This window comes from Leopardus geoffroyi, chromosome A2 (genome assembly GCF_018350155.1).
Source record: "Leopardus geoffroyi isolate Oge1 chromosome A2, O.geoffroyi_Oge1_pat1.0, whole genome shotgun sequence".
Classification (NCBI taxonomy): domain Eukaryota; kingdom Metazoa; phylum Chordata; class Mammalia; order Carnivora; family Felidae; genus Leopardus; species Leopardus geoffroyi.
In genome coordinates, this window is record NC_059331.1 from 16,692,741 (window position 1) to 16,821,019 (window position 128,279).

At 46.2% G+C, this 128,279-nt stretch overlaps 2 protein-coding genes and 1 long non-coding RNA gene across 20 annotated transcripts; 2 read left to right on the top strand and 1 right to left on the bottom strand.

Moving 5' to 3' along the window:
• Positions 1-295: 295 nt before the first annotated feature.
• Positions 296-57,026, bottom strand: KIF9 (kinesin family member 9). 16 transcript variants are annotated; one of them, XM_045492698.1, is made up of 22 exons: positions 56,805-56,919; positions 55,558-55,802; positions 52,053-52,150; positions 49,897-50,062; positions 48,018-48,124; positions 45,231-45,455; positions 38,425-38,508; positions 38,204-38,296; positions 37,285-37,432; positions 36,153-36,217; positions 33,489-33,566; positions 25,679-25,747; positions 24,829-24,933; positions 23,615-23,670; positions 22,519-22,609; positions 21,929-22,062; positions 20,412-20,603; positions 18,210-18,424; positions 14,198-14,374; positions 13,625-13,740; positions 13,110-13,214; positions 296-2,761 (listed from the first exon to the last, which is right to left on the bottom strand). In XM_045492698.1, exons 2-22 carry the CDS (start codon positions 55,592-55,594, stop codon positions 2,711-2,713), a joined length of 2,412 nt encoding a protein of 803 aa, XP_045348654.1. In that variant the 5' UTR covers positions 55,595-55,802; positions 56,805-56,919; the 3' UTR covers positions 296-2,710. The 16 variants fall into 16 exon arrangements, with proteins under 16 accessions (XP_045348654.1, XP_045348655.1, XP_045348656.1 ...); XM_045492699.1 differs by having other exon boundaries at positions 55,558-55,799; positions 56,805-56,906; XM_045492700.1 differs by lacking the exon at positions 56,805-56,919 and adding an exon at positions 56,366-56,785 and having other exon boundaries at positions 55,576-55,802.
• LOC123605605 lies at positions 5,302-23,964 on the top strand. The gene is made up of 2 exons (XR_006715826.1): positions 5,302-5,332; positions 23,097-23,964. It is a non-coding gene; the product is annotated as an uncharacterized LOC123605605 (long non-coding RNA).
• A 237-nt stretch (positions 57,027-57,263) lies between the features above and the next one.
• On the top strand, positions 57,264-112,522 carry KLHL18 (kelch like family member 18). 3 transcript variants are annotated; one of them, XM_045492711.1, is made up of 11 exons: positions 57,280-57,393; positions 64,078-64,182; positions 90,093-90,223; positions 92,647-92,787; positions 97,064-97,262; positions 100,080-100,240; positions 101,456-101,592; positions 102,944-103,181; positions 106,320-106,424; positions 108,434-108,545; positions 109,290-112,522. In XM_045492711.1, the coding sequence occupies exons 3-11, from the start codon at positions 90,159-90,161 to the stop codon at positions 109,674-109,676; spliced, it is 1,545 nt and encodes a 514-aa protein (XP_045348667.1). In that variant the 5' UTR covers positions 57,280-57,393; positions 64,078-64,182; positions 90,093-90,158; the 3' UTR covers positions 109,677-112,522. The 3 variants fall into 3 exon arrangements, with proteins under 3 accessions (XP_045348665.1, XP_045348666.1, XP_045348667.1); XM_045492709.1 differs by lacking the exon at positions 64,078-64,182 and having other exon boundaries at positions 57,264-57,393; XM_045492710.1 differs by lacking the exon at positions 64,078-64,182 and having other exon boundaries at positions 57,264-57,393; positions 102,959-103,181.
• Positions 112,523-128,279: the final 15,757 nt, after the last annotated feature.

Consider the following 128,279-nt stretch of genomic DNA (forward strand, 5'->3'; position numbering starts at 1 on the left):
TTCACTTTAAAAAAAAAAAATCTGTGCTCTATTTTGATAGCCTTTATCAGATCGATTCCTACTTTTGTCTTTGTTTAAAACATATATGTTGTATAATCTTTATTCAATAATTTGTTATCTGAAGTTCTTAAAATCTGACCATGCTCTCATTATGCCTCCACTATGACAGGCTGTTTCCACACGCACATGTGCATGCATGTGTGTGTGTTTAATCTTTGGAGCTCATGTTTATGAGGGTCTTGTGGGAGTGTTGTGTGGCTCAGTAAGGGCATGTACAGATTTTTTTTTTTTTTTAACTCTGCTGGGTGTTTTATCCTTGGGCTAAGTTTTTTTTTTAATTTTTTAATGTTTTTATTTATTTTTGAGAGAGAGACAGACAGAACATGATCGGGGGAGGGGCAGAGAGAGAGAGGGAGACACAGAATCTGAAGCAGGCTCCAGGCTCTGAGCCATCAGCACAGAGCCCGATGTGGGGCTTGAACTCACAAGCTGTGAGATCATGACCCGAGTCAAAGTCAGACGCTGAACCAACTGAGCCACGCAAGCGCCCCTCTCTGGGCTAATTTCTACACTAATTCCTCAGGCTGGGGGTTCCTGGACACAGTGTAAATCTGAATCCCAAACCTGTGCATGGTTGCAAATTCTCTCAGGACCTGTTTCCCCTCATCTCTAGAAACTTTTCCCCCAAAAGCGGGGGAACTTTTTCTAGCTTACCTCTTTATGAAGGATGAAGCCTTCAAGGTGCCAGCTTTATGCCCAAGGTCCCACTTCCAACTTCCTATGGGGCATGGCCAGAGCCTTATTTCTCACACTTATGTGGACATTCACACTCAAGGGCAACAATCCACGCACACCCCTTCCTACCCCTAGCAGCCACAGCCAGTTCCCATGCTGACCACTTGGGTTTTCAGTTTTCCAGCTCCTGGCAGTTCTCTGTCTCTTCCTGCAAATTTAGCTTTGCATTGAAAAGAATTTCTACTTGAGCCAGCATTTCTGTTTGTAGCAGGAGTATTTTCAGGTTATCTTATCTGTCCCATGTTGGAACTGGAAGTCCCCTCAGTGATGATTTTGGTGGTCAGATTAGCTCAGCAGAAACTATTTTCTAGAACAACAGGCCCATTTGAGTGGACGTGATGCCCCCTAGCTCCCTGTCATGTTGGAAGCATCTGCTCCCGTGAGGAGTTTGTAGAGGGTTATCTGCCAGGCACCATCCTGGCTTATTTCTCTGGCTCTGCCCACATTGATGATTACTTGGTTCACTTTGTGCCACAGAGGCCTTTGTCGTAATGAACTGAGCTAGAGACCAATGTGCCCAGCTGCCATGACAGAGGCCTAGCTCGCCCTGGCCAGCAGGCCCCAGGACTGGCTGTCTAGAAATCCTATGGAGCGACGTCCAGTAGGGCCATGCCATTGCAGCCAGTGGCAGAGAATGAAGGGAAGGGGGACCAGTAATGCCACAAACAGCTGCTTCCTATGGCCCCCAAAAGATGATGTACCCCATTTGCTATGGCCTATTTCCTGAGATGCCCTAAAGACCTGGGAACCCCAAACAAGTCCCGGTAAGAGCAGGGGAAGCCGAGAAAGGAAAGAATCAGGTGCAGCCGGAGGCCTGCACTAGCTGGGAGGGCAGGCAGAGCCTGGGCAGACTCGTCTATTTGGCCACAATCAAAGGAGACATGAGGACTGACCAGTAGGGCTGTGTGCACACCATTAGTGCCGATCAGTGACAGTCCCCATGTGTGTCATCCAGGGTGAGGGAGCGGGAGCACTTCAAAGCCGCTCTGCGAAGCCTCGGTGTAGTAGGAGCCTCTGAAAGCTGTTTTAGGACCATTATGTATCAGTCAGTGAAAGTGAAAGGGGCTGAAGAGGAAGAGGGCAGAGACCTCACGGATGCCTTTCTACTTTCTCTGTTCCACAAACCCCCATCCATCTGCTCACTGCTGGGCTGAAGGACAGGGTCACCGAGTGTTTGAATGGACTAATGCCATCCAGTTCAACCTTCTATCTGGTACAGGTTCTGCAACCTCCTTGCCAGACAGCCTCCCACTGTGGGGCTCTTGCTGCTAACTTCAGGTAGGGCTGTGCTCATTTTAAGCCTCTTCTTATTCTGAGATAAAAATCTGTCTTTCAGCCATTTCCACTAGACCCATTCCTCTGCTGGTTGCTGAGGAAGGAGGGCCTCCCGCTTTCACTGGCTCAGGAACACAGAGAGGATGTCCCAAGAGAACCTACAGTCTGACAGGGACTAAGAGAACCAGGGCTCCTCAGAACTAGCTCCCCCCAAGAATGCCCATCCAAGGAAGGAAAGAGGGTGACCAGTGGGACAAAGGCATGCCAGAGGAAGGTGGCTGAGCTACTTTTTCCCTTTCTTACTGGAGACTCGGTTCTGACCCCACCTGTGCATAGGGAAGCATCCTCCTGGACGGGAAATAAAATCAGGCTCTTGAGTGAGCACTGAACATCCAAGCTAGAAAATTATTTTATCCTGTCCCTGCATATAAAACAGTGAGTTGAAACCAAAAGTGGTCTGTGAAGATGAGTGTCCTGTGAAGGATGTTCCTGTTGGGAGGCAGGCCATTGTGAGTCCTCTGGGCTGGGCTCCAGCATTGGAGCAGGCTGTCTGGAACTCTGGGCAAGGGGTTTGGCAGCCCCACTCCAGAGCAGCAGGAGTTACTGGGGGTCTTGTCCTTTAGGCACTGGCGATGAATCCCTATTTTCTGTGTGCCTGCTGGAGGCCCATCATGGTTTTCAAGTAATTGTGCTGGATGCAGAAAGGGGGAGAAAACAGGAATTGATTAGCAGGTATGGAATTAAGAACCAGAAGCCATGCCACTTACACCCACCCCACCATTCATCCTGCAAACATCACATTCTGGGGACGAGGATGCCCACTGACCAGCCCCAATTCTGTTGAGAAATAATGTTCCATCCATCCCCTTTCATATTTTCATCCTAAATAAAGTGTGTAAAACTGTTTTAAAATGGTGTGGCAGGCATGTTTAAAAGGAGATGTGTATGCTTCAAAGGCCCACTTGAAAGTTTCTGGCAAGAATTAGGTTCAAAAAGAAAAGAAGAGGGTTCTGTCTCCACAGGGGTGGGCACACATGTATTCCGAAGGGCCCTCCCTCTGCAAACCAGATTGATGTTCACAAATTCTTCCCTTTTAATGCAGTTCTAGGCCCTCAGAAAGCAGGTGGGAAAGGTGTGCTGAAACAGAAACAGTGGGCAGTAAGCAATCAAGTCCTAAAACCAACTTGAAATGTAGGTATGAATCCTCAATCCTCTACAATGTGGGAACGGAAACTGAAGCTCCCATATTCAGCCAGAATTCTTTTCTACCCCCAATGTTTTTATTGTGGCAAAATACCTACCTTACATAAAAATTTCCCATTTTAACCATTAAATTTTTTAAATTATTATTTTAGAGAGAGGGTGCGTGCACAAGTGGGAGAGGGGGAGAGGGAGAAGGAGAGAGAATCTTAGGTAGGCTCCATGCTCAGTGTGGAGCCTGATGTGGGGCTCGATCCCCTGACCTGGGATCATGACCTGAGCCAGAATCAAGAGTCAGACGCCCAACGAACTGGGCCCCCCCAGGTGCCCCCCCATCTTAGCCATTTTTAAGTGTACAGTTTGGTGATGTACTGATAATGTGCAACCACCACTATCACCCATCTCTGTATGTCTTTTCATCTGGCAAAACTGAAATTCCATACCAATTAAACACTCACTCCTCATCCCCCTACCCCCGAGACCCTACCAACCACCATTCTATTTACTGTCTCTATGATTCTGGCTACTCCAAGCACCTCATGTGAATGGAATCATATAGCTAATTCGCCTTTTTGTGACTGGCTTATTTCACTTAGTGGCTGGACTATTTTATATTCCCGCCAATAGCACACACACAACGGTTCCAATTATTCCACCTCCTCACCAATACTTGTTATTTTGTTGTTGTTGTTTTTGTTGTTGTTTTGTTTTGTTTTGTTTGTTTTGTTTTTTTCTGGATCATTGCCATCCTAATGGGTATAAGGAGGTATCTTGTAGTTTTAATTTGCCTTTTCCTGATGATTTGTGACGTTGAGCATCTTTTCATACGCTTACTGTCCATCTGTATATTGTCTTTTGAGAAATGTCTACTCTTTGTCCATTTTTAGTTTTAAAGTTCTCTAGAGGGGGGCCTGGGTGGCTCAGCTGGCTAAGCATCCAACTTCGGCTCGGGTTGGATCTCAGAGTTTATGGGTTTGAGCCTGTGTCAGCATAGAGCCCGGAGCCTGCTTCAGATTCTGTCTCCCTCTCTCTCTGCTCCTCTCCCATTTGCACTCTATCTCTGTCTTTCAAAAATAAACATTAAAATATTTTAAAAAAAAGTTCTCTATATATTCAGGATATTAATCCCTTATCAAGTTGGAATTTTTGAAGGGAAGTTAAAACGGTCCTGGGTTGGCAATGCCCTGTGGCTAACTGCAAAATCAAGTGCAAATGCCATCAGGGGGAAAGAATGCACTTATGCACTCATGACTCCTACACCTTCAGTTCAATCAAACATGAACTTATCACACACACACACACACACACACACACACACACACAGATAAAAGCCACCATAAGAGAAATTTAGCAAAATGGAAAACATTTTGACCTTGAAAAATCTGATCCTGTGTACTTTATGTATAAAAATATATATGAAAAGTTTAAATAAATATTAAGATGGAATGGCTCAAGTATAACATTTACATATCAAGTTTCTGTGTTGGCATGTCTTTTTCTTTCCTTCCTTCCTTTCTTCTTTCTTTCCTTCCTTCTTTCCTTTCTTTCCTTCCTTCTTTCCTTTCTCTCTTCTCTTCCCCCCCTCCCCCCTCCCTTCCCCCTCCCCTCCCCTCCCCTTGCCTCCTCTCCTCTCATAGGTTCCACACTGGGCTTAAACTCATGACCCTGAGATAAAGACCTGAGCTGAGATCAAGAGTCAGGTGTTTAACTGACTGAGTCATCCAGGCGCCCCGTGTGGGCACATCTTAAACATAAAAATTGTCCAATGCAGAGTTCTCCTAGAGATTGAGGGATGGTGGGAGAATATAATACTGACCTATAGAAATGCAGGATTCCCCTGTTGAATGATTTAGAATTTAAATGTTTATCTGAGACTTTGGAAGTAAAGACAACACAAGGTTACGGGGCACCTGGGTGGCTCAATCTGTTATGCTTCCAACTCTTGGTTTTGGCTTAGATCATGATCTCATGGTTTGTGAATTCTATCCCTACATTGAACTCTGCATTGACAGCACAGAGCCTACTTGGGAGTCTCTCTCTCTCTCTCTCTCTCTCTCTCTCTGTCCCTCCCCTGTGCACATGCACTTACCTCTCTCTCAAAAATAAATAAATAAGCATTAAAAAAAAAAAGAAAAAGAAAAAAGAAGGTTTGCCTGGAATGTCAAGAGAGAAATTCATGGTGGTAGCCATGCAAATCACTTTGGTCCATCTTTTCTGTGATCTTGAAATGATTTATGCCAGTCAAAACAAGTTCACAACAATTTACAATAAGGAATAAAATTTTGGAAGCTCTTTCCTCAAAGCCAAAGACCTTTTGGTCCTCTTATTCAATATATATGATGACTTTAACCAATTGATCAAAATTAACCTCACCAATGGGGCGCCTGGGTGGCGCAGTCGGTTAAGCGTCTGACTTCAGCCAGGTCACGATCTCGCGGTCCGTGAGTTCGAGCCCCGCGTCAGGCTCTGGGCTGATGGCTCAGAGCCTGGAGCCTGTTTCCGATTCTTTGTCTCCCTCTCTCTCTGCCCCTCCCCCGTTCATGCTCTGTCTCTCTCTGTCCCAAAAATAAATAAACGTTGAAAAAAAAAAAATTAACCTCACCAATAATGGAACAAAGCAACATCTTGTGCCTCTGGTTACAGACTGAATGTTTATACCACCTCAAAACACATTTGTTTATTGCCACTGTAATGGTATTTAGAGGTGGGAAATTTTGGGAGGTAATTAGGTTTAGATGAAATCATGAGGGTAGAGCTCTCATGATGGTTTAGTGTCCTTATAAAAAGAGGAAGAGTGAGAAGACTCTCTCTACACAAATATATGTCTAGGAAAAGGCCATGTGAGCACACAGCAAAAAGATGGCTGCTTAAAGCCAGGAAGAAGGCCCTCACCAAGAAGCAAATCTGCCAGCACCTTGATCTTGGTCTTCCCAGCCTCCAGAACCATAAGAAAGAAATGTCTGTTGTTTAAGACACTCGTGTATGGCATTTTGTTATAGCATCCCAGGCTGAATAAGACATGTCCTGATATGATGTACATGAAGAACATGACATCATTCCTGTGGTATTTCTGCCCAGAATGCAGAACTTGAACTTAAATCACAAGAAAACATCAGACAAACCTAAACTGAGGGACATTCAACCAAATAACTGGCCTGTACTCTTCAAAAATATCAAAATCATGGGTGCCTGGGTGGCTCAGTCGGTTGGGCGTCTGACTTTGGCTCAGGTCATGATCTTGCAGTCTGTGAGTTCAAGCCCCATGTCAGCCTCTGCGCTGACAGCTCAGAGCCTGGAGTCTGCTTCAGATTCTGTCTCTATCTCTCTCTGCCCCTCCCCTGCTCTCACTGTGTCTCTCTCTCTCAAAAATAAAATAAAAACATTTAAAAAAATGTTTTTAAAAATCAAAATCACGAAACACAAGGAAAGACCCAGGAATTGTTCTAGATTAAAGGAGACATGGCACCTAAATGTGATGTGTAATCCTAGACTTGATCCTGGCCAGGGTGTGAGAGGAAAACAACTATAAAGGACACCATTAGGTCAACTGTCGAAAGTTACATATGGACCTTGGGTTAAATAATATTGTTGCATCATTGTTAATTTTCCTGATTTCAATTACTATATCATGATTATGTAGGAGAATGTACTTGCTCTTTTATTTTTTTAGTGTTTATTTTTGAGAGAGAGAGAGAGAGAGAGAGAGAGAGAGAGAGCGTGAGTGGGGGAGGGGCAGAGAGCAAGGGAGACACAGAATCTGAAGCAGGTGTCAGGCTCTGAGCTGTCAGCACAGAGCCCAACGAAGGGCTCGAACTCACAAGCTGTGAGATCATGACCTGAGCTGAAGTCGGACACTTAACTGCCTGAGCTACCCAGGCACCCTGAGAAGGTACTTGTTCTTAAAAAGTAAACACTGAAATATTTAGGAGTAAATAACCAAGACAATGACATGTTCTAAAATTCACTGTGGTTATGGTTGCGTTTAACTGTGGATATATGAAAAAACCACTGGTTGTACACTATAAATGGGTGAATTGTATGGTATTTAAATTATATCTCAAAGGTTTTTTTTAATGGTTATTTATTTATTTATTTATTTGAGAGAGAAAGAGAGAGAGTGTCAGCAGGGGAGGGGCAGAGAGAGAGAGAGAGAGAGAGAGAGAGAGAGAATCTCAAGCAGGCCTTGAGCCATCAATAGAAAATCTTATGTGGTGTTCAACCCCACATACCACAAGATTGTGGCCTGAGCCAAAATCAAGAGTCAGACACTCAACTGAATAAGCCACCCAGATGACCCCCTTTGTTTCTTTTTATTTTTATTCTCTCTTTTAGGATTATGATTAGAGGTATGTTAGACTTTCTCATTATGTCCTCTGTATCTCCTAAAGTCTGTCATTTCTTCTAGCCTCTCACCTCTCTATGCTGTAATTTGGGTAATTTTGTTACATTCCTATTTCAGTTTATTAATGCCCTCTTCAGCTGTGTCTAATCAGCCATATCTAAAAACTGTACTTGGTTTTTCTTCAAATCTGGTTGGTCATTTTTAATAAACTCTTATTTCATGCCCTTTAAAAAAAGGATAAGGCTCCAATATCCTTTCGTGATAAAAGTACTCAGTGAACTAGGTACAGAAGAGAGCTTTTTCACCCTGATAGAAGAAAGGTTCTAAGAATAAACTTCAAAGTGTGCTACTCAGAGTGTGTTCCCTGGACCAGCCACATCAGCATCATCTGGGAGCTTATCAGAAATGCAGAATCTCAAGCTCCACCCCAGGGCTGCTGCATCAGACTCTATAACAGCCTGGTGATTCATGTGTACTGCGCAGAGTGAGAAGTTCTGCTATAAGGCTCTTCTTTTTTTTTCTAGGAAAACCCCATAGCCAACATTATACTTAATGGTGAAGGAATGAACACCTTCCCCTAAGGTCAGGAACAAGACAAAGATGGCGACTTTCATCTCTTATTTCAACATCGTACTAGAGGTTCCAGCCAGGCAAAGCAGGTGAGAAAAAGATATAAAAGGCATTGGATTGGAAAGAAAGAAGTAAAACTATTTGTATTTGTATATGACATGATCTCCTATATAGAGATAATCCTAAGGAATCCACTAAAGAACTATTAAAATTAATAAATTAGTTTAGCAAGGTGGTGGAACACCACATCATTACACAAAAATCAGGGGCACCTGGGTGGCCCAGTCAGTTAAGTGTCCAACTTCAGCTTAAGTGTCTGACTTCGGCTCAGGTAATGATCTCACGGTTTGTGAGTTTGAGCCCTGTGTTGGGCTCTGTGCTGATCTGTGCTGACAGATGGGAGCCTGGAGCCTGCCTCGGATTCTGTGTCTCCCTCTCTCTCTGCCCCTCCCCTGATCATTCTTGCTTTCTCTCTCTCAAAAAAATATTAAAAAAAAAAAAAAAACTTTAGAAAAAAAATCAATTGTATTTCTATACACATGCAATGAACAATCCAAAAGTGAAACTTAAAATACAATTCAATTCATAATAGGGGTGCCTGGCGGCTCAGCTGGTTAAGTGTCCAACTCTTGGTTTCAGCTCAGGTCATGATCTCACAGTTTGTGAGTTCAAGTCCTGATTCAGGCTCTGCACTGATAGTGCAGACAAGGGATTCTCTGTCACCCTCTCTCTGTCCCTCCCCCGCTCTCTCACTCTCTCTCAAAAATAAATAAATATTTTAATAAACAAAATTCCATTCATAATAGCATCAAAAAGAATAAAATACTTAGGGGCACCTGGGTAGCTCAGTCGGTTAAGCATCTGACTTCGGCTCAGGTCATGATCTCACAGTTTGTGAGTTCAAGCCCCGCATTGGGCTCTGTGCTGACAGCTTGGAGCCTGGAGCCTGCTTCGGATTCTGTGTCTCCTTCTCTCTCTGCCCCTCCCCAACTTGTTCTCTGTCTCTCTATGTCTCTCAAAAAATAAATGTAAAAAAAAATTTTTTTTTTAAAGAATAAAATACTTAGGAATAAACTTTTTTTTTAAAAGTACAAAACTTATACTCTGAAAAGTACAATTATACTGAAAGAAATTAAAGGCCTAAATAAATAGAAAGATAGCTTATGTTCATAGATTTGAAGACAATATTAAGATGTCAATATTCCCCAAAGCAACTGATAGATTCAACACAACCCCTGTCCCAGCTGGCTTCTTTGCATAAACTGACAAGCTGGTCTGAAAATTTGTTTGGAAATACAAGGAACCCAGAATAGTCAAAACAATCTTAAAAAAGAACAAAGATGGAGAATTTCTACTTTGTAATTTCAAAACTAACTACAAATCTACAGCAACCAACACAGTATAGTACTGGCATAATGACATATAGATCAATGGGATAGAACTGAGAGTCCAAAAATTAAAACCTCACATTTCTGGTCAATTGAATTTCAACAAGGGTAACGAGACAATTCAAAAAAGAATGACTTTTTTTCAATAATTGGCACTGGGAAAACTGGATATCCATCTGCAAGAGAATAAAGTTGGACCCCTGCCTCTTACCATGTGCCCCCTCCACTGAGCCCAGCAGGGGCAGGCCTCTTTATGGCCAAAGAAGGAAATTCCTACATGGTGGTCACAGTCAAATGATCTTTGAGGCTGGGCTATCTAGGCCTACTTGCCCCTACTCCATTCTCTGCCAAATGTTCTGGGAGAGCCCTGCCTCCCCACAGAGAGATTTTCATGGACAACCCTGAGTGAGCTCTTTGGAGTCAGGTAGTGGGGTCAAGGGGGACAGCTTGGCCAGGGTCTCCTTCCCCAGCCAAAGTGGTTGCGTTCCAGCAAACTTTTTCAGAGAGGCAGGGCCCTGTCCACTGATCTGGGCATCCCTCCAGGGGCCAGGGTTAATAAAGCTTGATGCTCACAGCACAAAGCTAAATGGCTAAATTTAGCTCCCATCCTCTCTTCTGCTGAGGGAATTGGACCAGGCAGCTGGAGTGGGCAGGGGAACCTGCTCCAAACCACCACTAATTAGGCCAGGAATGTACATTTAACCCAAGAAGAGTCACCTAGGCTTTCCCTCTGGAGAGACACAAAGTAGTCAGGTGATATACTGGACATTGGAGCTGGGAAGTCTTAGAAAATAGCCAGACTGGGGGCAAAGACTGGGGCTAAAATCGAGAAGTGAGTGGGGAAGAACAGATAGGGGAAGGAGTAGACCTCAGGAAGAAGCTCAGGAACAGAGAGAGGCCTGGAGGGAGAGGAGCCGGAGGCTGTTTCCTGCAGATGAGCTCTGTGGCCTGCTACTCAAAGTGTGATCTCGGACAAGCAGCATACACATCATCTGAGTCTTATTAGAAATGCGGAATCTAAGGCTCCACCCTAGACATGCTACGTCTGAATCTGCAATCTAACAAGTCAGTACAGATGTCAGCTTAACTATAAGTGTAAAGAGAATGAATTCAATAAGGAGAGGACTTAATTATGACACAAAATCCAGAAGCCAAGAAAGAAAAGACTAATACACTTGATTTCATAAAAATCAACAGAATAACTACAAAAAAATAGGTAAAGACAAATGACAAACAGGGAAAAATATTTGCAATTCATATCATAAAGAGCCAATCTCCCCAGTAGATCAAGACTTCCTACAAATTAATAAGAATAAAGACCAATATACAATAGAAAAATAGGGGCGCCTGGGTGGCTCAGTCGGTTAAGCATCTGACTTTGGCTCAGGTCATATCATGGTTCATGAGTTTGAGCCCCTCATTGGGCTCTGTGCTGACAGCTCTCAGCCTGGAGCCTACTTCAGATTCTGTGTCTCCTTCTCTCTTTCTGCCCCTCCCTCACCTCTCTCTCTCTCTCTCTCTCTCTCTCTCTCTCTCTCAAAAATAAAAAAAAATAGGCAAAAATATGAACAGGCAATTTATAGGAAAAGAAATTAAAATGGCCCTTAAATATATGAGGAGAAGCTCAACTTCACTCATAATAAGAAAAATGTAAAATAGAATACCTGAGAGATCATTTTTCACCTTTTAGACTGGGAAAAAAAAACAAAAAGCAGGATAATACATCTTGTAGTGAGGCTGTGGGGGTACAGATGGGTCCAGCTCTAGACAGGCGATTTGGCACCATCCATTAAAAGTACACATGTCCTGGGGTGCCTGGGTGGCTTAGTCGGTTAAGCGTCTGACTTCTGCTCAGGTCATGATCTCATGATTTGTTGGTTCAAGCCCCGCGTTGGGCTCTGTGCTGAAGGCTCAGAGCCTGGAGCCTGCTTCAGATTCTGTGTCTCCCTCTCTCTCTGCCCCTCCCCCACTTGGGCTCTGTCTCTCTCTGTCTCTCCAAAATAAATAAATGTAAAAAAAAAAAAAAAAAAAAAAGTTTGAAAAAAGTTTGAAAAAAGTACACATGTCCTTGGGGTGCCTGGATGGCTCAGTCAGTTGAGCACCTGACTTGATTTCAGCTCAGATCATGAGATCGAGGACTGTGTTGGGCTCTGCACTGAGTGTGGAACCTGCTTAAAATTCTCTCTCTTCCTCTCCCTCTGCCCCTCCCTAGCTTGCACAGGCACTCTCTCAAAAAAAAAAAAAAAAAAAAAAAAAGTATACATCTTTGTGACCAAGAAATTCACTTCTACAAACTTCTCTCTCACATATATTCACTCATATGTGAATTCACCTTTCTACAAGGTTAATCATCACAACAATATTTGTATTGTAAAGAAATGGAATCACCTAAATGTTCCTCAATATGAGATGGGTTAAATAAATTTTGATACATCCTCACAATGGAGTACCACTATACAGCTATAAAAAAAAAAAAAAGAAAGAAGAAAACAAGCAGCTATGAGTTGACATAGAATGATCTTCAGGATATACTGTTAAGTGCAAAAAGTGAAGATATAGCACAATGTGCAAGGGGAACAGTAGAAACAAGTGACAGGGTTTCCCTGTCAGAGCGGGTTGGTGGGAATTGGATGGACAGGGACTGGGTATTTGTATTTACATTTATATTTTGTGTGTGTGTGTATATATATATATATATATACACACTATATATATATATATTGACAAAGAGAGAGAAAGAGTGTGAGCAGGGGAGGGGCACTGGGGGTGGTGAAAGAGAGAGAGAGAGAGAAGACAACGAGAGAGAGAGAGAGAGAGAGAGAGAGAGAGAGAGAGAGAGAGAGAGAGAGAGAATCTTAAGCAGGTTCCACACTGGACGTGGAGCCCAACACAGGGCTCGATCCCTCAACCCTGGGATCTTGACCTGAGCTGAAATCTAGTCAGACACTTAACCAGCTGAGCCACCCAGGTGCCCTGTATTTATGTATCTCACATGATGAGCTCTCTTAAGCAGTCCCCCATGTGCACCTGCCACTTGCGTATAGGAGCCTCTATACGCACAGAGAAGTACACAGCACACAGGCCCTCTGTGTTCTGGCTCCAGACTGAGCCTCAGTAGACCGAACCCTTCTGCTCCAGCCCAAGCTGCTCAGGGAGGAGAGTGCAGGCCCACCCCATGGCCAACACCTGGTCTAGCTTTGCCTCAGCTGCATGTGGTCCTCTGTCCCCTGCCTCCTCTTCATGGTCCCCATGGAGACATTGTCCCCAGCAGGCAGACCCTGTCCTGGGCTATGAACCACACGTGGACCAGCTTAGCTCCCAATAGCCATGTCCAGGCCTGGCCATAGTCTGCGGGGCTCCTATTGGTTCCCAGGACTCTGGTGTCAGCAGGAGATCCCAGTGACTCCAGGTGACTCTGTATTTCCTGCGGCTGCCATATTCCTTCTTTGTCTTTTCAAAGTAGGAAGTGTGATCTTGGGTGTCCCAGTAATGTGGCCCCCGAGGCCTCACCTTCCTGGAGACATGAACCCCCAAGTTACCTTCTGTTCTGTCTTGACTTTGGCGTTGTAGAAGGCGACGGAATCAGGGCCCTCGGGCAGCAGTACCTGCTGCAGCTGGCTGAACTTGTCCTGGGCATCTTCTCCCTAGAAGAGGCTCAACTCAGTACAGTCCCTTCAGCCTGGCACTGTCAAGATCGACCCTGACATGGCCTGTGGGGGGCATCAGGGCAGCCCCTCGCAGGGTTGGCAAACCCCTGCACAGGGTAGCTCACGATCCCCCAGCCCCAAGTTTGCCAGACACTCTGCAACTGCCTTCGGGGCGGGATGAGCCGCCCCAGAGAGGTGACGGCAGCAAGTGATGTTTCCTGGGTCCCCATCTTCTCGATACCTGGGGAGAGACCTATACCTGTCTGTTTGCCTGGGTCCGCCATGGGCGAGGCCAGGAGCAGCCTGTACACTGCCATGTTCATGGAGAAAAGAGAGGATGAAGGGCGCTGCCCACTCACTACCCCGTGCTCGTCCATTAGCCCCACTCCTGCCCTTGTGCCACTCACCAGGGACATGATCCTGCTGACGGGCACCATGCCTGGCCGGATGCTGCCGCCTGGCTTCAGTGCCACTTGTAGGTCCTCGGGGATGAAGAAGGACTCGTTGTACCAGATATCAAATTCTGCAAGCAGGCAGGCAGACGGCACTGTGAGCTGTGGGGGCGTCTCTGAGGGAGCACGTACAGCCTATGTGTGCAGGTCACAGGCTCGCCCTCTGTTCACTTCCTGTCCCAGGGTCTCACCCTTTCCTATCTCCCTCCCCTGCCCTCGGAGTGTTTTTTTTGTTTTTTTTTTTTAAGTTTGTTTGTTTGTTTGTTTGTTTAGAAGAGGGAGAGAGAGAATCCCAAACAGGCTCCCCACTGATGAGAGGCTCAAATTCATGAATTGCGAGATCATGACCTGAGCCAAAAACTGACAGAGCCACCCAGGCGCCCCTCTTGGAAACACTTCTGAAGCCCCTGTCCAGCCCCAGCCTCTGTCAGGGAGACGCTCTGAAGCCACTTCTAGAACCCAGGTGGTGGTCTTGCCCTCTGTCTCCCAGGACCTCAGGTGGCCAGCCGACCTTCCCAAATGGCACACCTGTGAGCAGGCGGTGACGACACTGATCCACCAAGTGCTGGCAGTACTGGATCTCTGCCCTGAGGTCTCGCAAGTCCTGATACTCAGTACGGTACTGCTTCTTGAGGTCTTTGAGCTTCAGGATCAGCAGGAATTCCTCCTCATCGATGATCATCAGCCCCTTGTTCTCATACTCACCTGCAGGGACACAGGAGGTCAGAGAATGAGGTGCTCACTTGGGGTGTGGGGAGGAAGGTATTCTGAAAGGACAGAACAAAGTGCTGGCAAAGCATGAAGACCAGACACCAGAGGAAAGGCTGGGGTGTGGTGTGCGGGTGGACAAAACACCTGGACTTGCCAGGCGACCAGGACATATGTGGAAGAGGGAACTCAGGCCGGAGGGGCCACACTGGCACCTTTAAGAACAGGTGGGGGTGCCTGGGTGCCTCAGTCGGTTATGCATCTGACTTCGGCTCAGGTCATGGTCTCACAGTCCCTGGGTTCAAGCCCCGCCTTGGGCTCTGTGCTGACAGCTCGGAGCCTGGAGCCTGCTTCAGATTCTGTGTCTCCCTCTCTCCCTCTCTGCCCCTCCCCAGCTCATGCCCTGTCTCTCTCTCTCTCTCTCAAAAAATAAACATTAAAAAAAAAAAAAAAAAAAAAAAAGAACAAGAGGGGTGGCAGAGGAGAGGGTAGAGATGGCCCATGTTTCACACTTACGTTGATCTTAAACCTCAGTGGCCAAAGATAATTTAGTAAGCACCTGGATTAAATGGATGTTTTCCTTTTTTGTAAGCTATATACATGAACTGCCAGCACTTGGGCAAGGTTCCCTATAATAACAGTGGCTGTAAATCTGTATCACGTTGAGTGGCTGTCAGAAGCTCCAGGAGGAGAGGGGTCAGTTACGCTGTTCGTCAGCTCTACTCATGGTCTCTGCATGACCTTCGAAGGTCTGTCAGTTGATGAGCGTTGCTGAGTTAAGACAACATAACATGGTCTGTGGAGTCACGCACCTCAGCCACTGCCACTGCCCACAGCACCTTGAAAGCTCAACACAGGCATCATGTCAACCCCACCAGGGAGTGTGGGGCTTCCACCCCAGGACCCCTGGAGAGTGAGTCCTGCGTGCGACTGAGGTGTGTGGCGGGGGTGTGCGAGGCAGTCTCCAGGTGCCCTTCCGCTGAAGTTTACTGCAGAAAAGTTAAGACTCTGTCACAGACACCACATATGGAAAGGCAACTGGGACCTTGAATTGGTCCCAATTCAAAGAGTCTGAGTTGGGGGGTAGAGTGTGGAGTGACCTGGTCCATGTACTGTGGGCAGTTCCCAGTGTGGTCACTGTGACAGACACAAATCCTTTATAAAGTCTTTACAGTATTCTATTTCACAGAGTCTTTATGGTATTCTGTTGACATGGGGAGGGACTGTGAGCACCCTGTGTCCCACTGCGGGGGAGGGGGGTTCTCTGATTATCTGCAAGGAAAACACTTCAACCTAAAATGATTTCTCAGGGGCACCTGGGTGGCTCAGTCAGTTAAGCATCCCACTCTTGGTTATGGCTCAGGTCATGATCTCACAGTTCATGGGATAGAGCCCCGTGTCAGGGTCTGCGCTGACAGCATGGAGCCTGCTTGGGATTCTCTCTCTCTCCCTCTCCCTCTGCCCCTACCTTGCTTGCACATTCTCTGTCTCTCAAAATAAACATTTTTTTTAATTAAAATGATTTTTCATTTTTCTTTCACAAAACACTAATCAACATGCCAAATTTGCTGACCTTCTGGGCCAATAAGTGGCTATCAATCAAAATGAATCAAAAAATGAATTCAGTTGATCTATTTCCTCAGGATAAAAGTATTTTATTTGGTACTTTAACAACCAATGGGAAAACAAGTGATGTTGGGGGTAAGAGCAAAAATGTTTTCTTTGGTACTGATAGATAAAATTTATTTATTTATTTATTTATTTATTTATTTATAAGTTTATTTATTTTGAGAGAGAGTTCAGGACCATGAAGGGGAGCAGAGAAAGAGTGAGAGAGAGAGAATTCTAAACAGACTCTGTGCCATCAGTGCAGAGCCGGATGCAGGGCTCAAACCCATGAACCATGAGATCATGACCGGAGCCAAAATCAACAGTTGGATGCTTAAACCAACTGAGCCACCCAGGTGCCCCTGACAGATAAAATTTTAAGTATTTTATTTTACTATTTTTTTAATCAATTGAATGTAATTTTTTTAATGTTTATTGATTTTGGGAGAAAGGGTGCATGCATGAGCGGGGGGAGGGACAGAAAGAGAGAGATGGAGAGAGAATCCTAAGTGGGCTCCATGCCTAGCACAGAGCCCAACTTAGGGCTCAATGTCACGACTGTTAGGTTATGACCTGAGCTGAAATTGAGAGTTGGATGCTTAACTGACTGAGCCACCCAGGTGCCCCTAATTTAAAATATTTTATTTTTATTTTTATAATGTTTATTTTTGAGAGACAGAGAGAGACAGCATGAGCAGGGGAGGGGCAGAAAGAGAGGGAGACATAGAACATGAAGCAGGCTCCAGCCTCTGAGCTGTCAGCACAGAGCACGACACGGGACTTGAACTCACGAGCCATGAGATCATGACCTGAGCCAAAGTTGGATGCCCAACTGACTGAGCCACCCAGGTGCCCCTAAAATATTTAAAAATACTGTTTATTTATTCTTCATCTCATCCTTTAAAAACATCTGTTTTCAGGTATATTTAGGCATAGATGATATGTCAGCACAGCATGAGTATATATTATTTAAGGTATGTAAATATGTAATAAGAAATTGTATATTCAAAGAAGGTGTGGGCAGAAGAGACAAAGAAGTACTTGGCTCTGGGGGCGCCTGGAGCTTCTGGGTGGGGGCATGAGAGCCACCGTCACCAGCCTTTCCCTGTCCCCAGATCCTTGGAGGCTTTGCCCTCTGGAATAGTGTGTGACAGTTGCTCTGTAGGGTGTGAGCAGAGTGGCCTCAAGAATTTGGAGGTGCCCTCTGAGAAGTAAATGAGCAAGGTACGTGTCTCGCTGTGACATGATCCACCTGGCCTGCAGAAATAAAACAGATGACATCTAGAGATGTCCCCACTGATAACCACCTGGAAAAAGGTTGTGATTTAGCAAGATATAGCCCAGTAACCTGTGGTGTGCGCTGCTGAAAGGACAATGGGACCAAGCCAGGGATGTGAACAAAGATGTGGTTTCTGAACCTCTGGCCTCAGAGTCAGGATGGTTACTCATTAAAATGCAGGTTCTGAGCCTTGCTCCGGATCTCCTGAGTTAGAACCAGCAGTCCGGGCCTGGGAACCTGTGTTTGACTAGCCCTCCCAGAGGAGTTCTCTGAATACTCAAGCTTGAGGGTCCCTGGCCCACAGTGCAGGTGTGGGCAGTGTCTGCCACTGTGACAAGGGCACCAGGTCAGGGTAACCAGGTGAGCACCCTCCTCACAGTAAGGTCCCTGCTTTCTGAGCCTGAGGGCCCCCCATACCACCTGGCTTAGGGGATGAGATTTTGCCAGGCCAGCATTGGGTGTTGAGGGTTTGGCGTAAGGAATGGTCCTAGTGACAATGAATCCCCAGGTTCTCTGGTATCCATATTCTCTTTCCTTCCTCAGTTTCCTGTGTCTTGACCAGCACCCTCATGTCAGTCAGACTACCCTGGGTAGTAAGGAGACCACACCAGGATCTCAGGGCCTTGTGGGGGACGCCAGCTGCCCATCTTCCTGGGGAAGCCTCTATAAGCCCAAGGCCTGCTTCTCCACTGGGAGAAGCACCTAGGTCTGAGATAACAAAATAATGCGGGGCCCACAGGCAGAAGCTGACTGACAGGGAAGGACCCTGTGATTCCCAGGGCTGACTAGAGCCACGTGATGACCCAGGGGTGAAGACTGCACCCCAACATGCCCTGCGGCCCCCTCCCATCTGAGTCCTCCAGTACCCAGGGCTGCCCCATTTAGCGCAGGATATTCAGATCCCACAGCCGCCCCCCCACCCCAGTATCTTCCCATCATATTTACCTTGTTTCTCCCGGAGTGACTTCTGGAAATTTAGTGCCTCCTTGGTCACGTCCATCTCCCGTTTGATGGCATTGATGCGCTGTGTGGTCTCGCTGGCCCTTTTCCTCCGCTCGTTCAAGATGGATTTGTTCTCTTTGAAGATGCGGTTGATCTCACTGCCTCGCTCGTTCTTAAAGTCCTCGAAGGCCATAGGTTTGGGGGGTGGGGTACTGGGCCTGAAGACAGAGGGGGAGGGGAAGGAGAAAGTGGGACAGGGTCTTAGAGCCTAGAGGCACTTGGCCTCTCTTCGCCGGGGCTTCTGTGGGCAGAAGGCCGAAACTCCCAGGCACCACCTATCCTGCACTGGAGCTACCCTGTGTGGGAACCGCTCACCTGTGTCTGTCTCACTCAGCAAGCAAGGACACATGACCATTGCAGAAAGTGAGGACAGCAAGGAAAAGTGTAAAAAACAGAAAACAAAGCAAAAAACCACTCACTGCCTATTAGCAATTACACTTTGGTGTCTCTACTTCAGGGATCTCTTCGATAATTTTTTTAATGTTTGAGGAGCACTTGGGTGGCTCAGTCGGTTGAGCATCTGACTCTTGATTTCGGCTCAGGTCATGATCCCAGGCTCGTGGGATCAAGCCCCATCTCTCTTGGGATTCTCTCTCACCCTCTGCTCCTCTCCCCCGCTCACACATGTTCTCTCCCTCTCTCTCTAAAATAAAAATAAATAAATAATTAAAGTTTTTTTAATGTTTGAGGTCACACAGTAGATGTAATTTTACATCTTACGTCATTCACAGAACCATTCTTTTGTGTTATAAGGAGCCCCGAGAACTCTGGTTAACAAGATATAATTTGAAGTGCTGGGGCAGGGAGAAGCAGATCGTCTGCAACTTCCTATGAAATGCATCAAAAAAATAAGAGGGATTGGGGTGACTGGGTGGCTCAGTGAGTTAGGCGTCCGACTTCAGCTCAGGTCATGATCTCGTGGTCCATGAGTTTGAGCCCTACGTCAGGCTCTGTGCTGACAGCTCAGAGACAGGAGCCCGCTTCGGATTCTGTGTCTCCCTCTCTCTCTGCCCCTCCCCTGCTCATGCTCTGTCTCTCTCACTCTCAAAAATGCATAAATGTTAAAAAAAATTTTTTTTAAATAAGAGGGATGGAGAGAAAGATGGATGTGTGATGAAATAGGTATAGTAATATGTTAAATGTAGACTCAAGACAGTATTCACTGTCCAGTACTTCCAACTTCTCTGAGTGCTTAGAACTGTTCACCTGCTGGGGAAAAAAATTCTTCATGCACATCCTTGTACATCCCAAGGGCAGAGATAATAACTCATTTAGTGCCTTTGCCATCACATTAGCTCCTGAAGGTATTTCACAAAAAACTGTTGTCACCTTTTTAAATTGATGATGCAATGAACATCTGTTTGCACAAATCTTTGTGCACATCTCTAAGTATTTCCTCAGGACGGATTACTGAACACTCAATGACTGGCTCACCAGGGAGAGAAACTAGGTAGCCAGAGGAAGGGGTCTCATACCTTGAGAATTTGGTGCCTTTTTTTTTCTTTGTCTTTAAGTGGGCTTCAAACCCTGCATGGAGCCCAACATGGGGCTTGAACTCATGACCCTGAGATCAAGACCTGAGCTGAGATCATGAGTCAGACACTGACTGAGCCACCCAAGCACCCTGAGGGGCCTTTTAAATGCATTAGTTATTTAAAAAAAATTTTTTTTTAATGCTTATTTATTTTCTAGAGAGACAGAGCACGAGCAGGGGAGTGGTAGAGAGCAAGAGGGACAGAGCAACCAAGCGGGCTCTGCAGTGATAGCAGAGAGCCTGATGTGGGGCTCAAACTCACGAACCATGAAATCATGACTTGAGCTGAAGTCGGATGCTCAACTGACTGAGCCACCCAGGCGCCCCTAAAAATTTTTATTTAAATAATGGCTATTTGAAGGGTCTAAAATGATTCCATGTGTAACTGCATATCTTGGAGGAGTCCTGAGGCGGGACCATTTTGCATGTGTATAAGCCATCATGTTACTTTTTTTTTTTTTTTTTTTTTGTTACTTCTTTTTGGATTGTACTCCTAGTCTTTGCCTGTTATCCCCTGTTTTATCTCATGTATCTACAGGCACTATTCACATGTTGAGGATCACATTCTGGTTTTGAAAGATCTGGAGCAGGAACTACCATTAGAGGGTCACCTGGGTGGGCGTAATTCCTCCTTTGGGGAGTCCGAAGGAAGGGGTTCAATGCTGGAGGTCTCCGGTTCCCGTATAGTCATGTCTTTGACATCCCCCTCCTTGGAGGATGGGGTCAGCTGGGTCTTGGACATAGAGACATCCAACTCCTTGCCACTCACAGGGCTGCTGGCACCTTCCTTTCTTGCTGAGGAGCTAGGAGGAGAAGGCAGGGAGACCCCAGGCTTAGTCATGGGCAGTAAGGTGTCTCTGGTGCTGAGGAGAGTGACCTTTCCAAACCCTCTTATATCAGAAGCCCCATCCCACTCAGTCTTATTTAGATCATACATGTGGGCCCAAACGCAAAGAGTAAGACTCTATGGATAGGAAGAGGAGAGCATTCTTCTCCTCCTCATCAGAATAAGTAGCCCTCCCTTCAGCAGCCTCAGCAGGAGACACCTGGGAAAATGGCAGTCTCCAGGTCTGGAAGCAGGTGCACCTGTGGGGTGGGCCACAGGCTCCCGGGAATATCCTGGCCATTGAGGCACTTATCACACAGGCACCCCTGGAAAGGAGTGGCAGAGCCCCCATCCAGGTTAGGTCTGGGGACCAAAGGTAAAGCAAGACATGTCTGCCCTGATGCCTTGACCAGCCCATGAGTTCTGCATTCTCCCACCTACATGGGTGCCCACACCAGCTCCCAGGAAGGTAGCTGCCCTTCCCCTCCAAGTGACGATGCCCAGGGTCCTCCTTCTCAGAGAGGCATGTCTGAGCAGGCCTGAATCATCAGGAGGATGCGAGGGGCCTCGGCAACCCCCGCTACCTGACTCCTGTCCTGCATGTGATGGTTTTGCACAATCAGCTTTGGACTGTGTCCTTTACCAAGTGATAGTAACAACAACAACACATTCCCACTGTGTACTTTCTAGGTACGGGGACTGCATTCACCCACATCTTCACAACCCCCGTGATTTTGATGCTACTATTATGAGTCCCAACTTAGGGACCAGAAAATGGAAGCACAGAGAGGCTGTCATGCCTCACACAAGGGTGAAAGGCGCTTCCTAGAGCCTATGCTCTTTGTCCACTGCTACCAGCATCTCCCAGGGAGAGTGCCTCATTAAGTGAGCCTTGCATACACAAATGATCCTTGCCTGAAAGGTGAACTGTGGTTTTTAGGTGACATGAGCACCAGGCAGCTGGGTCACAGCTGGTTTCCGCGTGCAGTACTAAAGTGGGGAGTGCTAGCCTGGCCTCTCTCTTCTACTCTACCACTCATCAGTGGTGTGGCCTTGGACCACACCCCTGGGCCTTGGCTTCCACATCAGTAAAATGGAGACATTAATGCCCACCTCATGGGGTCGCTGTGTGGACAAGAGGTAACCAGCCCAACCTGAGTCCCGCGGATACTGCTAGTACTGGCAGTAATGGGAGCAACTGTGACCAGCCAGTAGCTAAGACACTAGCTTAGCTACTCTCTTCTTTCACCAGCCAAGGAGGGCCAGGTGTGGAGCAGGTAGAGCAGCAAGAAGGTTACTCACCTGAGCTGCTCTTTGAATGTCTTCTTGGACTTGGATTTCTTCCCAGGTTTGGCAGAGAAAGGGGTGACCCCGAGTCCGAAGCCTTGTCCATCAGGCTCACCTACTAGGTGGCCATCAACGTCCACAAGCCCTGCCTGGAAGAGGCCAGCCACAGGGCAAGGAGTTAGTTGAAGGGTTCTGGCCTGTGGGGGACCCAAGTGCATACGTGCTCTGGTGGGCACGTTGACCCCACACACCAAGATAGCTGTCGCCAGTGCTGCTGACTTCAGGCTGCCCCCAACAGCACTATCTCTGGCCATTCTACCAAATGTCCACTTTCCACATCAACACCACACCATACCGAGAATCTCGAGTCTTGTTGCCAACGTGACTCCAGGAACTGGTCTTGTCTGTGGTCATGTCTCTAATTTTGGAGACCATTTTGAATTCCTATATGGCACACTCTTGCAAGGGTCACACTCATCTTGGTGTTACCTTTACCTGTTGCAACCCTAGATCTGCTTTAATGTGGAACACTTGCTGCTTCTGAAAAGGTCTGGGGATGGAAACATCTGACATGAATGCTGTCAACAAGAAGCAACCATGCATACCTTCTGGACCGCAGAAATGGCTGCAAAGTCATTCTTATCTATGAGGGTATACTTCCTGCGCAAAGCAGATTCCACTTCCTGTTCCTGTTGGCTTGAGAGAGAGAATGAGAGAACACCTGACACCTGGGGCCATGCTGAACCCTCTGGAGCAAGAACCAAGTACTGGAGGTAGAACTCATGTGGGTGTGGCCCCCCTCTGATGGAACCACACCCTCCTCATGAACCAGACCAGACAAAACAAGTTCATGCCACATCCCGATTTCTCAGTGCACACATCTATTGTCCAGCCTCCCAAATTTGTAATGGCCACCCTTGCTTGCCAGGCACTTCTGCTCCAAGATAACTTTAACAAGGACTGTAAGCCTGCCTCAGGACCATGCTTTCCTAGGTGCTATCTTTAAAGGCCCTTTGGGGGGTGCCTGGGTGGCTCACTTGGTTAAGTGTCCGACTTCAGCTCAGGTCATGATCTCACGGTCCGTGAGTTCAAGCCTCACATTGAGCTCTGTGTGACAGCTCAGAGCCTGGAGCCTGTTTCGGATTCTGTGTCTCTGTCTCTTACTGCCCCTCCACCACTCAAGCTCCCTCTCTCTCTCTCTCAAAAATAAATAAACATTTAAAAATTATTTAAAAAGGGCCCTTTGGAATCACGTGACCCACTTCTGTGATCCACCCAGCATAAGCCACTCAGTTTACAGGTATGCCTGCACCCATATAAACCACAAATGCCTCTTGAGGTGGGGGTGGGGAGCAGGGAGCATTCACGATGCCCTGCTCTGGCCATGCTCAGGGCACTCAGGGCCGGCACTCCATAAGGACCTCCTGTTGAGTTAATGAACTCAGGAAACATCTACCAGGGACTACCAGGGACTCCTCTCTGTGTTGTCCTTAAATGGATGTCTGTCCTCCCCGCTTCCCCCAGGGGAAGGGAAGGGCTGGAGGATTTGAGAGCTCAGGGGCCTGGGCACACCCCAAGAACTCTGATCTGGCTCTTCACCCACGAGAGACAAGGCAGTGCACTTAGAGGCCATGCCCTGACCACGGGAAATGAAAATGGCAGCCTGATGTAGGAATCCAGCGGGTGGGGAGGGTCCCTTACCTCAGAACCACCCGGAACTGGTTGAACACCTCCTGGATCTGTCTGAGGTTGATTATCTGGAGGGAAGAGAGCAAGGCAGAGGTTAGGCCTCTGGCAGCACAGCACAGGGTGTGTCTCTGTTCATAGAGAAACCAGGACTCCTTGACTAACCCTTTGATCCTCTGTCTTGAGAATGGCATATCTGTTCTCCTCAAGAACAAAGAAACAATTGGTTAATAGTTTTCAAGCTAAGTATTTATTGAGGCTATAAAAATGACCTTTTCTAAGGGAAGATCTCTGTAAAATTAGAATGTATCTAGTACTTGAAAATACTAAGAAAAAACATTTTAACAAAATGTATTGTCCTCAGCTCTCTCCTGTTGCTGAAAGGTTCTGTTATGAACTTTTGTGTGGTTACAGACACATATACATCTATGGCTGGGGGAAGGCTATTGGCTTCCCTCTCGGCCCTAGGGACCACAAGCATTACCCCTGAGGGTCAGTCTAGGACTAGCACTGTTACAATGCCAGAAGGGCCTGCCCCTCCATCGTCTGAGGCCTGCCAGTTATAGCTGCCACAGTGACAGGCTAGGGATGGGGAGGCATCTGTCATGTAGCTCCCTGATGAAGGGTTTGCTGGCCTGCACTGTGAAAAAAGAATGCAACCTTCCTCCTGAGGGCCCTTCCCCATGTGGCTGCCGTCTCTTCCTCCTTGGCCTACTCCAACTCAGGCCTTGGGTGTCTGCCTTGTAAACCAGCATGACCATCATCCTTGAATGGCCTCACCCCACCTGGCACAGCCAAGCACCTGAGCTCCTACAGCTCAGTTAATTCCAGCTTGCTTTCCCTCCTCACTGTACAAGTGTGGCCACCAAAGTCCACGAGGTTAAGCATTTTGCTGACATCACTCAGCAAGGAGGCAGCTGAGCTGGGACGTGATTCAGGGCAGCCTGGCTCCAGGGCCTGCACTTGTGATGGACCACCCCGTGTGGTCAGGGCCGGTCAAGGTTTCTGGCCACTCTGTGGGGCACACCCAGCCTTGTAACCCTAAACATGGATGCTGAGGCTTCAGTGGGCTGCAGGGCCCGAGGCCAGGGGTCCAGCACCACCCACCCGACACCCACTGCACCCACTCAGTGTAAGGTTCTAAGGCCAGCACAGCACAAGTGGGGGTATGCCCAGGATAAGGAGACCCAGGCCACTGGGCATGGTGGTCCCAAGGAGATGATCCTTACATCAATCTCGTCCAGTGTCCCCTCCAGGTACCTCCGCACCTGGGAGTTGATCTCAGCAATCTGGATTTCATCCATGGGATCGTAGTTCACAAGGGTGCGGTTGGCCTTGGAGGAGGATGAAGAACATGTCAACGAGCTCCAAATACCTGAGCCCGACAGGGGCAGGAGGGGTCATTCTGAGAATCAAGGTGGAGAGGTTTGGGCACAGGTCCTGGCCACCTAAGCCAGCTCCATTCCCTTCACCATCAGGTCCTGGCCAGGTGCTCGGGTCACAGAGGGACAACTGGGTCTTGGAGGGAAGGAAAGCCACCTGTCATGAGCTTGCCACTCCAAGCAAAGGGCTCTGCTGGCTGAGTCTCAGGAGACTCTAGGATGACAGCCATGGGTGGGAGGTGGCTGCCTCTGCCTTGAGACACCTCCCCCCCCACCCATGAGCAGGCCCAGGCAAGCCACCAGAGGTCTCCTGTCCCCACCCTCTGCCCTCAGGGCTCTATGCTGCTGCCCCTCCCCCACTGCCCAGTATGCCCCACCTCCTCTGACCTTGACCATCATGCTATCTATCCCTGCCCTACCTGCCTGGCACCTGGCCCCCTGCCCCTCATCTTCCTGCCAACTGTCTGCCTCTGCTCCCTGATATCTGACACCCCTGCCCACATCCTCCTGCTCTTCCAATTTCCCTGCCCACCAGGCATCCCTAGCTCCTTAGCCCCTCTGACCCCAAAGTCTCCCTGCCTACTTGGCCCTCCTGGGGCCTGTCCACCCAATCCCTCTGCCCACCTGGTACTGTGACCGCAGTCCCTCCAGCACTCCGGCCAGCCCCTCACCCAGCCACCTGCCTCCAGCCTCTTACCAGGCTGTCGTGGATGGCCAGCTCCTGCTTGAGCAGTGCCAGCTCCTTCTCCAGGTTCTTGACCATTCGCTGCCAGGGAAACACAGTTTGGGACAGGGCAGGGAGGACAGTCAGAGAGGCCACTCTGCCTCTTCCACATCAAGCCCACAGTTCCCCAACCTGTGGCCGGACCTCCTGGCCCCTCCTGGTAATCCATGGAGTGTGATCTCAGCATCTGGACAATTCTTTCCCTGCCAGTGACTCTTTCCCAACTGGGGTGAGTTTAGGGCCTTCGGGGGCCTCACAAGTCCCTGGCCTCTGCTTCTTTCAGCAGACAGAGGAGATTTAACAGAGTGAGCACAGGCACCCACAGGGCAACCTCACACCTCAACTTCCAGGAACTTCGGGTTATTTCCAGTCTACCGGGGTGAAGGCCTTCTCATTGCAGCCCGCTGCCTCCAGGAGGCTCTCCACGCAGTCGTACCTTTTACCCTCATCCTTCCCAACCACTGCACAAACATGTCACATTCCCTGCTGATAATCATGTATGTCACCTCCAAAGTTTTGCTGTTATAAACAAGGCTGCACAACATTTTTGTACTTACAGCTTTGTGTCTTTATAGGTTTTTGTAGGATAGCACAGGCTCTTTGTGATCTGCCCCCATTAACTCTTCCCTACCGTTCTCCTCCAAGCTCATTCCACTCCTACCAAATTGGCACACTCCCGCCTCTGCACTGCCTGTCCCCTCTGCCCAGGACACTCTTCCCCGAGGTGTTGCCCTGGCACACCCCCACACCTCCTTCAAGTCTTTGTTCAAAAGCTTCTAAATTAGGCACATTTCAATCACTCGATGTAAAACTGCAGTTTTACACACTCCCCACTCCCACACCACTTTTTTCAAATCTTGGTCTTATTTTTTTTTATAGCACCTATCACCAACACACCCTAGAGCAGTGCTGTTTGACAGTACTTCCTGTAATGATGGAAATGTTCTATATCTGTGCCCTGAGTTACACGTAGCTACTGAACCCTGGAAATGTCATTAGGGTGACCAAGGAAGTGAACTTTTAATTTTATGTAACTAATTTAAATAACCAACCCCAAGCGAGTAGCAGCTACTATACTGGACGGTGGAGTGCTACGACTTACCTATTTCTTTTTTTTTTTTTAATATTTTTATTTTTTTATATTTATTTATTTATTTATTTATTTTTAACGTTTATTTATTTTTGAGACAGAGAGAGACAGAGCATGAACAGGGGAGGGGCAGAGAGAGAGGGAGACAGAATCTGAAACGGGCTCTAGGCTCTGAGCTGGCAGCACAGAGCCTGACGTGGGGCTCGAACTCACAGACCGTGAGATCGTGACCTGAGCTGAAGTTGGACATTTAACCGACTGAGCCACCCAGGCGTCCCTTTTTTAATTTGTTTTTAAATTTATTTATTTATTTTGAGAGAGAGAGAGAGAGCAGGGGGAGAGAGAGAGGAAGAGAGAGAATCCCAAGCAGGCTCCAGGCTGTCAGTGCAGAGCGCAATGTGGGGCTCCAACTCACAAACCATGAGATCATAACCTGAGCTGAAATCGAGAGTCAGATGCTCAACCAACTGAGCCACCCAGGCACCCCTTTAAACATTTTTTAAAGAAAAACTGTAGGCACGCATACCTCATTTCATTGTTCTTTGCTTTACTGAGCTTCTCAGATAACTGTTTTTTATAGATTGAAGATTTGTGGCAACCCTGAATCAGGCAAGTCTATCGGCACTATTTTTCCACAACATTTGCTCACTTCCTGTCTCTGTGTTACATTTGGTAACTTCTGCAGTATTTCAAATTTTTCATTATTATTTTATTTGTTATATTATCTGTGATCAGGGATTATGAGTCACTGAAAGCTCAGACTTGAGGTAAAGTAGGCTCCATGCCCAGCATGGAGCCTGACACAGGGCTTGAATTCATGACCCTGAGATGAAGACCTCAGCTGAGATCAAGAGTCAGACACTGAACTGACTGAGCCACCCAGGTGTCCCAGCAATAAAGTATTTTTAAATTAAGGTAAGTGCATTGTTTTTTTAGACATAATGCTATTGCACACTTAACAGACTACAGTATAGGGGTGCCTGGGTAGCTCAGTCAGTTAAGCATCCAACACTTGATTTCAACTCAGGTCATAACATCACAGTTTGTGAGATTGAGCCCTGCATCAGACTCCATGCTGACAGTTCCAGAGGCTGCATGGGATTCTCTGTCCCCATCTCTCTTTGCCCCGCCCCAGACTACTGTATAGCATAAAAGTAACTTTCACAGGCACTGGGAAACCACAAAACTCATTTGACTTGCTTTATTGTGATATTCACTATATTATAGTGGTCTAGAACTGAACCCACAATATCTCCGGAGGTATGCCTGAATATTTGAGGTGTACAACATGATATACACACACATAGTAAAATGATTACTATAGTCAAGTTAGCTAACATATCTATCTCCTCATCTAGTGACAATTTTTTGTGTGTGGTTAAGAGCATCTGAGATCTACTTTCCCAGCAAAGCTCAGATGATGGTTAGCATTTTTCAGCAATAAAGCATTTTTTAAATACAGTATACAATACGGTATTATTTTTTGAAAAAATGTTTAATGTTTATTTTTCAACGTTTATTTATTTTTGGGACACAGAGAGACAGAGCATGAACGGGGGAGGGGCAGAGAGAGAGGGAGACACAGAATCGGAAACAGGCTCCAGGCTCTGAGCCATCAGCCCAGAGCCCGATGCGGGGCTGGAACTCACAGACCGCGAGATCGTGACCTGGCTGAAGTCGGACGCTTAACCGACTGCGCCACCCAGGCGCCCCGTTTAATGTTTATTTTTGAGAGAGAGAGACAAAGCACGAGCAAGGGAGGGGCAGAGAGGGGGAGATACAGAATCCAAAGCAGGCTCCAGGCTCTGAGCTGTCAGCACAGAGCTCAGTGTGGGGCTTGAATTCACAGAGTGCAAGATCATGACCTGAGCTGAAGTCGGACGCTCAACCGACTGAGCCACCCAGGTACCCCTACAATATGGTATTATTAACTATGGTCACCATGCTGTACTGAACTGGGGATAAGATAAGATCCCCAGAACTTATCTATCCTATAAATGAAAATTTGTGTACTTTGACCAACATTTCCCCTTTCCTCAGCCCCTACCCCCACTCTTGGTAACCACCACTCTACTCCCTGTTTCTGTGAATTTGACTTTTTAGGTTCCACATGTAAGTGAGATCTTGCAGTATTTTTCCTTCTGTATCTGGTTTATTTCACTTGGAATAATGTCTTCTAAGTTCATCAATGTTGTTGCAAATGGCAGGATCTAGATTCACTTCTTTTATTTATTTATTTTTTTTTTTTCAACGTTTATTTATTTTTGGGACAGAGAGAGACAGAGCATGAACGGGGGAGGGGCAGAGAGAGAAGGAGACACAGAATTGGAAACAGGCTCCAGGCTCTGAGCCATCAGCCCAGAGCCCGACGCGGGGCTCGAACTCACGGACCGCGAGATCGTGACCTGGCTGAAGTCGGACGCTTAACCGACTGCGCCACCCAGGCGCCCCTAAGTTTATTTATTTAAGTAATCTCCACCGAATCTGGGGCTCAAACTCACAAATCTGAGAGTAAGAATTATATGCTCTCCCTGGGGCGCCTGGGTGGCTTAGTCAGTTGAACGTCCGACTTCAGCTCAGGTCATGATCTCACAGTTGGTGAGTTCAGGCCCCACATTGGGCTCTGTGCTGCCAGCTCAGAGCCTGGAGCCTGCTTCCGATTCTGTGTCTCCCTCTCTCTCTGCCCCTCCCCCACACACGCTCTGTCTCTCTCTGCCTCTCAGAAATAAAGAAAACTAATAAAAAAAAAATTTTTTTTTAAATAGAATTATATGCTGTCCCGACTAAGCCAGCCAGGCTCATTTATTTCTTATATTTATCGTATCTCTCTCTCCCACCCCCAGAAGTCAGCTCTTTGAGGACACAGATTTGTGTTTTTTGTATATTAACACACTCCAGGTGCTTCAAAAAGTGCCTGGCACATGTTAAGTGCTCTATAGATTTTAGGTGAATGGATAAATGACATATTTCTAGAAACAGAATTGCTGAGTCATTTTACATTTGATGGATACTGTCCTGTTGTCTTTCAAATGAGAGGCACAAGGGATTTTATGCTGAGAACCTTCTCTGTGAACAACAGGGCGTTCTTCAGTTGTCAAAAAATGGCCACTGGAGGGAGCCCCTGACAACTGGATCCTGGTACTGGTGACCAGGGCTGTGACCAGTCTGCAGCGAGAGGCGACAGAACCCTGGCATTCTGGTGTCTTTGTGGCAATTCAGGGCACAAAGCCTAAGACTCAAAGCACATGACCGGGGTCCAAATCCCGGCTCTGACCCTCTGGGAAGCCCCAAGAGGTTCTCCTTCAGGTAGACTTCCTATGAGGTCAACGGGAGAGGCTTGGTGGCCAAGCCCCTCCCCTCAGCTGAGAGATCTCAGTTCTAAAAAATACATCATGTCGCCGCTAGGGAAAGTCGGGCTGTTGAGGGCCTCCAGCTGGATGACTGTCCAGTGTGGCGTGGGGAGCCAGGCTTAGATCTCTGGGCCAATCAGGTGATGTGAGGAAATGGGTCATTGGCTCCCCCTGTAACCAGCCTCCATGTCACATCCTGAGACCATAGGTGCTTCTCCTCGTGCCTGGCAGACTCACCCTCCTGTACCGAATGGAAAGAAGCTGCTTGGAAACACAGGGCTGGAGCACCAGACCCCACAGAACAGGGCCTGGCAGCACCTCCTGGCTGACCAACTCCTTTTTTCTTTTGTATCTCAGATGGAACACGAACCTGACCAATGCCTTTAAAGATCAGGGACATTTTCTGGATGGAACTAATGCCTTGGAAACAGCACAGACTCAAGTAAGTTCCCTGACGGTCAGGGGTTTTCATCATAAACATAATGAGGATAATTCAGCGCCTTCTGTTTAAGTAGCACACCAGGCTAGGAGCACCTCTCCACTCGGGAAACTTCCCTGGTTGACCCCACTGCAGCCTGCAGGTATGATCTTCTCTCAGCAGAGCAGAATGCCAAGTGTTTGTCTGCTGCCTGTTTACACCCAAGACTCACAACCTTTACACCACCTCACAGAATCAGACTGACAGAGTACGAGGGTCACCTGGAGGTCATCAGTCCAGCCTCCTAGTCCATAGGTGAAAACTGAGGCAATTCCACAGAAGCTACCCCATGGTCCAGAAAACAGGCATCTATACTGAAGAGGGCGCTAGAAACAACACAGGCAGACTGGCTGTGGTCTATGGAAGGCGGCAGCCCAGGTAATTTTCCATGCCTCTCTCAAGAACTCATGCTTATAAATGCTTATCATTTTTTAAGTTTACTTATCTTGAGAGAGAGAGAGAGAAAGAGAGCATGAGGGACAGAGAGAAAGGGAGAGAGAGAAAATCCCAAGCAGGTTCTGCCCTATCAGTGCAGAGCCCGATAAGCTCTTTTTTAATTAAAAAAATTTTTTTTTAATTTTTTTAATTTATTTTTGAGACAGAGAGAGACAGAGCATGAGCAGGGGAAGGACAGAGAGAGAGGGAGGCATAGAATCCGAAGCAGGCTCCAGGCTCTGAGCTGTCAGCACAGAGCCTGACGCGGGGCTCAAACTCACAGACTGCGAGATCATGGCCTGAGCTGAAGTCGAACACTTAACCGACTGAGCCACCCAGGCACCTCTTAAATTTTTTTAATTAAAAAAAAATTTCATTGTTTAAGTAGGCTTCGCACCCAGCATGGAGCCCATTGCAGGGTTTGAACTCACAGCCCTTGAGATCAAGACCTGAGCTTAGATCAAGAGTCAGACACTTAACCGACTGAGGCACCCAGGTGCCCCCCCCCCCACCTTTTTAAAGAAATAAAACACTGCAGACAAATATGCAGCCCCTATGTACCTCTCTCCAAGTCCACCGCCCCCCCCCCCCGACATCCCAGAGGGAACCCCCAGCCTCAGGTTGGTCTTTTCGCCCCTGTATTTTGTTGTTGCTTTTTTTTAATGCACACACATGTATTGATGAACGATATTCAGCTATGCTTCACATGTGTTTAGACAGATGCTACCATTTGGCCCGCTTCAATCCCGCTTGAGATTATCCAGCTGGCAGCTCGAGCCCTGGCTCTCTCCCTCCCTGACTCACTCAGCTCCTCTCTGGTGAAGGGCTAGCGGTCCCGTGCCCAGCTGCTCACTAGTACAATGAGCAGCACAGGCACCGTTCTGCCTCGAGGCTCTTCACATACATATGTGGGGAATGCCTCCAGACTGTCCACCGGGAAAGGGACCACTGCTGACCCATACAGTGAGCAGCGCGCTAGCTAACATTTACTGAGCATTCACTCCACGACAGCACTGTGGGAAGAGGTTTCTCCCCATTGTATGATTCTCCACGGCCTCTCTTAGAGAGTGGATTCTGCCACTCCCCCAATTTACTATTGAAGAAATGGTGGCTTACTAAGAATAAGTATCTTGCTGAGGCTGTACAGCTGATGGAAGGAAAGAGCAGGTTGCTGAACCCCCAATGTGGGGGCCATGGCTCTTAACTACTGTGCCAGTGGTTCCTGAGTGTGACCCCGGAAGAGCAGCAGCAGCAGCATCTGGAAACTTATTAGAAACGTGAATCCTTAGGCCTCACCCTTTGGCCAATGGAATCAGGAACTCTGAATGGGTTCAGTGACCTGCGGTTCCAGAAGCCTGCCTAGAGGGGCTCCTGGGTGGCTCAGGCGATTAAGCGACAGGCTCCAGGTTTCTGCTCAGGTCATGATCTCACAGTTCCTGAGATGAAGCCCTGTGTGGGGCTCTGCTCTGATGGTGTGGAGCCTGCTTGGGATTCTTTCTCACCTCTCTCTCTGCCTGTCGCCCCCTCACATTCTCTCTCTCAAAACAAACAAACAAACAAACAAACATTAAAAAAAAAAAAAAAAAAAGAAGCCGGCCTGGGGTTCTGCTACCAGCTCGGTCTGAGAGCCACTGCTCTAACCCACCCCCCCCTCAACTTCCAAACCATGGGTTAGTTACACAGAGCCACGGGGACCACTTTTTTGCTTTAGGATTTGGAATCTGGAAGGTTTAACTACTTTGTCATGAGCTCAGGGCAGGTACACGCTCCTGTCTCTGGTAACCATGATTCCACAAGCATCCTGAAGGAAAATGAGGTAAATGAGTTTTTACTTTACAAGAAGTCGCCAGGATGCTCTCGAAAGCAATTTAATAGATTATGCTCTGGCCAGGAACAGACAAAGGCTCTCGTTTCTGCACATTCTCGCCACTACTCTGCATTGTGGAAACGTGCTAATTTTTGCTAGTCTGAGGGTGGACTTTCACTAAGGTTTCGACCTGCACCTCCCTGGTGGTGGTGCTGAGCGCTCCTTCTGATCGGTCAGCTGTGCTTGCTGAGAGGGATCACACAGGTCGGCAGCAAAGAGGTTCCGTAGCGTTATAACCAGAGGAGTCTGAGAGATGGTCCACACTGACTGAACTCTGAAACAGCTCTAAGGAACTCTCATATAGAAGCCCAGGGTAGTCAGAGGCCCTGAAGCCTCACACATGAACTGGGTGGGGACCTGACCTAGTCCTTTCACCTGTGCGGTGGCCCCCAATTGGGGGGGGGGGGGTCTCCAGGGGCTCTGAAGACTCTGGCCTGTCCCAGAGTGGAAAGGGACTGACCCGGGATCACATTCAGGCAGGAAGGGAAGCCAGGTGTGTGTGACCCAGGCAGCAAACCCACGCACCTCCACGGTGAGACATCTGCCCACAAACCCCTTACTACCTCAGCATCATACTTTTCGTTGATGGCAGGCTCAGTGGTGACCAGCTTCATCCTGCTGGCAAACCGCAGTGAAGACAGCTGAAAAACAGATCAGACAGCCCTCTATGTCTTTGGCCAATTGCTTATGAATAGAGATATTTTCAAAACAGGCCAAAGGAGTCCACTAGGAAAGACAAATTTCTGCATATAGTCTACTCCAATGTGAAGTGTGGGGTCTCCTTGGGGTTCCACCTGAGTCCCTTTGGAGGGGCAGCCAGGCAGGGGTAATTATGGCCGCAGGCCCAGGAGGCAGCCACATAAGTAGGCACTTGAGAAACAGCCCCGGCACTGTGCCCCACTGCACCGATGTTACACGACAGGTGGAGGGCTGTCCCTTGGCAATGAGGAACCGCCAGTGGTAGCACGGGGCGGGCCCTGAGATCCCAGCCTCACATGATGGCGGGCTGTCTCAGGGCCCCGAAACAGGGGGGCGGGCCTGGGGGAGGGCCACCCAGAAATGGCCCAGAAGAAGGCCCGAAAGCGCTCTTCAGTCCACCCTGGTGATTAAGAACCCTACCGCTGACCCACCACGCGACCTCAGACAGGTTTTGTAGCTTCTCTGTAAAGTCAGGGAGACTTCATGAAGAGGTGGGTGGTGTGCTCTGGATGGAGCTGGCAGGAGGCCCTCCGGAGGAGGCCCCTGTCACTAGTCGGAGCTGCTTCTGTGTGGGGTGGATTCGGACTCTCCTGCTCCAAACACAGCAGCGAGTGTGGCCACGACCCCCTCACTGTGTTTACTCCCACACATACGTGCAGCAGCCCTGAATAAAGCAATGTGATCCACGACAGGAACACTGTCAAGGTTTTAAAGTGTTTGGAGAAGAGACTCATTAGCTTCCACACCCCAATATGCCTTCGTCCCAACCCCCTGAGGCCCCTCCAGCAGCTCCTCTGGGCTCCGTGGGCACCGTCCTGAGTGACAGGACGGGATGGCGGGGTACCAGCAGAATGGCTTTCTATGCGGTGACCATCTCAGGGGTGGGAATGAGAGAGAGGGGCTTTCCACCGTCTTGGAGGGCATTGCTCAACAAGGCAGTCAGGAGGCCCAATTTTCATATGGCTCCTCTCGGGGTTCACTCGTGCTTTGTTATACTATGCGGTTCCTGAAGCCTTCCCCCCCTGGGGATGCTGCCTGCACGTCAGTGGGAGCTCCCTCCCCGGCCTCCCAAGCCCCAGGGCGCTCTCTCTGGAAGCTGGGATGGTCCCTGATGCAAGAAACTGGGAGGCCCTGCAGGAGCATCTTGCCCTGCAACGCGCCTGGAAAGGACCTGTTTCACCTAAGTGGATTCGCCAGATGACTGAGGCTTGCCTTAAACATCCACACCTGACAAAACGTCTATGGAGCGCTTTCCAAATCTGTCTTATTTATGCTGAGTGGCCCTTCAGAGGAAGAAGGGAAGCCTCAGCCGGAATGCCCAGTTGTGTGAGCTCACCTGTGTCACTGCCTCAGCCATTAGAGCCCATATTCCTGCCTCTGGGTCTCCTAAGCTTGTCCCCTCCCAGGTCCCCTGGGTCCTGCTGCTGGGCTAATCTTCCTGAGTCACAACTCTGGCCACAGCCCTCCCTGCTCAAACCCCATGACACCCCAGCAACCAACAGAACAGCCAAGGCGGCACCCTGGCCGCCAGGACCCGAGCAGCCTCTGGAGTCTTTTCTCCCCCTTCTCCTTCCTGAACACCACCCCTCACTCCCCCTGCAGCAGCCAGGTGTTCCCGGCATGGGCCACACCATCAGGCCCACAGTTGCCTCTGCCAGAAGCATCTCTGCTTTCTTTTTATTTTATTTGTTTTGTTTTTAAATGTTTACTTATTGTGAGAGAGAGCGCGCACACGTGCGTAAGGGGCAGAGAGGGAGAGAAAGAATCCTAAGCAGGCTCTGTGCTGTCAGCACAGAGCCCGATGTGGGACTTGAACCCACAAGGCATGAGAGCCTAATCCTGAACCAAAACCAAGAGCCAGCCACGTAACGAATTGAGCCACCCAGGCAACCCGCCTCTCTGCTTTCTGTACCACCAACCCTTTAAACCCAGCCAGCTCGGTGCCCACCTTCCTCACCCCACTTTCAGGAAAAGTAGCTTTTCCTCTGAAGGATTCTTTCGTCCAGACCTCTCACATTACTCAGGGCCACGGCAAGGAACTCTGAGGCGCGAGGCCACGTATAAGTCACCTCTACCGAGCTGCTCTTCCCCCCACACGCACACACAGTATGTGCTCAATGCCCATCAGTTTGCACCAGCCTCATAACCACAGCCTGGAACCCTGTGGTGCTTCTAAGATTTTTCAGCGTGTAATTATGAAGAACAAGAAATCAGCTGCCCTAGATCCCAATTCACAGGAGCAGCACCGTGGGAAGCATGGTCCTTGCCCCCCACAAAACCCTCTTCACATAGACTCCCACGGTGCGCCTGCTCCCTGCCTTGCCTCTTCCTCAACACAGCCTCTGTCCCTTGGTACTTGGTATTTGGATCCCGCAACAATTTTGGTTGATTCAGTCCCCGGATCTCTTCCCTCTTGACAATGTCTATGGCCCAGTATGCCAGCTTAGCCAGCCCGGAGCCAGCCTTACCCAGCCCTGGAACCCACGAGAAGGGATTCCAACCAGGCCGCCTCGGCTATCTTTACGTACCGTCTCTTCTAACTGGGCGGCTTCTCCATAGATGTTTGTCAAGAGAACCATATTGCAATTTCCCCCTGCAGAAAGCAGGACACAGAAGGGCCATGAACCATGTGGGTATTCTGCCAAGAGATTCTTTTAAGGCTGGTGGGGGTCTGCTATGGGTTGAGAGTTTGTGTCCTGACAAAATTCCTATGTTGAAGTCCTATCCCCAAGTGTGATGGTATCTGGAGATGGGGCCTGGGGGAGGTGATCAGGTTTAGAGGAGGTCCTGAGTGCGGAGCCGCCATAATGGGATTAGTGCCCTTATATGAGAGAAAGAGAAAGACCAGAACTGTCTCTCTTTCTGGTCCCTTTCTCTTTTCTTTCTTGCTCTTTGCCGTGTGAAGGCACAGAAAGAAAGCAGCTGTGTATGAGCCAAAAAGAGCCCTCACCAGGAACCATCCATGCTGAACCTTGATCTGGGACTTCCAGCCTCCAGAGCTGTGAGGAATAAATGTCTATTGTTGAAGCACTCCAGACTGTGGCATTTTGTTACAGCCACCTGAGCTGACTCAGACAGAGTCAGGAGGGACATGCCCAAGCATGTGTGAGACTGGAGGAGGGCAGAGAAGGGGAGAGGCCACTGGATGTACCTAAAAGAGGAGCCGGGGGAACAGCAGAGGAGAGATGGCACGGGGCAGGGGAGAGGGCTGTGGGCCAGGGCTTTGCTACTGGTGGCTCTCAACTAGTAATCAGACACCCAAGACCGTGCCATCAGGCGACACAAATATGACAAACACAACCCCCGTTCCTCTGTCAGGGAGGCTGTGGGGGAAGAGAAGGAGGCATGACAGAGACCCTCCACCTGGTCACCTTGAAGGCCGTGAAGGATTCTGCCAGGTTAGGGATGAGGGGAAGTGAGAAGGTAGTCCCAACAGAGGCCAAAGTTTAAGCAAAGCTTCTGAGGGAGCAGCACTGCATGCTGTGGGTGAAAGAGGGGACCATGCATGACTCTGCCTTTTCAGCTGTGTCTGGGATCACAGTGAAAAGGTTGCAGGGAAGTGCCAGCTGCCGGAAGGGAGCAATTCCATTACCACCAGCAGCAGCTAGACCGGCCTGGCCCTCCTCTCTGTGCATTGACCTCGCCCTCACCTGCCCTTACCTAATGAGTCCTTGAGGGCGTGGGTAAGCTTGCACTGCCGGAAGGGGATGTGCTCCCGCTTCTGGTCCCCGAGAGCAATGATGGCCTGCTCCAGGAATGACAGCGACTTGTTGATGTAGGTGGCTTCCTTCAGGACTCGGCCCTCAGACTACAAACCAAAGGTCAATTCCACTTCACACAAAATGGGGAGGCTGCCTCACTGGGAACACTGTGGGTGGGTGGCCAGGCCGGAGCCTCCTTTCCAGAGCCAGCTCTTTTCTCAATATCATGGGATTGTATTCCATCATGGCCTAATACTAATACTCGCAGGAATGCTCATGCAAATATTCACGGGAACGCTCACGGGAATATGAATACTTCTGGGAATATTCACATGAATTCTCACGTAAGAGTCACATCGATATGAATACGCACAGGAATGTTTGTGCAGACACTTGGCCAAATCATCCTGTGACTATCATACACATACAAACACTTAGCTGAATGCACATAGGAATGCTCACTGCATACTTGTGTGAATACTTATACTAATTCATGGCCAAGCCCATGAATAGCTGAGCTGAAATATTCATGGAAAGACTCAGGTGGACACTCCTACTCATATGCAGAGAAATGTTACTACCAGCACCAAGCATTTTCTGAGTACTTATAGGGGGCTAGGCACCTGGCTAAGAATTTAGGGGCTGTCCTCTCATTTAATATTTACAAAAATCCTCTTAGGTAGGATGCAACTATGGTGCAGCTGTTTCCCCTCCACTAATTCCATCCCTCAAAACTCCATGGGGTCATGCCCACATGCTCCACTGCGCCAAGCTCAGGGCTGGGCGCACAAATGCCCCATGAGGGACGTCCCATGTGCATAGGCACTGTGCAGGAAACAGGGCTGTGGCTTGAGAAGGGATGTCCTGCTCCCACTTACCCCAGACTTTCCCAGCCTTTCTGAGCCCGCTAGATCCACCAAGTTAATTTTGGAAGTGATGTACTTTTCGTCTGATAAGGTCCTCGAATGAGCCTACAAAACATCCAAACAGAGGTTAGATGTCACAGGGAGAAGCTTCTAGTCTGCAGCAGGTCCAGTGGGACTGGGCTGTGCCCCCCCCATCCCCCCATCACTGGGCTATTCAAGGAGCTCAGACCCACCTCCACATAGATGGTGAAAATGCAGTGCGACCTGGATGAGTTTTTATTCATTGTGTGGGAGGCTATAATCCTGTTGGTCTCTCCCTGAAGAGGAGAGGAAAAGTAGACAGCATTTTGAAGAATTAAAACAATAAAGAATTTGGGTTATTTTCAACTATTCTGACAGGTATACAAGTGATTTCATGTTACTGTAATCAGACCTTCCAGAGATATCTCATTTATACACTAGTAGAATGGGAGACCAATTGGAGTCCAGACCTAGACTTTCACCCTCTGCTAGGGATGTGTGAATTTGTAGAGCTTTCTGAAAAGCCAAGTAGCAATAAGAATGAAAAAGTCTTAAAAATGTTCATGAATATTGACTAACAATTAACCTACATACCCAATGATTAGGTCTATCTGTACAATGGAATGTTATATAGCCAGGAAAATGTTGACAAATATTTTTTTTAATAATAGAGAAATGCAGAATCCAAAATCATAACAAACTGACTTCAATGGCACATTAAAAGGATCATGTACCAGGGCACCTGGGTGGCTCAGTCAGTTAAGTGTCTGACTCTTGATTTTAGTCATGATCTCACGGTTCATGAGTTTGAGCCCTGCATCAGGCTGTGCGGTCACAGTGGGAAGCCTGCTTGGGATTCTCTCTCTCCCTCTCTCTGTCTGCCCCTCCCCTGCTCAATCTCTCTGTCTCTCTCTCAAAATAAATTTAAAAACATTAAAAAAAATTTTTTTTGCACATTTAATCCCATCTTGGCATCTGCTTCTCAGAAGGCACAGACTAACATACTTTTAAAGGACTATTGAACAGACTGACATTGACTTCTCACTACTAATGATGGAAACCATAACTTTGCAATGATCTCTTTAATATGGTAGAACAAAACAGGGGTGCCTGGGAGGCTCAGTTGGTTAAGCGTCCGACTTCAGCTCAGGTCATGATCTCACAGTTTTTGGGTTTGAGCCCCATGTCGGGCTTTGTGTGGACAGCCCAGAGCCTGGAGCCTGCTTCAAATTCTGTGTCTCCCTCTCTCTATGCCCCTCCCCCACTCTCACTCTGTCTCTCTGTCTCTCAAAAATAAATAAACATTAAAAAAATTTTTTTTTAAATATGGTAGAACAAAACAAATGTGAAAATAGAATTTTATACCCAGCAAAAATATCTCTCAAGACTAAGGGTAAAATAAGGACATTTCAAAAAACAAGAAACTCTTTGTCACCAGCATGCTCACTATAAAGGATATACAACAGAAGAAAGAAAACAATCTCCAGTGGAAAGTGATGGAGAAAAGAAAGGAAAAGCAATGAGGGTGGTAAATACGAGGGTAAATGTAAAAGAATGTGTACTATATAAAACATTAATAATGATGCCCCTGCAGAGTTAAAAAACAAAAACATAAAAGACAAGGTAGCAATCCTAAGGTTCTTATAGAATGCAGGAGGAAGTAAAAGGTTTTCATGAACTTTAGATTTTTAGAGGTTTTATTTTTTTATTTATTAAAAATTTTTTTTACTGTTTATTTATTTTTGAGAGAGAGAGACAGAGCATGAGCTGGGAGAGACAGAGAGAGAGGGAGATACAGAATCTGAAGCAGGCTCCAGGCTCTGAGCTATCAGCACAGAGCCCAATGCAGGGCTCAAACTCACAAAGTGTTAGATCATAACCTGAGCTGAAGTCAGATATTCAACCGACTGAGTCACCCAGGCGCACCACAGAGGTTTTATTTTTAAATATATATGTTTATTTATTAATTTTGAGAGATAGCAAGCAGGGGAAGAGCAGAGAGAGAGGGAGAGACAGAGAGAATCCCAAGCAGTCTCTGAGCTATCAGTGCAGAACCTGACATGGGGCTTGAACTCATGAGCAGTGAGATCATACATGACCTGAGCTGAAATCAAGAGTCGGACGCTTAAATGACTAAGCCACCAGGCACCCCTATTTTTAAATATTTTAACGTAATTATAACACAATTAAAATGATAATGTTATAGTAAAATATAATAAAAATTATGATAAAATGTCACTTTATTTTGATCCAGAGGAGTTTTGAAGAAATGTACAGGGAGGTCCCCTGTACTCTTCACTCAGTCTCTCCCTAAGATAATATCTTGCAAAACTATAGCACAATATCAAAACCAAGAAGCTGACTTTGGATAATCCACAGAGCTTATTCACATCTCACTAGTTAGATACACTCACTTGGGCGTGTATGTATTAACTAAATGTGCCAAGTTGTTATTTCTGGGCTAAACGGAGAGAGTGAGAGAATATAAATATGAATGAACATACAACTTCTAAATTAGTAAAAGGGAAAACAAGTATAATAAAAAATATCTAATAAAAAAGGGGCAAAACATGGGTAAGGGGCATTAAGGAGGACACTTGTTGGGATGAGCACTGGGTGTTATATGTAGGGGATGAATCACTGGATTCTACTCCTGAAATCATTATTGCACTGAATGCTAACTAACTTGGATGTAAATTAAAAAAAAATAAATTGGGGCGCCTGGGTGGCGCAGTCGGTTAAGCGTCCGACTTCAGCCAGGTCACGATCTCGCGGTCCGTGAGTTCGAGCCCCACGTCGGGCTCAGGGCTGATGGCTCAGAGCCTGGAACCTGTTTCCGATTCTGTGTCTCCCTCTCTCTCTGCCCCTCCCCCGCTCATGCTCTGTCTCTCTCTGTCCCAAAAATAAAATAAACGTTGAAAAAATAAAAATAAAAATAAAAATTAATTAATTAATTAATTAATGAAATTAAATTAAATTAGGGGCAAAATGGGTAAGAAAAATAAATGCAGAACAAATGGAACAATGAGATAGCACATAATAACATGACAGATGTAAACCCCAATATATCAGTAATTACATTAAGTGCAAATGCAATGAAATGCTTCAGTTAAAAGATAAAGACTGTCAGACTCCCAAGACTGAATTATGATGAAAAGGAAAATCTAAACAGACCAATTTATGAATCGGTAATCAAAAACCTCTCAACAAATAAAAGTCCAAGGTCAGATGACTTAACTGGAGAATTCTACATGTGGATTAAAAAAAAATTGGGGGGGGGCACCTGGGTGGCTCAGTCAGTTAAGCATCTGACTTTGGCTCAGGTCATGATCTCACCGTTCATGAGTTCGAGCCCCACATCAGGCTCTGCACTGACAGCACAGAGCCTGCTTGGGATTCTCTCTCTCCCTCTCTCTTTGCTCCTCCCCTGCTTGCTCACTCTCTCTCAAAATAAATAAATAAACTTAAAAAAATAAAATTTTTTAAATGTTTTATTTATTTTTAAGAGAGAAGCAGAGTACGAGCAGGGGAGGGATAGAGGGAGAGAGACACAGAATCTGAAGCAGGTTCCAGGCTCTGAGCTGTCAGCACAGAGCCCATCGTGGGGCTCAAACCCACAAAAAGTGAGATCATGACCTGAGCTGAAGTCAGATGCCCAAGTGACTGAGCCACCCAGGTGGCCCTCTACCTGTGGATTTTTAAAAGAAAATCCTCTTATGTGCCCTTTACATAAAAAGTCAAAACAAAAAATTTACATACATTCAATTAACCTAAAATCAAGAATTTTTGCTCATCAAATAACACATAAAGAGTGAAAAAAAAGCAAGCCATGGGAAATATAACATATTCACAATACATATAACTGAAAAAGGATTAGTTTTAAGAGTATATAAAGAATTCATGCAAACAAGACAAAAAAAAAAAAAAGACATCTATAAAGAAGATAAAAAATATGGGAAGGGAAATCCAAATGGTCAATAAACATATGAAAAGGCCCTTCACTTCATTAGTAATTAGGGAGAAGAAAACAAAGATCACAGTGGGAAAAACCACACACCAGCCAGATTGGTCAAAATTTTAAGGTCTTAAGGTCTAACCCACTGTGGGAGTATACCATTATGGGAAAGAGTTGGCATTGCCTAAGAAAGTTTAAGACACACTCAATGACCCATAACTGCAGTCCTTGGTTTTACCTAGAAAAATTCATGCTTATGTACACGAGGCAGACATACAAGAATGTTCCCAGTTACATTGTATGAAATATCCCTCAAACTAGGAAAACCTACATGTCCATCAGAAGTAGAGTGGATAGGGGCACCGAGGCGGCTCAGTCGGCTCAGCATCTGACTCGATTTCAGCTCAGGTCATGATTCCAGGGTCGTGGGATCAAGCCCTGTGTTGGGCTCTGCACTGAGCATTGAGCCTGCTTAAGATTTTCTCTCTTTCTCCCCCTACCCCTCTCCCTTGCTCATGAGCACACTCACTCTCTCTAAAAGAAAAAAAAAGAAAAAGAAAAAGAAAAAGAAAAGGAAAGAAAGAGAGTGGATAACTAACTTGTAGTATATTCACCTAACACCCAATGTAATACAGTGATGATGACAATGAAAAATATATAGCAAGAACATAGATGAATTTCACATAAAAAGTAGATAAGAGGGAAAAGTAATCAGAATTCATCCTACGTGATTCCTTTTATATAAAAGTTTTCAAAAAAATTAAACTATGCTGTTTGAGGAAACATACATGGTATGCTAGAAGTAGTAAAGCTATAAAGAAGACCAATGAAATGATTACAAGTCAGGAGAGTGGTTACTACTAAGGGTATGAATAAATACTTATTAATGGTAAAAACTCTTCCCAAACTTGGACATTCTTTAACCTTAAGCCACCAAAGCCCCACAGCAAATACCATTAGTCATGGTGAAATGTCAGGAGCAACAATAAGAATGCTCCATTGCTGGGGGCGCCTGGGTGGCTCAGTCAGTTGAACGTCTGACTTCGGCTCAGGTCATGATCTCACAGTTCGTGAGTCTGAGCCCCGCATCCGACTCTGCGCTGACAGCTCAGAGCCTGGAGCCTGCTTTGGATTCTGTGCCTCCCTCTCGCTCTCTGCCCCTCCTCACTCACACTCCATCTCTGCCTCTCAGAAAATAAATGTAATAAAAATTTTTTTTAAGAATGCTCTATTGCTGCCTCCTGGGATGCTCTTTCCTCCCTGTAGATCCAAGGGCTCCAGGTTTAAATCACCCTGAGGACTCCTATGTGACCTTTTTTTTAATATGTAAATGTTTATTCATTTTTGACTGGGAGGGGAGGGGGGAAGGGCAGAGAGAGAGGGGACAGAGGATCCGAAGCGGGCTCTGCATTGACAGCAGTGAGTTTGATGTGGGGCTCCAGCTCACGACTGTGAGATCATGACCTGAGCTGAAGTTGGCTGTTCAAGCACTCAACCAACTGAGCCACTCAAGCGCTCCACCTATGTGACTTTTTAAATAAACTTTTATTGACATATAATTTAATAATTTTTTAACATGTTTGTTTATTTACTTTGAGAGAGAGAGACACAGAGAGAGATCAGAGGATCAGGGGAGGGGCAGAGAGAGAGAGGGAGACAGAGAATCCCAAGCAGGCTCTGCACAGTCAGTGTGGAACCCTATGCAGGGCTCAACCTCACAAACAGTGAGATCGTGACCTGAGTTAAAATCAAGAGCCGGAGGCTTAATCAAGTCACACAGGTGCCTCTATTGACATATAACTTAAATGGCATAAAATTCTCTGTTTTAAGTATACAATTTGTGATTTTTTAAAGGAAATTTAGAGCTGTGCAACCATCACCACAATCCTGTTTTAGAAATGTTACATCACCCAAAAAGTTCCCTGGGCTCATCTGTAGCCATTTCCCACCCCCTCCTCCCAGCTAATCTACTTGTATCTCTAAAGATGTGGCTACTGGGAACATTTCAAATGAATGGAACCAAACAGGATGTGATCTTCTGTATTTCTTTTACTTAGCATTTTTTTGAGATTCATCTATGTTGTAGCATGCATATATCAGTACTCCATTTCTTTTATTGTTAAATAGTTTTTCATCATTTTATTTACCCATTCACCAGGTGATAGAATTTTGGTTATTTCCAGTCTATGGCTATTTTGAATAATTCTGCTATAATATTTGCCTACAAGCCTTTGTGTGAACATATGCTTTCATTTCTCTTGGAAAAATACCTAGGATATTTGCTAAGTTCTATGATAAAATTAATTAACTTTTTAGGATACTGCCAATATGGCCACACCATTTTATATTTCATCAGTGAGGTATAAGAGTTCCAATGTATATGACTTTAAAAAAATTTTTTTTAATGTTTATTTACTTTTGAGAGAGAGAGAGAGAGAGAGAACACAAGCAGGGGAGGGGCAGAAAAAGGAGATACAGAATCCAAAGCAGCTCCAGGCTGTAAGCTGTCAGCAAAGAGCCCAACGTGGGGCTCAAACCCACGAACTGTGAGTTTATGACCTGAGCCGGAGTCAGAGGCTTAACTGACTGAGCCACCCAGGTGCCCCCTATATGACTTTTAAAAGAATAACATATGCTGAGGAATTTATAGATTTATAAGAGCTTTTATATACTAAGAATGTTAATTCTTTTTTTTTCTATACCACAAATGCCATGTTTCACATTAACTGAAAAAGACAATTTCAACTATGTTAATTTTTGTTCCTGTATTTTTTCATTACTATCTGAACTTGCTAAATGAGCATATATTAACATTTATTCTGGTTATCAAAGTAAGTAAAAAAAACTAAGGAGGGAGGGAGAAAAGAAAAAAAAAGAACAAAGGAAGAGAGAGAAGGAAGGAGAAAGGGAGGGAGGGAGAAGGGAGGGAGGGAGGGAAAGAGGAAGGAAGGAAGGAAGGAAGGAAGGAAGGAAGGAAGGAAGGAAGGATGGATGGAAGGAAGGATGGAAGGATGGAAGGAAGAAAGAAAGGGCAGAAGGAATCCTTAGACTTGGTCATCTCACCTCAAAAAGGAGGCTGAATGCATCCTCCTCCTGACTTGTAAGATGGACTGACAAGCCCTTAATGAAGACCCCTTGAGGGTTTTCCACGATGGTCATTGGTGTGACTGATGGTCCAACATAGGGCAGAGTGGACAGGAGATCAAACAGACTCTCATTGTAAATTTCCAGGTAGGAAACACGCACAGTGATGGCATGTGTGGGGCGTTCTTCAATCATCCTAAAAACCTACATGGAATATTGGACAGTAGTCACCAAGAGCAAAACTCCAATGACCAACCAGTGTTAGGAGAGTTCTTACCTCAGCAGGAAACATCAAGAAGTACAATTAAAAAAAAAAATCTGTCCTCAAAGAATTTACAGTCTAGCTGGCATAATGGTCATCATCATCAACAATTACTATTAATAGTTCATTGAGTGGCACTTATTATCATCTTGTAGAGTTTTTTTTTAATGTTTTTATTTATTTTTGAGAGAGAGACAGAGTGTGAGCGGGGGAGGAGCAGAGAGAGGGAGACACAGAATCTGAAGAAGGCTCCAGGCTCTGAGTTGTCAGTACAGAGCCGACACGGGGCTCGAACCCACAAACCGTGAAATCATGACCTGAGCTGAAGTCGGACGTTTAACTGACTGAACCACCCAGGTGCCCCACATCTTGTAGAATTTTGAAGACTGACTTAACAGATTGTACAGCCATGATGAATGGAAAGGACTCTGGAGTGAAGATCCCTCATTTTATGGAGGCTCGCCATATATAAGCCTCTTACACATCCATTATTTAATCCTATTCTTACAACTCCCCTGTGATTGAAGAAGGATAGGGGCAATGCCCATCTGGGGAAAGGCCCATGCAATGAAATTATTTGTCTGTGGCCTCAGCTAGTAAGAGAAGAAGCCAAGCCAAAACTCAGCCTTCCCAACTAATAATTTCCAAATACCCTTCCTGGTACTTCTGAAGAGATGGTGACTTTGGACTGGTCTTTTCCCCTTAACTTTCTTAGTTGCCACATGAAGGGAGGGGTTGGGCTGGATAATCCCTGAGGCCCCCACCTTGCTCTAACAGTCGAGGGTAGTGCTATCCAACACGGTAGACACTAGCCACAGGTGGCTGCTGAACACCTGAAATGTGGCTGATGCAAATAAGGAATGGAATTTTAAATTTTACTTGATCGTAATTAATTTGAATTGAAAGTTAAAACTAGCTGCTAAAGGGGCACCTGGGTGGCTCAGTCAGTTGAACATCTGACTCTTGATTTTGGCTCAGGTCATGATCTCACGGTTGTAGGATTGAGTCCCACGTCAGGCTCTGAGCTGACAGCAAGGAGCCTTTTTGGGATTCTCTCTCTCCCTCTCCCTCTGCCCTTCCCCAGCATGTGTATGTGCATGCGTGCACACACACACACACACACACACACACACACACTCTCTCTCTCTCTCTCTCTCTCTCTCTCTCTCAAAATAAATAAATAAACTTTAAAAAATGGCCACTAAGTTCAGTTACTGGTAAACTTTTCAGTATGTTGGGAACAACTTGAGTTTATAAATCTACTTTTTTAACTGTAAATTTTATGAAATCTAAATGCAGATTGAGTATTCCTGATAAGTACTTAGTGTCTAAATTGAAATGGACCATAAGTGTAAAATACACACTGCATAGATAGTGTGAGAAAAATAATGTAAAATATTTCAAGAATTTTTATATTGATGACATGTGGAAATTATATTTTGGATATACTCAGTTACATAAAATATATTATTAAAATCAATTTCACCTATTTTACTTAAAAAAAAATTTTTTTTAATGTTTACTTATTTTTGAGAGAGAGAAAGAGAGAGAGCGTGAGCCGGGGAGGGGCAGAGAGGGAGACACAGAATCCAAAGCAGGCTCCAGGCTCTGAGCTGTCAGCACACAGCCTGATGTGGGACTTGAATTCACAAACTGTGAGATCATGACCTGAGCCAAAGTCGGGCATCCAACCAACTGAGTCACCCAGGCGCCCCTTCCTGTTTTACTTTTTAAACTGTGGTTACTAGAAAACTCAAAATTGCATGTGTGACTTACACCGTGTCTCTACTGGGCAGTGCTGGGCTCGACTACTGAAGTCTAAGATACCAAGATACTGAAGCTTGGACAGTGGGATGTGAAGGCTATTGCTTCATAAATTAGAGCATGGATGCTTTATACACTAGACGGTCATCTATGTTTTTTATAGGACAGGGCTATAAAACCTCAAGATGCTTTTGGGGAAAGGCCCTTTGCCTCCTACCTCCCAACAGAAGGTCCTCACAGAACTCCAAAGGAAGGCCCTTGTGTACTGTCTTCAGTCATACTTCCCAGACCCCCAGGACTCACTCGATCCTGAAAGTTCATGTTGGGCCCCGCTTCTTCCCTTTGTTCTTTCTGGGGCTGTGGCAGTGGAAGAAGCCAGAGCAGGCCAGGGAGGAAGCTTTACAAGAGGCCATATCCCCCTCATTAAAATGAGGCAGGAACATGATTAGGACTTCCAAATCCTCAATTACAGGTTCACAGACCATCACAGCAGCAAGAAGCTGGTTGGCACGTCCAACTCCCTCTTTTGCAATGAGGAAATAGGTTCCTCATGGGCTTGGGTCAGACCCTGAAACTTGAAGTCCCAGTTTCCTAGTTTCCTGAGGCCTCTGCACCACCCTGCCCCCCACCCCCCACCCGCCACCATGTGTATCCTGTCTCTAGTAGCAGGCCTCGGGTTAGCAGCAGGTGTGGTAGAAAGGGGACCTGTGTGGTACCCTGCCTGTGGGCCCACTCTCTACCTGCTGTAGGGCACGAGGAAGGATCCCCCGGTGCTTGTAATTCTCAGTTGTCCCTGTCATGGTATATGTCTTGCCGGCTCCCGTCTGCCCATAACACATGATGGTACCTGCAAACATTTGGAAGCATGTCTTGGTGATGTCCAGGAAAATAGCTCCAAGGATAGCTCTCCTATCCCCCAGCATGCCTGGTGCCAGCCTGGACCCTGGCGCGAAGGTGGCCATCAGGAGCAGCCGGGGACAGGAGGGATTCCTGCCTTGGGGAGGCAGGGTGAGTGGGCAAGGAAAGAGGACATAAATGGTCAAAACACAGACTGCAGCTCTGAATGTGTGGCCCAGGTAGTGCTCTACTGATCCCTCTGCCAAGAGATCAGACCCTAGGGCTGCTGAGCAGAGTGGGGAAATCCCAGGGAACAGAGGAACTGGGAATTTTTCTAGACAGGTGAGGAGGGAGATAGAACATTGAACTCCAGCCCTTCTTTAGCAAGGCCATGAACTGTCAAGAGTCTCGGGGTAGGCCTCCCAGGGGCTGGCCAGGCAGGAGACAAGGAGAGCTTTCAAAATCCCCAGGAAGAGATGGGAGTGGGAAGAGAACTTCCTGTTGATGGTGAGGATTCTTTGTAGACTGCAAGTTCCCACAGGATCAAACAGGGCTACTAGTTGGCCCCAAGCCACTTCCAAACACAGACCATGACAGGTCCTGATCTGGTCCCACAGCCCTCTCTGGAAAGACTTCCACTTGCACCTCTCACACCTCTTAGGTCTACTGTCACCACCAGGCTCTGGGACACGAACCATGCTGTCACCCTGGACTCCAGTTCCCATCTGCTCTTTCTCCTGGCTTGGCCAACCTGAGCCAGACCCCATCCCAAATGCCGCTTCTGGGCAACACTGAGCCATGGAAATCAGCATTTGCCTTCACCACACCAATGCTCTAGTTCCTGGGATTGGTAGGTTTTGCACACGGGGCTCAAACTCGGCATGTGAGCTGAGGTCAGAAACAGTGCCTATTAGCACAGATGTGCAGGAAGGAGTCACTTCAGCTGGGACTCAGAGCCCACTTGTAATTCTATAGCAGCCAGGGCCCAAGACTCTTAACTTCCTTGGCCTTCTTGGTTCCTCTGTCTCTACCTCCTCAGGGCCATATCCCCTCAGGATTAATAAGGACCACGTCTATGTTTCACAAGTGGGATACATTACAATGTTTAGTTATCAACACTAAACAGACTTTAAAAGAGACTTTTAAACATAAGACCTAAAACTTGCAGACAGGGGACATTCTAGTCACATGGGCAAAGTTTACAAACTGTGATAGATTCTTTCTACAGATTTTCAAATCTTAAGATTTTAAAGCAATCTTAGACCAAACTAGTTTGTAAAAATTTCCCAATAAAGCTGCTTTCCATTTGTTAAGAAAATCAAACTCTACTCCATTTTTTCATGCTATATGTAAATAACTCTATGCTAAAAGAGGAAGAGTAGATTTATTTTGCTGGTAAAATGAATGGAAATAACTCCTGGCAGGTAGTCAAGAGAGAAGTATTTGGACTCCATCAAATTCATAAGGCCATTATCTTCAAACTAGTATTTGAGAGATTTGAAACAGGATAATAGTTCAATCCCCATGACCTATAGAGAGCCACAGTCACTTAGTCTTCCTAGGAAAATAGGACCCCAGAAGTTTGGATCAAGTCATGCCCACAATACCACCAAGCAAATAATAAGTTTTCTACTATAAGAATATGAGATAGACACATAAACAAAAGTTAGCACAAGAGGTTATATTTTATTTTATTCACCATAAAATACTTGCACCTCTTCCTCCAGGAAGGGTTCTGCAGGTTCTTACAGTCAATTAATAACAGTCAATTAACTAAATTACCATTGTATCCGTCGAGAGCCTGAGCAACCACGTCCTTTGCGACCGTCTCATAAACCAAGTCCTGGGAGGCATTGTGGAGAACTCCATCCAGCTTGAACGACCAGTCTGTCTGCTGGTTATTGACAACCCCTCTCCGAGTATCTTTTTTTAAGTGAATATCAATGCTCTAGAAAGAGAGAGAGAGAGAGAGTGAGTTAGCCAGCTAGTTAGGTATTAGGAAACTGGTATGAAAAACTCATTGATAGCTGAGGCCTGACCTGGAGAAAATAAGAGGAAGCAAACTTTAGGAAGAACAGGGATTCTCACACATGGGCTGATATTCAGATGATTTCTTTGGGATGGGAGAGGAGAATGGAGGCCACGCCACCTTTACGGTGGAAGGATCAGGAGACTGGAGCACTTACTGGTTTCAGGCCTTGTCACCCTAGGTTACAGGGTGCTGTTTGTCTTGATTCCCGCATCTATGATACGAGGTCAAGCATATTTATCATGTTTTTTTATTAAACAAGCTTTAGACACATTTATTTATTTTTTTTTAATTTTTTTTTTAACGTTTATTTATTTTTGAGACAGAGAGAGACAGAACATGAACGGGGGAGGGTCAGAGAGAGAGAGGGAGACACAGAATGTGAAACAGGCTCCAGGCTCTGAGCAGTCAGCACAGAGCCCGACGTGGGGCTTGAACTCACAGACTGTGAGATCATGACCTGAGCTGACGTCGGACGCTTAACTGACTGAGCCACTCAGGCGCCCCTAGACACATTTAATAAGCACAGGGAGGCCTTGACTTAGGCCAGAGAGAAGACTGGGCTTGGTGACAGAGGCCTGGGCTTGAGCCACATCTTTTACATGCTACGGAGCATTGTGAGGAATGATGAATTAATAACCACAGAAATGGCTCTTGGCTTCTCAGACAGTTCCTCACTGGTATTATCGCAAATCAAGGATGCCTACCACTTGTAATTAGCATATCTTCAGGTGCAAAGATTTCATTTTTTTTTTTTAGATGCAAAGATTCCTAAAAACATTTTTAGACTTTTAGATCTCTCCATAGCAAGCCACTAAGGCAACAGCTGGTTTAGGAACATATTGGGTTAGGTCAAGGGGAGATTCCAATCTTCACCGTGGGGCCTTCTGATGTAAAGAGACTCTTGTTGGAATTTTACACTGGCTGCCCTAATCCAGGAGCCAACACACAGCCACATGCAAAAAAAGTAGGATCAAGCAAGAGGAGGGGCTTTGTCCATTCACACATGAAATGCTCTGTGTTTCTGTGCTCACTGAGACCATGTCCTGCAGGATTTGCTGCACATGAGCTTCTCTCTGACTGTCAAGACTTTCAAAGCTTGGGCAGTTTGCTCTCGGATTCTTCCCTTAAAGAATGTCTTCATGCTGCCCATGTAGGTTCACAGATGTTTGCTCGATGAAAACATAGAACTCTTTCAACCTGTCCTAAGCCTGTCATGGGCTTCAGAAAGGTTGTCAGGACAGTGGTCGGGACACAGGGATGGATACATCTTTCCAGTTCTTTCAAAAAGAGTTTCTCCCACTGGTTTGGTAAGTTGAACAGTTATCAACTGAAGACATCTTACTTGACCCCCTCGCTGAGGGATCATGTAACAGCAGATCTGATCCCCACAGAGTTTTATGAGTGGACAAATGTCAGCTTTTCTGTGTCAGACACAAGGATGAAGGCAAACTTATTAACCACAAATACAATTAAAAGTGGGAGCTTCGGGGCACCTGGGTGGCTCAGTCAGTCAAGTGCCTGACTTCGGCTCAGGTCATGATCTCACGGTTCATAAATTCGAGCCCCACGTCGGGCTCTGTGCTGACAGCTCGGAGCCTGGAGCCTGCTTTGGATTCTGTGTCTCCCTCTCTCTCTGCTCCTCCCCTGCTCACGTTCTGTCTCAATCTCTCTCTCAAAAAAAAATAAACATTAAAAAAAATTAAAACAAAAAAAAGTGGGAGCTTCAGGAGTTTCCTTATCAAAAGTGATTCAAGGGGAGTGGTTTGGGCTTGTTGGAAGTCTGGACTCCATCTGAACTTTTATCAATTCTGTCTTGGTCCTTAAAGGCTGTTTGGAAACAAGGTCCCACCGCAGCAAGGTGGGACAGAGAGGACCAAGCTGGTGAAAGCAAGCACATCCCACTTACTTTGTTGTCATCTCCGTATTTGATCATTTCGTGAGCAAAGTCATCGGTGGGTTTGACACGGACAAAGGTATGAACTTTTTTCCTAGTACCCATTCTAGCTAAAAAGAAGAAAACAGTACAGCTTTCAGTAGTTATCATCAAGTGGCAACGCATTAAGAAGATCAGAATGGAGTGACTGACACTCGGTCTGTGTTCTTCTGTCCCAATGAGACCCAGTCTTCCTTTTCACCCCTTCGCGTGTCAGTGCTCTACCCACAGGACCTGCTGTTCAACAAGTACAGGCACTTCCTACTTTACACGCTGCCTCACCATTTTCCACCATGGCCCCCTAAGAGACAGAAACACGAAGCAGGAAGAACGCTCCCTTTAGTGGCCTAATCTTAGACGTGTTTCCTAAAAATGGTCTGTACCTAAAAATGTCCGCTTATGCTTTGCCTCATTCATTATGCTTTCATCTAAAATACTTACTATGAAATGCATTTAAACTTAATTTTCTTGTCTTCACGAACATATGTTATTTCAGATGCAGCAGCCCCCTCCTTTACCTCCGTTTGACCAGCTTAGATCAGAAAATGATTCCCTAGAAGTGTATTTAATCTAGTCCACAATCAGATACTCTTTCTTTTCTGACAGTCCATTGAGAAAAAATCAAACAGCCCTCTACCTCCTCGTCTTCTCGTCAACCTAACTAGAGTTTCATCATTTTCTTTCAGGTAGATCCACTTAATCTGTATTCCTTTATTTATACTACCACAAATAATTACCGTGTATAACAAAATGTCAAAATAAATGCTTGGTGTGGCTTCATGGAATAGGATGTAAGCATATAGGTGTATGTGTTTAGGGAGGGAGATTTAGGTAAATGACCTTCCTACTATGTAGAGCTGTCCTATGATGGAAAAGACTCAAGCAAGGTCAAGATGCCAGCTAGCAGAGATGCTACCAAAGGGACTGTTGCACTGAGGGGAGAGTTAATTAATTTCTAAGATCCTGTCCAACTGAAGTATTTTATTAAAATTTTTAAACATTGATTGCACAATCAAATGATAACCAAGAAATCTCGTATTTTATTGGCTATTAGTCTCATTGGTGAAATCACACTAGGCCCTTTCCTGAGAGTGCCTGTGTAAAAATATTTAATACTAATCAGACAGTAAATTTTGGTTCCAACATTGACATAGAGTGGAAAAGCAAAGAGGGTTATTAAACAGAAGTAACAATTGTGCTATTTTTATTGCTTTAAGGGGAACTTAAAACTTAGTTCTTCAAAAAATAAAAATAAAAACCAAAACTTAGTTCTTTAGGTGCCTCTTATACCCTGATGACAAAGGATTAAATATTGAGAGAAAATGTCAAAAGCTCTAAGGAAAGCTAAGGAAAAATCAACCTGTAATCATCATCAAATACATTTAACCTAGTTAAGTAATACCACTAAACAAGATGAAAGTCTATGAAAATGTACTAAACTTCGTTATTTGAAACTATTAGGGAAATTAACATAATACAATTTTAATTTGTTCAAAGGGGAAACATTTCTAATTTTACATATAAGTTTTCCTAATATCAACCTAATATTTTTTCTTTCCTTCTTTTTCAAATGATGTGAACAGTATCCTCAAGTGGTCTATGGTCATGCAGTCCTAACATTGGACTCTCACATTTCAATAATTTCACTTTTACAGAACTATGAATATACAGAAAGAATGTTAAAAACTCATTTAGCATTAATGTTCCAAATGTACCAAACACATTTGGAATAGGACAAGGCCTGAGGGTCAGGATGTATGCTGCTTGGTACACTTCTCTTCTGACCTTCCTATTGGGGTTGAATCAGTTCAATAAGAGATGAGGCATTTGGTGCTAAAATAACTTGCATCTTCATAGGGCAGGAAAGAGGAGTTAAGGCCAAAGAAATCACCTGTACGCTTTTGTAAACAACAACAACAACAACAACAACAACAACAACAACAACCAGCAAAGGAATTTGTTGAATTTAGGAAGAGTTAGGGAAACATGAGACATAGGGAGCTGATTCAATTTCATATTCAAATTGGAAAAGAGCAATAACACAGCAATTAAGGAAAAATAGCTTGCTTGAACTACTGCAAAGCACTCTAATAAACTGCTATGATGCTTAATATTTTTAAAAAATGAAAGTTAAGACCTGTACTGTAAAGAAAAAAATCATGCATGACAGGGATTTCTTTTCCGAAATACAGTTAATTATTTCACTTTTTTTAAAAAAAAAAGCACTTTAAGGGGCATCTGGGTGGCTCAGTCAGTTAAGCGGCCAACTTCAGCTCAGGTCATGATCTCATGGTTCGTGGGTTTGAGCCCTGCATCGGGCTCTGAGCTGACAGCTGGAGCCTGGAGCTTGCATTGGATTCTCTGTCTCCCTCTCTCTCTCCCTGTCCCCTGCTCATGCTCTGTCTCTCATTCTCTCAATAAATAAATATTAAAAAAAAAAATTAAAGCACATTAAATAAAGAATATTAACATTTTCCCTGTATTATCTAAGACAGGCTCACTGAATGTTACCTGATAGATTTTAAGGATATTAAACATATTTCTAGACATAACTTGCAATGACCGGTAGATTTCCTATTACAATTGTATTAACTATCATCAGTGGCGTGAAATATCTCTATAGAAGTAAATTAAATAGAGACAGGTCCTGCCCTTTCAGTCTACAGTTTCAATGATGTAGACAAACAAAACTCTAACCCCTGTTACAAGCCCTTCAGATGTAAAATCAAACAAGCAAACATGACACTTTCACATCTGCCAACTGTAGAACTGTGTGTCCGCTTGCTACATTCCTCAAGTAATTAGTTCATGGAAGTCTTTTCCCAGCCACTATGGGACCATTCAGACCTTTCAATTTTTAGAAAACGAAGCTGAAAAGTATTCAGGTGATCAAGGATGATGGCTTATCCAATTTCAGTCCTAAAATTTTTGTCTACAACATTGAGGTCGAGCGATAAAGAGCCACAAATAGCTTGAAGGTCAACAGCTCTGGGTCTGAGGACCCAGCCTCCTGGCCAGGGTGCCCTCTGAAAGGAACCAGCCTAGGTGGCAGGTGCCCAGACCTCCCTCCTGGAAGCCTCCACCCACCAAGCACAGGAACAGCACGGACAGCCTGAGCATCGCCCTCCCCTCAGAGTGGGGCCTGTAATTTGCCAACATGCACATGCACATGCAGCTCCCCTATCCTCCCCAGACCCTCCCCGTGCTCACATCCATAGCTTCAAGTATGCCAGGAGTCATACCCACCTAAGACAAGCTTTCTCTATTTTAAGATTTTTTTTTTATTTTTAAGTAATCTCTGTACCCAATGTGGGGCTAGAACTCACAACCCCAAGATCAAGAGCTGCATGCTCTACCCACTGAGCCAACCAGGCACTCTGCAAGCTTTTTCTATTAACTTAACTCCTCCTATAAGGCTCCTACTCAGCAGCCCCTCAACACCCAGACATTCAGAGACCCCATGCCATCTTGCACTTACTGAAATAACGCTTGTTACCATTCTTACGCCGCATCATTTGAGTGGGTTTCCGCTCCCAAATTAAATTACAAGTTGCTTGTGGGACAGAACTGTGCTTTCTCTCTTTTGAATCCCCCCTCAATGTCCAGAACAGTGCCCAGCACAGAACAGGTACTCAAGAAATGGTGGTTGGTAGGGATGGTCATGGCTGGAAGTCAGAGGGTGGCTGGCTGAATCTCCACATGTGGGTCCATCTTCGGTCACTACTGAGAGAGTCCCAAGGGGGCATATGTCACTTCCCTCCCACACCACATCCAACCCCTGAGCCCACAGCCCTTCCAGAAGGGCTTAGTTTCCAGGCACCACTTACAACAAGCCATATTCAGCCCCTCACCATGCCCTCCCTTTTAGCAGGGGTTTCCTCCCTCAGGATCTTATGGGGAATGCTTCTCTCTCATGGGCACCACCCTTAGATATTTCTGGTGTAAATAAATGAACCTCGGAGTGGCCACCAGCAGATCTCCCTGAAGGTTCGTGGTTTCCTTATTCGTTTGAGTGGTGGGAATGAACAGAATTTGCTACCAAGCGTTTCTGAAAGCTGGATTAAAGAAGAGGAAGCGTCTGCTGGAATGGTGGGCACCAGGTGAATCCCTACCTTCCAGCGCTCCTGCCTAGACCAGACGCTCTCATATGGAACCCTCATCGTTTTAAAGCGGCGGCAGCACCTGAACCCCGAAACAACAGGGTCCAAACGCACCCGGCCCTAGGCTAAACCAAAGACTCGATTCCCGACAGACCTGGTCTTCTCCCTTTTCCTCACCCAACATACCGGACCCCTGTGTGGAGTGTGGGAGGCAGTGGAACTTGGGACCATTCTTGTCCCTCTTTGGAGCGGCTTCCTCATCTATAAAGCGAAGGGCTCTACCTAGCGATCTCGAAGCCCCCTCCAGTTCGAAAACTGCCGTGTATGAAAGGGTCCAGCAGACCTCTGGTCCCCCACCTCACGCCCTCTCAACCTCGGCAGAGACGCAGAGGTCTCGTGGGGCCAGGGAACGTTAGATCCGAAGACCCTAAACTGCAGCCAGCCTGAAAGAGCCCCCACGATGCCGCGCCCCCTCCTCCGCTCGGGTTTCACAAATCAGCGAGCCAAGCTGGGGGAGTCCCGGGTAGGGCGGTGTTCGGATCCCAGCCGCTGCCCACCGCCTGGGCGTATACCCCCTCTCGGGCCTCCCTTCTCCCCATCCGTGCGGCGCGTGGTCGCTGCTCACCGCTCCCGAGGCAGAGGCCCTCCCGCCGCTCGACCGCTGCAGGAGCAGCGACCGCAGCCCTGCATTCGCGGCTGCAGAACTGTGTACACAGCCGCCATGGCAACGGACCGTTTCCGCAGATTCCGGAAGTGTCGGGTAGTGGCGGAAGTGAAGTCCGCGGCTCTGGGTGGAGACACGAGTAAGGTCAGGGCCGGATCGGAAAGGCGGGAGATGGGACCGGTTAATCCAGAAAGACTGCGGCAACGGCAGGCGCGACAGCACGGTCGGGAAAGCGAGGGAAAGAAGGCTGCGCTCGCACCAGGAAGCGGGGCAGCGGAGCTTCCGGCGCAGAGCAGCCGAGACTACGGCGGCCGTGCAGGTCCGTCTGCTTCTAGCCGTGTGCTCGCGGCGGCAGTCCGCCCCGCCCCGTTTGGTTTCTAGCCGGCCGCCCAGGCCTGCGCAGTCGCGGCGGCCGGGGAAGATGGTGGAGGACGGCGCGGAGGAGCTGGAGGACCTGGTGCACTTCTCCGTGTCCGAGTTGCCTAGTCGCGGCTACGGCGTCATGGAGGAGATCCGGCGGCAAGGCAAGCTGTGCGACGTGACGCTCAAGGTACCGAGGGCTGGGCAGCGCGAGGCTGAGGGATAAGGAACCGAGTGGGGAGGAAAGAAGGGCGGGGGGTAGGGGAAGAGAGGTCTAGCGGGCAGAGCGGTGGGGCAAGGAGGTTGGAGACCGAGTAGGGGAGAGAGAGGTGCCGAGTGGGAGAGGGGATTGGGGCTGAGTGGGGAGACGGACAGGAACAGCCTCTTAGCCCTTGGAAGGAAAGGCTGAGAGGTGCGCGACTGAGGCCCTCGGCGTGGGAGACATTGGGGTGCCGCCTCCCTTTTCTGTCAGACAGGAGAAAATGGACTTGCAGCCCCTCTTTGGAGGAGGGGGCGGTGGCCGCCTCCACATTCTGATGGGCACCAGTGAAGCACCTTCTCTTGTCACCATAGACATTTCTTTGTGCCCCTCGAAGTTAGCTGTGCTGTTGTAGAGGCGCAGGCTACACCTTAGGAGTCATTGCTTGCCCTTGGTCGTTAGATTACTACCTTGTTTCCTAAGAGCTTTTAAAATCATATCTGGACATCTTTTGAGGTGGGCAGCTACTCTGCCCCCCACCCCATACTGGAAGGCACATCACCACTACCACCTCCACAAGGGTCTCTGAGGATGGACTGGGTCTGCGTGGGGAGAGGGATCTCTTAACCACCTGTTTCCTACCGGTATTCTGGGCGCAAGAGCCAGCCTTCCTCCTGTGCTTTGCATCCATTCCTGCTGGGGAGGCATGCTGTGCTGCTCCTTGGCCAGATTCCTGAGCCCTCAGGAGCCCTCCAGGTGGGGAGAGACTGCTGTGAACTGTGTTCCCTGTTGGGCTTTGACTTGAGGCTCTGAGCATCTGTGGAAGACCACGCTAAAACATGTGTGTGTGTGTGTGTGTGTGTGCGTGTGTGTGTGTATATGTGTATATATGTATATATGCATATTTATATATATGTATCTATATTTATATATGTGTGTATACGTTTATATATGTATATATATATGTGTATATATATAAGTGTATGTATACATATATACGTGTATACACACACACACACACACACGCAGAGCTCCTTTTGCTCTTCTCATTTTCTGCAGAATTAAGGAAACTTTTTCTTCCCATATTTGAGTCAGACCTCTGGAGACATGAGAGTAGATTTAAGAGTGTGGAGATAGAAGGATTTGGATTAGAATCCTAGTCGTAACCTTGGGCAAGTTACTTAATGTCTCTAAACATCAGTGTTCCAAATGTAAAAATAGGGACGCTTTCTTATTAGTGTGAGAATTAAATGAGACAATTTGTGGTGTTCTTTGCATGAGGCCTGGCCTACGTTTTCATCCCTTGAGGGGGCTCAGTTTTCCAGGAGAGGCATGAGGTGGCCTGAGAGGGAAAAGGATCTTTAGTGGGGAACCAAGGGGTTTGAGAAAAATGAGCTGGACTAAAGGAGTCAGAGGAAGTAAATATAAATGAGGCGGTTACATGTAGATGTCGCGGCTACTAGAGGTTTGTAAGCACAAGAATGATCTGGTTGTGGCGGTGACACTTAGGGTGAGTAGAGACTGGTAAAAAGCAGGAATAGGGGAGGGTTTTTGGATTAAGATTTAGGCTGTAAGGGTGAGCCATGGAAAGCCTGTGAGAGAGAAGCAAAAGCGTATGATACAGGGGGATGATTACAGATATTTCTACATAAAATAAAGCAGTGCAGTTTGCCTCTGCATGTAATGCAAACACAGAATATAACAAGCCTTTGGCATAACAATGCTCGTATGATTTTTTTCCCATTAAAATGCTATTTATTCATTCAAAGAGACAAGATAATTACCAGAGGTAGTTCCAACCCAGAGTGTCAGTCTAAATTGCTGTGTTAGTTTCGAGCATCCGGCACATAAGGATAAAGTATAAAGGCACAGAGTAGAACTGAACAGGACCTAGAGAGTGTTTGCTTCATTGGTTTTCTAACTCTTCTGTACAGCCTGAGGAGTAGCTCAGTGGCAATGTGAGGTCGGAGGCCAGGGAGAGGTCATACAAACCAGGCTCTCTCTCATTTCTCTCCCCTTCACTAAAGCTGCCCTGTGAAATCTGTTTTGGTTTCTCTCTCTCTCTCTCTCTCTGTCCCTCAAGATAGAGTCTTTCCTGAAACTTCTGATGTTTCCTGACTATCTTCCAAATAAATTGGGTACTGAAAAGCTGGTTGGAAGCATTTTGGTGTGGGATGGGTTTATTGACTAGTGGTCCTCCTTATAGGGCAGTGCTTCTCAATCTTTAGCAGGTATTATAATCACCCGGTGGCCTGTTCACACACTGGTTGTTGGACCTCACCCCAGAATTTTTTATTCAATTCGTCTGGCATGGGCCCAAGAATTTACATTTCTGACAAATTCTCCAGTGATGCTACTGCTGGCCTGGAGCTGCATTCTGAGAGCCAAAACTGTAGGGTGATGGACCTGACCTTTTCAATGCGATGTGTTCAGAGTCCATGGATCTTAATTCAGGCTTCTGCCTGAGTGGAATAACCTTGGCTGTTATCATTCAAGGAGCCTTGTGATGGGAGGGGACTGGGGGCTCTTGCTTCTGTGTGCAGACTTTCACTTAGTCCCCTGAATGGTGCCACTTCCTTGTCTTCAGTGGTTCCCTGGCTGCCCAAGTTTGGAGTCTAGTTCATCCTGTCCAGATGACAAACCTCCAGCGTTTATCCAGCAACGGAACAGTTGCTTGCCTAGTGGAGGGGAGCAGTACTGTCTGATTGTGGCCTCCCTTATCCTCACACCTTCAGAGGAAGCCTGAGTCTCCAACAGTTGAGTTTTGGAAGGGGCTGTGCAGGGACTTGCCATCTGTAGCACTCAGTATTCTCCAACTAAATCAGCTACTACTCATCTTCCAAAATTTGGTGATGCTTTTAATATCCTCTCTCTTTCAGCTTCTTTTTCCTTGGGAGCTTTGCTGTTTCTTGATTGTCAGTCTGAGAGGTAGTATATAGTACAGACTCAAGCCAGACTGCCTGGGTTTGAACCCTGGCTCTGCCAGTTATTAGCTGTGACAACTTGGGCAAGTTCCTTAAACACTGGTGACTCAGTTCCTTCATCTTTAAAATGGGTGTCATCACCTACCTAGTAAGTGTGTTAGGGATTCCATTAGTTAATGCACTTAAAACAATCATGTAGTAAATGTTCAGTAAGCAGTAGATATTTATGAATAATAATTTGATGGCGCTTCTAGAAGGGAGGGGAAATAAATGGGTATGTTCAACCTGCCATTTTGAATTTGTGTTAGCTTCTGATGAATTCTGGATGATTTTATCTAAACATAACGTTCATTGCCTTAAAAGAGTTTGCAAACCACTGCTTTGCTTCAGTAGCCTGCATTTTACAGATGAGGACCCAAGCCCAGAAGAAGGGACTGGTCCAAGGTCACAGACTGAGTTAGGCGGGGCTAGGACTAGAGACTGGACTCCTGGGTCTCTGTTCTCCTGGCCAAGTGTTCTTTCGTGCTCTCCTGTTGCCTCTTCTGTCACTGACAGTGGCAGAACTGATTCCAGCTGCTGATTCAAAGTGGATTAATCTACCTCAGGTCAACCCTCACTCATCCTTAACAACATGTCATCTTTTCTGTCCTCCCGAGTTTTAGTGAGAGCGTGCAGGTTAGCGTTAGCAGGTGTGATGCAGTCTGTAAGTTCACTGCCAACTCCTAAACCTTTCTTAGTTTTGTTTTTGGAAATATTTGAAATTTAAATTCCTTGGGCACCTGTTGGATAATTAAGAAGAGGCATAACAGAAAGGGTAATAATGCTGGATTTTTAAAACCATATTCTGTATCTACGTTGACTTGAACCTTTTTCTTAAAAACTGAAAATGATGAACCCTCTTCCCAGAAAAATGTGCATACAAAATTTTGCATTCAGTCATAGGCGCGATACCCCTGAAGCCCATCTTTGGACCATGGGTCATGAATCCAGCTGAGTATTGTTCTCCTATCAGGAAAAACCCATGGTCCATCTACTTGGCAAATCATTTTATCTTGAAGGTACGGAGGATAGCAGTGCAGGACTTCTCGGCAACATATAGCAGAAGGCTTGGTCTGGGTAGAGGGGTTTGCGTCCGGTCAAGGCTCTTAGCCCCTCTTTCCAACAGCTGGTTTCATGTCCTTTCCTCTGGGCCACCAGCTGCCCAGTGCTCAGGCCACATCTGTCAGGCTCACATGCGTCCAGCGAGTTGAGCAGATTCAGTGAGTGCTCACCACGGGTTGTTATTCATAAGATCTAGACCCACCACTTTAACATTTGTCTGTTCTCCTCTCACCTCACATACTCCTTTTTCTTTATTTGTGAGGACAGAATGGGGTCACCAAACCTGAATATTACTCACTGATCCATCAGCTTAGGAGAACAGCTTCCTACACACACACACACACACACACACACTCTCTCTCTCTCTCTCTCTCTCTCTCTCTCTCACCCTGATTTGCAACCACTAATGAATGGTTCTCCAACAGTTTTCTGGCATCAGTCTTCTAGCATTTTCCCAAGGCCCTTGCTGAAGTTTTGAGCCCAGATCTGAGAATTTATCCTCTGGAAAGAAATGTCTTTTCCATGGGTAAAAGGCACAGTATTAGAATATTTCCTTTTGACCCACTAAACCCAAGTACGCAATTTTCATTGAGAATGGCTTCAAAAGCCACACATTTGAGTGGAATCTTGTCTAAGTTTCTCTCACACTGATTTTGTGATGAAGGAGTATGTGGAGAAGGATATCAGCAAGTGAAGTAAGAACTTGTTGATACATGCCACTTTTATGTTGTGTGTGGTGTTACACAGGTATAATTACAGAGCTGGAGGAATCCTATGAAAAGGAGCCATAGAGATCCTCTATCAAAGCCATTCATTTTACAGATTAAAAAACCCTGAGGCTTAGAGATATTAAGGGACTGCCCAAGGCACAAAGCTATATTCTCTGGGATTCAACATAGCTGTTTGTTGGTGGAAGGAATGCCTCTGCGTCCTCTATCAGATTACTCACCTGCCCTGCTGGTGTTATGCAGCAGAGCAGGGAACACCATCTGCAGTGTCATTTTTGAGCAGGGAGGACAGTGATGGGTATGCTGCTAGTCTTTTGGACATATGGATTGTGAACTCTTTTGAATTTGAAATGACACTGTATTGGAAAGCTTGAGCCTCTGAATATCGTTCATTCCTGGTGTTTTCTACTGACTTTTTCCAGGCGTCTGTGTTCATTTCCAGCCTCTCCTCTTTTTAGTGAACAGTTAGACCTCAGAGGAAGAGTGTGCTCCTTGAGAGCACGTGTGCACTTGGAATATGAATTCATAGTCATCGAAAAGTCAGTTTTGCTCTTTCTTCCTCAAGTTATGTGGTGGGTAATGCTGTTACCTTTGGACACCAGGCAGAGGATGAGAGAACTTGCTGCTGCCTGATGTAGGGAGGGAAAGGGAGTTGGAGGCATCCTGGAAAATCAGTTACCACCCAAGCAGTGTTCCTGGGGTTCACCCTGAGGCTTCTGGAGCTTGGCCAGCCGGCTGTGTGAATTTAAGAAGCTTATGTTGGGGATGCTTCTTAATGCAGGTGGTTCCTTTATTATTTTGTACATGAGACTCCATCGTTTGCCCCTTGGCCACACCTGGTTCAGCTTAGAGGCTGGTTGATGGAAAATGAGATCACATCTTTCTTTTTTTTTTAATTTTTTTAATTTTTTTAATTTTTTTTTAAATTTTCTTTTTCAACGTTTATTTATTTTTGGGACAGAGAGAGACAGAGCATGAACGGGGGAGGGGCAGAGAGAGAGGGAGACGCAGAATCGGAAACAGGCTCCAAGGCTCTGAGCCATCAGCCCAGAGCCCGACGTGGGGCTCGAACTCACGGACCGCGAGATCGTGACCTGGCTGAAGTCGGACGCCTAACCGACTGCGCCACCCAGGCGCCCCGAGATCACATCTTTCTAAAGGTGTGTTCCTCGCCCCTTCTAAATTGCAAGCATGGCGTGTCCCTTCCTACTCTTGATTTGTTGCGTGTTGGCACTCCTGTTGCCAACTTGGTGTAGAGCCAGCCAGTTTCCCCACAGTCAGTTTGGGGAGGCCCCTTCCGCACAAACCACTGACCACATCACCCGTTTCTAGCGGGGGAGAAGAGAATGAACCAAGATGTGTGAACCAGGAGTTGGCAAGCATTTTCTGTAAAGAGCCAGATAGTAAATATTTTAGGATTTGTAGGTCATACAGTTTCAGTTGCAACTGCTCAACTCTGATGTTGTAAGCACCAAAGCAGCTGTACAGAATACATAAACAAATGGGTATGGCTTTGTCCTGTTAAAACTTTATCTACCAAAAACAGGTGTAGGCCTAACCCATTGGCTGTGGCTGGCTGACCCCTGTTGTAGAGTGATATGGCCTTTGTAAAGTTAAAGGCTTTTGAAGTAGGCTTCACTTGCTTTATTGCCCCAGCATATACTTCTGTGGTTTCAACACAGTATCTAGCAGTGGGAAGCATCTCTTGTTAAAGAGTACAAATGAGCCCGAAGTGAAGCACTTTCTTTTTCCAGCTCACTGCAGGGGATCATGGGACTATCCTGGTTGGTGACTGAATAACTGACATAGGAGAAGTTACTGTTAAATTTTGCATCTCTAAAGTCTTGTTAGCTCTGCTGGAGCTTGAACCAGACTGTTTCTGAAGCATTAACTAAAGACACCATGCTCCCTTTCTGTCTCAGTTGAAGCTGAGGATGCTTAGCTGCTTGCAGAATGGCAGGCCAGAGGAGACCGTGATGGCTCCTGTGTTCCAGTGGACCTGACCGGCTGTGTTCAGGGCCGTGAAGGTAAGGGCCAGAGTTGGGGCTGCCTGCCGGCAGGCAAAGTAGACAGTTCACATATGGCCCAATACATCTGGGCAGAGTGTGCTGCATATCTGATCAGAACACAAAAATGCTTTCCAAAAAACAAGCTCAAGAACAGATATTTTTATATATTTACGGCAGAATTATTCACAGTAGCTGAAAGATGGAAACCACCCAAGAGGCACCGACTGTTGAATGGATAACATTTACTCCATTTTGTTGAAATAGACACGATGGAATAATATTCCATACGTACAATGGAATATCATGTAGCCTTAAAAATGGAAGAAACTCTGACACCTGCTACAACATGGATGAACCTTAAAGACTTTATTTATGCTGAGTGAAACTAGCCGTTCATAAAAGGACAAACACCATAAGATTCCACTTGAATGACATAACCAGAGTGCACAAAGGAAGTAGAGTGGGGGCTGCTTAGGATTGGGAGGAGGGGACAGAGTTTCAGTTTGGGAAGATGGAAAAGTTCTGGAGACAGATAGTGGGGCTGGTCGCACACCAATGTGAATGTCTTTCACGCCACTCAACTGGACACTTAAGAATGGTTAAAATGGTAAACTTTACGTTATGTGTATGTTACCACAATTTTTAAAAAGCTAATAAGCTCAAGAAGACTTGTTACCAGGTGGGCACGTGAGACTGCTTGTAGTGCTGTGACTGTGGAGACACTAAAGATAGAATCTGGCTCTGTGTCCAGACCCACTGAGGAGAAACACAGATACTGAGGGGTGATCTTTCCTGTTCTTTTGCTTTGTAGTGTGCTGCCTCAGCTGTTAAGAGCCAGATTTTATTAGCTCAGCCCTGGAGCTGCACTTCAAATGGTCACTTAAAAGGAATCGATTTCTGAGAGATACATATTAAAGTGATGCACACGTGTCATAAGCTTATTTTTCCTGTGCTGATTTGTAAAATCTAAAAGTCCTGTAACCTTGACAGAGCTGTTCTGAGGACCAGCAAAACATACTGTGCTAACCTGTCTTCCCACTAAAAGTTTGTTGGCATAATCTGTAAATTACAGTGGCTTTCAAATCAATATCTCTGTTTTGCTTATTTTGCTTTTAAATACTAGACCTGCGTTTCACCTGTCCTGTTGATCCTCATGCTAATTATGTCTCAAATGAAGGCTCTTTCCCTCCTAAACTATCTCTTCTTTTGTTCATTTTGTGTATGGATGGCACACTATCCATGTAGTCAGGTAGAATGGAAGCTCTGGAATTGGCTTTGGCTCATCCTCTCTCTCTTCTGTATATTTTATGGCACTTATCACAATAATAATGACATTACTTACAATATCATAACTCCGTGAGATCAGGGACTGTGACTGAATTATTCACTGATGTGTCTATGTAATGTGTCTAGTAAGCCACTGTCCTAATTCAGGTCCTCTTCATCTTTTCCCTAAACCCAGGATTTCTGGAGTAGTGTGTTGAGAGAATTCTTACAGACCCTTTAGGGAATGGTCCTTGTGCAGCTGCCGGATTGTTTCTCCCCAGGCTCTGGTCTGATCATTCGTTCTCCTGTTGCGAGTGACCTCCCATTCCATTCTCATTCAGCAGTGTGCTCAGCAGACATGTCAGCGCCTTCCGCGTGCCAAGCACTGTTCCATGTGCTGAGCAAGCAGCCCTAGGCAGGGTAGGCAGCGCCTCCGTGAGCATGAGCTCACGTCCTGGTGGGAGGTGGAGTGGCAGACAATAAACAGATAAATAGGTATAAAATGTCCCGTGGTGATAAGTGCTATGGAGAAAAATAAAGCCCGATAAAGGGGACTGAGGGTGTTGTTTTTGTCAGAGGGACCAGAACCAGCCTTGCTGAGTAGAGGTCTGAATGAAATGAGGGAATGACCCATGAGCATATCTAAGGGAAAGTATTCTAGGCAGAGGGAATAGCAAGCACAGAATCCTGAGACAGGAGCATACTTGGTATTTGGGGACACACCAGGCAGCTGGTGTGATAGGAAGAGAGTGACCTGGGTGACAAGTGGAAGAACACAAGGTTGGAGAGGTAGATCCACAGGCCCAACATAGTTCCTTGTGTGGCTCAGTGAATACTTGTTGAATGAATGAATGAATGAAGCTAGACAGTAATTATTCGTTTATTGGTTTATGAGTGTAGAATTAGGGCAGGGTGTTTGGGGTACACATAAGAAACATAGGGAGAGGGCAGGGACTGTGACTGAATTATTCACTGGTGAAGAGAGCACAGGATTTCACTTGGACTTTCCCTTCTCCCATTCAGGAGACATGAGCTCTCTGGCCAGAGCTAGAGAGACCAATGTTGGCGTGTGTGTGTGTGTGTGTGTTTAATGTTTATTTATTTTAGAGAGAGAGAGCATGAGCAGGGGAGGGGCAGAGAGGGAGACATAGAATCTGAAGCAGGCTGCAGCTGTCAGCACAGAGCTGGATGTGGGACTCGAACCCACGAACCGTGAGATTGTGACCTGAGCCGAAGTCAGAGACTTAACTGACTGAGCCACCCAGGCGCCCCTGGCTTGTTCTTGAAGTAACTTCTCTTCACCACAGAGAACATCAGAAGTTAGAAACTTGTCAGGGGAACAGGAAGTAGCACTCTTGGTGGTTTAAAAGGTGCTCCTACCCATGTTTGGGAAAGCTTGTCTTTTCTCCCCCTGTCCATAGGCTGTACTTTTAAGTCAGCAGGACATCTGGGGAAAGCCACTGGCTGGTGGGAGTGCAGGAGCAGCAGGTGGTGGCTGGTTTTCGGTGGGATTAGAGGAAAGACTGCTGATTTAACTGCTTCTCTGATTATTCTAAGCTGCTCACAGAAATCTGCCACTGTGTCTGTGAGACGTAAGAGAAGCTTAAGCATGCCCTGTTGGTGCTGACCGCTACTCCTGGTTGACTTTTTTAGGGCCACCAGCGGCATCCTTGATATACACATTCCACCAGACCGACCCTTCTCTGCCTTTCTCTCCTAGTCGTCTGTAGGCTCCTCCTGCCGACTGTGTCTTTGTGATCTGTGTTCTCCAACTTCCAAGCCTTTGCTCCCGCATTCTTCTGGCTTAGAGTATCGCTCACATCTGCCAGCATTCTTACCCGTGTGCAAGGCTCCTTTCATATTTTTTTTTCCCCAATTAAGGGGAAAGAAGTGGCCAAACACTCCTTCCTCTGTTCTCCTAAGGCACGCTGCATTGTTTCTGTTCAGCATTGTCTTGTGGTCACAAGTTTGCACTCCTGCCTCCCTGCCAATCTGTGTTTTTGTGAGGCACAGGCCTGTGCCACCTTCTCTCTTTTGCGCTGCCCTGTTGCAGTGGGGGGTGGTGTGAAATCCCATCTGTCTGGAGTCTTCTCATATCCCTCCAGGTGCAGTCAATCTCTCCCTCTTCTGTTGTACCTTACCCCCTTGTAACTGACAATATGGCCCTTGTACTGATAGCTTCCATGTCCCCTGAGAGCTCGTTGGAAATGCACACTCTCTGCCCCCACCTCAGACCTGCTGAACCGGAATCTGGTGGTTCTTACATCCTGTGCACATGAAAATTTGAGAAGCATTGCCTTCACACTTCGCACCCCTTACCATACTGAACACAGTGTAGACGTGCTTGAGTGTTCACTCTTCCCATCCAGACGTTGAGCTCCTGTGGCCTGTGAAGCCTCTATTATCCAACATAGTTCTTAGCATGTTTCAGGCGCTCAAAAGTGTTTGCTGTATTATCTGAAAGGGCCCCTGGTGTTATGTTTGAGATGCTCCTTCAGTCAACATATTAATGAAGTGCCTAACTGTGCATGGTGCTTTCCCAGTGCACGAGGCACCCTGCTGTTGAGTGGGCATCAGCCCCTAACTTTGGCATCGAGAGATCGGTGGGTGAGATGGATACCCATAATTAATTATGAGACAAGGTGGAGTGTGGTAAATTCTGTAAGTGCCCAGCTGTTACCAGAGGCCTAAGGGAATGCCAAAGGAAGGGCAGCTATTTCCAGTTCACAGGATTTGTGATGGTTTCATGGAGAGGATAGTGTCCAATTGGTGCCCTGCACGATGAATAGAACTTAGACAAACAGACTTTGTGGGAGGAGGCATTCCAGGCTGGGAGAGCCTGTTCAAGGGCCTAGGCATGAAAGTGCACAGACAGGATGTTCCTTGAACAAGTAAGACGTAGAGATGGAAGGTGTGATTGGGGAGGTGCGTGCGTGTGCACTGAACTCCTGGAATTCTAGTGGTGAGGAGTCTGGACTGGTGAGGAACTGGAAAATCACATGCTATTGTTGCAGTTAGATGTTCAGTGGTTTCTAGGGACTCTGCCCTCCTGTCTCCCTCTCTCCCTCTCTCCCATTCTACCTTGCTGGACATGGTGGGAGGCAGGGGAGGGTTTAGAAGCAGTGGGACAGGCCTGAATATTGTAGCTGGCTCTTTACTGGCTCTTTATGGGACCATGGCCCACGTCTTTTTTTTAGTCCTAGCTGGTCAGCCACTTCCTCCCTCACCCCCTTCCGGAGTCACTTAGCCAGTGGGGTCTCCCTATAGCTCATCAATAGAGGGTTTCACACAGTGAGCTTTAAGATGCCATCAAAACCCCAGACTGAACCCAGTGTGTTTTATTATGCCTGCTGTCTGCTTCTCAACCCTGTGGGTTTGGGATACTAATCATTTTTCCTTTTGGTGGGATGGACTAGCATCCCTCAGCCCATGTTCTGGGCTGGGGACAGGTCATCCAGCATTCAAAATGAAAGGACACACCCCCTACCTTCATTTCCTTACATGCCACCCTGTTAGAAATGCACCTGAACAAGGCAACTATAGTGTGGCTTGTTTATTTCTTCTAGGGTTGGGACTGCACTGTCAGCCTGGACACCAGGTCCTCCTCTGGTCATCCCTAAGCTCAACCATCTTTTTGTTGAGCCTCTTACTTCAGCTAACTGAATTTCCAGATAAGGTTAGATAGTAACCCACTGAACTTTTTTTTTTTTTTTTTTTTTTTTAAGGTTATTTTTGAGAGAGAGTGTGTGAGCAGGAGAGAGGCAGAGAGAGATGGGGACAGAGGATCTGAAGCGGGCTCTACACTGACAGCCTGATGCGGGGCTCAAACTCATGAACTGTGAGATTATGACCTGAGCTGAAGTCAGACACTCAGCCGACTGAGCCACCCAGGGGCCCCTAGATAGTAACCCTCTTGATGCTTCAGTGCCTTCCTCCCACCAGCTCTGTCAGTCCTGAGCCAAAAGATCAAGGTTAAAAAGAAGAGATGGCACTCATCAGAAGTTTTGTTATTTGTTTGTATCTCAGATGAAAGACCCAGAGCTATCTCTTAGATGAAATGGGCTCTGGGATTCATTAAGTACACTTGGCAATGAGTTACTGTGTTAAGTGCTAGGACATCATAGCCTTTCCTTTCTGCGGGAAGAACATTCGTTCCGGATGGGGAGACATTCATTAGAGACAATATAAAAATGCTACAAGTTATGCTGGAGGCTTGTACCAGGCACTACAGGATGGGGATGCCCACTGCCTGGGAGTCTTGGAAGCCCCATAGAAGAGGGAGCATTTGAGCTGGATCTTCATAGATGAGCAGTAATTCACCAGGCAGAAAAATATGGGATAAGGATCCCAGCAGAGGAAATAGGGTGATTTAGGGGAATTGCCAAGAGCTGAGAAGAAAGGCATGGTGGGGGATTTGGGGTAGATAGAGGCTAATTCGGGATTTGGATCTGACTTGTGGGCAATAGGGAGCCCAACAAAATGGGGACTGATATGACAGACTCCATTATATTTTGAGTTGATTCATTCAGAAACTTTATTCATTCAACAAATACTGAGCGTTCATTGCCAGAACTAGTCCAGGAAACATACAAAGATTGCTCCCTTGGTAGACCTCGTGATTTAGTAAGATAGGTAAGTTACTTATGTCAGGCCGCCACCATTTGCTCTTGTCAAGGTTGCCCGTGACCTCCACATACAGAATGACCTCCACAGTATAGAACTATTCTGTAACCACAAAGATTTCCCTTGTGCTGCCCCTTTATAGTCACACCCATCCCCCTCCCACCCTCCATCCCTGGTCTCTGGCAGCCACTAATTTGTTCTGCTTCTCTCATTTCAAGAATGCTGTATGAATGGAATCATGAAGTACGTGACGTTTTGAGATTGACTTTTTCTACTCAGCATAATGCCTTTGAGGGCCATCCAGGTTGTTAAATGTACTGATAGTTTTTTACTTAATATTTCTGACTAGTATGCCATGGTGTGGATGTACCATGTTTTGTTTAACCGTTTACTCATTGAAAGAAATTTAGGTCCTTTCCAGTTTGGGGCTACAAATAAGGCTGCTATGAATATTCATTTACGGGATTTTGCATGAAGGTAGGTTTTCATTTCTCTGGGATAAATGCCCAAAGAGTACAATTGCTGGGTCATCCAGTAAATTGAGTTTTAGTTTTAACAGACATTGCCAAACTAGTTTCCAGAGTGGCTGTGCCATTTTACATTCATACTGGCATGTATGAATACCATGGTTAATTTTGGGGGTCAAGTTGACTAGACTATGGTGTCTAGTTGTTTGGCCAAACATCAGTCTGGATGTTGCAGTGAAGGTATTTTTTTGGATGTGGTTAGCATTTAAATTGGTAGACCTTGAGTAAAGCAGATTACCTTCCATAATGTGGGTGGGCCTCATAAAATTGTTGAAGGTCTCAGGAGCAAAAACTGAGGTTTCCTGAAGAAGAAACAATTCTTCGAGATTGTAACATAAAAACCTTGTCTGATTTTCCCACCTGGGGGCCTGCCCTGCTGATTTCACACTGTAGACTGCAACATCAAATCTGATCTGAATCTCCTTCCTGTCAGCCCACCATATAGATTTCAGACTTACCAGCCCCTGTAATTGTGTGAGCCAATTCCTTAAAATCAATTTCCCCTTCCTCTCCCACCTTCCCTCCTTTCTCTGGCTCCCTCCCCATACGTACACACAACACTTCTGTTTATCTGGAGAGCCCTGACTAATATAATGAGTGACTGAGTTCTGCATCTTCACCAGCAATTGGTGTTACCACTTTTTTTTTATAGTAGCCATTGTGTTAAATATATAGTGATATCTAATTGTGACTTTAATTTGCATTTCCCTAACGGGTGGTAGAGTTGAACATCCCATGTATTTATTTGCCAGCTGTATATCCTTTCTGATGAACTGTCTCTTCATGTCTTTTGCCCATTTTCTTGTTGGATTATTTTTGTTAGACAACTGTTGTGCATTTAGTGTTCTTTATGTATTGGGGGTAGGAGTCCTTTGTCAGATGGACTCACATTTGGCAAATAGGTCAAAAATACAGTGCTGAATAGCATCAAGTCCTATTACTAAATAGTATTATTTGCAAGTAATAAAACAAATTTACAAGTGTAATTTTGCAAATAATAATACTTTCGTTTTTCTTTCAATCCCACACCTCTCAGAGTGAGAGGATTTCTACACTAGCCTGGTCTGCCTTTGTAATGAACCTGATAATTTGCCACTTATTCAGTTCTGGGGAAACCTGTTCCTACCATACAGAAAACATACTCTTTGCTGATCCCCTGTCCTTGGATTCCTGCAGAGAAAGGACAAGATCCAAGATCTGAACTCTTAAGTGAGATCCTGCTGAGTATCCCTATAAAGTATTTTAAGTTTATTTATTTATTTTGAGAGAGAGAGAGTGCATGCACGTGCATCCGAGTGGGGAAGGGGCAGAGAGAGAGGGAAGACAGAATCCCAAGTGTCCAAGGCAGGCTCCACGATGTCAGCGGGAAGCCCAAAGTGGAGCTTGAAATCATGACTTGAGCGAAATCAAGAGTTGGACACTTATCCACTTAACCAACTGAGCCACCCAGGCACCCCTGAGTGTCTTTTTAATGTAAAAAATGCTTTTATTTCTTTTGTATCATTTAATTTTGAAAAAAAGATTTTCTTTCTTTTTTGAAAAACATATTTTTTAAAATGTTTATTCATTTTTGAGAGAGAGAGTGTGCAAGAGAGTGCACACAAGTGGGGGAGGGAAGAGAGAGGAAGACAGAGAATCCAAAGCAGGCTCCTTTGAGGTCAGTGCACAGAGCCTGAAGTGGGGCTCGAGCCCATGAACCATGAGATCATGACCTGAGCTGAAGTTGGATGCTCAACTGACTAAGCCACCCAGGTGCCCCCCAAAAATATTTTCTTAAAGTCAATATAAGTCTCCCCATTTCATAGCAGATAAAGTTGAGGCCCAGGGAAATTGGGCCTGTATTTAATTTGCAAATAAAATTTATTTATATTGCAAGTTTGCAAATATTTCTCCCCGTCTGTAGATTGTCTTTTCATTCCCCTAAGAGGTTGTTTCACGGCACAAAAGTTTTAAATTGTGATTTAGTCTAATTTATTAAATCTTTTCCTTATGGATTGTAGTTTTTGGTCTCCTATCTGATAACTCTTTACCAAGCCCTAGGTCCTGAAGAATTTCTCCTATGTTTTCATCTAAGTTTTATATTTTTAAGTTTTACATTTAAAAATCTATGATCTGGGGTGCCTGGGTGGCTCAGTCGATTAAACGTCCGACTCTTGGTCCCCACTCCGGTCAGGGTCTCCTGGTTTGTGGGTTCAAGCCCTGTGTTGGGCTCTGCACTGACGGTGCGGAGCCTACTTTGAATTCTCTCACCCTCTCTCTGCCCCTACCCCACTTGTGCTTGGTTGCTCTCTCAAAATAAATAAATAAACTTAAAAAAAATTAAAAATCTATGATCCATTTTGAGTTAATTTTTGTGTGTGCTGAGGTGTAAACTGAAGTTCTTTTCTTTGCCTGTGGATTTCCAATTGCTCAGCCCTATTTGCTGAAAAGACCTATCTTTCCTGCATTTGAGGTACAGATGTTTTCGCACCTTTGTCAGAATTCAGTGGCGGGGGATGCTCAGGTGGCTCAGTTGGTTAAGCGTCTGATTCCTGATCTCAGCTAAGGTCTTGATCTCAGGGTTGTGAGTTTAAGCCCTGCTTTGGGCTCCATGCTGGGCATGGAGCCTACTAAGAAAAAAAAATCAGTTGGTCATACTTGGGTGGGGTTACTTCTGGGTTCCTAGTTCTCTTCCATTGGTCAAGGTCCCTATCCCTACACCACTTATTCTGGCTATATAGTAAATCTTGAAATGGAGAGAGTGATTCCTCCCACATTATCCTTTTATTATACTATTTTAATTATTATTATTTACATTTTAAACCATTTTTAAATGTATAATTCATTTGTCATTATGATGCCAGCAAGTTGGGTCCAGAGACCCAGAGGATGGATGGACTTTAAATGTAAGCCAGCAGGAGGGGAAAGCAGAGTTTATTGAAGGTATAGAGAGAGTGCAGGTACAGAGAATCCCAGAGACTCAGAAGGGAAAAGAGGGAGTCTCGTCTTTGCTCATGTTCTTGGGGTTTTTGTTGAAGACTGTGGTGTGGTGGATTACGTGTCCACTCACGCATCCAGGAACTGGTTGGAACAAAGAGGGGGGCCCAGGTGTTCTTCCCAGGAGCCATAGGGCCTGGGTGTCAAGATGTCCAGAGCTGTGGTGGTCTGAAATGCGCATACGAGGGCTTCCCAGCCATTCTCATCTGGTTCTTCCTTAGATGTTATCTATTCTAAAGAAATCATTATTAACTCCTTGTCTCTTACTTACAAGAGGACATACACTATTTGCTTTATAAGGCCTGTGTAAAGTGGGGTGGACGTTTAGGTCCTAGCAAGAATAGAAGTAGGAAAAGGAGTAAAGTGCAGATATTTATGGAATCCTTCAGTCTCCCTATCTCAATTAAATACACTTAAAATGTATAACCATCACCCTCGCCCACTGTCTATTACAAACCTTTTTCATCACCCAAAACAGAACCCTATAACCCTTTGAGCCTCCTTTTCTGTCTCTGATTTGCCTATTCTAGACCTCTCCTGTAAGTAGAATCATACAGTATTGGCCTTCGTGTCAGGTTTATTTTGCTTAGTATAATGTTTTCAAGGTTCATCCACATTGTAGTATGCATTCTAATTTAATTCCTTAAAAAAAAAAAAAAAAGACTTGGGGCACTTGGCTGGCTCAGGCAGTAGAGCATGCAACTCTTGATCTTGGGGTCATAAGTTTAAGCCCCACATTGGGGGCAGCATTTACTTAAATTTTTTTTAAAAGGCTTTATTTTTTAGAGTAGTTTTAGGTTCACAGTAAAATTAAGCAGAAGGTATAGAAATTTCCCGTATACCCACTACCCCCACAGCACACACAGCACCCCTCACTATCAGTTCCTGCACCAGAGTGTGGTACACTTGTCATAATCAAACCCACACGAATACATCATGATCAGAGCTTATGGTGTACATCAAGGTCCCCTCTTAGTCGCGTATGTTCTGTGATTTTTGACATATATAATAACATGTAAGCACCATTATAGTATCATAAAGAATGGTTTCACTGCCCTAAAACCCCTCTGTGCTCTACCTTTCATCTCTCTCTCCGTACACCCACAGGCAACCACTGATCCTTTTATTGTCTCCATAGTTTGCCTTTTCCTGAGTGTTGCAATCCTGTAGTATGTAGCCTTTTCAGATTGGCTTCTTTCACTTAGCAATATATGTTTTAAACTTCCTCTACATCCTTTCATGGCTTGATAGCTCATTTCTTTTTGCGCTGAATGATATTCCATGTCTGGATGGATGGACCACAGCTTATTTATCCATTCAGCTCCTGAAGGATATCTTCAGGATATCCTTTTAACTTTTGGTAATTATGAATGTGGCTGCTATAAACATTCACGTGAAGGTTTTAGTGCAGACATAGGTTTTTAACTCCTTTGGGGAAATCTCAGGGAGTGTGATTTTAGATTGTATGATGAGAATATGTTTAGTTTTATAAGAAAATGCCAAATTAGGGGCACCTGGGTGGCTCAGTCGGTTAGCATCCGACTTGGGCTCAGGTCATGATCTCGCAGTTCGTGGGTTTGAGCCCTGCATCGGGTTCTGTGCTGATAGCTCGGAGCCTGGAGCCTGCTTCGGATTCTGTGTCTCTTTCTCTCTCTGTTCCTCCCCTGCTCATGCTCTGTCTCTCAAAAATAAATAAAGATTTAAAAAATTTTTCTTTTTAAAGAAAATGCCAAATTGTCTTCCAAAGTGGCTATACCATTTTACATTCCCACCAGCACGAATGAGAGTTCCCGATGTTGCACATCTTTGTCAGCATTTGGTGTTTTCAGTGTTTTGGATTTTGGCCATCATAATAGATGCATTTTAATTTACATTTCCTTGATGACATGGTATGGAACATCTTTTCATATGCGTATTTGCCATCTGTGTATCTTCTTGCTGAGATGTCTGTTAAAATCTTTTGCCTGTTTTTTAAATTCACTTGTTTGTTTTCTTATTGTTAGGTTTTAAGAGTTCTTTGTATGTTTTGAGGGGCTCCTGGGTGGCTCAGTCAGCTCAGGTCATTATCTCTTGGTTTGTGGGTTTGAGCCCGGCATCAGGATCTGTTCTGACAGCTCAGATCCTGGAGCCTGCTTCAGATTCAGTGTCTCCCTCTCTCTCTCTCTCTCTCTCTCTCTCTCTGCCCCTCCCCTGCTCGCACTCTGCCTCTCTCTGTCTCTCAAAAATAAATGCTAAAAAATTAAAAAAAGTTCTTTGTGTGTTTTGATTACTAGCCCTTTATCAGTTAGGTCCTTTGCAAATATTTGCTCCCCTTTTATGGCTTATCTTCTCATTCTCTTGATTCATTCCTTTTTAAGGCTAACTAATATTGCATTGTATGTATATATACCACATTTTATATACCCATTCATCTATTGATGGAGACCTGGGGTGGGCTGTTTCCACCTTTTGGCTATTGTGAATAATGCTGCTGTGAATTTATGGGCATACAAATATCTCTTTGAGACTATGCTTTCGATCCTTTTGGGTATATACCTAGGAGTAGAATTGCTGTGTCATATTATTATTCTATGTTTAACTTTCTGAAGAACCTCCAAACTTTTCCACCATTTTATATTTGCACCAGCAGTATAAGCAGTGCACAAGGCTTCTAGTTTCTCCACATCTTCACCAGCACTTGTTATTTTGTTTTGTTTTGTTTTGTTTTGGTAATAGCTATCATTGTGGGTGTAAAGTGGTATCGTAGTTTTGATTTGCATTTCCCTGATGACTAATAATTTTAAACATTTTTTCATGTGCATATTGACCATTTGCGTGCACTTTATTACTCGAAATTGGTTCAGATATTTTAGTTCTTTTTCCCATCATATGAATTTTGGAAGAATCTTGTCTGTATCTATAAAAATAATCTCGCTGTGGTTAGGAATTGCATCAGATCCACACATCAGTTGGGGAGAGAAATGACCTCTCTTTACTGTGTTGAGTGTTGTAATCCCTTAAGACCTGACTGGTGAGCAGAATGGGGGCCTTGAGGCACGACAAGGGCCCAGTCAGAGCTAAAGCCACCCATCTACTAAAGCCAGGAAAGAAGGTCCGCCTTTTCTGATCTTCCCCAGGGCTTTCTCTGGATCACAGTGCTCAGAACTCTGCTCTTAATAGCAGAACTACCCTCAGCAAGACCAACCATTTATTGGCTCATGTAATCCAACTGGAGAAAGGACAGTATTGATGATGTGCCGGGGACTGAAATGCTGTCAAGATACCTTCCTTGCATGTTCAATGCGCTCCTCCCGCTGCAGACTGGTTTTTCATACATGGAAGGTGGTGGAGCACCTGATGGGCCCTTGTTATCCTGGGGGGGGATTGTCCCTCTTTCTCATTTGAAAAGTCCTGAGGAAGGGCCTCATTGTTAGGGTTTAAATCATATGTTGTATAGTGTGGTTGGAATGAATATGGAAGTTCCCAGAAGGTAAGGAGCACTAGACAAAGCTGACACGAGAGGGAGTCTATGGCTAGTCATGTTTTTCGAAGGTTTTTAGTGGCATGTGTTGAAGCCACAAGTGTTTTCTGTTAACCTTCAAGTAACCTAAAATAGTTTAGTAAGAGATCATCGTTATATTACAGATCATTGATAGCTAATATATGTTATTAGTATACATAGTTACCTAATTATATGGCTATTTAGTGACATATATCTAGTTAAAGGTAAATAATAATAATAAACATATTGTCATGGCAGTAGCCCTCAAGTGTTAACACTTATTTGCAGACTTACTGTACCTATTTATATATGTAAGAAAAATTTGAAGGACATGAGTAGAAAATCATGCCTCCTGTTCAGTCTTTTTTTTTTTTTTTTTTGAGAGAGAGAGAAAGAGAAAGAGAGCCCGGGAGGGGCAGAGAGAGAATCCCAAGCAGGCCCCATACTGTCAGCTTGGAGCCTAACGAACCGTGAGATCATGACCTGAGCCGAAATCAAGAGTCTGAGGCTTAATCAACTGAGCCACCCAGGCGCCCCTCCTGCTCAATTTTTGATAGGCTTTTCTAAATTTAACCAAGAGAACCTGCTGTCCATTTTGACTATAACCTTCAGTGAAGCTGCCATCTTTCTGAATGTGCAGTTAATTTATTTTCACGGGGAATTGTTTGTTGACTTTCTGAGTCGCTGTTGAGGATAGAGTTGGTATTTTAATACCAATGACTATTTACTGAGCTATGTGAGGGATGTAGGAGACCCTTTTTGCCCTCAAGGAGTCTGAAGTCTACTAAGGGGGTAAAACAAAAATACAGTGCTTGTGACTGAGGCTTCATATCTCCAACATGAAATAGCCTTACTTGTCTAAAATCTGAATGAGATTTTGTTTAGGGGTAGAGAGCTGGGTTGAGCTGACTTTGTGTTTGGCAGTTGCTGCATAAGATAGGGGCTTGGTTGATACCTGAGGTAGGAAAACAGATGCTTCAAGGCATCTCCATTCAGTCCACCTCTTCCATTTCTGATGGACAAGGCTGCTTTATTGCTGAAACTGATCAGAATTTAAACTCCATGGGGGTGGGGGTTGGGGCAGAAAGAGAGAATAATTGTGTAACTATGATTAAGAAACTGAAGTTTAAAAAAAAAATGACATTGGTGGTGAGTAGGCCCATAACAGGCCATTAATGGCTCAAGTGTGAATGCTTCTATATCTGGCTTAGCTCATTTCCTTTTTTAAAAGGAGCATTTTGTATAAGATACTGTTTATCTCAGTGTTGAATTCCACAAAGTGCAGACAGTTCATACTGGTTCAGTGAGTCTGTGAATACCAGCAAATCAGGTGTGATGTAAGGTGAGGGGGTTCTTAAGTTACAATCGGTATCTTCTCCTTTCTAGAGAATGTATTCACGTCCCTCTTCATAATATGTGTTCCCTGTGACTCTAAAGCAGAAATTAGCAAACTTTTTTTTATTATTATTTTTTTTTAATGTTTATTTATTTTTAAGAGAGAGAGAGGGACAGAGCACAAGCCAAGGGAGGGGCAGAGAGAGGGGGAGACACAGAATCTGAAGCAAGCTCTGGGCTCTGAGCTGACAGCACAGAGCCTGACATGGGACTCGAACTCACGAACTGTGAGATCATGACCTGAACTGAAGTCAGATGCTTAACCAACTGAGCCACCCAGGCATCCCTTGCAAACTTTTTCTATAAAGGTCCAAACAGTAAATATTTTTGGCTTTGTAGGCCAATGGTCACTGTCATAGCTACTCAACTTTGAGATTGTATGGACATGTCTGTGTTCCAATAAAACTGTATGTGGACACTGAAATTTGGATTTCATATAATTCTCACATGTCATATTAGTCTCCTTTTGATTCCCCCCCCCCAAATATATAAAAATGTGAATGGGGCGCCTGGGTGGCTCAGTTGGTTGGGCATCCGACTGTGGCTCAGGTCATGATCTCGTGGTCCGTGAGTTCGAGCCCCGCGTTGGGCTCTGTGCTGACAGCTCGGAGCCTGGAGCCTGCTTCTGATTCTGTGTCTTCCTCTCTCTCTGCCCCTCCCCCACTCACGCTCGGTCTCTCTCTGTCAAAAATAAATAAACATTAAAAAAAATTTTTTTTTTTTAATGTGAAAAACTACACTTAGCTCATGGGCCACACAAAAACAAGAGGCAGGCCAGATTTGGGCCCATAGACTATAGTTTGCTGACCCCTTCTCTAAAGATCTTAAAAATAACTTCTATTGGCTGGGAGCAAAGGACTCTGGATCTTGGTTTGAGCCCTACGTTTTGGGTGTTTACTTAAAATAAACGTTTTGGGTGTTTACTTAAAAATAAAATATTTATTAAAAAATGGGGCACCTGGGTGGCTTAGTTGGTGAAGCATCAACTTTGGCTCAGGTCTTGATCTCACTATTTGTGAGTTCAAGCCCTGCATCAGGTTCTGTGTTGGTAGTGCGAAGCCTACTTGGGATTCTCTCTCTCTCCCTGTCTTTCTGCCCCTCCCTGACTCGTGCTTTCTCTCTCTCTTTCTCTTTCTCTCAAAATAAATAAATAAATAAATAGTTAAGAAAACTTCTATACAGTCTTATATTTGAGGACATTTATTTAACAGTTATATTGCACTTAATATGTGCCATGCACTATTTTAAATGCCTTACAGAGATTAATTTAATCCTCACAATTAACCCCAGGAAAAAGGTACTGTTTAAATTTTTTTTTAATGTTTATTTGTTTTTGAGAGAGACAGAGTGTGAACAGGGGAGGGGCAGAGAGAGAGGGAGACACAAAATCCAAAGTAGGCTCCAGGCTCTGAGCTGATAGCCCAGAGCCTGACGTGGGGCTTAAACTCACGAACCGCAAGATCATGACCTCAGCCAAAGTTGGACGCTTAACTGACTGAGCCACCCAGGCGCCCCAAGAAAGGTACTGTTTAATAACATTTTGCAGATGTGTGAATTGAGGCACAGAGAGGTTGAGTGACTAGCCCAGAGTCACACAGCTAGCAAATGGCAGAACCTGGATCTGAACCCAGGTATTCTAGCTCCAGAGTGCTTGCTCTTATCTACAATGATATGCTATCTGTCTTAAAGGATTTATAATGATTGATTTTCTAGCCTAAAGGAATTTTAGAGATTAATCCATCCCTACTACATTTCCATTTTGTAGACACATTCTCACGCACCAGCTTCCTGCATAGCCTTTATGATTCAAATTTGTGCCTCAGTAAAATCATGGATTACCACTTATGCACTTTCAGCGTCTCTGGTGACTGCCTAAAAGCTTAGTCTTAAATCCCACTTATCCCAAGGGTAATCTGTCTGCACAGGCTGGGCACTTAAACTGTTCCCTTAGTGTTTTATTTATGTTCCTTGTGAGATGTTTGAAGGTAGGAGCAAAAGTATCAAAATGCTTTCCATCAAAGGGAAATCTATTCTGGGCATATCTTTTGCTTTCTTTGGGAACACCTGTCTCAGATTACTCCCAACTCAGATTTTGCCCTGCTGCTTTTCCTGCTTGGATAAGCAGCTGGTTGAATCTTGAGCCCCACCTGTCTGTTGATAGGAAACAGAATTTGTGGTGTCATGCTACACTATCCTTGTTGATCTAAAGATACCACCAAAGCAGGGCTGTGAATGGAAAATTTCCCAGTCTTTCCAAGGAAAAAAATGGAAGCTAGGTGTGAATGCATGTGTGTGTGTGTGTGTGTGTGTGTGTGTGTGTGTGTGTTAAAGCAAGTCAAAATTTAGGTAAATGATGAGGTGCTCAGGTCTTCTGGTTCTTTTTGCTTATAGTCTCAGATTCTACTAACCTCTGGTGAAGAGGTTCCTGTGCCACAGGGACTCAGCAGAGTTATTGCCAGGGGCTCTCATATCCAAATGTGCACCAGTCTGTCAGCCAGATAAATGGTACATTTAAGAGGTGGGCGTAATTACTTTTCAAACGTATGTAGGTACCATCATGAGCAAAAAGCAAAGCTTTACTGAATTCGTGTTAGATGGCTGTTATTAATACAGTTACTACCTATTGAGACACCCGATCCAGTTAGAGTCCCTTATTTACAGATGAAGAAACTGAGGCTCAGGGGTGAAGGGAAGAGATTTGCCTTGGTCACACAGAAAGAGAACAGCTGGCCTGGAAGTTGGCACGGTTTGTATGTACCATATGGCTTGTGCTGTCTCCCTTGGGATGATCAGATAAAGCGATTGGTAAATATTTTGACCTTTAATACTGCGCTGTACTTTCTAATAGAGTGGTTGGTCACAGTAACATTTACCAGTATTTATAGTGCTTCTCTTGAGAATTTTAATGTGTTTTTTAGGGTTTTTTTTTTATTTGTTTGTTTGTTTTTACTGTATTCCTCGCTATACCAGCATTAAGTAGTAATCCTACCTGGAAATGCAGTCCAACCTAGAAGCAAAACATAGGAGGATTGGGCAGCTTGCTTATATCTGTAGTAGAGCTGGCTCTAAAACTCAAGGTTTAACCTCTATGAATCAGACTGAACTTGTGAGGATTTTAGTTATTTATATCTTAGCCTTCTATGGCTGTTACTCTCAGCTGGGTGTAAAAACAAACTTTTGTTAAATCTCTGCTAAGTGCCTGGCAGTGTGCTAGGGTATTTTCACATGTATTACCTATCACTTGATTTAATAAGACCAATGTTGCAATTCTGAGGCTCTGCTCAGAAAAAGCTAAATAGCTTCAATCTGCTCCAGAGCCCATCCATCTAGTCATTGATTTATTCATCTATTTACTGTTGTGGAGCACCAACATCAGGTTTGCAAATATGCCCTTGAGTCATGTCCCATTGGTGGCCAAGCTGGGACAAATCAGCACAGATCCATTCCTCCAACAAGACTCAGGATTGGCAGTAACATCAGCATGATCTGCACAGGGCAACACTTTTTTCCCACTAGAACTTCAGGAATTTGGAGTGACCCTGCTGATTTGGTCGAATGACGTTCGCAGTATCTTTCTATTTGTACATCTTTCTATTTGATCTTCTTAAAAACTCTTGAGAAGTCAAATGAATAGGGATGATCTCATAAGTTGAGAAGCCAAACATGGAGGAGGCCTGTATGAAGTGACCTTGCTAGCACGGGCTGGGCCTTCTAGCTTGCACGTTTGTGTCACATGGCCATGTATTATGGTTACATGGCATCATGAGCCACCGCTGCCCCCACGCTCTTCTCTTCCTTCAGGCAGCTCCTTGCTTCTCTTCTTTTCCTTCCTGTAGTTTCCTTCTGTTGCCTTGCAGATGCGTCCCCAGTAGGTAGGCTTTGACTGTCAGAGTTCCACAAGGCTTCTTATACCCTCTTTGCACTCTAAGCTCTCTCCCTCAGTGACCTCTTCTTGTCTCTACACTGACAACTCCAAAAAGTGTCATTTGAGCCTAGACTCCATCTCTCTGTGTTCCAGATGTAGCCATCCACTTACTACATGGTATCTGTTCAGATGCCTCCCAGGCACTCAGTGGCAGCTTGTCCCAAACTTGACTCCATCTTCTACCCCTAACATAGCCCTTCTGTGTCATTTCTCATCTAAGTGAATGGCAGCTCCCAGTTCGTGCTCTGCCTGCAGAGAATGGCTCCATGGCCTTAGAGACCCTTCCTTGTACTGTTTCCTGGTTTCCTAACACTCTTAAAGTAAAATGTAGAATTTCTGAGTGCCCTATCTACTTTTCCAGCTTCACGTCACATCACTTTCCTTTTCATATCTGTACTTGCATCATGGAGGCCACTTTGATTTTTAACAACTATCGACGGAATAGTGTGTTCATGATTTTTAAAACCAAGTATAGAGGAGTTGCAACACATGTAGATTTACGTTACCCTTACCTTGTTCCCCTTCATTTAACCCCATTAGCTCTTAATTTTCCCAACAAAGCTATTAACAGACATTATAAGTTACAGGGGCTTCATAATTAAAAAAAAAAAACAAAAAAAAAACCATACAGAGGAACTCTATAGGTGAGCTTCAGTCTCTTCAGATCCTACTGTGCAGAGCCCCTGCTTAGAAAGAGGTTCTGATTCCACTCTTTGTAGAAGCCAGATGGCCTGAGTGCCGAGTCTTTGCTGCAGTTTTAGTGGAAGTTGTTTGGGTTTTCAGTTGGAATTGGTGTTTTTTTCTCAGAAGCACACTTATGTACCTAAGGAGTCCTGGGATTGCCCCTAATTTGCTTTGTAGATGATAGTCATCGCATACCATTCCAGAGCAGTTAAGTGGCTGGTGTTGATCCATGCGCTTACTAGGAGTAGTGTGAGCACAGGCACTAGGTGTGTGCTGTGTGCACAGAGACCTGATATCCTGATCCAACCCAGGCAGCTCCATATGTGGTCATGCATTTAACTCTTTCAGTTCAGAATGTTTCATTATACCACATATTTACTTTTTTCCTTCTGCCCTAGCTTGGACTTGGAACCTAGCTCTTTCCAATACTTTAAATTAATGGTCTGATTCCATTCTAATGGTGCCACCAAAGCACCCTTGCTTTATTCCTTTTTTTTTTTTTTTAATGAACTTTTTATTTTGAGATAATTGTAGATTTGGATGTAGTTATTTGAAATAATAACAGTGCAGGGCGCCTGGGTGGCTCATTCGGTTGAGCGTCCAACTCTTGATTTCAGCTCAGGTCATGATCCCAGGGTCATGGGATGGAGTCCCACATGAAGCTCCATACTGAGCGTGGTACCTGCTTAAGATTCTCTCTCTCTCTCTCTCTCTCTCTCTCTCTCTCTCTCTCCCTCTCTCTCCCTCTCTCTCCCTCCCCCTCCCTCCCTCCCTCCCTCCCCCTCTCCCCCTCTCCCTTGCTCCCTCTCCCCCACTCTCCCCCACTCTCCCTCCCTCTCCTTGTGCCCCCTCCCCCATGCATGCTGTCTCTCTATAAGATAAAAATAAGTAAAAAGAGGAAATAATAACAGGGAGATCCTGTTTACCCTTTACCCAGTTTCCCCCATGGTAATCTTACAAAACTTCAGTACAACATCACAACTAAGATTTTGACATTGATGTAATTCAACACTCTTACTCAGATTCCCCCAGCTTTACTTTTATTCACTGGTATGTATATGTGTGTTTAGTTCTATCTAATTTTTTTTTATCATGTGTAGGTTTTTTTATTATTTAAAAAATTTCCCACATGGCTGAGAACTTGAGCTGGGAGGAGGTGTTTATTTACTGGGTCCCTCTCAAACTCCACTAGTAAACAGCTCAAGCATAATTCCTTCTCTTTTACATAATAGCTACTTAATTTTCAGGCAAGTTATTTAACTTCTAAATCTTCGTTTCCTCTTTTACAAAATGGAATTCACAGTAGCTACTTAATGCACAGGTTGCTATGAGGGCCAAAATGAGAAAATAATGCATAATGGGTACTTAACAAAAAGGAATTCAGTAAATGATCATCTCTCTCTATCTCTGTCTCTCTTTCTTTTCCTTTTTTTTTTTTTTTTTTTTAAAGAAAGTGTGCACAAGCTGCAGAGAGAAGCAGAGGGAGAGAGAGAGAGAATCTTAAGCAGGCTCACACTCAGCACACAGCCCTGAGGGGGCTTGATCCCATGGCCGTGGAATCATGACCTGAGCCAAAATCAAGAGTTGGTCATTCACCCGACTGAACTACCCAGACAGGCACCCCTGATCATCTCATTGTTTAAGTGATTTTTTAAAACTGAGATTATAAATGAGAGTATTTGGGTTTTTTAAAGCTTTTCACAAAAATGTGGTATCTTAGGATTATAGAATTGGAAGATCCCTTAATAGGTTTGGGACTGGTGAAGAACCGCCCTAAACATTCTTAGGTGATAGGACCTTATTCTTTGTAATAAACTAAAATCTGCCTCCCTGTCATTTCTGGATCTGCCCTCATCCATGTGATGGCCCTTCTAGGGTTTGAGGACAGCTGCTGTGTCCCCCCTCCCAAATTATCTTTTACAAATGGGCTATCCTTTAGCCATTCCTCTTAAGATGTAGCTTCCAGACCTTCTCCCAGCTTGGTCTCCCTCTTCTGGATAAAGACAAATTTGTTGTCCCCTTTAACAAAATACAGAGTTCAGTTGTAATCTGGCTAATGTATCCCAAGATAGGCCTGCCTTCTCTTTACCTGAGCTTTTTGGGGAAACCAGGTCACCTAGTTTATGCATGTACCATTTATTCTTTTGTCTTCTGTCTACTTCCCAGATGAAAAATAAATGCATGGCAGTTTAACACAGCTAATTGAACACACATTTTAACCCTCGTGCTCTGCTGTAATCCCATTAAAATGATAGTAAGAGGGAGAAGAGGTATCAGTAGATGAGAGGTCAATGGAATGTTGACACCAGAAAGTAGGAAGTGTGGTGAGCTTTGAGGGCCAGAGGAACTGAAAGTGCCTGCCGGGGGGAGAGACTAAGAAGAAAGAGGATTTGTAATGCAGAACCCTGGAATAGTTCCAGAATTGGAGAAACAAAATACTGAAAACAGGAAGATTAGTTGAAAGTCTGTGTGAAAAGCAATTAGTTGCCTACAACTCCTCCCCCACTCTCCCAGGAGACCAGAATTTCAGTCTTACATATTGAACCAGAAGCATACCAAGGATAGAAGAGGGGATGGAATATGGTGCAAAACTGAAAATAAAGGCTTTAAGGCAGAGGTCTAAATAGTGAATGGTAGGACCATCACCTCTCTAACCTACTTTTCAGAATATCTGCAGGCAGGCACTCCCATCCAAGAGATTGGAAGATCCATCTCTGATAAAGTTTGCCACAGAGAAAAAGTTCCAAAGATACTATCTTTAGGGGTCCTCAGAATGGCAGGGTCTTGCTTGGTCACCAATGTGACGTCCACAAGTTGATAAGCCTAGTTCTCCCACACAGAACTTTCAAACAGTTTCTAAAAATATCAGCAGTTAGGGGTGCCTGGTTGGCTCAGTCGGTTGAGCATCTGACTTTGGTTCAGGTTATGATTTCACGGTTCGTGGGTTTGAGCCCCATGTCAGGCTCTGTGCTGACAGCTCAGAGCCTGGAGCCTGCTTCAGATTCTGTGTCTCCCTCTCTCTCTCTGCCCCTCCCTTGCTCACACTCTATCTCTCTCTCAAAATTTAAACATTAAAAAAAAAATTTTTTTAAAGTATCAGCAGATAGCCACTGTCATGAGGCATTTAAAGCAAGCCTCTAACATAAAAGACAGAGACCAAAACAAATGGGGGAGAAAAGAACTCAGAGGAATAACAGTAAAAGCAGGGAGGAAGAGGAGAAAAAGAAGAAAAAAAATTAACATTTTAAAAAAAGGTTATTTATTTATTTTGAGAGTCTCAGAAAAGAGAGAGCATGGAGAAGGGGAAGAGAGAGTGAGAATCCCAAGCAGGTTCCGCGCCAGTGGTGCAGAGCCCACACAGGGCTTGATCTCATGGCCATGAGATCATGACTTGGGCTGAAGTCTAGAGTCAGACACTTAACCAACTAAGCCACCTAGGTGCCCCTAACTATAATATTGAGAGAGGTTAGAGAAAATACTGCATTTGTGAAAGACGAATAAGATTCTTTCAGTAAAAAGCTGGATGGGGGAGACCTTCAGAAAACAAGAAGTGCCTCTTGGAAATTAAAAATACACCATAGCCTTATAAAAAGCTACAACACAGAAATACTGAAAGATAAAGTTGAAGAAGATTCCCAGGAGACTGACCAAATGAAAGAGATGGAAAATGGGGAACAGGTGAAAAAAACATGGGGCGCCTCAGTGGCTCAGTCAGTTGAGCATCTGACTTTGGCTTGGGTCATGATCTCGCGGTTCATAGGTTTGAGCCCCATGTCGGGCTCTATGCTGACAGCTCAGGGCCTGGAGCCTGCTTTGGATTCTGTATCTCCCTCTCTCTCTGCCCCTTGCCCCTCCCCCCTCAAAAATAAACATTAAAAAAAATTTTTTTTTAAATATAGGCACATTCCAAGAGGCCTAACATCCGACTAATATAAATTTTGGAAAAGAAAAAATAGACAATAGGAGGAAATTATCAAAGAAATAGGATGGAAAAGTATTCCAAGAACTAGAATCAAATCTGTAGATTGATAAAGCACGCTGAATAAAGGACACCAACAGCAAGGTATAATCCTGTTAGATTCAGAACTCTGAGAATAAAGAGAAAGTACTAAAAGCTTCTAGAGAGAGCAGTCACATACTGAGGGTTAGTGTTCAGAAGGGCATTAAATTCCTCAAAAGCAACAAAGTAGAAGACATTGGAGCAATGCCTTCAGAATTCTGATAGAAAAATATATTCCCAACTTAGAATTTTATAGCCAGCTAAACTGTCACCCAGGTTTAAGGCTAATAAAGACATTTTCAAACATATTGTGCATATGCCCTATGATATTCTGATATAATAAGAATATGTATTTGGTCTTTTTCCCTGGTTTCTGGCACAGAGCTCCTCAAACCCTTGGAATTTCCTGAATAGGGGTGATAAAAGCATCTTTTGTTATAATATTTGGTCTTTGTTCCCAGTTCCTGACACAAAAACTTCTAAAACCCTTGGAATTTCCTGAGTGATAGGAGTGTCCTTTGTTATTCATTACAAATCTCTTTCAGCCACACCTGAGTTTATGCTAATAAGGTGACTCTTTGTGGGCCCCTAGATAGCTTCAGGATGGGGGCTGGTTCCCAGAGGAGGCAACCATGTGATTAGAGGGTTGGAATTTCAGTCCCACCCTTTGACCCCTGGGAACCTTCCAGCTTAGTGAAGGTAGCCATGTGTGAGGAGAGTGGCACACATAAGGACAGAAGCTCCTGTGCTCAGGACCCATCTAGACTTTGCCCTATGTACCTCTTCATCTGGCTGTTCTTTTGTATCCCTTTACACTGTCCCTTTATGATGTATCCCTTTATGATTACACCAGTAACAGTATGCAATCCATTTTCTCTGAGTTCTGTGAGCCATTTTAGTAAATTATTACACCTGAGGAGAGGGTTGTGGGGAACACTCCCCCCTCAACCCTGCCCCGACTTTATCACCAAATGCTCAGAAGTACATGTGGCCCAGCCAGACAAGCCAACCCTGAGACAGTGTAGGAGGGACAGCACAAGGGTGTGAGTACCAGGAGGCAGGGATCACGGGGGGCTGTTTGTAGTTAGGCTGCCACAAGTAATAACTAGAAGTGAAAACTCAGGAACTATTATAAGGACATTACTTAGAAAGGTGAGATAGGGGCGCCTGGGTGGCTCATTTGGTTAAGGGTTGGACTTCGGCTCAGGGCATGATCTCATGTTTCGTGAGTTTGAGCCCCACGTTGGGCTCTGTGCTGACAGCTCAGAGCCTGGAGCCTGCTTCGGATTTTGTGTCTCCCTCTCTCTCTGACCCTCCTCTGCTTACATTCTGTCTCTCTCAAAAGTAAATAAACATTAAAAATTGGAAAAAAAGGGGCGCCTGGGTGGCGCAGTCGGTTAAGCGTCCGACTTCAGCCAGGTCACGATCTCGCGGTCCGTGAGTTCGAGCCCCGCGTCAGGCTCTGGGCTGATGGCTCAGAGCCTGGAGCCTGTTTCCGATTCTGTGTCTCCCTCTCTCTCTGCCCCTCCCCCATTCATGCTCTGTCTCTCTCTGTCCCAAAAATAAATAAACATTGAAAAAAAAAATTAAAAAAAAAAAAAATTGAAAAAAAAAAAAAAGAAAGAAAGGTGAGATAAATACCAGAAGAAAGAAGTTGCCCCTGAGAGCAGGAATCAGGGAACCAGAAGCTGCTGGTGTGAAAAACCTTGTAGAACAACTTTAAGAAATATTTCCAGGGGCATCTGGATGGTTTAGTAGGTTAAGCATCCAACTTCAGCTCAGGTCATGATCTCCCAGTTCGGGAGTTTGAGCCCTGTATCGGGCTCTGCACTGACCCTGCAGAGCCTGCTTGGGATTCTTTCTGTGCCCCTGCCCCGTCCCACGTGCTCTCTCTTAAAATAAATAAGTAAACTTAAAGAAAAAAAAGAAGTATTTCCTTTTTTTTTTTTTTTTCATTTCTGACCCCCGCCCCAGAGCACACAGCCATTTAATGCCCCTGAACACCAGTAGGAGAGCAACACATGGATTATGCGAGGAACTCATAGAATCTGAATCAGTGAGGCCCCTTCGGTGTTTGGAAGATGGTGTGATCTTAAAGAACAGCTTCCGGATAATAAACCTAAAGTGGTGCAAAAGAGGCCATAGTGACAGAACTTGAACTAGAACCCTTAAGTAAATGTGACCCGGGGAAGAGCATTGGGTAATGAGATGCTCTGGCATTTCTCTAATGTGGAACTGGGCAGGGATGGTGGGGGGGACACTGTTCTTTCTGAAGACTAGAAAGTTCTTAAGTGGAAATGTTTATGTGGTTTGAAGCTATAAATGGCAAAGCTTGTGAAAAAGACTATCCTTTTGACAGATAGTTGGAAAGCTCTTTATAGGACTCCCCAGGCTAAGGATGTGCCTCCTTAGTGAGGGTTTGACACACTTTGGAGAGAGTCTCTGTCCCTGTGTGGCCTGAGCCTTGTGGGCCATGCAGAGCCCCTGCCAGTACACAGCACCAGCCATTTGAGCTGGTTGTTGTCCCAGGAACCCCCAACATTTGTGCCCACAATGCTTGCTTTGTCCTTCATCCCCACATGTGCCCCTATTCAAGTCTGGTCTTGTTTCTCCTTATCTCTTCCTGTCACTGTGTATTTACCCTTCTTGAGCCTGCTGTCAGGAGCTCTAGGATTCTTGGACAGTTTGTCAATTCCATCTGCCTTTAATCGGGGTCAGGATAACATGAGAAATCAGGTGTTTGAGTTGGCGGGGAGTTGGGAACAGTGCAGTGAGACTGCCATATAAGTAAAAGCTACCACTGGAAGCATTCAGGCTTCTAATTTTTTAACCATTTTAATACCTCATTAAGATGTATTGCTTACATTCTTCTACTATAACTGAGTGTGTTGAATTGAAAATCTCAGGGTCTCTATGACAGGCTCAGCTCTCATGTACTGGGATGCCTCCAGTACCATTGCAAGGGGCAGAGGCTTAAGCGGGGGAAGGGGCAGTTTGGATTTTGGATGTGCATTCCTCAGTGTCTCTGTTTATATTTCACTCTGCCCACAGATTGGGGACCACAAATTCAGTGCCCACCGGATCGTCCTAGCGGCCTCAATCCCGTACTTCCACGCTATGTTTACAAATGACATGATGGAGTGCAAGCAGGATGAGATTGTAATGCAAGGAATGGACCCAAGGTACTCCATGTCTCCGCTAGGTCTCACAGCCTGCAGTGCCACTGGGGGGCCTGCAGCGGGATGCGGCATCTAGCGCAGCTGTGCGCACACAGTAGGTGATTTGGTAAACCAGTTAGAACCTCTGCCCAGTGGCCCGAGACAGGGTTAAATTGAGGAGAGTTTTTCTGATGCGTTTTTACTCTATTAGAGTAACACATTTAATAGGAACTAGACCAAGGTATTTTTTATAACTAGGATTGGGTACAAGGTGCTGGAATACTATTCTGTGTGCTTTTTTGTGCCAGCCATTGTAGCTGGCAAAACAGTTTTTCAAATAAGTGTCTTCATTCATTACCCTCCTTACCAGTCTAGAAGTGTTATCCATCAGAACTTCCTGCGTTTGTACTCTCTACAGTGGTAGCTACTAGCCATACATAGCTACTGAGCACTTGAATTTTAACTAGTGGGATAAAGGAGCTGAATTTAAAATGTTTTAAATTTAATTGTAATTAATATAGTTTTTAAATAGCCACGTGTGACTGGTGACTACTCTATTGAGACAACACAGATTCAGAAGATGGCAAAATTGTGATTATTTGATGGTTGAGAACATTGATGTCCAAAGAGGTCAGGCCCAAAAGTGATCCCCTCTAAATTTCTTCCACTGTCCAACACAGCCCTTCCTAGCAAACAGTTATTGGCCTCAAATGTCAGTACTGCCACTAGATGAATTTGCGCTAGATGAATTTTTGGGGGCGGGAGGCAGTACCATAACCCCTGAAATCATGCCATTTAGGCACTTACTTAAAGTTGTCCTTACATGTAGAGTCGCTTACTACTGGACCCTCTACATGGAAATACTTTCCTGATTACTGCATGCAGACTTTATGTAAACATATCCCATAGTATGCCTTTTTGGGCCTCGAAAGGGAAATGGATGTTTATGTGACTGATTCTATGCAAGTCTATGAACTGAGAATGTATGTTTATAACCTAGGCTGTATCCAGGGGCCCGCTGCACACCTACTATGTGCCTGGCACTGAGATCTGGAAATGCAGTAGCGAACAAAACACACAGGGTGACTCAGAGCCATGACATTCTCGTTAGAGGAGAAATAATAAACAAAACAGGGACTCTAAAACGTCAGCCAGTAACCTGTCATTTGTTGCCTACCTTCTTAATCTCACAGTGATGGAAAGAAGGGGTAAGGGAGCCAGGAAACTGTAGTACGCTCTGACTGATTGAAGGTGATCTGCCCCAGCACATGGGGAGGATTTATATACCCAGTGCAAGGCAGAAATCTCAGGCCAGCTCCCTCTAAGGAAAGACACAGAAGTGGGTGTGCAAAGGCAGTTATGCACTCTCTTCTCTCAGGTCTGTGTCTGAAGGAGCTGTGCTCATCACCACGCACAGCACACGTGCTTCATTTAAAAGAGGTAGACTGAGCACCTGTTATGTGTGCTGCTGTAGACACTGAGGAATAGCACTGAGAAGACAGCACCTCTTATTGTACCAGCTTTCTAGTCGTGAGCATCTGGCAATAAACATGCACATGTGTCACATGGCTGGCAAGTGAAAGTGATATGAGAAAAGTAAAGCAAATGAAGGTGGGCTTCTGTGCTGTTCCAGGGTGATCAGGGAAGGCTTCTGTGATGAGGTGACATTTGAGCTGAGACCTTAATTAAAGTGAGGGAGTGAGCCATCTGGGGAAAGAGACCTCCAAATAGAGGAGCAGCCAATGCAAAGGCCCTGCGGTGAGAGTATGTTTGGCATATTGGAATGGAGTGAGGGCTAAGAGTAGAAGGTGATGAGGTCAGAGAGCTGGAGAGGGGTCAGACCACATAAGGCCCTAGAAACAGAATTTGGATTTCATGCTCAGTGGGAATAGAAAGGCAAAAAAATTTGTTGGAATCTCATTCTGGAAATTTATCTCGAAGAAATAATAAGAAACATTATTTATGATTGCAATACAATGAATGCTATGAGCTATTTTGCCTACTAATAAAGGAAATAAATTATAGCTTGTTTATGTGTTGAAATACTATATAGCAGTCACTAAAAATGATAAACATGGGGACAGTATAGCAACATGGGAAAGGAGTTGATAAGTATTACATGATTATATCCATACCATCTCTACATGCAGGCAAATGGGAATTGAAAATGAACCTAGAAAAATAACCACTGTTGACTCATTCAGTAGTAAGATAATGGGCACTTGCTTTCTTTTTTCAGAATTTTCTGAATAAAATTAGGCAATAAAGACAGCTTAAGAAGTAGAATGTATCTTTGGCTCCTGGTGAAGTAATTATTCCTTTCAGATGGATTCTCAAAGGGCATGGGCAAAATGGATTTTAGAGAGGAGCCCACACATTCTCCAGGTCAGCATGTCAGCTTGGTTAGGGCCAGAATCTCTGAAGAGTATCTTTTCTGTTTCCTCTAGCGCCCTGGAGGCTCTGATCAACTTTGCTTACAACGGCCACCTTGCCATTGACCAACAAAATGTGCAGTCGTTGCTGATGGGGGCGAGCTTCCTGCAGCTGCAGAGCATCAAAGACGCCTGCTGCACGTTCCTCCGAGAACGGTGAGGTCGTGCGATGGACCTGGCCCATTTCGTTCCTGGAATCCCCTGTGAATTTGTTGAGTCTTTGGGGCATGCCGAGTTTTCCGAAGAGAGTGAGCCAGGGAGTTTACTCTGCAGAAATAACCTTTCTTCAGATCTCTGTCAAGTAGTTTACAGTTATTTGGGGTGAACATTTGAGGGGACATGATTTACGTACCCCCGCCTGCACTCCCCCTGGCCTGACATGTACCTCTTCTTCTGGTCCTCTCTTCAGTTTGACCAGCCACTAATTTAGCTGACTGTTCTCACCAAGCCGATTGGTTCAGTGCTACCTGTTGCCTAGCCTGTCTCCATCTTTGTGTAGATCCTGCCCCCTCCTTGAATGTCTTGGCTTCTTTTCCCTTCATCTCTTGAGGAGCCTACCCAGATTTCACCTCCTAGAATTCCCTGTCTCCCTCCGTCTCCCAGAAGCAATCATGGACTGTATCCTTACCTAAGTCCAGCATTTGGCAATGACCTTTTGATGACAGAGCAGATAAGAAGGCTCTTCCTCCCCCTCAGGAGGCAGAGCTCTTAGACACAGGGTAAAAGCTGCGCCTTCACCACTAGAGACTTGAGGGTGCAGGTTAGCACTGGGCTCCACATAGGCAGGGAGAAAGCAGAACAACGTTTCTACCTGAGATTCTATGATCACAGGTCCCTGACCTGAAAACCAGCATTCTTCCCACCTCAGATCTGCCCTCCTGAACCTCATTGCATTGTAGAGCTGCCCCCTCCCATTCCTGCTCCACCAGACCAGTTCGCTTAGCAGCTCTGTGGACCCCACCTGCTGTCCATGTCCTGCCCATGCGGTGTTCTTGGATGTCACTGAGCACTGCTGTGTGTGCACCTAGTCTTGATAACCATGGTAATGATGCTTAGCATGCAAGGCGCTCTCTGCTGGGCTCAGAGTGAGTGGTTTCATCATGAGGTAGATGGTCTGTTTCAGGTTTTACAGATGGAGACCACATAATGAGAGCACAGCCCCAGAGCCCCGCCTGACCTTGCCCCGGAATGCGGGGGGTGTGGGGCACACAGTCTTTCCTATTCATTTGTGAGCTGCTGCTTCTTCTTCTTCTTCTTTTTTTTTTTTGTCTATTTATTTATTTTGGGAGAGACAGAGACAGCATGAGTGGGGGGGGAGGGGTGAAGAAGGAGAATCCTAAGCAGGCTCTGTGCTGCCAGCTGCATAGCCAGATGCAGCGCTTGAACCCACGAACCGTGAGATCATGACCTGAGCTGAAACCAAGAGTCAGACACTTAACAGACTGAGTCACCCAGGCTCCCCTCATTTGTGAGCTTTTTAAGGACACAGATGAGACTCTTGTTTGTCTCTTTGTCCCCACAGAACTCAATGATTAATTAGGCACTCTGGAAAGAATGAAGGTTGGCCACTCTCACAAGGAGACAGCAGCTCCACCTAGGGGCTTTTGAGGTCATCACTATCAATACTGGACCAGCCTCTTTTATAAAGTAGTGTCGTCCAAAAGATGCTTAAAAAGTGATTTTTAGACCAGTGGAATTTTTACATGCATCAGTGACATTTTAGGAAGACATACTTAAACACAAAGCCTGATGTTATGTCTGTCTTTTGACATTTTTCCATTCAGCCCTGCAAGAAAAACACACCTTCAACTAAACTGGGCTTTGACATCTAAAAGAATGGGATGTGGGAAGCCTGTCTTTATTCCTCCACACAGGCCCCAGAGGCTTGGCCTGCTTTCTATTTTTTTTCCAGTAGTTACCATCACTGCTTCTGTTTCTTGGGGTGGTTCTCCTGAGCCTGGCTGCAGAGTGTGTTAGGGTGTCCCAGCTGCCCCCTTCCTATGTATCCCCTTCCTATGGAAGCATGTGGACCTTCCATTTTCAAGTTTTGATTGCTAATGACTTGAGAGAAACCGTTCTCAGCAGTGGTGGAAAAGACAGGATGTGCCAGGGCACAGAGAAGCTGCAAAGCCGTCAGAGTTCTTAGAGCAGTCTCTCCTGAAGTCTCTCCACCTATTGGGTCTTCAGCCTCTCCTGATTTTTTTTCTTTCATGAGACTGGGGTTGATTTTTTTTCTTGTGGCCCCTTTCCAAGTCTTCAGATGTATGGACCTCCTTGTGTCTAGGTGAGCATTGGAGCTGTGTATTTTCTAAAATACTCGTCTCAGAACATCAAATGCATCAGTGAACCAAGCCAGTAAGTTATTTAATTCAAGTCATTGCTTCCTGACTTTGATAAAGCATTACATCTTACTGTGGCCTCCTTGCTTACAAGCTGTGCCAGCAAGGAAGGAGGTCGTGAAGTGTCCACTGAAAGATGTGCGTCTGTATCAACACTTTGGGTTCTTTTTCCCTCTTATCTTCTTCCTGCTCCTGAACGGGGCCGTCCCCTGTGTGCCAGCATTCCCTCCTCCTTCCCCACCTGCTGCCTCACAAGCAGGCTGCCCACATCCCATCCTTTTAGATGTCAAAGCCCAGTTCAGTTGAAGATGTGTTTTGTTCTTTTTTTTTTTTTTTTAACGTTTATTTATTTTCGGGACAGAGAGAGACAGAGCATGAACGGGGGAGGGTCAGAGAGAGAGGGAAGCACAGAATCGGAAACAGGCTCCAGGCTCTGAGCCATCAGCCCAGAGCCTGACGTGGGGCTCGAACTCACAGACCGCGAGATCGTGACCTGGCTGAAGTCGGACGCTTAACCAACTGCGCCACCCAGGCGCCCCAAAGATGTGTTTTGTTCTTAATGCCAAGCCAGTGAAAGGCAAAGGTGAGGCGCAGGAATCCTAGCCTGAGAGGGAGCGGATGGGAATGTGCACAAGTCTCATTCAGTCACATTTGATGACTGAGCTGACATTCTGATCTTAAGCCCTGTGTTCCTCACTGGACATGCTGCCTTGCCTAAGTGTTGCTCAGTGCTCATGCTTCCCTGGCCTTTGTGGAAATGCATGTAGGTTTCCAAAGCAATGGACAGACAGAGCCAGTTCAGTCTGGAAGGGAAACAACATCTTGTGGAGTTTAGACTATCCCAAAGCCAGACTCCTGAGATTGCCCTTCAGGTCTGCTGATGAGGGGCAGGGGTGCTTGTTGGTGAGTACAACTCTGCCTAGAACTTTAAACAACATGGCGGCAGGGTGGGGGGAGCAAACCTTCTGATACATACCCTCTCCCTCCATGGATTTTCAGTCACAAAGTCAAAATAAGAAAAGCCCCATCCCCCCAGGGTCTCCTGCTGTCACTAAGATTTCAACACCACTTTGGGCTCATTTGAGATGCAACAGTAGTAAGAAAACCATTATAAAAATGAAGGCAGCTGCCCTGACTTCATGCCAGCCACCACGCCGAGTGCTTTTGCCACATTCTTGCTTAATCATGGCCACAGCCTGAGGAGGTGGGTAGCTGTTGTCAGGTGAGGCTTTTTCCAGGTGAGGCTGTTAGTGGCACTTGAGGGATCCTCCCCTGTCACCTGGTGCCATGCAAGGCCCAGATTTACCCAGATGGCCCCAGTGAGGGCAGGTCTGCCTTGGGGCCACGGGAACGCACAGAGGGTTCAGCCTCGGCACCGCCACTTGCTTGTAGAAGGCTGTGGGCACGTTTCTTAGTTTCTCTGAGCCTCAGTTTTCCGTCTAAAAATGGAGGCGATTACTGCTTGGCAGTGCGGTTGGAGACTCTGGCCTGGCAAAGTACTGGGCTCACCGATGGTGCTGAGTGGTAGCTGCTGCTGTCGCTTCTGGGCGTCTGAACAATTAGACCCATAGAGCTTCTTGCTACTTAAAAAAGATGAAAAAAGTAAGTAAAAGAATAAGATTTTAGATCAAATAAAAAGATGAAAAAGTGGAAGGGTCCCAATGTTAGAGAAGTCGTCTCCCCACGTGGTTTAAAGTCTCATCCTACAACCTCAGTACCCTCCTGGGGAACAGAGGTAGATGTTCACCAAAGCATGCCAGCAGCTGAAGGAAAGCAAACAGGTTTTCCAGTATGTGCTTTCTTCTTCTCTCCTCAGGGCTGCTTCACGGGACTTCCCGGAGAGCTCATTCCACCTAGACGCACTGAGCACGAGGCCCAAGAGGCAGGGCCCTCTGAGGATGTAAACTGTCTTAAGTTTAAGCCTGTACAGTTGAGGTGCTGAGAGGCACCCCTGAGATCACACAGGGAGTTTCCAGCAAAGCTGGGGTTTTTTCCATTCTGTAGCACCCCACCCCCCGGAACCAGCCCGAGAATGATCGAAGAGAACATTCTTCCTCTAAATTGTTTCTTTTCATCTTCTCTTACGCCAAAAGCCTCCACCCCAAAAATTGCCTGGGTGTACGCCAGTTTGCTGAGACGATGATGTGCGCGGTGCTGTACGACGCAGCCAACAGCTTCATCCACCAGCACTTTGTGGAGGTGTCCATGTCAGAAGAATTCCTGGCCCTGCCCTTGGAAGACGTGCTTGAGCTGGTGTCTCGGGATGAGCTGAATGTAAAATCTGAGGAGCAGGTGTGTAGAGCAGGGCAGCGGTCTGGTCTGCAGGTGACACGGGACTACTGCTCTTTCTGATCTTTGTTTTCAGTTGTTGGTTTTTTGTTTTTTTTTTTTTAATTTTTTTTTTTTAACGTTTATTTACTTTTGAGACAGGGACAGCACATGAACGGGGGAGGGTCAGAGAGAGAGAGGGAGACACAGAATCTGAAACAGGCTCCAGGCTCTGAGCTGTCAGCACAGAGCCCGACGCGGGGCTTGAACTCACGAACCGCGAGATCATGACCTGAGCCGAAGTCGGACGCTTAACCGACTGAGCCACCCAGGCGCCCCCAGTTGTTATTTTTTTAGTGAAGATCATGATGTGTGTGCAGCTTGTTGATTGTGGGTTTGTTTTATTATTCTACGTACATCTTTCATGAACATTTGTATCCATGTTAGTGTCTAACATTCAGTTGATCTTATCAACATCGCATCCCTTATTGGATGTTCGGGTTATTTCCAGCATTTACTATTGGAAGTAATGCTGCCATGAAAGAATCTTATTCTAAAGGAGAGCAGAGCACCAGGGCAGTCGCTGGGGAGGAGTATGAGGTCAGGAGGGGTTGGTTTATTTTTTAAGGTGAGAGAAATGACAGGTACATTTGGCTGCTGGTGGAAATTTTCCAGAAGAGAGGGAAGAGTTGGTGATGTAGGAGAAAAGGGAGAATGACTGCTGGAGCAATGTCCTCAGTAAATGAGAGGAGGCAGAGCAGAGGGCACAAGGCGTGTACCTGTTAGAAGTGCCAGCCGTTCTCATCCGCCACCACAGGAGGAAGAACCCCCGCACCCAGTGGCAGCGGGGAGGCGTGGGGTGAGAAGGGAGGTGCTGGCAGATTCCATTGACATTCTCTTCTGGCTTGGTTCTGTTTTCTCAGCTGAGAATGGGGATCAGGAGGAGTAGTAAAAACGTGAGGTCGGATGAAGAGGCATGCACCAGCCCTGTGGGAGCTGGAAAGGAGATGCAGCTAGAGGAAGGAAGAGGGCTTGGTGGGAAGCGGCCCCGATGAGATTAGCAGTCACATATTTAGAATGGGCCGGCCAAAGGGCGCCTGGCTGAGCCGAGTCAGAGGTGCATGCAACTCATCTTGATCTTGGGGTTGTGAGTTGGAGCCTCATGCTGCATGTACAGATTACCAAAAAGAATAGATAAACTTAAAAAAAAAAAAAAAAGAATGGGTGGGCCAGCTCTGTCAGCTGCAGAGTGCGGGTGGGGGTGAGCTTAAAGAGCTGGACCTCACCAGAGTAGAGACTTTTTTCCCAGGTGGGCGTGATTAAGGGAGATAGGCTCAGCATGGGCACTGAGGGCACCCACATCATAACTCATGGAGCCAGTGCTGGATGACAGTGGGGAGGAACCAGGCTCTGCAGGGGGCCCTGAGAGGGAGGTTGGGGGAGAGGGAGCACTGTCAAAGGCTCATTGGCATCAGTTACTGAGCAGAAAGGATTGGAGGCGGTGGTCACTGCCGGCAGATTGAAATTGATGGAAGACGCAGAGCCTTTGGATGATCAGAGGGTCCTCGAAGGACAAAGAAGACCTCTTATCAGAATGGTCGAGAAGAATGTGAATAAATGGGAGTGCAGGGTGTTAGCAGAGGAGCGAAGGGTGACCCTTTAGGTGAGCAGAGGTGGGTGTAAGCGCCTGAAGAGGACTGGGAGTAGATGTTACCTGGAGCAGAGTGGGGCGAGGGCTGCACAGCAGAGGGCTCGAATGCAGGGGTGAGGTGTTTAGATCTGGCCCTGCGGACACCGGGAGCACCACCCGACAAGGCCTCCACCTGTTCATTCGTTGGGAAACTAACCAAAGTCCAGGGCAGAGCAGCTTGGGGTATTTGCAGTGGAGAGTCCTGGCCTGTCGTGAAGTTCTGCTTCAGCAGGAGGAGCCCCAGGCTCCAGGAGGCTGCTTATTTCCCTAATGTCAGAAAAGCAGGGGGAAAGTGGGCCCTGAGTATGGTCGTGTGGGCCCTGTGATTCACAGGGAAGAGCTCCGTCCCAAGAGCAAGCCCCTCTCTAGCCATTCCACTAATGAGCGTGACCTGGGTCAGTTCAGTTACAAGTGATACATTTCAGGGGTTTTAGAGGGACATACCCTTGTGGCTAGAGCTGTTAGGGAGACCTCCAGAGAACGTGGATCTGGAGCCAGCGTTAAGAAAAGGGGAGTGGGTTTAGAAGAAGAAGAGGAGGTGAGGGGACTTGGAGGTGACGTGAAGGTGGCGGTATGAACAGAGAACTAGCCAGCCTGGGAGGCGGTGGGGGAGGGGGCTAAGGAGGAAAGCAGGCAGGGTGGAATGCAGAAAGGAATAAGGAACCATTGACAGCTTTTCTTTTCTTCTTCTTTTTTTAAATGTTTATTAATTTGAGAGAGAGAGACAGAGCATGAGCAGGGGAGGGGCAGAGAGAGACAGGGAGACAGAATCCAAAGCAGCTCCAGGTTCTGGGCTGTCAGGACAGAGCCCAATGCAGGGCTCGAACCCATGAACTATGAGATCATGACCTGAGCTGAAGTTGGATGCTCACTGACTGAGCCACCCAGGTGCCCCAGCAGCTAGCTTTTCATTAGGAAGGTATAATGAAAGCCAGGAGCTTGTTATAGTCACGAGGCTTGTGTTTCAAAAGATGGCCAAATGGGGCAGCTTGGGGAGGTAGAAAACAAGGAGGAGGAAAGATTGATGGACCCAAGGGACTGGCTGAATATAGGGAGTGGAGGGATGGAGACAGGGTGGTTGGGTGGGGTGCCTGGGGATACGGCCCGGGGAGAGAGGAGTTACTGTACAGCTTGCATCTCTGCCACGGCAGGTCTTTGAAGCTGCGTTGGCCTGGGTCAGATACGACCGGGAGCAGAGGGGGCCCTGCCTGCCTGAGCTGCTGTCCAATATCCGCCTACCCCTCTGCCGGCCCCAGTTCCTGTCGGACCGTGTGCAGCAGGATGACATGGTGCGTTGCTGCCACAAATGCAGGTGAGTGAGGATCAGCCTGCACAGGATGCTGCCGGGGTCCAGGCAGAGGAGAGGACGTGGCCCCACTTAGGCTGTTTATGTTCCAGCTCAGGGGAGGAAGGATTGAGTGATCAGTCCTAATTTATAGCACGCAGATTGATCTGTCTTCTGTCTAGAGCCCGGAAAAGCCCAAGTCTGACCTCTTGGGCAAAGAAATGTGCCATGAGGGAGCATCAAGGCAGAGGGGCTTCCTCCCCCATGCTGCCTGAAGATTTCCTAGCATCTCCAGGAGCTCACTTGGTGGCGACTCCCTGGGGCTCCTTACTGTCTCCAGTAAACATTAGGGCGCTGGCCTTGGGTGGGTTTGGGCCCATCTAAGTGATGGGCAAGTGGGTGGGGGGACATGTTTACGGCACCTGAAACTTTTACCCTGGGTAAATCAGTGCTGACCTGGCACAGCAGAGCTCCCAAAACAGCTCAGAAGGCGGTAGCCCTTTAGGAGGATCATTATAAAAGCAGAGCAGCAAAGAACAATGTTCACCTTCCTCCAAACTGCTTGTCATATTCCCAGCGGGTTCAAGGGAGGTCAGTGGCTGTGTGCGAGCAGTATGAAGGTGTGTTTTGGCAAGGGGTGGAAGTGTGGCTACAGGTAGGTGGGACCCCGCAACCAGCAATCTCAACGGTGCTGTTAAATTTGAACTTCATTCTGTAGGCAATGGGTAGCTATCAGAGGTTCTTACAGAGACAGTTTGGACTATAGTGTGGAGGGTGGAATGGAGAGGCAGGACTGGAGGCAGAGAAATCCACCAGGAGCAGTCGGCTTCTGCTGCCACAGTCTAGGTGAGCAATAGCGAATTGCAGGGTGCGAGCCATAGGTATAGGAAGGGCTGGGTCTCCGTTGTGACAGGATGCAGGCTGCTTGTTGAACCTCCCCAATGCCAACTGCTGTGGCCGTCACCCTGTTCTTCTGCCAGGTGTGTGCTTGTTAGAAGATACTCATTTTGATTACACCTGCTGACATGGGCTCTGCTCACCCTGCCTCTCCAATTTTGAGCATGTTTCAATAGCTGTGTATGGTTTCCCCTGGACTCCCCTGGGTTCAAGACCAAACCTTCCAGAAGGCTTCTCCTCCCATGTTTCCCCTGCAGTTCGGGTGGGGAAGCCATGATTGGAAATACACATGTAGACCACATGGGGAGAGTACCTCCTGTCATAACATCTTGTGCCTTGTTCCAGGGACCTGGTAGACGAAGCAAAGGACTATCACCTCATGCCAGAGCGCCGGCCCCACCTGCCGGCTTTCAGAACTAGGCCTCGCTGCTGCACATCCATCACTGGCCTTATCTACGCCGTGGGGGGCCTCAACTCAGCAGGTATCTTGCAGCTCCTCTTTGCAGCGCCCTGTCTTGGACTTTGTGGACGAAAAGGCACCCAAACAACCTAGCCCGGCCCTCTGGTTCCCCTCCCTCGTGTGTCACCACCCTGGTCCCTCTTGATTTTGTACAACTGTACTGCACTTAAAGCATGTCAGATGTTAATACCGTTGAATCAGAATATCAGAGCTAAATACAGCCCTGGGTAGAATTCAGTTAAACACCCAGTTCTGTTACCAAGCTAATCACATTGGTCATACGGATCTCTGGAGTTAGACTATGACCATGTCCCCATGAGAAGGAAAATTCTCCACATACACAGGTTCTGCCACTATCAATAATGCTGTTTTCACTTCCTACCTGCAATGAAAAGCACACATGCTTCAGAATCCGTATGTTGTTGGCAGCTCTTACACAGTCAAGTTTTCAGGAAAGCTTGTGGGCCCCTCTGCCCTCCTGCCCACCCAAGCACTGCTGCAGGGCAGGAGAGATTTGTAACGTGGTGCCTGAATCTTTGTGGTACAGTGGCGTGAGATTGTCATCTAGGTGAAGGCCAGGCCGGTTCACAGTGTCAGTCTCGGTTTGTGGAGGTGGGGCGTTGGTGGGCAATCCTGGGCAGCTTCATTTTTAATTGAAGGTTAATGAGAGGTGGGTACAAGTCTCTGCTGCTTGTTAACCATGTGACCTGGAGAAGGGAAGTCCTTCACTAGTACACGCTGAAGTGTGGACGGTATGAGGTACCCCACAACAGAATAACACAGGGAAGGTGGATTATCTTATTTGATCCACAAAACAAACAAACAAACCTGTTGTATAAAGGTAGGGTTGGAATCATTCCTGGCTACTGTAACTACTGTTTATTGAGAACTTAGTATGTTTTAGAACTATGCTAGGTGCTTTGCCTATTCTGTCATTTGATCGTGACAACAAAGCTGCCACAGAGATTATCCCCATTTCATGTGTGAGAATAGAAGATAAGAATACAAAGCAACTTGCCCAGAGTCACATGCTAGTAAGTGAAAGTCAGCAGGGGACCCACCCCTTCCCTCCAGGCATGCTTCCTGCCCTGGGGGGATAGTGTGCCCATTTCCCATCTTTGGCTTTAAGCAGGTGGAATACCTCACTGCAGTTGTAAAACTGCCCTCTCTAGAAAGTACATGCCTCTTGTCTGATTCTGATTTTCCTTGAAGAATTAGGTTTGAGGTTAACACAGCTGGAATGTCGTAGTGGGCCCATCTGGCTCCAGTAATTCTGTGGGAAGAATTGATAGAGTCAGGTCAAACGTTCCATATAATCAATGCCCAACAGCCGTGATCTAAACACGTGGTCTCATTTGTTTTAATTTGAGTAGCAAATTTTTATGCAGGTGATTCCCTGAATGTGGTAGAAGTATTCGACCCCATCGCCAACCGCTGGGAGAAGTGCCATCCCATGACAACAGCCCGCAGCCGTGTCGGTGTGGCTGTGGTGAACGGGCTTCTGTATGCCATCGGAGGGTATGACGGCCAGCTACGGCTGAGCACTGTGGAGGTCTACAACCCAGAGACGGACACATGGACCAGAGTGGGGAGCATGAATAGCAAGAGAAGGTATCCTGGAGGCCACTTGTGCAGCCTGAGCACACACACTGAACATCTGGGGAGCACCATGAGAGACAAGCAGAGGCACATAATAATGTAAAACACAAGCTGGCCTGGGAGTTTCCTGCGGCCAGGCCAGCCACAGCCAGCGCCTCCCGGGAGCCAGCCCCCTCTTCTGCTTTAAAATCCCTGCCTTGTCCTTTGAGGAACCTGGGGAGATGAGACACAGACATGTGGAATTTGTATTATTATTTAAGTGTCAGATAAGGACTGAAAATGCACGTTATGGAAGATTCGAGAAGGGGAAAAAAACTGGATGGGAACCTCTGGAAGATTTCAGGGAAGAGGTGGGATGAAAGTCGACACTTGAAGAATGAGTAGGATTTCACTTTATTAGTGATAAAAGGAAATGAGCGATGTTGTCCCTTATACTCTCTTCCCCCCCACATCTCTGCCACACGCAGGCTTCCACTACCCCAGGGAGTATGTGAGCCGCAGCAGTGCACTTTACTTCAGGGCCCCCACCCCCAGGTGTGAGCACATAGGTATTTGTGAAGTGGACCAAGTTTATGTCGCTTAACAACTCCCGGATACTTGTTTCCTCCATCGCTTGCCTGCTCAGATTTCCTGAAGAAGGGTTCGAGGGCATCCAAATAGCACCTCCATTCAGCCTTCTTAGTGCTGAAGAGGCAGGCAGCCTCTTCCCTTACACCAGGCGTGTGTGGAGCATGTGCACGGTTGGGCGGTGGGAGCTCTGGAGTGGGAGGGGATAACTGGACAAGTTCTTCTGCCCTCCGTGGGGCCACCCGGATCAGCAGTTTCAAGTGGCATTCAGGTTTCTCTTCCAGGGCTGACAGAGGAGAGAAAGTTGTCCCTACCCGTATAACCAGAACAGTTCTGCATTTCTCTTTCATAAACTGAGCTTCCTTGACAGAAGCCCAACTCTAGGGGGAAAGTTAAATGAATTATTTTTGAAAGGGACAGTTTGAAAACCACTGGGGCAGATGCTCTGCTTTGGGTTTTCTGTTTGTAAGATCAAGTGACTGCATATGTGGTGAGGAGGAAGAATCGGGGTGGGAGACCTTTACCATGTGAAAGTGTCGGGCTGGGAGGCACATGTGCCCCGTCGTGCAGTTAGTACATGGCCTCGAGCCAGAAGGAATCTGCTTCTGTACTGATAAGACCAGATTCACAAAGGGTCAAATTAGGCTCGTTTGGGAAAAATAAAGTTTGTATACACGATCTGCTCCTCTCGAGACCCTGAGCTAACAGGCTTGTGGTTCCTTTCTCTCCCTCTCCCTGCCTCAGTGCTTCCCTTTTCAGCTCCTTGGGTGCTTTGTGGCCTTCTGTGGCCTCGTATGACTCATCGCTCCATTTCCCCAACCCCTGACTGCCTTTTTTGCTTTCACTGCAACTACTTGTTCTTCCTTGTGTGTCTGCTCTGGGCAACTGCCTTGCCTTGACGTCCCCGGGTTTGGAGTGTTGTCCAGCAGGAGAGTCCCCTGGGCATCCCCTTCCCTCACTGTGGCTAATGCCCTGTTATTAGTAGCGTGGATCCAGCTCCATTTCCTCCCTTTTAAATTACAGGCTGCCTAAAAATGTTCTGAGTCCCTTGCCTGCTGACACCCCACATGGTAGTCTGTCTTGCCAGTTGGTGACAAACTCCTCCCTGCTGTCAGCCCTTCCCCTTCAGGCTTTCTCTTGTGGCCCATTCTAGTCCATGCTGGTCAGCGTGCCCCCCCACCCCCCTCCCCCTTCACGCTGGTCTCTACCATTTAGTTGACAGTTAACCTGACGCAGTTTTGTGGCACCTCTTCTCTCATATTGCTGTTGAGCTCATTCCTGTGTTGTTACATATGTCTGCTTCTAGCAGGATAGTGATGTGTCTAGTGAATTTGTGGTCTTCCCATGGTCCTTGCCTGAGGCAAGAGTCCTTTTCCTCTTCTTGGCTGGTTCGGGGTGGGGGGGGGGGGTTCTGTTACTGAGTCCCTCAAAGGGACATTGCATGGAATCAGCTTGATTTTACATTGGAAAGGTGGCAGTTAGCCCGGTATATTTTATTTTCCTGTTTGTCAGCCACCCAGATTCGTTTTTAATCTTCTCCAACATCAGATTTGAAAACCGTGAATCGCGCAGCTTGGCACTCATGTTTCTCATGAGGCTTTATGTAGAACGGAAGATTATATGATTATGCCAGACCACTGGGTCTTTAATCTGAGGAGAGTGGGGCATGGTAGACAGCAGGGGAGTGGGCTTGTCACATTTAGATAGGAAGCATGCCTCTCCCTGGGCAGTCTGGAAAAGCACCTGACCTCCCCAGCCACAGCTGCTCATCTGTACAATGAAGATGGTGGTACCTCCTTGCAGGGTGTGGTGAGGGTGGGAGATAGCAAGCCTAGAGTACCTGCCCTATGTCGTAAGTGCACAACAGGAGACTAGCGTCACTCACTGAGACAAAGTAGGGGCCATCGGGGCCACATCTGTCATGAAAAGACATCTGTCGAACTTCACAGCGAATTAAATAAAATCAGGCTAACACAACAAACATGTTGAAGGCCTATCACGTACAAAGCACCATGCTAAGCACTGTCAGAGTCACACAGAGGAAGACCCCTGTCTTCCAGGAGGTCCCCACTTGTTGAGAGGTGACAGGTGCCAGAATGTAGCACCTGTGGGTGGGAGCTTTGGCTTGCTCAGCACTGTGAATCTAGTGCCTGGGATGCGAGCCTCCTGAGTACCTCATGGGATCTGAGGAGTGAATAAGTGACCACAACCAAGCTGTGATAAAGAAGCTGTCCCTGGCAGCGAGGGGCGGGAGGGACGGACTCTTGCTGAAGGATCCAAGATGGCTTTTTGAGCAGGAGAAAGAGGAATTTGACCTGGGCCTCAAAGGTGATGAGACCCTGAGCACAGCAAGGTGGAAGGTGAGCATTTCAGACAGATTAAGGACTGAGAACGGGCCCCAGAGCAAACCCTGGCAGGGGGTACCACACGGCAGCTTCTTTCTTTCCCCCTCAATTTTACACCTTTACTTAGACACACGTGTGGGATTTAGGTCTGCTCTAGAAAGAGGCATCCCCCAGGGAGCATGAAAGGCTGGCCCTGGAAGTCGGAGGCCCATCTGGATGACAGCTCTGTCTTTTTCAGTGCCATGGGGACGGTCGTGCTGGACGGGCAGATCTACGTCTGTGGGGGCTACGATGGCAACTCTTCTCTCAACTCTGTGGAGACCTACTCACCCGAGACAGACAAGTAAGGACTCCAGCTCCCGGGACAACTGAAACTTGTTAAACAGAGTATAAAGAATTAGACCTGCAGGATAGAGAATATCCTAGTCGCCTTTTCAGCCCGTATAGTACCTTGCATATAATAAGTATTTAATAACTTTTGGTTAAATGAATGAAGGACTGAATAAATTTTATTGTATTTTATTTTTTTAAGTAAGCTCTGCACCCAACATGGGGCTTGAACTCATGACCCTGAGGTCAAGGGTTGCAAGCTGTACCAACTGAGCCAACCAGGCTTATTTTATTTAGTTTTTTAATTTTTTTGACTTGAGAGAGAGGCAGAGGGAGAGAGAGAGAATCCCAAGCAGGCTCCACTCAGCATGAAAGCCCGACATGGGGCTTGATCCCACAACCCTGGGATCATGACCTGAGCCAAAGTCGTGAGTCAGATGTTCAACCAACTGATCCATCCAGGCACCCATGGATTGAATAAATTTTTAAAACAGATAAGTCTGCGTAGATAGCTGGAAATGTTTATTTAATCATCTATGCCTCTTTGTTAAATCAGCCCATTTTTTAAAATCTTTATTTATTTTTGAGAGAGAGAGACAGAGTGCGAGCAGGGGAGGAACAGAGAGAGAGGGAGACACAGAATCCAAAGCAGGCTCCAGGCTCCAAGCCATCAGCACACAGCCCGACATGAGGCTCAAACCATGAGATCATGACCTGAGCCAAAGTCGGTCACTCAACCGACTGAGCTACCCAGGCGCCCCTAAATCAGCCCATTTAATGGAAGTGCAGGTAAAAGGGGATAAGAAATAAATGCACAACACTTTCCAAAGTAGGATAGGTATGACTCGGGTAGGATGTGATTTAGAGAAAAAAAAAAAAGTTATATGGTCAAATAAGCTTAGAAGACATTGATGTCTGTACCGCTAGAGTTCCTGTCTTTCCATAAAACATGCTAACATTTTAAAGACTGAAAAATTCTGCAGTGAAGAAGTCTGTTCAATCTCATCTTACACAACGCCTGTCACCATCTTCCTTTATGGAATACTCTTTGGAAAACAACTGGCAAGGTTAGCCCAAATTTTTCATTTCAGTATTTGAATCTTCTCATAAGCCAGTTAGTTGATTCATTAGAATGCTTTTCAGCCAATGTTCCATTCACTTAACCAACTTACTATGTATCAGGCAGCAGGCTGGGTGTCTGAGATCCTAGCAGCCGGTCTGCAGGGGCCACAGGTGCATCATGATTATCCTACCCTGGGGGCGTCTGTTTGAAGCTCTTGGGTGCAGGGTGGGGAGCACCTTCATCTTTACCGTGGCTGGCAGGGAGAGGCAGGGTGTCAGGGTTGACTTCTGAGAGGAGACCCATTATGGATAGTGGGAGATGCGCATTGTAGGCAGGGAGCAAAAATAGAGGCCCAGAGGACAGCGAGTGCTCAGTGTGACCGAGCAGCCAGCATGCATGGCATATGGCAGGAAATGAAAGTGAAGTAGATGCGGACCAAGAGATAAAGAACCGCATAGGGAACTGGGACTCTGCCATGGAGAAAACAGTAAGGAGCCACTACCGGAGTGGGCTGCATAGGGTTGGGATGGGGAGGGTTTGAAAGCCAGGCCACCTGTAAGGAGGCTGTGGCAGGCCACCAGGTGAGAGGCCCGAGCTAGGGCAGCGGTAGCAGAGATGGGAACGAGCAGTGACTACCAAGGCAAACCAGCTGGGACTTGGTGACCACAGGAATATTGACGATGAGGGAGAAAAGACCATGAAAACACTGAATCTGAGTATGGCGGTTCAATGGCTGGTGGTCCCATTAACAAGACTGGGCAGTGCAAGGGAGGAGCAGATCTGTAACGGAGAGGGGCCTTGTTTGGGACGTGCTGATTTTGAGTGCCTGCAGAGGTGGGGAGATTGTGCGGGGTGAGAAGGAACACTCCACGCTTCACCCCAGCCCTTCTGAGCTGTCCTGGGAGGACAGCAACGCCCAATCTCATGGCCCCCCTTCCTCCTCTGGCTCTTCCCTGAAGGTGGACGGTGGTGACCCCGATGAGCTCAAGTCGCAGTGCTGCTGGGGTGACGGTGTTTGAGGGCAGGATATATGTGTCAGGTGGCCACGACGGTCTGCAGATCTTCAACAGTGTGAGTCTGGGCTCCCCCGGGGCTAAGGGTACCCGCTCCTTCCATCTTTGAGAATGATTTTGAAAGGTAGTTCTTTGGAAGAAACTCCAGCCTTGCCGTAGCTGGGTAAAGCGTCATCTAGTGAGGTTTCAGGCCATCTGCCATGTGCTCTGAAATTCTTCTGAGAATGGGAGCCAGTGCACACAAGGAGGGGTAGAGTATAGCCATGCCAGCCCCACCCCCACCCTGTCCAGTTCACAAATGCTTCATGAGACCTGGCAAAATCCCTGCCCAGAGTAGGTGCAATTATACACATTGTGAAGTTTCAAACAGTTGTATTCTGGATGATTTGTTTATTCTTTAAAATAAACATTTATTCTTTAAAAAGCAAACAAACAAACAAAAAAACCCTCAACCGCCATCTCGTGGTAGATCCATGGAGTTGCTCAGTGCTGTGATGGAATGCACTCTGGACAGGTTTCGGGAGACCCTGCTCTCATCCCAGCTCTGTCACTACATAGCAGTGTATCCTTGGGCAACCCCTCCGTTCCCTGAGATGTAAGACAGAGGGGGTCAGATTAAGTGATGTCTCTCCTGTCCCATAAGCCCCAGAGCAGGTGCGCAGCCAAGGAAGCAGGGCATGGGAGCCAGGGCACACACTGGCCTCTGACTGGAGTCTGACACCATGCAGGTCACCATGCCCTGTGAGGTCGCCCTGTGGACTGAGCTTCAGCTCTGACCCCTGTGCCTCTGTCCCCAATGCAGGTGGAACACTACAACCACCACACAGCCACCTGGCATCCAGCGGCCAGCATGCTCAACAAGCGTTGCCGGCACGGAGCCGCATCCCTGGGAAGCAAGATGTTCGTCTGTGGGGGCTACGACGGCTCGGGCTTCCTCAGTATCGCTGAGGTGTACAGCTCCGTGGCAGACCAGTGGTGCCTGATCGTCCCCATGCACACGCGCCGGAGTCGGGTCTCCCTGGTGGCCAGCTGTGGGCGTCTCTACGCTGTCGGGGGCTATGATGGACAGTCAAACCTGAGCTCGGTGGAGATGTATGACCCGGAGACGGACCGCTGGACATTTATGGCCCCCATGGCATGTCACGAGGGAGGGGTTGGCGTGGGCTGCATCCCCCTCCTCACCATCTAAGGCAGAGGCAGGGGATGTGGCGGGGTAGGGATCTGGTACAGGTACAGGCACTCCCTTCCAGGGACAGGCCCCCTTGGGAGAGGTGGTAGACCAGGGGACGGGGTAAATGTGAGCTTGCTGGAGGTACAGCCTTTCCAAGTGCTCACAGCCTCCCTCACTGTGCTGCCCTTGTGACCTTCAAGCCTAGGTCACCAAGATGCACAGCGTGGGACCGAGCCCCTCCGGGTTCCACAGCTGGTGGCATGGGACTGCTTTGCTGGTCCACGCGTACACAGGCTCCATCCAAGTCGGCCTCCCACCTGCCACTTGGCGGAAAGCCTGCCATCTGACGCTCTTCCTCGCCTGCTGTTCTGGCCACGCGGTGGCCAGCTTGCAATGGGGTAGCTGCAGTGGCCAAGACTGCTGGAAGCTGGGGTGTGGCTAGGGGAGGAAGGACACACCCCAGGGGCTCTCGTTGCCTGTGGCGGTGCAGCCACAGCAACATGCCCGTTGCACACAAGCACCTCCCTCTTCCATCTTAGGGCACAGAGGACTGTGTCTTCATTGCTGGGTGACCAGGGAGAGCAGAAGCTTTTCCTGAATTTTGGAATTTTAACGAGGTCTTTTTCATCTTGTTCAGGAGAAATAGAAGGAGAAAAAAGATACTTGAAAGAAACCGAAAGATATTTAAACAACGAAACAGTTGAAAGAAACTGGAAAGAAAAATACCTTTTTTTAAGTGAACATTTTTTGCGAGTAGAAGGCATTAGAAGACACTAAAGGCAAATGTGAGTTTAAATGGAAAACTGCCCACCATGAAAAAGGGCGGGCGGCATCCACTCCCACATTCGGGTCCCAGGGTCCTGAGGCCTCGCACAGCACTTGGGGTTGCCTCTGAGCCCTTGCGTGCCTGGAGTCAGTACGCTCTCCACTGGTCCTGTAGCAAGGTGCTCATGGGGTTTGTACTCACACTCACCATCAGAGGACTTTTTTAATCGTAGGCTTAGTGAATCGGCTCAATTACGGCCACTCTTCTGGGGGAGAGTTTCCAGCTGGTCGCCAGAGGCTCCAGGGTGCCCCTGTGGTCACCTCCCACTGCCACCATGGCGCTCACTCAGACTCTCCGCCCCTACTTTCATTCCTCATATGACCAGCAAGGAGACAGCAGGTCTGGCCAGATTCTCGCCCGTCTATCATTCTCGGATAGTTTTCCTCATTGCGATACTTCTGGGGCACGTTGACCATTTGTACCTCTAGAACCTAACCAGGGACTTGGTCCTTCCACCAGCCATGGCTGGCTTGGTCCAGTAGCCTCGTCTACCCTCCAGTCCACTGCTTCTCCATCCACTTGCCAATTCCAGGGGTCTGGCCTCCCTCCAGCCCTTGGCAGACCGACCAGCAAGGTGGACCTTTACACTCAAGCAAAGCTGACTTTATGGCAAAGAACTAAAGGCCGAAAGAATCTCTTGCTGCTGCGAAGAACAGATTTTATATTTCTTCTTCTGATCTTAGCAAATGACCTCTTGAAGAGACTCCATGCTCCTTCCTCCTCCTCCCTGGACAGGACCTTGACGTCACACAGCAGGGCCTGAGCAGGAGGACGCTTCTGTTACCAGTGCACTGGGCAGTGGGGCTGGGCTTCAGCTGCTGCTGCCAAAACCTGGTTTTCTAAACTGCTTCCAGCACAGACTAAACGAGGACACAGTTCCTTTAATGCAAGACTGGGTCTTAGGATCCCATTCTCTGCCTGGCTGGTCTCCTGTCCCTTGCTGCCTACTAGGGTGGCCTGGAAGCCTGTTCAGAAAGGCACAGTGTGGATCCTGAGACGTCTTTTCCACCCCCACACCACAAGGTTTACGAGTGTGTGCAATCGCCACGTATCCAGAAGGATGTACCTTTGTTACCTGCCACTTAGGAGCCGGGCCTCTGCTACGAGCACTTGAAAATGATGTTTTTATTTCAAAAGACCCAACAGTCTGATGTAGTTTCACCTGGGCTCGTGGTGGAGCCTCAGCATTTCTCTCTCACTCCCTTTGGGTTTGCCTACAGAAGTAGACTCGGAAGGCGGTTGGGTCTGCGTTTCCTGTTAGAGAGGCGTGTGTCAGTGCTCCTCTTATTATCAGAAGCCATTTTGTGAACTAGAAGCAGTCCTGGCCATCCCGGATTGTGGAGGGGTTAAGGATCAGTCAGTGGGCTAATGAGGGGGTCTCCTGGGCCCTCAGGATGCTGACACGGATGTTGCCATTGAGGCTGATAGATGATTTCCCCACCATCTGCTGCTCTTGTAGTGGCCTTCCTGAGTCCACTCCCACCTCCTGGTGTGGAAGTTAACACTGCTGCACCCGGGGCCAGTGCTTTGATCTGGGTGGGCTGTGAGCACGAGTGAGCCAACACCAACATTTTCACACTCTTCCAGCCGTCGCTTCCTCGGTCTGAGGGGGGTGTTTGCAAATGACTGGGCTGGCTCTTTGGTGTTGGAGCCTTTCCAGTAGCCCTGTGAAAAGAAGAGTCCTCACCCAAGGATGTTATGAAAAGCGTGTAACTAGGAGGTAGGAGAGATGTCATGCTCAGTGGACCTTGGGGTCCAGCCCAGCTGTGAGCACGGGATTGCGGCACTCAACGTCCTTGGGCATTTCCCCTCCTCAGATAACACACAGAGCCTTCTGGGTTTCACCTGAGATCAAAGCCAGGATGGGAGCTGAAGACCAGCCTTTTGGTCACAGAGATGGAAGTAGGTAGAAATTCTTCCCGCCCCCCCACCCCCCGGCAGTTTAACCTTTCCCAGAAAATCTTATTTCCTTTTATTTATAGAACGCATGTCTTTTGTGTTAAGAAACCAAAGAAAAATAAAAAGTACACTCCTAATATCTTCTTGTCCTTTCTTGTTTTATTTATTTTTTTTTTTTTTTAATTTTTTTTTCAACGTTTATTTATTTTTGGGACAGAGAGAGACAGAGCATGAACGGGGGAGGGGCAGAGAGAGAGGGAGACACAGAATCGGAAACAGGCTCCAGGCTCTGAGCCATCAGCCCAGAGCCCGACGCGGGGCTCGAACTCCCGGACCGCGAGATCGTGACCTGGCTGAAGTCGGACGCTCAACCGACTGCGCCACCCAGGCGCCCCTCTTGTTTTATTTTTTAAATATTAGAAGTAAATCATGTTTTTATTGAAGTTCAGTGAAAAGATATATTGGACAAAGTGAAAACATTCCTGTGAAAATAAGGGAAGAGCCAGATGTATAGCAAAATCAGTCTTTGGAGGGGCGCCTGGGTGGTGCAGTCGGTTAAGCGTCCGACTTCAGCCAGGTCGCGATCTTGCGGTCCGTGAGTTCGAGCCCCGCGTCAGGCTCTGGGCTGATGGCTCGGAGCCTGGAGCCTGTTTCCTATTCTGTGTCTCCCTCTCTCTGCCCCTCCCCCGTTCATGCTCTGTCTCTCTCTGTCCCAAAAATAAATAAACGTTGAAAAAAAAAATTAAAAAAAAAATCAGTCTTTGGAGAGACACACGTATGTTTTATTTTATAAGAATGAGTTCGGATGAAAAATACACAAAACTCTTCGCTAGCATGTTGCGTATTTGCTGCTGTGCAGATCAGCACTCTTCTTGGATTTCCCCTTTTCTTCGCTCAGTGCCATAAAACTCCAGAGTTCCCTGGCAGAGTGCGGCTAGCCTGTCTACTGCCGAGAACCCAGACGGCTCCTTAAAACTCTGGGCCAGGGGCGCCTGGGTGGCGCAGTCGGTTAAGCGTCCGACTTCAGCCAGGTCACGATCTCGCGGTCTGTGAGTTCGAGCCCCGCGTCAGGCTCTGGGCTGATGGCTCGGAGCCTGGAGCCTGTTTCCGATTCTGTGTCTCCCTCTCTCTCTGCCCCTCCCCCGTTCATGCTGTGTCTCTCTCTGTCCCAAAAATAAATAAAACGTTGGAAAAAAAAAATTAAAAAAAAAAAAAAAAAAAAAAACTCTGGGCCAGAGGTGCTTAATTTCGGCGTACATAAAAGTCCCTAACAAATTCTTAAACCACACACTGATTCACAGATCCCTCCTGTGGGACCAACGGCTGGGGTGCAGCTCGGGTACACGGGCACAGGCAGATTTCCATGGTGGTTTGTCCACTCCTCAAAGTGTAAGAGAACTGGACTCCTGTGTTTAATTTCCACTTCTCCGAATACAGCCACATTCCAGAGCTGCCTTCCTGAGATTACACCCTGGTCACTGTGGTTGTGGATGTCAGGAAACTCTTCATTCACACTTTCCCAAAAGCCAGCTACAGTCAGTCCTATCTAGTGGGTAAGGATTATGCTTGAACGGCAACTTTTATTTTTCAAGACTTTAGAAGGGTAGGTCTCTCCCACGTACATCCCACCAGCACGTTTCACACATAAACACTATTGATTCTCACCAGGTCCCCTCAGGAATCCCCTCAGGGTAGGTTGCGTGGCTCATTTTAGCATAAAGAAAGAGCTTCAGAAGGGCCAAGTAACTGACCTGATTCATCAGCTAACTTGTAGTGTTGTCAAGAATTGAGACCGGATTTCCACTCAGTCCAGCTTGCCGGAAGGGAACAGCGTCTGACCTTTGCAAGCAGCTAGTCCGTCCAGCCTCGTGCTGTGTGTGGAGGGGGGTTGCCTAGTACCGTGACGGACCTTGGAGAAGACTGGGCAGTGAGGGAAAGGGAAGAACTCATCGGATTATAGAGGCAAGCACCCTTGTGCTGAAGCAGAGGAAGCCAGACTATCTGTGGGCTCTGTGCTAGGGGAGAAGTCTCTAAAATAAGAGCTGCCCTTTCCATGTAACCTACACCCTCTTGCTCAGAACCAAAGGGCCCATGGGTGAAGAGTGGACTGTGACCTTTATTCAGCTAGATTCATCTGCTTGACTTCCCATGTCCTTTCGTTGTTCCGTGGACTCCTCTCCCCTCACAGCCCACAGCAGAGCCTGCCCCTCTTCACCCCAAAGCAAGCAGTACTGTTTTCTGCTGCTGCTCCTGATCACGTAACATGACACAACCAAAAACTGACAACGGGGGTCATGCGGTTCTCATAGTGATTACCCCAGACTCGCTGTTCCCAATTTCATCTTTAGTGGTACATAGATTATTTTTCTCTGTAATGGAGCTCAGTTCCCTATTCTGTTTTTCTACTAGCTTTGCAGTTCAGGATAAAAGCCCAAACTCCATAGCATGGCACAGAAGGCCACCGTGATCTGGCACTTTTTCTCACCAGGTTCCCTGAAATCGTCCTTCAGGGTGTCAGTTTAGATGTCACCCCTGCAGGAAAGCATCTCTCGTCAGCCTGGTGCCCCTTCTCTGTGCTTGTCCCCGCTGTATCCCACCAGGGCAATGGCCTGTTTGCTTGCCTTACCTGGTAGATGGGGTCTTTTGTTGTGTACCCAGCACCAGGCACATAGAGGAGGCGCAACAACTGTGTTTCTTGAACTTGAGGACACTCGGGTATATCAGATTCAAAGGTTGCCTAATCATGCTTCTCTCTCTATTCTTCCTCAATCTCCCATCACTAAGTTTTTCATAGTTTTATTGAGGCATAATCTGCATACCTTAACACTGACCCATTTTAAGCGCTCAATGATTTTTATACGGAATTATCCCATTTTAGAATATTTTCATCATTTTGAAAAGTTCCCTCATGCCCACATGCAGTTAGTCCCCCCTTCACTCTCATCCTCAGGTAACCACTATTTTGCTTTCTATATCTTATAGATTTGCCTATTCTGGACATTTTATTTAAATGGAATCCTATCATATGTGATCTTTTGTGTCTGGCTTTTTTAGAATGTTTTAGGGGTTCATCTATGCTGTAGCATGTATCAGCAGCTTGTTTCTTTTATTGTTCCTGAATAGTATTCCACTGCATGGATACACCCTATTTTTTTTTTTCACTAATTGATGAATATTTAGATTGTTTCCAGTTTGTGGCTGTTACGAATACTACTAGAATGACGTACAAGTCTTCGTGTACACACATCTTCATTCCTGTTGAGTAGATTCCTAGAAGATTGCTGTCACATGGTAAGTGAATGTTCAACTGTTTAAGAAACTGATGAGCATTTCCAAAGTAGTTGTGCATTCTACATTCCTGTCAGCAGTGTATGAGGTTCGGGTTTCTCCACAGCCTTGCCAATTTTGTAATTGTCTCTCTTTGATTATAACTGTTCTTTTTTTGTTGTTGCTGTTTTCTAATTTTTTTAATGTTTATTTATTTTTGAGAGAGAAGGCACACACGTGAGCAGGGGACGGGCAGAGAAAGCTGGAGACACAATCCAAAGCAGGCTCCAGGCTCTGAGCTGTCAGCACAAGGCCCACTGCAAGGCTCGAGTTCATGAACTGTGAGATCATGACCTGAGCCGAAGTCGGATGCTTAACCGACTGAGCCACCCAGGCGCCCCTGATTTTAACTGTTCCAGTGGATGTGAAGTGGCATCTCTGTGTAATTTTAATTTGCATTTTTCTGACCACTAAAGATTTTGAGCATATTTTCAGGAGCTTGTTAGCCATATCTTTGGTGAAATATCTATTCAAATCTGGCCCTTCTAAAAAGATTTTTTTATTTTTATTTTTTAGAGAGAGCGTAAGCAGAGGAGAGAGAGAGAATCTCAAGCAGGCTCCATGCTAAGCTATGGTAAGCTAAGCATGCAAACTGAAGCTAAGCATGCTAACTGATGACCCTGGGATCATGACCCATGCCAAAATCAAGAGTCAGACATTCAACCGACTGAGCCACCCCAGTGCCCCCAAATCTGGGTAAATTGGGTCATGTGTCCTATGAATGAGGTGTAAGAATTCTTTACATATTCTGGATACCAATCTTTCACCAGATTTAGGATTTGTAAGTATTTACTCCCAGTATATGGTGTGTCTTTTCATTTTGTCAGTGGTATCTTTTGAATTGTACAAGTTTTTAATTTTGATGAAGTTTGGTTTGCCAATTATTTCTTTTATGGATTATGCTTTTGGAGTCATATCCTAGGAACTTTTTGCATAATAAGCAAAGATCATGAAGAAATTCTTCTAGAAGTCTTATAATTTTAGCTCTCGTGTAGGTATATGATCCATTTTAAATTAACTTTTAAAAATTCATTTTTTGTGTGTGCATAGATATCCATTTGTCTCAGTACATTTGTTGTAAAGATTATTCCTCCACTGAATTGCTTTGGCATCTTTGTTGAAATCAGTTAACCGTAAATATAAGGGTTTATTTCTAGCTTTTCAACTCTGTGCCATTGGTCTTATGTGCTTGTCCACAAGCCAATACCACATTGATTGTATGGTATTGATTTCTCCAGCTTTAAAGTAAGTCCTAAAATTGGATAATGTAAGTCCTTAACCTTGTTCCTTTCACAATTCTCTTGACTATTTTAGGTACTTTGCATTCTCATGCCTTTTAGGATCAGTTCATCAACTTCTCCAGAAGAGCCTTCTGGGGTTTTAATAGATACTGTGTTGAATTTATAGATCAATTTGGGGAGAATAGCCATCCTGACAATATAAAGTCTTCCAACCCATGAACACAGAATGTTTGTCATTTGTTTGGATATTTGATTTCTCTCAGTAATATTTTGTCATTTTCAGTGTACAATCTTGTGCTTCTTCTGTTAAAATGTGCCTAAGTATTTTTATTTTTTATGCTATTATTGATGGAATTGCTTTCTTAATTTTATTTTCAGATTTTTTTTGGTGCTAGTTACTTAGAAAAAAAAATTTAATGGTTATTTGTTTGTTTTGAGAGAGAGTGCATGTGAGCAGGGAAAGGGCAGAGCAAGGAGAGAGAGAATCCCAAGCAAGCTCTGTGCTGTCAGTGCAGAGCCTGACGTGGGGCTCGCAAACCCATGAGACCATGACCTGAGCCAAAACCAAGAGTGAGACACTTAACTGACTGAGCCACCCAGGTGCCCCTAGAAATGTTTTTTTAAGCTCGATCTTGTATCCTGTGACCTTGCTAAACTCATTTACTAGTTTTTATCTTTATTCGTTTCTTTCTTTATTTATTTTTGAGAAAGAGAGAGAGACAGAGCATGAGCAGGGGAGAGGCAGAGACAGAGGGGAAATAGAGAATCTGAAGCAGGCTCCAGGCTCTGAGCTGTCAGCACAGATCCCAACGTGGGGCTCAAACTCACGAACCGTGAGATCATGACCTGAGCTGAAGTCAGACTCTTAATCGACTGAGCCACCCAGGTGCCCCTTAGTTTTTATCTTTAAAAAAAGACATGTATATTCTTTGGGATTTTCGTCTGTGATATATATAAGATATATACAAGATATATATATTAGATATATATCATCTGTGAATAAAGACAGTTTTACTTTTTCCTTTCCAATCTGGATGCCTTTAATTTTTTCCTCCCTTATTACACTGGCTGGAACCTCCAATACAATATTGTGTACAAGTGGCAAAAGTAGACATCCTTGCCTTGTCCTCAGTCTTAGGGAGGAAAATGTACAGTCTTTTACCATTAAATATGTTAAGCTGTGGATTTTTCATTAGTGACCTTTTTCAAATTGAGGAAGTTTTATTCTCTTCTTAGTTTGTTGGGAGTTTTTGTCATGAATGGGTATTAGATTTCATCAGAGGTATTTCCTGCATCTATTGAGATGATCATGTGATTTTTGTCCTTTAACTTGTTATTATGGCATATAACAGTGATTTTTTAAGATGTTGATCCAACATTGCATTCCTGGGATAAATCCCACTCAGCCATGGTTTTATAATCCTTTTTCTGTTGCTGGATGTGGCTTGCTAATATTTTGTTAAGTATTTTTCTATCTGTGTTCACTAGAGATGTTTTCTATAGTTTTCCCTTTTTGTGATGTCTTTGGCTGGTAATACTGCCCTCGTGGGAGGAGTGAAGTGTTTCTTACTCCTCTATTTCTGAAAAAGTGTGTGAAGGATTGGTGTTATTTTTTAAATATTTGAGCGGTGCCTGGGTGACTCAGTCGGTTAAGCGTCTGACTTTAGCTCAGGTCACGATCTTGCCATTCCCGAGTTCAAGCCCTGCGTCAGGCTCTGTGCTGACAGCTCAGAGCCTGGAGCCTGTTTCAGATTCTGTGTCTCCCTCTCTCTCTGCCCCCCCCCCCCAGCACTCTGTCTCTGTCTCTCAAAAATAATAAACATTTTTTTTAATTTAAAATATTTGAGGGGCACCTAGGTGGGTCAGTCAGTTAAGCGTCTCACTCTTGGTTTTGGCTCAGGTCATGGTCTCATGGTTTGTGAGTTCGAGCTCCGTGTTTTCTTCACTTGCCTGGTGACCCCCTGAGAGTAGGCATCTGCTTCTCTTAGGGAGTTGGATCCTTATGGTTCAGGAAATTCTTGCCCCTTCAGCAGGGATTGAGATTACCCTCTCTCCCTTCTCTGGTGATGCTCCCATCTCTTTGTCTCAAAGATCACCTCTGTTCTCCACACTTGTACTGCCCACCTCCCCCTTTTTCTTACTTCCAAGTGTAAGAGGCCTTAGAGCTCTGTCCTGGGCTCTGACTTCATCCCATACATTCTCCCCCTAGCTGATCTTGCCCTTTCTCTTGTGTGAAGAAGGCATCTGGAGTCCATCTCTAGACGGGCACAGATTCTCATAGTCACTTGGATGTGTCCCAATATGACCAGGCCCAAGTGGAGCCTCAACTCGTCATCCCCTAGTTTTCTCCACCCTAGGAGTGTATCATTTCTCATCTTCCCAGTTGCTCACTCAGGAACCTAGTGGTGGGTTTCGGATTGGGGGAGGGATGAGAGTCATTTGTCTTTTTCTTCTCCATCAGCTAAGCCATGGCCTAGTTCTGTTGACTCTACCTCCAGTCCAGTTCTGTCTGCTTCCTCCACGCGGGTCCACACCATCAGCACATCCCTTGGAACCTGGATCACTATAATGGTTTCCTAACTGGTCTCCCTGCTTCCACCCTTGTGCTTCCTGCAGTCTATAGGCAGCAGAGCAGCCAGAGTGAAATTGTAAAGCTGTGAATCAGATCTTGTCACTACCCTGCTCAGACCTCTCCAGAGGCTCCCCAGGGCCTCAGGCCCTGTTCTGTTGGGATGGTTTAGGGAGCAGTTCAGACACAGCTCTTGTAACAGATAAGATGTGTGGCCCCTGGAGATGGAGGGCATAGGACACTTAGCTCCTCCACCCCAAGCAGAGCTCTCCTTGGTTCTTTATTTTTTTATTATTATTATTTTTTAACGTTTATTTATTTTTGAGACAGAGAGAGACAGGGAGACACAGAATCTGAAACAGGCTCCAGGCTCTGAGTGGTCAGCACAGAGCCTGACGCGGGGCTTGAACTCACGGACCGCGAGATCATGACCTGAGCCGAAGTCGGCCGCTTAACCGACTGAGCCACCCAGGCGCCCCTCTCCTTGGTTCTTTATAGAGTATTTGTCCAACAGGTCTCGTTGGATCCTCCCAAAGAGACAGCAGGGATATCCCCATCTTATAGATGAGCAAACTAAAGGTGAGAGGGGGAGGAGACCTCCCCAAGGTCACTCAACAATAAGTGGTAAACAGAAAATCAACAGGTAGATAACAAATTGTGATACGTCTATACTTGGCAATAAAAGGAATGAACTATTGATACAACATGAATGAATCTCAGAATAATAGTGCTCAGTGAAAAAGAGCCAGGCATGAAAACAATGTACGCTGTGTGATTCGATCTTAGTCCACTCAGGTTGCTATAACAAAATACCGTAGACCGGGTAGCTTATTTATTAAACAGAAATTTATTTCTCATGGTTGTGGAGGCTGGGAAGTCCACAATCAAGGGACCAGCAGATTCACTGTCTAGTGAGGTCTTGCTTCCTGGTTCACAGACAGCCAACTTTTTGTTGTGTGCGCCCTCACAAAGTGGGAGTGGAGGTGGGGGGAGGGGACCAGGATCTCACTGCCACCTCTTTTATAAAGGCACAAATTCCATTCATGGGGACTCCACCCTCATGACCTAACTACCTGCCAAAGGCTCCACCTCCAAATACCATCACTTTAGGGATGAGGATTTCAACATACAAATTTTGAGGGGACTCAATCATCCAATCTATAGGAGCTTCCATTTATATAAAACTCTGGAAATTGGAAGCTAATCTGTAGTGACATCAAGAAAGCAGTGGTTGCCTGAGAACAGCAGGGTTGGGGAAGAGGCAGGGATTATAAAGGTGTGTGAGGAAACTTTGTGGGGTGGTGGATGTGTGTACTGTTCTGATTGGTGGTGATGGTTTCACTGGTGTATACTATGTCAAATGTATCTAAAATGCATACTTTGAATACATACGTGCAGGTTATTGTATGTCAAGTAGAGCTCAATAAAGCTCTTTTTTTTTTTTTTTTTTTAAGGCAGCAGAACACTGACTGCAGAGAACCTCACTGCAGCTTCTGAGTCCCCAAGGGCAGCTGTGTCCTCTGGGGCTCCCAGGACTGTACGGGGTCCTGTGGGCTCTCAGGACGTTGTAGTCTCCATCACACGGGGACAACCCCAGCTCAGCAGCTCCCTAGGGGTGCCTGGTATGTCCTCTGTGTAGGTAGACTTTGGGGTCCTACTTTTGCCATTTGACACAAACACTTTCCTCGACATTCCAGCAGTCCTCAAGATTATCACTGTTCAATTTCTTTATGCATACACTCAACTTATACGGACTCCTTCCCCTTTCACATAAAGAAGAAGTGTGCCTCGCTCCAGGGCACCCCCCCACTTTTGTCCTTTTCTGCTCGACTTCTCCTCACTCTCCTACCGCTTGTATCGGTAGCCCCCCAACAAAGACCCCTGCTAACACTCATGTATTTTCTTCTCTGTTGTTCTCTATATTCCTACAAACCATCTGTGTGCATCTGTCCACATGTGCGAGGTTTTGTCTGTTTTACAGAAAATGGATTCTACTGTACATAGTTGTTGAGCCTTCTTTTCCTTGCACCTTCTGCCGAAGCTCTGATCTACCCCACGTATTTGTCCCACCGCTCATTCGGTCATTCCGCCAGCCATTCTTGGTTGCCTCTATGTTTCCACATTTTGGCCACTTGGTTTTCTTGAAAGATGTTTTATTTTTTACACCCGTGTCTCTAATTCAGCTGGAATTATTAATAGATGTTATATATTCTTTTCCTCCAAGTGGCAAACCAGTAAGGCCTGCCTCATTTTTTTTTTTTTTAACGTTTATTTATTTTTGAGACAGAGAGAGACAGCACATGAACGGGGGAGGGTCAGAGAGAGGGAGACACAGAATCTGAAACAGGCTCCAGGCTCTGAGCTGTCAGCACAGAGCCCGACGCGGGGCTCGAACTCACGGACCGCGAAATCATGACCTGAGCCGAAGTTGGCCGCTTAACCGACTGAGCCACCCAGGCGCCCCAGGCCTGCCTCATTTGAAAACTACCCTTTCCCACTGAACTGCACTGCTGTCCTCATCATCCACATATGAGAGTCACCGTCTCATTGATATACGGCAACCTGTTCTGGGTTCTTTCGTGCCCTTTACCCCCCTTCCCAGACCCAACTCACTGTTCTTTTTCAGTTTTCTTGGCTGTTCTTCAACATTTATTCTCACAAATGAAGTGTTTTTAAATGTTTTTTTTTTTTTTTAATTTTTTTCTTAACCTTTATTTATTTTTCAGACAGAGAGAGACAGAGCATGAACGGGGGAAGGTCAGAAAGAGGGAGACACAGAATCTGAAACAGGCTCCAGGCTCTGAGCTGTCAGCACAGAGCCTGACGCGGGGCTCGAACTCACGGACTGCGAGATCACGACCTGAGCCGAAGTTTGATGCTTAACCGACTGAGCCACCCAGGCGCCCCTAAATGTTTATTTTTGACAGAGCATGAGTGAGGGAGGGGCAGAGAGAGGGAGAGACCATCTCAAGCAGGCTCCCCACTGTCAGTGCAGAGCCTGGCATCCCACGAACCGTGAGACCATGACCTGAGCCAAAATCAAGAGTTGGACGCTTAACCGACTGAGCCCCCCAGGCGCCCCTCTCACAAATGAATTTTAAGATGACTAGGGGCCCCTGGCTGGGTCAGCCGGTGAAGCATGCAACTCTTGATCTCAGGGTTGTGAGTCTGAGCCCTACATTGGGTGTGGAGATCTTAAAGTCTTTAAAAAAATAAATAAATAAAAATAAGATTATTCCCTTCAAAAACACACAAACCCTTTTAGGATCCTAATGGATTCTAATATATTAAATTTATATATTTTGAGAAAATATTTTGGTTCAGAATTCATTTTTATTTTATTTTGAGAGAGAGAGAGAGAGAGAAAGAGAGAGAGAGAGTGAGCGAGCAGGGGAGGGTCAAGCTGGAGAATCCCAAGCAGGGTCCATGCCCAGCATGGAGCCTGACGCAGGGCTCAATCTCACCACCATGAGATCGTGACCTGAGCTGAAACCAAGAGTCAGATGCTTAACTGACTGAGCCACCCAGGCACCCCAGGATTTATTTTTAATTAATAAGTACTGAATTTTTAATTATGGAGATAAAGCAGCAAACAAACCAATCAAATTCCCTGCCTCTTGGAGCTTAACTTAGAAGGCTTCTCTTTCCATTTTGATTGGGCTCTAATTTGGTTGAATTTAACCTGCAAAAATCTAGAGCTTCCTCTAGAAGCTCCCTAAACTGGGATTTTTTAGATCAGAAAAGATTTGACTTCATGTCTGCTAGTGTAACAGAATGGGTAAAGGACACAGGATTTCAGATCCCAGGGAAGGCAGTACAAGAGGCCTGATTCCCAACATTACTATTATTATTAGTTGCCAATAGTCTATAGAGAATTGCTTCATAAAGTGATTTTTATACCATCTTTAGGTTTAGTGTGAAGTGTATTCTGAGATTAATAAAATTAACTGAAGAGCTTTTCTGTCTTTTTCCTTGATTTTGAATTAAATAACTATTATATATAGATAGATGTGATTTTGTGTATATTTTACAGAAATACAGCTCTTCCTTGACTTACCATGGGGTTATGTCCTGATTAGCCCATAAACTGAAAATACTGTAAAATGATTTAATACACCGCCTAACCCACTGAGAATCTCAGCCTAGCCTGGCCTAGCTTGAACATGCTCAGGATACTTACAGTAGCCTGCAGTTGGGCAAAATCATCTAATATCAAGCGTATTTTATAACAAAGTATTAAATATTTCATGTAATTTGGGGCACCTGGGTGGCTCAGTCAGTTAAGGACCTGACTTTGGCCCAGGTCATGATCTCTCAGTTTGTGAGTTCAAGCCCCGTGTTGGCCTCTGTGCTGACAGCTTGGAGCCTAGACCCTGCTTCTGATTTTGTGTCTCCCTCTCTGTCTGTCTGTCTCTCTCTTTCTCTCTCTGCCCCTTCCCACTTGCACTCTGTCTCTTCTGTCTCTCAAAAATAAACATTAAAATTTTTTTTTTAAAAAATCCATGTAATTTATTGATTGCTGTACTGAAAGTGAAAAGCAGTGTGATAGTATGGGTGCAGGATGGTTGTGAGCATATGAATTGTTCACCCTGTGATCACACGGCTCCTACCACCGCCCAGCATCAGGAGAGAGGATCGTACTGCGTGTCGCCAGCCCAGGAAAAAATCCAAATTCAAAATTTGAAGTACAGTTTGTAGTAATGCATGTCGCTTTGCATCATTGTCAAGGAAAATCATGAGTCAGACCATCGTTAAGTCAGGGACTGTCTGTATTAACAAAGTTTAAATAACTTTGGAATGATGTCCTTTTTTAAAAAAATATTTATTTATTTTGAGAGAGCACCTGAACGAGTAGGGGAGGGGCAAAAAGAGAAAGAGAGAGAGAGAAAATCCCAAGCAGGCTCCATGCCCAGTGTGGAGCCTGATGCAGGGCTCAGTCTCATGACCTTGAGATCACGACCTGAGCTGATAATCAAGAGTCGGGTGCTCAATCGACTGAGCCACCCATGCGTCCCTAGAATAATGTCCTTTAAAGCCTTGCTACTCCAAGTGTGGTCCATTGGACCCAGCAGCACCTGAAGGCTACTGGCGAAAGCAGATTCCCGGGGCTCACCCAGGCCTACTGGACTGGAAGCTGTGTTTTAGGGCAAGTTCTTGGAGGACCCTTGTGTGCACTGAGCAGCCCCCCTCTACAGCCTAAGTAAATCTCAGCTGTGGGCCATATTGTCCTGAAATTCTCATCACCTCTCCAGGCTCTGTCTGAGAAAACTGACCTTTCCACTTTTTCCCCGTCTGGGTCAAGGTTGATAATTCATATTTAGCTAGGAAATCGTTCACTTCCTCCAGCTTTTCATTCTCTGTGGCAGGGTTGTAAACAGTCATAAAGTAATATTTATTATGTATGTATGTATGTATGTATGTATGTATGTATTTGTGTCTGTATTTATTGCAAATTCTCAAATTCCATCACTGTGGTCTCTGGGTACCTGTGGCTCTTCCCCTTTCATGTCACGTGAACTCACTTTGCCCTCTCTCCTCTTTATCAGGCTTACGAAACGCAAGCATCTTCCTTGATATAACAGTGTCTTCAAATTCATTTTAACAGCTGCACAATATTCCATCTACTGGATATATGACATAAGTTACTTAACCATTCCCCTCTTGGGAACTCAGGCAATTCCCTATTTCCCAGTAGCATAAATAAACCTGCCTAAAGACCTCTGCCCCCACCTTAGATAGTAGTTTAGCAATACATTCAGTTCTTATATGGCCACACACCTGGATGCCACGTCCATTCTAGGAACTTACTGTCATCTCAGCGTTGTTTACCACAATTTCAGAACAAAACACATGGAAACGGCTTCTGTGTTCAGCAGCAGAAGTGATTTAAATCATATCAGCATCGGGCAGATAAAAAATACGTTGGATCAGAAGCAACTGAATTGCTGATATGTTTACATGAGGATAAGCTGGTTATAAAATGGAGCATATACCATGAGGTCATTTTTGTTTAAAAAATAAAACTCAGGGGGCACCTGGGTGGCTCAGTCGGTTGAGCGCCAAACTTCGGTTCAGGTCATGATCTCACTGCTCATGAGTTCGAGCCCCGCGACAGCTCAGAGCCTGGAGTCTGCTTTGGATTCTGTGTCTTCCTCTCTCTCTCTGCCCCACCCCTGCTCATGCTCTGTCTCTCAAGGATGAATAAATGTTAAAAAAAAATTAAAAAAAAAAAAAGATTCTCTCTCTCTCTCTCTCTCCCTCTGCCCCTCCTTCCCTCAAATTAAAAAAATAATAAAATCAAAATAAAAATTGAAAACATTAAAATAAATAAATAAATAAATATTAAATAAAGAAATAAGGAAATAAAACTCAGCACCTGGGTGGCTCAGTCAGTTAAGTGTCTGACTCTTGGTTTCAGCTTGGGTCATGATCTCGTGGTTTGTAGGTTCAAGCCCCATGTCGGGCAGTGCAGAACCTGCTTGGGATTCTCTCTCTCCCTCTCTGCCTCTCCCCTGCTTGTGCACATGCTCGCTCTCTCTGTCTCTCAGTCTCTCTCTCTCAAAAATAAACATTAAAAAAAATAAAAAATATAAAACTCACATGTGCGTGTGTATATCTGCACATGTATGGAGTAAAATTTGATTCCTGCAGCCATTTAAATGTTGCCCTAGAGGTCTGTTCACCCATTGTGTTCCCACCCCCAAATCCAGTGAATGCTTCCTTCTTAATCTTGCTTCTGTGGCCCTGAAGGCTTTCAGAAGCTGCCAGGCCAAGAAACTGAGCAGTTTGGAGCCTCTGAGTTATCTCAGGGGCTGTGAGAGTGTAGCAATGTAGCAGGCCCCCGCAGGGCCTGTGGCTGGTCCTATGGGCCCCCCTCTCCTGCAGGGTATAGCATGATGGGCCAGTTTCCCCAGGCCTTGTGTGATATGCTGTTGACCATCACAGATGGGCCTGGAGCCTCCTGGGAGAAGTTCCTCAGCCCAGTGTCCAGGGCCCAAGGGGCTGGGAGGACTGGGAGTATGCCCTTTCAGGAGCAGGGGGCCAGGCAGGGAAGTGGCATGCGGGTGTGAATGAGGTGCTCGTGCATTCTGTGGGGGCTGCAAGGGTTCGAAGTAGCCTCCAGCTGAACATCGTCTCCCCACTATGGGGAGAGGGTCTGAGGGGCTTATTTATCCTGCTCAGCCCAAACCTACCTATTTCCCAACCCCACCCAAGGCTCACCCCCTGCAGCATCCCTCTCCTCCTCTCACCCACCAGTGGGTGCTATCCAGGATTTAGGTGGCAAGGGGGTTGGAGTGTGGGCTGCTGTTCAGTCAACCAATTTCCTGGACACGTTGTTTCCTCCCCAAGAGCTGTAGATGGTACCTGCAGCTTGCAAGGGAGTCCTGAGAAGACTATATGGGAAGTGGCATTCATAATGCTAATGGCTAGTATTCTCATTCACAGAGAGGAGTCTTTGGCCTCCGTGGGACTATTCCTAAAAAGTCCATTTCCCCAAGGAGCTGTGCACCATAGCCCCTCAGATGAGAGAGTTTCTCCTGGCTATTTCTGTAGCAATGACTCGAAGAAGCAGGCTAGTGAGAAGGAACGAGCGTATGTCCGTGACCAAGCATTTACTGAGCCTTCATCATGGTGTGCCAGGCCAGACACTGCTCTTAGGGAGGGATGCCCCAGTGACCAAAGCCAGGGGGTTGCTGGTAGACAAGGAGCAAGTTGTGAGAGACAGTGAGGAGCCAGGGATGACACTCAGGTTTCTGCATGAATGAAGTTGCCATCGGTTGGATTGGGATGGGCTGGAGGAAAGGCAGGTTTGGAAGGAAGCTACTGAGTGTGTCGTACCCTGTGGACATCCATGGGAAGGAGGCAGTCTGCTACACAAGTCTGGGGTTCAGGGAGAGAGAAAGGAGGGGTATAAAGGTAGCATGAAGGAACCAATGGCAGTTGAAGAAGCTGGGGCAGATTATTCTGCTTTCCTGAATCTCCAGGCCAGCCCTCGGACAGCCTCCTTCTGCCCTCAGCCCGTTTCTCTCCTCCGTCCCTGACCTGACCTCAAGGAGTCTGGGTTCCCATGATGCACAGTGGAATTGCACCCAGGGCTGCCTCACTGGTCTCCTCCCCTCAAGTCCAGCTCATCTCTAACACTTCATTCATTCACTCATTCAATCATTTATTTCAGAAACATTTGATTGAGCCTCTCTCCTGTGGTTCTCACCAGAGTGTGGACTGACCCCCTTGGAGGAACCTGGATATGTGAAGGGACATTTAGTTGTCACAGTGACTGGGCAGGGTGCAGGGGCGCTCAGGGTCCTGCGTGAAAATAATTGCCCTCCTGGCATTCCAGGGGCGCCTTGTTAGAAACTCATTCCACAGCCACCTGCAGCTGGCTCCAGAGGGCCTAGCTGTGAGTAGACACAGTGTTATCTGGCTGGCGACACAGGTAACGCCAGCTGGTTTGAGGATCATGAATGAGGAAAGAACACTTCTGCCTGGGGAAGAGCAGAGAGGCTTCCTGGAGGAGGTGACTTTGGAGCTGTGTCTTAAAGGGTGAGTGGATTTATAGACGGGGTGGTGCAGGAATTCCAGGCAGAGAGAAGTAGGTGTGCAAAGGCAGAGGGATATGGGGAAATACAGGAAAGGGGCATGCTTAGGGCAGCAGAGGAAAGTGGATGGGTGAGAAGGGGTCAAGGTGGGTTGCAGGGCCCCTCTTCCCTTCTCCAGCCCTAGAAATTCTGCAGGATGTTGGCCACAGTGTCATACTT

Bases quoted from the DNA above. Each gene is read 5' to 3' on its own strand.
- KIF9 (XM_045492694.1), bottom strand. From the start codon at position 52,205: ATGCGTTGCCACTTGATGATAACTACTGAAAGCTGTACTGTTTTCTTC. The intron at 25,748-33,488 runs GTAGTAAGGGGT...TTTCCCTGGCAG, and splicing joins ACGAAAAGTATGATGCTGAG to CGAATGGTCAAGAACCTGGA. The intron at 20,604-21,928 runs GTGAGTAACCTT...TTCTCCTCCTAG, and splicing joins ACATTCAAAGAGCAGCTCAG to CTCCTCAGCAAGAAAGGAAG.
- KLHL18 (XM_045492709.1), top strand. From the start codon at position 57,265: ATGGTGGAGGACGGCGCGGAGGAGCTGGAGGACCTGGTGCACTTCTCC. The intron at 57,394-90,092 runs GTACCGAGGGCT...CTCTGCCCACAG, and splicing joins TGTGCGACGTGACGCTCAAG to ATTGGGGACCACAAATTCAG. The intron at 106,425-108,433 runs GTAAGGACTCCA...TCTTCCCTGAAG, and splicing joins TACTCACCCGAGACAGACAA to GTGGACGGTGGTGACCCCGA.